Genomic DNA, 121,896 nt, shown 5'->3' on the forward strand with positions numbered 1-121,896 from the left:
CAAAATAAGTATTAGTCAAAATATATAATTATTGTAAACCTGAAGATAAGTTTCAAATAACAAAAAAAATATATACTCAAAAGCGTAGCGTTTTCAAAATAAATCCTACGATGGGCTTATAAATATTATAACAAGTATTATTCCGCATCTAATTAAAACATAAGAGGCTTTATCGCTCGTGTGCTAGCCTCCTTCTCAAAATAATATTCTATTCAGTGAATGCGTCTACGTAAACTCTCAACAAAATCTTTAGCACCCTAATAAAACATTAAAATTCAAAATGAATGCACAAACCTTATTTATACGCACTTCCAAATGCGAAATCAAACAAACTCTTCCGAGTTTAATTGCGAACTCAAAATAAACTGAACTTAAATTTTCACAAAACTTTGTTTTACTCGATTACGAACGTTTTGTACGCGATAGTACACGTGCTTCTTTGCCCGAGGCTCGAACGCGACTGACTACGCTGTACGCCAGCTCCACTTGCCTTCCCAACCCCCCGTCGAACCACTACATATCTGTTACATTAACCATTACTTCACAAAGGCTTTTCCCCTCTCCTATTTTTAGCCACCAATGTATATTACATAAGATCATATTTCCGAAATTTTCATCACTTTTTTGGTAGGAGCGAGGGCCGGTTTTTCCACCACCCTACCCCCGGCCGTACTTAAACTTGTATTGCATGTCTGTAAGGTAGGCTTTTCAATCAGACACGTTGCCCTTTGAATTTAAATTGTATTGGTTGTTTTGGTTAGTTTTTCTTGTTAATCAATTTCTATTCAGACTTAATTAACTTCCCCTTGGCTGCTCGGAATAGCCGCAACATTGTGTTGCAGTAAGCTACATAATTAAATTTCTTGTTAGATAGCTATTTCGATTCTAAGCATTCGTCGAGTTAAGTCTGGCTCTACCATGTAAGAAATCCGAGAATACATTGCACAATGTGATGTAATTGAAATGGAAAGACCTTACAATTTTTTCATTTAAAATGCATTCTAATTCTAATGAAGGCAATTAACTGAAAAGGACATGTAGCGTTGCATGCAGTATCGTTTAAAAAATAGAAGAATCGTTAAACTGTCTCATACATAACGAACGTCTGCCATCGAAAACGTTCCGAACCAAGCAGGAATTAAAAACATTGAATAAACATTCATTAGGTCTTTTGTGCTGAGCCCAGTCGATCTGTCTTTTTGTCTGTCGTTTATTTTTCCTTTTTATTAGGTCTCGGATTGTGCTGAACATAATCATTAAAACGGTTTTCGTTTATAAAAATGTCCATTACGACAACCCTCTTCAAATTCTATTTAATGCTTCGCCCGTAACGTTATTTTTGTGGTTCTTTTCCCTTCTTAAGTACTGTCTTTTCTGATTGAACCTACATGTGTTGATATAATATTTTATATTTTTCTGAAACGTAAGCTTGATTGACGTAATAATCTGTATTTTGTCTTTTAGTTAATGTAAATGTACATTAGGAATTACGAGTAAATCTCCAGAATATTTTTCTTCAACTACTATATTTTTTTCGTTGAACACTTTTGATTCTTCTTACATTTTTTAAATTGTTGCTTTGTTTTTTTATTAGTTAGTAAATTACAATAAACCTCATTTAGAAATGCAAACAATAAAGTACATTGTTTATACATATGTGAGGAAGCTTCGTAATAAATTAGGCAAATCCCGACATTGAAAAATGTTTGCATGCTGATACAGAGAATGGAATAAAAATGCAAAAGCGTGTAATCCCCGCCTTCTCGCATTTTTTTCACGCTTATTACGGTTCCGTGCTTCATTACTATGATAATAGAAACAGCTATCAAGATGGCTTCGCTAAAGTATTCCTAAACAACAGATTCATTATTAAACTTCATTATGAGAAAATTCAAATCACTGATTTCTAGAAAAAAATATTGAAACTGCTTCAGGGGGCTGTAAAACATTATACGTTTTGTGTTCATGCCTCTTGAAGTAACTAGCTAGCCAAAGTTCTTGTACATAGCTACGAACTAGAACGCTACGCCGTAGTACCAAAGTCATGCTACGCGGAGATATGAGTATTAACAATTTTTATTTTTTATACCTATATTCAGCAAATACAAAAGAAACTTTATACTTTTATGAAAAAAAATCTGACCCACATAAAACCTAAAAAGGCAAACATCAATAAATCTCCGAAAGTATAAACAAAACTCATTCATCAGATTAGATAGCGTATCGAAATTTGAAGTTCGTGAATACGGAAATTTCGCCACGGGATAGAAGAAAATATTGTCCGATAGACCTACCCAAGGCTATTTTCGTAAATCGTTAATCAACGGGTCGTGCGGAAAACTGATAAGGCAGACCTTTCGCCAATTAACTTAATGGTGATTCTTTTTGTGCGACCTTGGTATAAATGGGTAGTTTATACAACGACGGGGAAAAGACAAACGTATGTTACGAAAACCGATACCTATTGATTCAATTTATATACTTAATGCCCCTTTGTCATGGAACAAAAGTAAATCAGGAACATTTTCGCCCATAGTAACACAAATGCGTTAAATGGTTGGAAATAATGTATTCTATTATGTTCATGCTGTATTATTAATTTGAATCTGAATTGAAGCTAATTTAAAAAAAAAATTGTACTGAATTGTTATTTTCCTTTTTAATTACTTGTTAACTCAATAATGATAGATCAAAAAATAAAAGGGATATAGATCAGACTTACTTTTGAATGTGATAAATGCAAATTCCGTAAACAATATTTTTTGAAAATCTGTCTGAACTGTCTTGACCAACAATGTTGACTCACTTTATTTGTCGAGTTTATCAAACAAACAACACGCAGGTCGTAATTATGGTACATATTTAATATTATTCTGGAACAAAATGTGATATATAAAAATATATTGTATTTTTCGATTTCATACTCGATTATTATTCCCAAAGGAAAAGTTAAACAAATTAGCATACAGATTGTGTGTATACTGTCATTGTAACGAATGAATATAAAGCGCTACATGGTGTGTCAAAAGGTTGGTGACCATAATTGGTGAAAAACATTAATCATTTTCTCTCTCGCTCCTTTCATTTAACAAAGAACAGATGTTTATGTTATGCTTTCTGACCAAATACGTCAGAGTTTTTATGGTTTTGAATACATGTGACTTTATTTATATAAATCCATTGTAATAAAAAGGCGTTAATAAAAAAATACTGGAGAGAAATGAAAAGTGTTTAGAGCATGAAACTTTTCTTGTATCTCAGACGAATTACAAAACTCAACTTTACTGCATTGCAATATAGTTAAAATTAACGAAACTCATTTATAGTTAAGCCTAGACAACTTTTACGTTTCACTGAAAAAAAAACCTTAACATTTCGTTTCAAGTCTCAATTACTCGACTCCGAAGCACATCCAATTCGGTTGATGGAAATAAGTCTTTATTAACATCATGTTCACCTTTAAAAGGGTCTGACGGGGCAATAAAAGTGTCCGTTTGGAATACCTTCATCAAATGACTCATAAATTGCTGGTTTATTATTAGGAGGTTAAAATTTTGATGAACTGCTACATTGCGGTCTTTACGAGTAAGCCGATTGTAAATTAAGAAAGATACCTCGCGAATAATGTGGTAATGATGTAATTAAGGTATTTGTTATAGAAACTTTTTTTAGAATACTCCTTCATTTGCTTTATTGTTATCTCTTGTACTGTCAATTAATCATGCAAACTTCTTATAGCCGATCTATAATAGAGGAAAATGGCATTCATTGAAGAAAAAATACAAAAATCAGTAAACAGAAATGAAAAGAAAAATACCGATTAACTTTTATTAACGTACATATATTCGTTTCTATGAGAAAATAAAGTATGGTTACGCCCACATAACTTAGGGATATTTATTAGAATGTCAGAGGAATGCGCGATGCTCGATATATTCCCACAGGGGCTGTAGTTTATGTGAGCTGTGACAGGTAACACTACCGATCGCCCTTTTCTGAGCAATACACAGGAAATATGATTAATGTCAGCCGTTGATCTGAGGATGAAATGAAACAACCCGTTATCTCCTTTCTATTGCTTTTGAGTTTTTCTTTGAACATGTTTTTTCGACGTAGTATTGTTACTATGAAAAATATTTTACATTGTTAAACATAACTTAGTTTCAAAAATATCAATATCAAAAATAAATAAATAATATCGAATCAATAAGAAGAAGAGTAAAATAGTTTTCTAACATGCTTCCGCAGGCATGGCAAGGCAGAAGGAAATAATGAAAAATGTCTAATAGCATATTTGACGTCAGAGAAATCAAGCGTTTTAAAGCGACTAATAGTATTATAGTTCAACCACTCAAAAGTAAGATCCCCATAAACCGTGGCCTCAAGTACTTCCTTACTAAACCATAAAAGCAATAATAGTAGAGTCTAACTTCACCGCTTCTCTGCCCAGTTCCAATGAACGTGCTGGTTTTTAATTAAAACCGAAGTCGAAATGAAAAAGTCGGAACGGTTCCTTGCCGCGGCGTCATTAGAGGCGCCCTCGTTCCAATCTGAATCCGATATCAGACCGTGATACAAGAAACTTTAAAACAAGTACAATTCATTAGGCTTGCAATAAAGGCATCGCTAAATCGGCCGTTAAGAAACGACTGTTCGAGAACTCGCTTTCAACTTATTGAAACTCAGTTCGCGAATCAATTCGAATGAGTGTTTTACACTTTTCATGGGTTCGAATGAAATAAAAAGGGGTTCTATTTGCCAATTATTCAAATGGGTGTCTGCAATTCTAAAAGGATAAAAATGTAACGCGATTCTGTAAATATTCCGACGCGATCTGAATTAGAACGAGTCCCAAAAGGATTTCGACCCGAAAGTATCGAATTTTCTTATGCTAATCTTACGTCACCCCGAGGATAAAAGTCTGTTTCGTCACTAATTAACTTACGGTGAACATTGTCTCAAACAAAACATTGTTTAGTGGAACAAGGTCAGCGGACTCAATATAACAAAGACCCTTGGACAATGCCTTATACCCGTCCTGTACAATTTTCTGAATCAAGAACGATGGTTTTTGTCGCTATATATTTTGACAAGGACCATGCGAATAAAGGTCACAATTATTCAAATACCCCCCCTGTAAATGAAACCTTAATGATCACGTTACAAAAATATATCTTAAATTATTAAAATGTAGTCTAATTACAAAAATTTTATTACGTAGTAATTTTATCATCTTAATTTACAAGTTTAATTATTTGATAAAGATCAAAGTTACAAACACTAATTACTATCTCGGCTTAATAAAGGTGATACTTTATTAGATAAATAAATATCTTGGCACTAACATTTTCCTGAATTTTCCGCTTAGTACATCGGTCTTATTGTGTTGGTATCCAAATACTCGCGACTTGTACTTGGGACACTCCTTCAATGTCTAAACTTCGGTAAGATGTATGAGGTGACAATTGAATTACCGTCACCTTCTCGCTTGCAACACCGAGATCTATCAACATTAAAGTTCACGAAAACAAAAGTTTCACTCAAAACTAAAAAAGATAGAAATCTACTCTCTCTGGGTCTCATAATCTATCTTCATAGATACTGTTGTGCTAAAAGTTGGTGCTTTAGGTAACTACGGTTTAAAAGAAATTCTATTTTATTTATACTTCTGAAGAATCATTGATTTTTTTTGTCTTATTCTTAGTTTAGTTCATTAACGGGTATAGCACTTGCAAGGGTTCTATCTAAACTTCAATATTAAAGAAACGGTGGGTACAAAAGAAAGCATGGCTGATGTTCTCAGTACCTATTTTTGTTTTCCCATTTCTATGAAGGGAGATGCTATCTTACTGCCGGAGGGTAAATCCCTTGCTACCCGCTATAGCAAAGTGGTGTGCCGTGAAGATAAAAAGTGTAAAATATTCTTCTTTCTCAAAGTAAACTTTGAAAACACTATACATAAGACAGATTTCAATCTACTAATTGCTGTTAAATCTAAGCTTATAAATGTAGGCAGCTATGATACAACATAATCGGCATTCCCTTTATATAAATAACGAAACAATTTTAAAACACAATGGTAAATAACATAAATATTAAAATACAATTGACATAACATATGAAGAAGATAAGATATGAGGGAAAAAAAAGCAATATTTTTTTTTTTTATGATACATTATTCACTCAAACAGTGACATGATGATTGAAGAACATCTTTCCTTCTAAAAGGATAAAATGAATCATTTTCATGTCACAAATTAAAGTCCCTACTAAAAGTTAATAGAGGTTCGGTTTGACTTTGATCTAGAAACTGTAAAAGCCATCAATTTAGATCAGTGGAGTGAGGATGTGACCATTAGCGGCTCCTGCCTGTCTAATTGTTTATGACTAATGTCGAGTCGTCATGGTAATGTGTTTGCTCAACCCGAGTGGTTGCGTATCAGATTGCAATGGACTTGACATATTTGTATAGAAGTCAATCTATGTACTGTTTAGTATCTATGTGCTTACTGACATAATACATTTACATAGTCGCATGGACAGCTGCAATTCAGTATTTGGGGTCCAAAATATTGTGTATTGATTCGTGATCTTCATTTATTTTGGAACTTGATAGATAGTTTTCAATTGTTTCGGTATGCGAAATACTGAAGCCTCTGTGGTAGTTTTCTTTTTGTATTTCCTCTCTCCGTTATTTTTGATTCTACCTTTCCACATCCTATTGATCCATCAGTCAACATTCGAAAACCGGATTCAAGCGTTCGCTTTATAACAGTTTTTTTTTTCGTAACTTTTATACTGCTCTACTTTATTGAGGTGAATGTGGACGCACTTTTACTGCAAAAATTGGCTTTGTCAATCTCCAGAAGGCCTACCAGCTATGCTTTAAATAGGCAGAGACAAGTCGCTGGCTGAAATGGGTGGGGATCATATCATCATCATCACTCATCAATCAGTGCTCGGTCAGGAAAAGACAGATATGACTATGTAGATAAAAATTTAATAAGTTACAATTTGCAAATTGCATATTATTTCATTAAATGATATAACGGTTTAATTATGCGTATATGTCGGGATTGCTCGACTAGTTTTGGACCCAACCAGAGTCCTTAATCATGAGCTGACGCCGCGGCGTCTCGAGTCAAACTGTCCCGATAAATACGCATACGTAAACCGTTGCATCATTTAATAATGAATCGCTCTTACGACAGTTACTACGCATAAATTTTAACCAATAAATATATAGAGCATTCGAAATACCTTAACGTAAGTGTTGGTGCGTCCCCAACCAACAAGATAATATGAAACAGAACACAGCTTTCATATTCGGAATATTGGAGTTCCAGTTCACGCCACTACGCCATTGCTGCAGAACTATATTGCTCCTTGGGAACATACATGTAAACCTGCATCGTATAAGTAGAGAATGTATGTAGGAACTTCGATACGAGGTGTAATAAACAGTCAAAACTATTTTTTCTATTTAAACCTGTAATTTAATAAGTATTGTTGTTTTTCTTGATCTTCTCAACACATTGTAAAAGAAAGGAATAATGTCACCAATAATGACAACTATAGTCGGACTATCCCTTACGAACGAGTAAACCATTATGTTATGACCACAATAAATCTCACACACTATTATAACTGCGGACAAAGCGGTTAAGAACATTATTAAAAGGAATTACAAGAGGCAACAGAAATTAGTCTGTTCTTCAAGAAGCTGCTCTTTCGTGTTTCGAAGTTCCGTCAGATGAGATGAAGCAAAAGTTCGCAGGTAAGTTCAAGTTTCATCAAAATTAGTTTTGTCACAAAACTTTACATTCAGACCGATATTTATTCCAATCAAACAGAGCGGCTTTTATATTTGAAATCTTTATAATGGACTCTTAAATGGAGTAAGGGAACTAAAATATTCCTTCTTAAGTTAAAAATATTAGAATAATGATGATATGCAAATCTCATTACCGGATTAAATGAAAGGCAACCGTCCAAATGGAAAAAATATATATAAAATGGAGCCTTAACATTTTATTCTTGTCCGTCCATCCTACGTTTAAGGCCTCTTTATTACCCTAATCAAATTATGCATTCAGCTGTTCTACTCAAGGATCTCATTATAAATTAAAACGTAACGAATTAGTCATTACAATTCTTTTTCTTACACTTTTCCTCGTAAACAAGTAATGATTTAGGCTTTAATTTGTATAGAAATTTATGTTAATTCATATACAAAAATGTTTTACTGGAGGTTTTAAAATGAAATCCATCTTGCAACACTTCTTCTGTTTATCATAGAACAAAGTTTGTACTTGATGTATGATTCGTTTCGGCTTGAAAGAAACCAGAATATTTTGGCGTTTCAATGTCAACAATAATATTTCCAATAGTTTATGAAGAAAGCGCTAACATTTAAAATAAGCATTACAATAGCAAATATTAGTCTCCACAATTTACAATTATTTAGCTACATTGGGTTACACACGTACACGTATACTACGTATAGAGCAGGGATGGATGGCCCCTGGTAGATCACATTTTAGATTAACGTTCTCAACAAGCCCCATGCATGTTCGACCTATGTCCTCATGTACACCTTTAAAAAGGACCGGAGCTCTTCGCTTGAAGTTACCCCATGGATGAAAAGCGATACAAATAGCTCTATTTTTACTAACAAATGTTGGACTTCTGTCAGCACTACATATAAACCCGCATGGTTTGATCTCTACATATTACAATGCTACATACATAGCATGTTGGTTGACAATGTAAACAAAACATAGGTCCTACATAATAGTTGATATAATACAGTATTGTATGTGGAAGCCAATAGTAATGTACTCTTCGAAAATATTCGCATAACGCAGGTATATGCTTACTTTAAAGGTTTCTACGTAAGATTAGCTGCAAAAGTTTGATTGTTGAAGAATAAACATTTACTTTTAAGTGAAACTTTGTATCTGTGTATAGTAAAATCTATACTAATATATAATGCTGAAGAGTTTGTCTGTTTGTTTGTTTGAACGCGCTAATCTCAAGAGCTACTGGTCCAAATTGAAAAATTATTTTTGTGTTGAATAGACCATTCATCGAGGAAGGCTTTAGGCTATAAACCATCACGCTGCGACTAATAGGAGCGAAGATACAAAGTAAAATGTGAAAAAAATAGGGCAGGTATAAATCATAAATTATATTTTCTACCCACGGGGACGAAGTCGCGGGTAACAGCTAGTTCTTACTAATCTAATAAAAAGTATGAATATGAGCAGAGCCCGTGCCTCGAGATGGGTCGAGGCGCCATCTTTAGTTTTTGTTACTCCCACTTTTCCATGCCAGATAGAATCCACAATCGTTACTCATTTGTTTATAAAATCTTAATAAATTATAAACAACAAATTTAAATACAGAATAAAGTACCATCATAATTCTAAAAACAAAACACAACCTAATAAGTTATACCCGATAGTATCTTCATAATTCTACTCGTACAAGAGTGTTCGCAATGAGGAATCCACTTTTAGTTAATACTCAACAAAGCTCGAAGCAACTCTCCAACTTCGCTGCACTTAGCACTCTTCAAATTTTACAACTTACAAATTGTTAAGTTCAAAAGTTGATACACATTTTCAGTTCACGTATCCGCCTTTAAAATGTTTTGAACGATGAATATTTTGAAATTATCGTACTGAATTTTGTAACCGTACTGAGTTTTGTGGCTTTTTTTGTAAGCTGTTAATTTTATGTAATGTTTTATTAAGAGAATATTTTGTACAAAAAAATTAATGATGATTTCTACAAAAACAAATGTTTAAGAATTTAAATTTTTAGGCATATATCATATTATTGATACTTGTTGAAGTTTTATGCCTACCGGGAGCTGTAGAACCGTTTTTTTAAGACAAAATGCGCAAAGGCTTGTGAATTTCCATAGCATAACATTCGCCATCAAAATATTATTGACCAAGTTTAATAAAAAATTGTAACAAAGTAAAATAGTAGGTATGCAGCAAGAAGCAATCGTAATCTGGTTCCGTTGTGTACTGAAGTATATGTAAGTGTAAATAAGAAATATACATTCAAGAAACTAACGAACAGTTATTGTTCTTTACTGAAGAAACTTGGAAATATTAACTGAAGCTTTATTCAAGGCGTAGTAATAAAGTTTCACGTCGATGTAAGTATATTATTAAAGTGTTTAATTATTTTTCACTCTAGCTTAATTTAATTGATTAGAAAAGAAACGATGAATCTACGAGTCGATTTTTTTGCTCTGGAATGAAAGTACTTGAAAAGACAATTGACAAATAAATCTTTATAGATGGTGTCAGTTCTAACATCAGATCAGCTCTTTCATCAGTCGCCGTCCAAATTTCTGCTCAATCGGAAAACGGCAATCGAAATCAACTTGTAAGTCCTTGCAGACCAATGGAACATCGGGACAATTGAAACTAAAAAAGAGGTTTTAAAATTGTAATGAAAACACATCAGTCATTTTAAACAGATATGGAACGATGAAATGATGTCTAGTTAAACCGCATCGTGGCGGAAAGGAATTAGTCACAGAGTCGGTTCGCCAGCGGGGAACATTTTTCCGTTTCCTCAGGGACTCTGCTGGCTTAAGTAACGTGTTGTATTAAATTTGCTACAAACCAGATGGTGAGCCCTTTGAGGAAACGAGAGCGTTGTTTAGTTTCTGCATTGTTTTATTGTTTCGTTTACATGTTTACAAATTTATACAGCTGTAATTTGTTGCGGAAGTGAATTTTTTTATATAAGACTTATGGGTTAATTATTATTGATCCGGACACAAAGTAGGCCTTGTTTCACGAACTCTCTGCATGATTATATATTAATTAAAACAAAACACATTAAAAATAGTTAGTAAACTATATTACTTTCAACGTATGTGAGTGTTATTGATAATACTCAACTTTTTTTTTTTTTAGTTTTTTTTTATTATATACAATATTTCCAGAAACTGTATTTTACATCTTTTATTTATTGAGCCACTCATTACAGAAATTCTATTATTTGTTTCAAGATATCTCGGTATGAATCTTCTATTTTAGAAAAATGTAAAAAAACAAACGAAACAAATCTTAAATGTATTCAAAAAGAAAGTCCATAATATAACATGCCACAAGGTTTTCTATTACGTGCCAATACTTCAGTGAAATCAAGCGAGCCTCATATCGACCGGACTACACAAATAAAGTTCTGTCACTACACCTAGCTACTGAGCTATACATCTATACATTCTGGTAATTGCATACTCGTGTTGTTTTTCAAAAAGTGTTCGTTCGAATGGGGTAAAACAGAAATCCGCTTTGTATTTTTGGTGCGAAAACGAAGTTTGAATATAGATTGACATTCGGTTTGTGGTTCCGCCGAATTCCGCCGAAATGATTCGGCGCGACAGGGGCTAACGAGAAACATCAGAGTACTACGAACAGAATTCAATTACCGTCTGCAATCGAAGGCCACTTATTGTTATCGATTTTTGTCCATGTTTATTGACTCCTAACTTTTGTAACTGTTGTGCTCTCAATTGTAGAACTGTTATTTTATGTCTCTTGTTTGTTAAAAAAACAAGAATTTTAAATAGGATTGTCTTATTCTTATCTAGCCCTCTTTATCCCACTGTTTGGCAAAGGCCTAACAAGAGTTCTGACAAGATTATCTATCCTAGACCACATGGAATCAACCCATGGGAATTACTTTATTGTACCATTATTATCTTACACCGAACATATTAACACAAAAAGACAAACAAAGCATCTAAACTCAGTAATACCTAAAACTTAAAACTTGCAAACTCAAACATTTCAAATACCAAAGGAATTTGCGGTTGTATGTATTCCCGACTTTTGTCTCTGACTTGACTATGGATAGGGACTAAAAATACACAATCTTCCTCCCAACCTCGGAGTTAATAAGTCAGCAAGTCAGAAAGCCACAACCGCATATTCACAAACGTTGCGCAAACAAACAAACTAAGCCTAAACATTCCCATATCATTCGCCTGTCCTCGACTCGAACAACTTTGTAATGCGCAAGTTGAAACCACATATGATGTAAGTTTAATACAATATCTTGTGACTACGTCCGCTAAAGGCCATCCGAGAAGATCGAACTCGAAACTCAAACTCGTTCTTAATTTGTCTCATTTTTTCCGAGTTTCGTAGCTAAAGGATAAAATCGGAGCCCTATTATTGAGGTAAAGCAGTTTGTTTTGTTTGTCTGTCTGACTGTTCATCTGTCACCAGGTTGTATGCTATGAACGGTACGGTCGATTTTTGCCGATGATATATTTCTGTTGCCGCTAAAAATCAATAACCCAAACATAAAGAAAAGATAAAAAGTAACAGGACGCAAATTTTTTCACCTAACCTGATTTGCTTTTGTGCCTAGTTATTCGGAACCCTCAATACCAAGACCGACTCGCACTTTGCATCACTCAGCAATTTTGATCACGTAATAGTCAATTAAGCCTTACAGACCAGCACCTTATTACATAGATTATTTAGCCATCTACGAGAAGCTTTAAGGTTTTGTCAACTATGCAGGTAGGTACTTGAAGTTGGATTTACCGATTTTTGATACGTACAATAGGCAAGTTGCCTCATGTCACCATTTATAATAATAACTTTTAATTCAAATATTATTCCGTACAAGGGTCCGAACTATGTATATTGATTGAAAACACCGTCCGCCATGTTTCTACGTCACCGATAATGTAAACAACATAAAGTCAAACGCTAGTTTCAGGTTATTCGTGGTCTTTCATTTATACGCCCTGAAAATTATTTATTTCACGTAAAAATACACAGAAATACACTGCAGTTCCACTGGACAGAGTTACGGGATCTCTTTTAACCAGGTGTTTTGCATATTCTCATCAGTGGGTACTTTAATCCACAACTTTTCTGGGTTCTGTATTGATGTATTCTTACATTCGCGCAATATAAAATAGTGGTAATTACTAGGTTTATCATGTAATCCTTTCGAAGATATGGTTTTGAATTCCGATAATAAGGTTATGACAGTCACGCGTAGTGTTTACAAGAATTGTCAACCGGACTCCGGTGACCCAACCGGAGTCCTTCATCATGAGCAGACGCGGCGGGATCGCGAGTCGAAAAAAATCTAGTCGGGCTACCCCGATAAATACGCGTGAGTAAACCGTTACATCATTTAATAATGAATCATTCTCGTACAATTCCTTACTGAGATAATTTATCTCCTGTCCTGATCCTGTCTGATCTTTTAATTATTCGTTCACAGGCTTCAAATTATTCCTACACACACGTTACATTTTAGTAAAACAAATTTGGTCGTCACACCCCTTCAGTTTCTGTTACAATCATTCTACTCTAATTTGAATTCATCATGGATAAATGTGGTGATAAGTGGGTGTCGTTATCCCCGATTGAGAACAGACTTTGTTATTATAGTTTGGGCAAATTACCCGCAAATGGTGATATATTTTCGGTAAGCGGAAGGGAAACCGCAAGTCATAAGCTACAATAGTATTATAAGCAGTTGTCGGAGTAAGGTGATGCTTTATTAGGCGAAAATCAACATCTCACATCTATAACTGCAATAGTCGTAATTTAAGAGGTGGTGTTGAGCTGACTGAATAATGAATTGTTAATGTGTAATCCATGAAAAAAACGAAGTTTATCTTCATCAAAGGTAACGATGGATTCACGAGTCAATTTTCCATGGACGTGGAATTACAGCTTGCTATTTGATAATGGTAAATCCTAACTTCAGGACTTGCACTGCACTCACTACAAAAGCCAAGGCTACTTTAATTTCATTCACAATGCACTAGATGTAGCAAAATGAAAATAGAAAAATGTATTCTGGTGGCACACTCGAGAATGTAAGTTGACACGACGTTGGAATAACGTCGTGAACAAAAAGTCAAGGTCCTGTTATAAATTGGTAAAAAAAAACAAGTAAATAACTTATAAATGACTTTTATAATTCTGTAATTATTAAGTATGACGTCATGTAAGACATCTTTGTCCCATTTTATATGTATAATAGGTACTTCCGCCCCTAGGGGTACCGAAATATAAAATATGATAGCGAAATACTCACAAAACAAATTGCGGCCGTATCTCATAGAATGATGACTGTAGTTCGTTTCACTTTTATTCACTAAACGATGTCATTAATTAAAAGTTAGGTGATTAGCGCCAAATAACCTATTCAAGGCAGCGAGCACTGGAACCCTTTGTCAGGACGCAGAAGGAACTTTTCTGTAAATTGATTCATTTATAATGCTTTATTCGCCAGTCAAGCGACGATTTATCGATTGTCTGCGATTGTGGCTCGACTATTATTTGGCTTGGTCTCTTGTTCCCGCGTATTCTCAAGTGGTATCGCGACTGGGATAACAGTAAATACAAGTATTTTGTTGAAGCGCCCTCCAACCTAATAATCTTACTGAATAGTATCTGAGACTCGACTTGAGAATCTTAAAGGCACTTTCGGCTTATTACAAATGCTAAGTACGTGTCCATTACAAGAAAAGGTTCAGAATCAGCTATGATTATTTCTGATTGTGTATTTAGGTACGGAGGCTTTTCATGTTAATTTCCCAAGAAGTGTAGCTAACAACGTTTGTTATTACGACAAAATTAATAAAGATACCAAACGCAAACGTTAATATTTGGTTGCGAGGGTTGCTTAAGAAAAATAAAATTTTAAATCAATCTCTAATGACATGAAATACTTTATTGAAATTTGAACGATGTGATACAAATTTTGACCTGTTTTGTTGGCAGTAAAGGCATGGGCTCTAATTACAATTAGGTACTAATGATCAATTCTCAACTTTCCCTTTGCGGGTAGAGGCCTGTGTCCAGCAGCGGAACGTACTGCAATTATTATGACACAACAAAACACAAATAAGGTAGGATGAGACGAACTACAATCTGTAGTGCCCTAGATTCCTATTATTCGTTTGTCGCTTTTAGTATTTAATTTCATAGTGAATTTCACAGCATTTTTTGTTTTTGTATCTTAAAGAAATCGGTTTTGTTTGCATTTTAAAATTACCTGCAAAAAATACTTAAAAAAATGTATAATGTAAACATCAAAACCATGTTTCAAAAACAAAATTCTCAAAAGTGTTCTGACAATCCACAATCTCTCGTCTCAAATGCAAAATTCTTATCAACGCACAAATCGGGTCGTCATTACCTTAGAAAATGACTTTACATAATTTAATCATTAAGGAAACCTTGCAGGTAATATCTACTTAACTCGGTGGAACCAGGAAGGCCTATCAATTAGCTGGATCAATGGCGCGAGAAAATGCTTCGTCTTTAAGGGAAGCTCCTAAAAAATTCCATTCACAATTTGCTCCGACATTTATTTTTGTTACTGTATTATTTTGATGAGAACCTTTACTTTTACGATTTTTACGCTCCATACTTTGACATTAATTAGCTGAAGCATAATGTATATATGAAGGTACAATGTTTTACTCATTTTGTGCTCTTGTTTCTCGTCTAATGATGACACCGTTTTTTGTTTTTATAAAACATTTCTTGTCTTAACTCATGCGATTTAAAAATGTATTGCTTAAGCATTCCAGTGACAAAAAGGCTATTAAATATTAAGCTGAACTATTACAAGAAAATCGTGGAACGTCGAAACAAACTTTGATCGTTTGCGGGGACACGATAGTGAGACAGATGGTGCCACAAGATAGTTTTCGTGAAAAGCCGTCTTCTTAATGCGTTGAGAAGGTCTCAAGTAATTTCACTGAGACGCTGAGTAACCTTCATTTCGTAAGTAGCTTTTCGGAGATGTATTACGAAGTTTTAATGTTACCCAGATGACTAAGATTTTGGTGCATTTGAGGTGAATATAGAGGGGAATGTACTCTTATCGCAGTAAGTGAATTGTAGAGACTGCTGTACCGTCTTTCGTAAAAGTTATGACGTTTATATTATTGATAGGATTGGCGATATGCTCTCTGATACAAAACCTATCGATCACATTGAAGAATAACAGAGCGAAAATAATTTTCAGGCTGCTATAGGAACTGTTCCTGCAATATTTTGCTCGTTTTCCTTTAAAACCATCTATGTTGTTAGCTAGACCGCAGCCTTTGACTCACTGGACTATTTCCAAAGCTGCGAGTCCACCATATTCACCCCAAACACATCTCACAAACATTCCTTCACATAAAAGACTCATCTGAATAAAAACATTTTATATCAAAGGCAAACAATAATTATCAACACAGAACGTAACGACAACGTTTCAGGAAACAATCGTAATATTACATAAAAACCGATCATTTCGCAAAAATGTTCACTGCGGTGTGTATACGACAAATTGTTGCAAATTTACAAACAAAACACAAAAGAAACAAGCACATCACATGCGCAAGTCGGGTGTATAAAATTTTGTGACGTCATTACGAGTCTTTGTCTCGCTTTTGTCATTTTTCTCGGCGGGTAATAGCCCATTTGCAAACCCTGTATTAGTATGAGAATGTAAAGTTTAATTTTATCTTATAGCAGGTGGGAATGTCTTGTACTCGCTTAGAGTGTGTTTCTCCAAAAAGAGTATTTCCGCTTAAGGTTTTGTAACTTGTGACGAAACATCCTAAAATGACTACCAAGACAATGTTGAGGGGAGGTTAAAAGAACAATGCTTTTCTCAGTGACGTTTTTATAATGTCTATGCATTTTTACCGCGAGAACAGACCATCAACATAGAATACGTTAGTGCGAGAGCAAGAGGTTAAATGCTGTTTCTACTTTGCGTGACTGGAACACTTTGCCATCGTACGTACCGAGAATTATTGCAAGAAACACAATATGCAATCGATGCCCACTCGGCAAGGGAATAATTTACTCTCGGCACACTTCAACGCCGTTGCTCTTTAGGTATTTGACCGGGCTTGATATGTGTACACACCTACAATATAGCAGTCGCCATCCAGTAAATATAATACCGGCTATACCAAAGATAAATTACTCGAGTATCGTGTGTACGTCAAAATGTAAAGATTTATTGCGTGCAAAATTCTGTTCACGAGAAGGTCACGGACTCACGTGATAGCCCGAATCGCCCGGGGTATCGACCAAATAAGGCGTTCGGGGAATACTCGGGGGTCCAGTGCCTCTACCATGAACTTCTGAAGCCGGTCTGTTGCTTTTTTAGAACGAGATAGCGTCATATATTGCGTGTAATGGCATCTCTCTTCTGTAGTGGCACCAACTCTCCTTGTTAGTTTCTTGGTAGGCTCACAGGTGTATACCTCGCATGACAGAATAATGAAGCATTGTAAATGATACGCCGCAAAGCAGCCTCCTCGCTGGTATCCCTAAGGAATACTTCCTAATTCTAAGTAGGCTTGGAGGACGAAATTTTAATTGATATTTACAAGCTTAAGCTGATTTATTAAACGTCTTGTGGTTTGTTTACAAACTTGTGTATTATTTTATGAAAAAAGTACCTAATAAGTGAAAAAAAATATTAAAATAAAATATCACATAAAAATAACATTTTGCTTTTTCATGCCATTGTGTACTTAAAAGATATAAAGATATTCATAGAAAAGAAGAAAACATCTTACCTCTATTAAATTGAGTCCCGACTAAAATAATACAATTCAAATTAATATAAAGCAGATAACATATTAACATGAATTGTAAAACGTAATTTTTTTTTTCCATTAACCTAAATTACGCAAGATTTATATCATGTGTCTAATACTCTAATGTCAGGCAGAATTCTAAATGACGATGAATACCAACCAAAATATAGAGTCCCTACCGGTTATTAATTACAATGAGAGCCAAATTAATGAACCGCTCATAGCAGAGATGTACTAAGATTTAACGTTAAAATAATATTCAGTGCCTATGTAAAATTGTTACTGTGAAATGTACGCAGATGGTAACTAAAATAAATAAATTGTATAAATTTGTGTATTTTGAGAAGGTCCAAGAAGTAAGATATAATAAAAGTTTTTTTTTCCTCAACAAGGACATAAGTAGATAATCAAATTATAGATACTTAATGCTAATACCCAATACGCTAATCGCATTCTAAAATGTGAGAGGGTAGGTAAATAAGGATGTACATTAGTTTTGGAGCATTGTGCATTCTAAATTGATAGCACTTCTATCCACTCTACGTCAAATCTGATTCAGTCAAAAAATTTCTCACACTAGAGCAGGTACATGAATGAAGCTTTATTTTTCTACTAGCGATAAACAATAAAAAAATACCAACGTACACGAAAAATATTCTGCAGGCAATATCATTAAGTGCGCCCTGACATGTAGCGAGGCATTGGCTATTTATTGGATCATGAATTAGTAAAGTTGTAAAGTGGGGCCCCTGCCACAGCTGGGGGCGACGAGATAGTTTCCGAAGGTCCCTGTCCGGTTTTTTTACGGATCCCACCCTTGTGACATATGGCGGTGCTTATCCCTCCAAACTACTGTAATTTCTGAAATCCAATTCAAAGATTGAAATAAAGACGCGTCACACGAGTCTAGTGTACTCGTATCTCATATATCATGACTTCACTCGTGATGTTAGCCACATTTACGTACAAATTTTCACTTGTCAATCTTCGTAAGGCTGATTACACACTTAGACTTTTTTTATATTAATTATGCATTCCCCAGTTTCATACTATTGAAATTAAAGCTCTTTCTGTTTATATGTTAATAGCTGTTGCCTGCGGACCTACAAACTTTTGCGTCTATAATATCAGTAGACTAGCTAATCTGGCAAACTAATTGGTTCTAAGGAATTTCTAGTATAGAAAAAAACAAGACATACGAAAAAAATCAAGATATTTAAGTCCTTATCAGTTAATGGTATAAAGAATAAATTGTAGCCGATTCTGAGGCTTACTAAAAAGTATCTAAAATTTATGAAATCTGTCAAGCCGTTTCGGCGGATAGTGATAACTTACATTGTAACACGGGAATAATCTATAGAAGATAATGGATACAAAAAAAATTATTTACTTCCAAAATTTTTATAAAAAGCATATAATATATATAGTGTGTGTGCTGTTGTATGAAAAAAAAAACCTAAAAAATTATTCCAATAGCAGATGTTTATCCTCGAAATACTGTCAAATGCACCAAAAAAATAAAAAACAAATCAGGACGAGACGAGTGTTGCTGCGTAACATGAAATCTATTCCACTTTGTTTTTAGGTCAACTGCTCTTCAAATAGAAAATGTTAACACATTTTTAGATACGAAAAATAAATGTTGTATTTCAACCGAAGCAAATTAAGCGGAATTCAGAATATTAAATAGCGTAAATATGAATCATAGATGCTTCAAGTGGTTTTTTACGACTGCAAAAAATCGTAGAAGAATACAAAATATTCACTAAGAAGACTTTTTTCAACTAAGTCTGTTCTTTTTGCTGTTGGGAAGTAGAGCAGGAGCACGAAGAACAATTCCCATCACTTTCAAATTTCAAACTTCACATATCAAGGCAGAATAACTCAGGCTATACCGCATGAAATCCCAGTCTAAGGATAAAATATTGCAATAGTATTAGCTGTAGTCTGTCTAGCTTTACAATATACGATCCAATATTTTCTCTTCAATTCAATCCAGCCGTTATTCGGGATGTCACTTGGCAACATATTGACTGTGACAGCTTTATTGAAACAACGTGAACTGTGAACTAGAGAGTTCTCATATCAGATTACTCTAGAGTTTCAGAGGATTTAGATTTTAGATATTGATTTGATGAATACTTGTGCGAGAGAAAATGTTCCGTGGATGTATTCTTCGCTTTTTATAGTGACATAATGAGCATTAGTGAAAAATCTGAAAATATTTCTTCTGATGTTGAGTTCAAAAATATACAACTGTTTTTTTTTTTACATAAATTTATTCCTGAGGCAAAGAAGTGCGCAAGAGTTAAGCCTTTAAATATCATACAAGACAAGCATTACCTCACATACAAACATAGTAAACATTCACGATAATGAGCACCATAATATAATATTTTTAAGAACAAAAACGTACACTCGACTACAAATAAAAACTACTGGGCCAAACTTTAAACCAGCTATTTCACGATCATCCAGTCCGAAATATTGAGATTCTCTATCACCAAGTAGTAAATATTGCATGTATGTATACACCGTCTATTGCAATATTTGCGCGGAAAACACATGCAAAGCAAAAATATAGCGTACATAGACGAGTAAACAATGACACCTACCTTACATAGTCAGAGATATAGGGGTTACAACGACAATATTTACAGATAGGTAACCGTAATAAGTTTTGTTAAATATTGAACAAAAACAGGAGTGTTCAGCATAATAATTATGTTATTCCCACCAATTTGTTAGATATTAATCTATTTTATCGGTTTTTTTTCCTATATATAGAAAACAAAAGACAACCTGTTTGTTTTGTTTATTTCATGATTTATCCATCTATCCGGTTATAATTAAAAGCAGTATGCGATTGAACAGACTTTAGTCTTATTTTTATTCCGTGCTTGAAGTCATAAATAAATATTTTTAATACCGATTCTGTAAATGAAAATGGAAAATTCGCTAAATAAAATCAGTAAGGTCTGGAAACAACTAATAAAGTTCATCCAAATTTGTAATTAGGTTATTGAATTTGAACATATTTAAAAATAAAGCTTAGAGAAACAGTATTTGAAATAGAACGTGTTTGTTGGCCGAACAAAAAATATCTGTACTAATATATAAAGCTGAAGAGTTTGTTTGTTTGTTTGAACGCGCTAATCTCAGAAGCTACTGGTCCAAATTGAAAAAATATTTTTGTGTTGAATAGACCATTCATCGAGAAAGGCTTTAAATCATCACGCATCAATAAGAGCGAAGATAAAATGGAAAATGTGAAAAAACAGGGCAGGTATAAATCATAACTTATATCTTCTACCCACGGGAACGAAGTCGCGGGCAACAGCTAGTTAAAAATAAAACATTTTCTGTGAAATAAAACTTAACCGTTCAGGAAATTACGAGAAACTTCCATATTCAAAGCAAATCACAGTAAACTACAGTTTCATTTAACGTATCGGCAGCACAATTTGGTGCGCCAATTAATTCAGTAAAAAATAAAACAACAAAAAGCTAATAAATTCGAAACGATTGCCAGCGTACACTATCAGTGTGGTGTAATGTCGAAAAAGCGTCTATAAAAATAGCGTTTTCGGTAGTAAAAACAGAAACAGCTGTACAGAAAGTACTCAGCACACCTAACGAGCGTGAATCCATTAATTATCAAAACAGAAAGGTTTTTGTTAAAGAGAGCCCGTCTGAAGACCGCAATTAAGTACAGCGAATAAATAAATTTAAAACGGCGTCACGCCAGGAAGCATAATCTGTGGTTGATTAATGACAGCCTATGGGCCCTCAGCTGTCTCGAGAAACGTAACTGACTCGTTCAGAACTTAGTAGCATAAGTCTTACGGAATTCCTTCAATTTATTACGTATTATTATTTAAGAGCAAAGAGTTTTCTCTGCGATGAGAATTTTTATTTCAGTTGTATCTTGGTCTAGTGGTTAGTGACCCTGGCTGCTATACCGGCGGTCATAAGTTTGAAACCCACCCAGGACAAATGTTTGTGTGATGAGCACGATGGTTTGTTATGTGTCTGGGTGACATTTATCTATATTATGGATGTATTTAGAAAGGAATATATAAGTATGTTTGTCGGTTGTCTCTAGTACTGATAACACAAGCTTTGCTTAGTTTGAGAGTATATTGTGTGAAAGTTTATGTATCATTATTATTATTTACTTAAATAACAAAAGAGTATAGCTCCTAAATTTGTATTTAAATAGCTTTGCTAAAACTCATTTATGGAGTTTTTATAAACGTAAATAATATAATCGAAATGGAATACTAATTTCACTAATTACCTTGTAGACCAAGTCTCAAAGATGTTCCAAGCAAATTAGAATGGAGACACCGCTGTTAGATTTATTGAATATAAATTAGTCATACTATAAATAGATCTGTCTATTGACAAATATTTGATGAAAGGAGACAAGGTTAGTTCATTGTGAAACATAAAACAGTTACAATTTATACCAGCTAATGTGTACATAATTATATTATAATTGTAAAGGTTGTGGAAACAAAACGACGCAATATTCAACATAGAGGTATCTCCCTTCCACAACTGCCTTGTCCTACTTTATGGTACGAGGGTAGGTCTCCAGAAGCCCGCGTCCCCATTGCCTTAATTCACTAAGCCGAAATGAAACGAAAAATGAATAGCAATCTTCCATCCTTAATGAGATAACTGAACGTGTGTAAGAATGATGGTTTCATTTAGAAAGGCAGGATAAAATTCGTAGTAGAGTATAATAATAACAGTCAAGCATCTGGCGATGTCTACCGCTTAGCTCTCTGATTACAAACAACACAACATTAATTATGTTTTTGCTTCGGAAGATACTGAAGTAATTTACGTGCCCCGGTTTTTGGGGGAAATAAATGTTTGTAATAAGTCTGCGGTGAGCGCGCTCGTGCTTATAATTGTTTGTATAGGTATCAAAGTCTCATCGGCGACTTTAGATTACGTCACTACCCAAATTGACCCAGCAAAGAAGAACAATCCTTAAGACAGTTCGTTGTTTGTCGCAACTTTGTTTCTTTACTCCGAAAACATTGCAATAACATGTCTGTATAATTTATGAGTAAGTCAGACAAGGACAGACAGATAACAGTATCTCCAATCTTACTTTATGGCTTCTAAATTAATCACGAAGAATTTCAGTGGAACGTTTGCATGGACTTGTGATTGTAATTTGGTGGAACAAAACGTACTCTCGGCGTCGCGTTGGATAAACGAATGTGTTCGGTCTTCGGCCAGAGACTGAATTGACGCATTCCCCGGCCAGCTGATCTGGGACGAAATTGAAATGCCAATCACTGTGTTCTCAAGGACCTTGTAATTCACAATTTTACTTTTAGGAATTCGCCATCAGCCTAGCTGTTTGTAAAAACGTGATCAAGAAGTTTTTTGATTTAAGAAAAGACATCAATGTACTCCTGTTAAGCAGTTATTTCGTCTGTTTTATTATTTTTACCGAGCTTTTTTATAGTTTCAACTATACTGTCCGTTGTTTGTCTTTCCGATGGTCTGCAATCAAACCTTGCAAGTTGAATTGGTCCATTTGATGCTGGAACTGGCAGATGGCTAAATCCATCTACCATGGAATTTAAATTCATTTGAATTGTTTTTTTGAGTACTTTGAGTCCAAAGCATTTTAAAAGCTTTTTTTTTATCTTATCTACTTTAAGATTGTTAGACAGAAATGTTATTATGACAGGCGTATATACAAAGTTCAAAGTTTCCTTTTAAACATTCCAGTGCAAGAGCTCGCTTTATAACTATACTTACTACGAGGCATCTTGTTTAAATATCCAATTAAAGAAGAATATTTTGTTTAAATAAACTGCAGAAAACTGAAAGAAAGGAAACTTTTAACTAAGCTCCCATAATGCAATTTCCCTTTGAGCAACCAACGATCTCAGTCAATTATCTAAATCATTGAAGAAGTAATAATCTTTCATTCATTTCAATCGATTTAGTCGAGTTGGCCTCGCCGAGAGCGTTCGCTAGAATGAAAATCAAATCGTCATTCAGAATCCAATTTCATTACGTTTTAATCTGATTTTTACCGAAAAGCTCAAATCTAACAATGGCTTTATGAAAAACGTATTGAGTTTTATACAGAGGCTCGATGTTAATTAAAACAAATCATTTGTAATCTTTAACGAGATCTTTAGAGTGTCTATTCAAGTTCCTTGTGAAACAGTTAATTAAGAAGTTAGTTCGTATACGGAAATTTGTTGCTTAGACATAAATCTTTAATAATACGGTGAAAGTTGAGATAGTGTGTGCCACGGCAACAGTTTAAGTCTGTAATTTACATAACTTTAGGAGACAGAACAGCACTCTAGTTGCGTACTTACCACAAGTATGCATTATGACAAGCATAATTAAGACAGTAACAAAGCAAGGAACATGCCAATCTGCATAAGACACAAATATTTTGACAAAGTTGTACGTCGTATTTTGTTTTATACATTGTTTAGTTTAAATTAATCAGTATTACTCTAGTATTTGACTGCACGGACAGTCGAGTGGCATTATATAGGTCATCAGTCTTCACACACAGCGCGCGACGTGTCGCAGGTTTGGTCCCCGAGTTGGACAAGCGTTATGAGGGCGACACAAGTATAGAAAAAAATCCTTTGCAACGGTTTATTTATTTTTATGAAAAAAGTATAAGTCTTCAAAATACACTCCATGGTCACGCTCTCCCAAACCCAACAATCTATTCAATTATCTTTCAGTACAATCACTTTTCAAATAAATAACATTATTGCCAAACATCATACTTAAGGTAACAACAATAACAACAACAACGTAATATTTATATAAATTAACTTGATAGCAACTTGTTAACAAGATCATTACTGGGCTATCGTAAATCACACGCCATTTTCAAAGCAAAGGAAAGCGCGATAAAGCGAGGAGGCTCCTTCAGACTAAATTGCCATACACACTTCTGTATTATACCGTTTTAAAAGATCTTGTCTGTGTGATTTGTATTACTGCGAGATACCCCCAAAATGATGTTTTGGAAATATGCTCTTCGTACAAAACGACCTCTTATGCCATTCATCTGATATGTACTGGTAATGAAGCTTCTATAGATAGGCCATTGAAAGCTATACTGGAAATACTAAATGATAAAAGAGTTTAATCATGCGTATTTATCGAATTTGGACACAGCAATTGTGGTTTTTTTTACTAACGCCTGCATTATGCAAAATAACCCTTGTATCGCGATTCGCAGTGGTCAACAAGTTGTACGTCAGAGGGCTTAGCGTGGTGACCTCAACCACTCGGCTATGCAGTTAAAAGTTTAGCTTTTAATATATTGAATGTTATATGTCCGCAAAAGTCTTATATTTTGGGCAAAAATAAGGCAGAACCGTGTAGACCGGCTTCTCGCTGCCTATGCCTCACTTTAACTATGGCAAGCCCTCTGGTTGAAACGCCAAGCCATTTGAGGTAAAAGGTAATACACGTGTTTCCCGTTCTATAAATTTCTTATAGTACAGGAAGGATTAAATTACCTATTTATTGCCTAATTACTTAAGTCATGTCTAATTGTCACCTTCGTATTTGGAGTGATAGATGACCGCAGTGCTTAGGGTGGAGCTCCTAATCTTCTCAATTCCGATCCTAAAGGGTTGACCACAATCCCAACTGGGGCAATTTAGAATAATTTATTCCGTGCGAACTTCAATATTTTCATATTTTCGCCTATAAAGGTGGTCCGTGCCAATTTTATAGCTCATAAATTCCGATGATAACTCCTTTGTTTGTGGGTACTTTACCGGATTAACGAGTGGCTATTGACAATTTGTATAACGAAGCTCTCAAGAAAATTGGCTGTAATTTATTATTGGATGTTGAAGATTGGCGGTAGGGTGGATTTTACCAATTTATCTAATAGAATTTATTCGTATGATTTTGCTTTATGGATTCTAAATGTCGAAACGGCGACATTAATATATATTTCTGACTAGCTGTTGCCCGCGACTTCGTTATGTAAGTTATGATTTATTTATACCTGCCCGGTTTTTTTCACACTTTCCATTATATCTTAGCTCCTATTAGTCGCAGTGTGATGGTTTATAGCCTAAAGCCTTCCTCGATGAATGGTCTATTCAACACAAAAAGAATTTTTCAATTTGGACCAGTAGTTCCTGAGATTAGCGCGTTCAAACAAACAAACTCTTCAGCTTTATATATTAGTATAGAGTATAGATATGTTATATTTTAACAGATCTGTGCGTATTTGCTAATTCTAATTCTAGGATTATCATTAGGATTAGGCATTTCCCAACAATGTTAGAGACTGCTTTCAGTGTTTGACAAGGCACGAATGAATATCTGACCTCCTAATTCCAGTTACCTAGGCAAAACGACACCAATTAGTCCGACTGTTTGTCAGCCTTTCTACCTTCTGATCACCAGTTCCGACTGTTAAAGACGAGTAAATCAGCCGGGATCCACAATATAACTTGTCTTTCGAAAGCTCGATGGTCACCCATCCACGGACCACCCGTATCAAGCGTAGCTTTACTTGTAATACATCAACTTGTGCAGTTGTAGTTGAGCCACAAGCTCTACAAGTGTGTTTGATGAAGGTTATAATGTACCTACTTTTGAAACAGAACTGCCTTTGGTAGCATTCTATTTAAAAGATAGGATTAAAGATATTTTTCATCTTGTTTTATGGATTAATAACAAAACATTAATACCCTTATCGTGGTCGCTTACATTTGTATAGGTAAGCTAACAATTAACATTTCAGAGGTAATCCTGGAAGATGCATTGCTTATATCAAGATGCCCTCAATTCTGCCTATTACAGATAATTCTCTATTAATTGAACGCGATCGATCTTCGGGTCGTCCAACGACAACTTAATTGATGGGTTTTTAAACGAACTTTATTTGATTTATTTTGCACTTTACAATATTTTTGGCATAGTCTAGAAATGTGAGTAAATAATGAACGAATCGAAAAGTTTTCTTCAAAGGAAATAGCTTTTATGCATTCCAAAACACAGTTTAGGTTGGCGTTGGCATACTTAATTATTGCACACGTCTGTTTTTCACTCGAAATAAATGGTTTGTTAAAAAATCTGTTACTATGAAACAAAAGTACAAATAAAAATCACTATTAATATTCTTGGACTACATTTAAGACACCAAAAAAATCGGCCGCTCACAAAATATTAAGACAAGAGGCAAAGAGACCGCCGCTTATAATTCCTAGCATCATTCTAAAACATTATTCGAGATAATCCGCTAGCCTTCAATGTGGAAATTTAATTAAAGCGAATACCTAGCGTGTCTTGACTCCGCCGGAACTTAATATTCGCGGTGCGTCAATGAACACTTAATTATAAAGTCCATAACAGAATAATCATCTTACTGCAGTAAGGAGATTAGTGATGTCGCCCCGTCTCTTGTGAACCGTGACAAGCAACCCTTTCTAAAGAGGTTTATTTGCATTTCATAAAAACCTTCCTTGTAGCGACATTTTGACCCTTGTTCTCCAAGGAATTTTATTTTTCATTTTGATGCCTTTTAGTTTACATGCTGACAGTTTTTTTTTATAATAACTATCGTGAGACTGATTCTATAAATGATGTAACGGTTTACTCACGCGTATTTATCGGGGTAGCCCGACTAGTTTCGGACCCAACCGGAGTCCTTAATCATGAGCAGACGCGGCGGGATCGCGTTCGACTAGTCGGGCTACCCCGATAAATACACGTGAGTAAACCGTTACATCATTTAATAATGCTGACAGTTTGGTTATAACTTATTTTCAATTGATACTTCTTTATAATCATAAATCAATAAAAACAATAGAAAAATCTCGTTAAAAGTAGTAAAAACTAGGTAGGAAAAGAGGCCAGTCACCAACAGGGACCTATGAGGGCTGGTATTACATGAATATAAGTTTAATTAACTGGCCTCTTGGTCTAGTGCTTAGTGGCTCTGACTGCTATACCGGATTTATGGTAGGTATGGGTACGATTCCCACCCAAGACAAATTTAATGTTTGTGTGATGAGCACGATAATTTGTTACAGATATCCGGGTGTAATTATTATCATCTATACCTAATAGGTAAATATTTAAAAATATAAAAGTATATTTATCGTGTTATCCTTAATACAAGCCTTACTTAGTTTTAGACTAGATGGCGTTGTGGAATCTTATTGAGTAAAAAAATAAATATATCATTACTTTTAACTGATTTAGGTATATTTGACTGACTTATTCACAAGAATTCTTAGCTTACAAAAAATATTTTGCTGTCATAAATACCTAATCGTCAATCGAATTTGAATTATAGAATAAAAAAAATGTTTAATTGTTACCCAAAATTAAAAAAGTTGTATCTTCAAAATAATTTATTTTATAATGAAATTCAGATGTCTTTTAAGGGTGGAGTGCAGTTTAAGCTGAGAGGAATCTTATTACAGTGCCCGTAAGGAGACATCGTCTGGCCTAACGGGACAGGAAATTTTTCATTAAACTGTCTCAGTTTTCAGTGCAGAGCGACATTTTCTGCGCTAAACAATATTATTTTTCTACGTTTCTAACTTGAGCATAATAGAGAATTTAAAAAGAAAACGTCATGTAGGTCTAAGAAGAACGTTTTTTTTTATAAGAAAATGATTTTTATCTCTTCCGTTTGTGTAACTTCACTCATACTTACTTGTAGACAAGAATGGCAGCTCTCTTTAAATATAACGTCTCCTAAGAAAATAATTCTTGTTTCTCGAGGGTCAAAAACACTCAAATCACATGCACGAGACACCTACATTTCAAACCACAATAATAATCTGCTTTCTTCTTTTTTTTAATTTAAATGTTTGACCGTTTTCACCCACTACCAGTTTTACCTGAAAAAAAACAGTTATGTGGACTTTTTTTTAAACAGGCGATGAGCCTATTTTAAAATTATTTGCTACACAAATCGTGCATATCGAATATAGTAATTTATCATAATGGCCTATTATTTACAGTAAAAAATATATAGGAACTCATAAGAATGATCCAACATCTGTCGTATCTGATATACAAGACTAGGTAATCGACTGATTGTGATAGACTGACAAGAACTTAAGCTTCAACAAAGCTGTAATCCAGTTTACGAGGTTGATGTACAAACGCACTGAGGTATGCATATCAAAATGCTTGTTAATCACTTTTACAATTTGAATACCTTAAAAATCGACCATAAAGTTTGTTATTCTAGCCACAATAGTGACTGCTTTTGTTTTATTGCCAAGTCGTTCCAAATGCAAAACTCTCGATCACAGCTCTGGGGTATTCGAACTCCGAATTGGAAAACTGGAATAGATGACAATGACAATAAACTGGGATGCAGGTACTGACATTGTTTAATCTTTAGATGGTAAACTATCGACCCAATTCGTTGCAAGTTGTAAAATAGAAACTTTTGATTCATTTTGTTATTTCTCTATTTTTGTATTTGTGCCAGTATTACCATTAACAAATGACATTCTTATAGCGCCTTTAGTGTATTCTAAGCAGGGACCGGACAACCCCACTTTAGAGTTAAGCCGTTTGACAGGGTAACCCGTACACGGGGTAACTCATATCGCAGTGTTACCTTTTGTTCGAGTTACATCCTCGAAACCCAGCGAAATGGTTAACACCTTCATTAGGGTAACCACGTGAAGGGGTTAACCCCTTCAATAACTTAACCCTTTGAAGTGGTTACCTTCACGAAAGGCTTTTATTCGTGTTACCCTGAATTACCCACTAAACTTGAGCTGCATACTTGCACCCTAGCGGGCCCTCATTGCTTTACTAAGATTTACTACAGCTGATTTTCTTCTATCGCCGACGTGTCGCGCCGCGACTCGCGCCTCTCGGACAAACTACCTACGCGCGAAACTTCATATAGGTAACTAGCTGTTGCCCGCGACTTCGTCCGCGTGGTTAGAAGATATAAGTTAGGAATTTTTGAACGAAAGCCCTCGAAGATTGATATTTTTCCCCGTATTTGCCGCATTTTCCATTAAATCTTCGCTCCTATTAGTTGCAGCGTAATTTTATATACCTAGCCTAAAACCACAAATCAAATTTTTTAGATGAAATTATTTATAATAATTTAAAAAAAAATGAAGTTTTTTTTCATTTTTTGCGTTTTCTGAGAAGATTTGACGGGTGAATTTTCGATTGAAAATTAGAGTGTTTTTTTATATATAAATCAAAATAAGGTGAAAAAATAAATATTTTTAATCAAATAAATTACAGCGTATTTAGGACACAAAAAAGTAAGCTTTCACCAAATTTCGTTACAAAAATAAATTTTTGTAAAAGATAAAAAAAAATCCAATATCTTGGTTTTTTGGATGTTTCACATAAATTTTGAGGTTATGTGAAAAAAATGTAAACACAAGAGTTTTAGATCTTTTTATTACCTACAACTTTGCCATTTGACTTTTTTTGATACGAATTTTACTTTTGCCGGAAATCGAGAAAAACCGTTTTTTACTCTTCAAACGACACTCCCACCCCCTTCCCGACCTCAGATCGCCCGTAAATTATTTTTCCTTTCATTTTCATAATATTCCCCTACTTTTCTAATGGGTTTCATCCTACTATTTTTTTTTTGGTTTTAAAAATTACCGACCCTGGTGTACAAGTATAGACACGAAAAATATATATCACAACGTTTGAAATGTGCGACAAGCAAAATTAAACTGTAGGGTCATATCCACAATGATTTTTATTCCATGTTTACAAGTCGCTCGGTAAATGCAACAATGGCGCCGCTGGGCGGTAAGATGTCACGTGCGCTCGTGGTTATACTATTTTCAAACTAATGTCTATGATAAAGAGTGCATATTACATTGTCTTAGGTTGGAGTGGGTTACCCTGTTACAGTGTTACAGGGTAGTAAAGGGTAACCTGTTCGGAACAGGGTTCCAGTAATCCGTTCGAAGGTGTAACATATGTCATAGGGTTTTTTCTTGAAGCGCTTAAAAAAACCCCTTCAAAAACCCTTTCAATGAGTATCCGGCCGGTCCCTGATTCTAAGACGTGAATACCGCATGCAGCATGTAGTAGTATTATGTTATTCATTTATTTTCTATAGTTTAAAAACAAATTTCAAACACCGCATTTTTTTGTTCTAAAAATTCGATAATTTACGTTTACGATACAAAAATACTGCATTTCTAAATTTCGTTACACATCTTCTTGCCATCGCATGTTTATCAACTAGTTTCGGACCCAATCGAAGTTTTTAGTCAATCAGTCCTTAGTTAACTGTTCGCGGCGACTCGTCGGGCTATCCCGTTTACACATGAAACTATCACAATGGTATGAAAAGATTCATGGTCGTTTTTAGAAGACAAACAAAAACCTTTCCTTAGGCGCATTGTCTCAGAATGTAAGCAACACCATAATTAAATTGAATGCAATACAGAAACATGTATGTATACCTCAACTAAGCCCTGGACATGTACTGCGCTTAATACTCCTGAATTCAAAGCCAGACTGATTTATTTGCGGACAAATGGAGCGGTAGTGTAGAAGACGATTATGCCAGAGTGTTTGAAATATTGTGGAACAAGTACTGGGTGGCGCTTGATAACGATGAAACTAAATTTTGTTTTGTAATACCTGGCTTTGAGGCTTATTCATTTAAAGAGGTTTGGTATATAAAATGAATAATGGAAAATAATGTTAATAAAACGACTCCGGCAGTAAGGAATTTATCCCTGTGTCACAAACACAAATGCTGGACCACACAAATGCTTGTCCTACGTGGGGATCGAACCCGCGACACGTCGCGCACAGTGGGTTTGGCGTGGTGACCTCAACCACTCGGCTATAGGTACAGTCAGAATTGTTTTGTTTGCCGTTTGAGCTATGTCGATAACATCTTCTAGTTTTAATTCTTCGGCGTCTCTCATTCATAACTGTATTAATATAACTTTGAGGGGTGATGCTAGGCCTTATGAATTCTTGAGGTTATTTTTAATGGGTATCGCAACTTAATACAATCGCATAGGAAGACAGATTGTCAGAATGGGTTTTAAGGAATTGGAATACACCTTTTCTGACTCCTGTTTTTTACTTTTTCAAGACGGTTAATCTTTTCCCTGGGGAAACTCTTTCGTTGGATTCATTGTAATATGCTATTGCTTACAGGAGTTTCAATAACGGGCATGAGAGGCGGACTAGTTCCATAAAAAATACCTTAATGAGTTACTCAAATATTTTATTTATGGAGGCACCTCCACTCACTTATTAATATAGTATTTTTACTAAACATGTAAAGGAGAGTATCCCAGATAAAGATCTATAGAATGCTTTTAAGTTTCGGGACCTTTGCGGTTTTTAGCCAGTTTCGTCGAAGTTAGCCGATGTTATATTTCACCAAGTTTTTTATTACTATGGTTGTGCATTAGTCGATCACACAAACGGTTTTTCGATGCGGGCATCGAATTCGTGACACCAACCTCCCATCTGACCCTAACCACTCAGCTAATATAATGTTTGTGATGAAAGAGGTAAAATGTGATTATATACGATTAGAGGATCGCAATTCAATTAAACTCACTCCACCTCTGAAGAACGAATTTAATTAACCTCCATGTTATTATTCGTTCTTGCAACGACGGCGGTAGATCGCAAATCCTGAGTTTTAATTATATAAAAGTTTGCTGGAAACAGATTTGTTTGAAACTGTAGAATTTATTGTGCAGCCGATGCAATAACTTTGAAGTAATTTTGCCTGAATAGCTACTGTGTTGTAAACTTGTAAGGACTATAAAATTTACGAATCAGGATTTTGACTTTGCATTAAAAGTTAAAAAAAATATTCATAATCTATCGGACAATGAGTAAATATTTGTTTGTGTTTTTCTTTTTCCTTGTAACATGTTTTTTACATCCATAAAAAAACATTTCGATAAGCCCTTAACAGCTAGTAAGAATATGTCTGACTCTCCACCAAAGCTAAAACAACCAGCATCGTTACTGTCGCCCGTCTGCCACCAGATAGATAACTTATCTGTGATAACTAGATATCATACAGTTGGAATTTTGACAATAAATTAAAGTTAAGATCAAGGTTAAGCAACTTTTCGGTAATAAATTTAAAGATGCGTAGCCATTTTTTTTGGCAAATTTGTCTTATTTGTATAGTACCCTCAGTGACGCGAGGTAGACTCAGACTTAACGGCTTTTTTTTTCAAAATTTCAGCCTATCCCCATGTCAGAGGCGTATGCACAGAATGCTGATTGGTACTTTTGCATTGCAAATACGTAGGAACAACGCTATCCAGTCGCCTACACGACACACCGGGTTTAGCACTCACAGATTATGGAGGGATAAACATGGAGTCTAAACAAGCCGGGCCCGGTGCCGCGAAGTGGTTTAAAAGTTGCTACGTTTGATGCCGAGAATATTAGTTTTTTTAATTGAACAATGAATGAAAAGTTGCTTTTACTAAAGGTTTCCTACAATATTTTTTATATTTCATTCATGAACAAGCAGCGATCTGTTGCATTTCTATAATAAATATACATACTCGTAAATAGAATGGCCAGAAAGATTGAGATATCTGTAAAAAGTATTAAACCTTGGTCTACAATACGCAATTATAAAGATGTTTGATATAATAGGGTTCCGTTCCCCGAAATGAAAACACAAAAAAACGGATCTCCTTTTCCATCACATGGTTGCCCACCCGTCAAGTCTGTCTGTTGAGACATCAAGGAACAGCTAAAATCAAATACTGATGTTCACTGTCCCTTAAAGCTGTAAAAAGTCAGACCTTTAAGCCAACGCCATCAAAAGAAAGAAGTCTTGCCATAAATATTCTCAAACTTTTGACACTCACAATGGAATCATACCAATATCAACCTCCAATGTTCTTTACTTCCCGTGACCTCAGAGTCCAGATTATTGACGAAACAACATTGTCACATACATAAAGGTAACGATGAAAGATACAATTTATACGGAACCCTAAACGCCGCTTTTTTCTCAGACAGCAACTGAACAGTATTGACTGTTAAAAATTCATCTACACTTAATATTTTTTTCAAGCACTAGCTGTTGTTGTTAAATGTAATGCCATACAAACGAGTTGAAGGAAAAAATGGGATATGAAAAATAGATGTCGTCCGCCTACCTAATATTATGCACTTGTATTTTATATAGGCATATTAGATATTTTAATAGAAGCGGCCTCTACTTGAAAAGCAAAGCGAATCAGGCGCGCCGTTGCGGGCAGCGAACGCTACAATAAAATTAAACTATTAATGGAATAATGGCTTAACTTCAGACTGGCTCAACTACTTTGTAAGATCTTAGGCTTTTTATTAAAGGTGTGTTTAATATATAAAATTAATTTTGGAAAAAAATAAAAACCGACTTCAAGACTACACTAACAATATATACAATTGAACTAAAAAGTATAAAATAATATTTTAATTACAAGCCAAAGAACACTAAAGGAAAATCAACGAAATTATTGATACTTATGCATACTATTTACATTTTAAAATCAGTTATTTTTGAGGTCGGTGCCAAATGCGGGCAGACGCGTGAGGGCAGAAGACGCTGATGGTTGTGTTTTATGTTTGTATGTATTAGTTTATGTTTCTTTTTTGTGTTATTAATAGATAAATTATTTTATTGTCTTCTTTTCAATTATCGGTTGTTTTTCAATTATTTATGTAATTTCTTTTTGTGTCATTAATATATTGTTTTTGTTTTGGCTGGCACCGACTCCAAAAATAACTGATTTTAAAATGTAAATAGTATGCATAAGTATCAATAATTTCGTTGATTTTCCTTTAGTGTTCTTTGGCTTGTAATTAAAATATTATTTTATACTTTTTAGTTCAATTGTATATATTGTTAGTGTAGTCTTGAAGTCGGTTTTTATTTTTTTCCAAAATTAATTTTATTTTTCACTTTTTAGTATGGGTAGGCCTACTAAACGCGCTGCCCAAATGAGTTCTTTCCCCCGTGAAACTGCCCAGAATTCCCAGTGATATTTGTTCGAAAGCCTCCACCCAGTCTGTTACCATTTGAGAGTGATGTTAATTATGGAGGCCATTTTGAATAACCGAATATCTCATCAGAACAAACATCTAATTATGTTTATTTTAGTTTCAGTATTGCATTTTTTGTAAAACTTTGTAAGTGACCTTGAACATTTTTTTTTTTCGAAATAGTTTTTATAACCTTTGTAGTGAGTACAGGCGTGATAATATGTTGTGTGATGGCGTAAACAATGCTTAGATATGCTATAGCAACAATTGCGGTTAATCTGCTGTTATTTATTGAAGAGTTCCCCCGATTTCTACAAGATCCCATCATCAGATATTGAAATGGTGATAATGGGACCACACGGGAAGCACAAGCTTTCAAATAAAAAAAGAATCATGAAAATCGGTTCACCCAATCGCAAGTTACGAGGTAACAAACATAAAAAAAAAAAAAATACAGTCGAATTGAGAACCTCCTCCTTTTTTTGAAGTCGGTTAAAAAGAGAAGAGAATACTTCGACTTAGAAAGAGTCTCTTTGCATTTTTAACACTAGCTTTTTGCAGTATGTTGATTTTGTGGTTAAAAGTAGTTCTATGTCCTGTATATGTTCTTTGTTTTAGTTTAAGCTACCACTAATAAATCCTACTAATATTATAAACGCGAAAGTTTGTATGTATGGATGTTTGTTAAGCTTTCAGATTTAGACGAAACTTGGTACACAGGTAGTTTTATAACGATTTTGTCTTCCCGTGCGTACTTTCAATTTAGTAATATGGATAATTAAGTTACCAAAAGAGATTTTTTTTATTTTATTTTATTGATATAGATTATACCAGCCCTGATTATGTTCCACCGTTAGGTAAAGCTGCTTCCATATAGGGAAGCCTTTCTAACCACGGTTGCTCACTGATTGGACATTTTAGATCTCGAATCCAAGATTCCTCACGATACTTTCCTTTAACGTTGTGTCCCTAAAGAGATAAACCACAATAAAGTATTAAACAAATGTTTCTCATACCATCGGTTTTCGGCTGGGAACCCTCAGATGTTGATACTTGGCAACTAACACCTCACCTCGCCTAAGCTGATTATTTACTTACACCAGACAAAAAGCTTTGTTTAAGGTTCCCCTGTTCCTCACCTCGGCCTATAGCGGTGAATTCAAGTACTTACTTAAGTACTATGGCAATAGGTAAAATATATCAAAATGTTCTATAATCTTTTACATCTTATCTTTGAATCTCTAAAATGTTTATTAGGCCACAAAAATACAAGAAGAAAGTTTCTCTTGAACTTTTTTTTAAGAAAACAGTTTTCTCATAAAACTTATTTTGTTGTATGTTTGTATGTGCCTTTTATTTCATTGCTATTAAACACGCTTTGGTTAAACCTTCATATGGGTTTTGTTACGAAGCAGTTTTTTTTTTAAGAAATGCCTATACCTATATAAATTGCAATTTGTACGAATCGTGTAGAATATTCAAGTGGGCATAAACAGTGATTGCAGCTATTGGATAACTGTTACCAATAGCAATATATATCTTTAACACGTTTTAGTTAAAACCTCTACAAAACGCTAACACCATATTGTAGTGTCGAATAGATTCCACTACAAAGGTATTATCAAAAAACAATATTTGTTCTGCTCTGAAAACTTAAATACGTTTGTTGTCTTCATCATGGTATTAAAAAGAATATTTAAATTTAAAAAACAAAACAAATTACCACTTGAATTATGGAACCACTGGTACGATATACCTACGAAGATTAATCTTTGGTCATTCTAGATTTTCAGCAGAAATATAAATCGGTTTATCCGTTTCATTCCAGGGTTTCATCCGCCACATCCCATTTCCAGCATCAGGCCCTCGTCAATTCGAAACATAAAAAGAACAAGTTAAGACAAATCCAACGAGCTTAAACTCGATGGGTTTACAAAAAGGCAGTCCAGGATTACGTCTAGTATCTTCGAGCCCTAATAGCAGACCAGCTCAGAGGTTCCAGAAGACATTAGTGTTTCAAATATCAGATAATACATATGCTTGCAAGTATACTGAGCGAGTAACATTCCTATAACACCTAACAAACGACCTGATGATCTCGAAGACCTGAACCGATTTCTGCCAAACATAGGCAAGAACATTCTCGCCTGATGTACCTTTCAAACCAAAAAAACCGCCTTAAAATCGGATCATCCGTTTGGGAGCTACGATGCTATAGACAGACACATATACATTTACACACACGCAGACACGTCAAACTTATAACACACCGTCGTTTTTGCGTCGGGGGTTAAAAATAGAAAACAGCTGGTTAACCTAGTAAACATCTAATTATCATTTTCAATGACTAATGGTTTCAGTTCTTATCTAATAGAACTGAATATTTTCAAAACCACAATACACTTGTCTGTTTTAATCATATCAAAATAACATTATTTGGTTGTCCCTCGCAAAAGCTGCCATTCAGAAGCTGAAGAGACACAATGCCTTCGAAGCAAATGAATGGCAACATGGTAAGAACTCGACAAAATAACCTGAAGCTCTCACGAAAATCTAATTCGTGAAAGCTACTCTTACTCAACTAGAACAGTCCCTAAAGGCCTTTGTTGGAGAAACTCATGTAGAAAAAGTTATATAAAAGCCTAATCTCATTTATCGTTGAAAGAATAAAACCGCGGAATAAGATAACCTACCATTGGGAGTACACGCACGATACCGGCACGCACCTAATCATTTGCCCTGCACGATGTGAGTGTAATTCTGTCTACTAACATCCAACATAACTTGACCCTTCATTCAAGGCGTTACCCCACACCTTTCGTTAAAAGTCAGGTACAAGCTTATGCTGGCAACTTCATACCAGTTCGAAAACTATAACTATGTTACAGCCACTTTTTATGGGAGACCCGTAAACAAACAGCCGGCTACAAATTGGTACAGCGCGAAAAATGGCAATAAAATACCTCCCTATTGAATTTATAACGAGACATCGGATATTTATCTGCTAGAGTTCCCGTTGTAGAGAGATTTACAGCTTAGCAATTTTCTGGTATTCGGCGGTCTGTCTATGATAACAAATGACAATTTACTGTTTTGTCTTGTTTTTCCTATCATCTAATCGTTCTCAATTCGTCTGTACTATGTTTATTGTTTTTTAACACAGAGCTTGGTACTGGATGAAACGATTTCGATAAGCCTTTTCATTTGACGAGAAGTAGCCGTCTATGAAATTTGGTAGTTCTTTATATTATTTTAAATTTGTTGTTTCTTTCTGTCGTAAAAACAATATCATTATTTCATATTTTATTTATGGTATTGAGGTCCGTGCAGGTTAGGGGTTCACAATTACAAACTTTATACAAGCTTTAAAATTCAAAATAACTTTTCAAACTACTTACAAACCGAACAAAGGCGGTTAAAAAATCCCAGACCAAAAAATAAGCCGTTAGCCAGTTCAACAACAAACAAGTTTTTCGCAATCGTTCCAAAGTTGTGAAGTCCTTCAAATATCGAACATTATTCTTGGGCATAACAAGTGAAGTTAGAGCAGGTACCCGCAAGAACTTAAAACTTGGATATAAGAGCAATTTTGTAAATCGCTTCAACGAATACGCATAGCTCGTAACTTACCGAAAAGTTTTTACGAATGGTGCTTTAATGTCCATTTAGCGAGAAATTGATCGCGAATGTTCGTGTTGAGAGCTGGGATTCGGAATAAATAGGCCTCATGCAAGTAGGTGTGAAAGAAAATCCATTAGGCTCTAAGTTGGAGATGCTAGCAGGATCGGATCGGAGGCCTATAAAAGGGGGTTGAAACGTTAACGCTGTAACGAATACCATAGGACAAAAAGTTTATGACCATCTGACGGGTGGTACTAAAGTTAAGTCGTTGAGACTGCTATTAATTTACATACTGCCAATGGTCAATAGCCAGAATAACTAACCAACCAACAAATAAACGACTAATTTCAAAGGTAACAGATCAGATTGATAGCGAGTTAAGCTACACTTGATGCGGTCTACATGTGGATGGATGAGTTACTCCGTAATGCGGAAGGCACGTTAAATAATGGATACTGTATGATCTTATCGAGCAATAAATAAACTTTCTCTTTATTAAGCAAAAGCACTAGGTACCTAAACAAGAATACGGAATTTAGAACGGAGTAAACTAATCGAACTAACTTAGTTTTGAAACTTGAAGCATGAAAACGAAGCTTTGAATGCTTCAAGCCTTGTTTGGTTTGTACTAACCGTTTTAGACTATATTATAAACTTCATAATATTTAAACTATCTGCAGTTGCCCGCGACTCCGTCCGCGTGGACTTCAGTTTACAAGGCCCATTGGGTGAATGCCGGGGTAAAATGTAGCCATGAGAGGCCCCTCCATTTTCCTCCCTTAAAATAAATATAATCATTTTTTTATTATAATATTTTGAAGTCTTCCGTGGAACGTGAGATATAAAGATAAATACCCGAATTGATTCATCCATTCTTGAGTTATGCACTTACCAACATTCATTTTTATTTATATACATGAGTTCACTATTCATACAAATCGCCACACTTGTGATTATACAAGATGTGTTTGGGAATAATAAAGAGGTACTTATGACTATATTCGGGGAAAATTTTGTCTTCTGGAGTCCTACCTTCAAATTTAATAGCTTTTGATGATACGAATTTGTGGCGTCCTTTTTAAACCATTCTTAGAGTCTGACTTGAAAAGGTGGCTAAAGCCGCTATGAAGGCACTAAAGTGTGAATTCTATTTCATTTTTAGACATCATATTAGGTAGTTTCTAAAAAAAAACCTATATGTGTATAGGCACTATGAAAAAAGGAAATTTGGTCACCTTCTGTTGTGCTGCATTGGTTTTTAGCCACGTTTTATTTTTTCAGATAAACAAACTCGGCAAGATTGTTAACCCTTCTTGAATACCTGCCCAAATGGAGAGTAGTTTTTCGACTTTAAAAAATAATAATTTCATTCATCACTTTTATTCAAAATTCCGCTAAACGTTTACCCGCTGGCAATAGCCAATGCAATCATAATATTTGCATAGTTTTGTCGTAAACATGATAAACTTTCACTCTGTTAGCTTATAGCGGAAACAGGATTCAGAAATTAAATCTGAATGTAAATCCCGTTAATAACATTTAACAGCATTCCACTGTGCCTAGCCCGGTCCCAGAAAGTCCTTTTTTATATTTTAACTATAATAAAATGCGAAAGCCTGATCCATGATTAAAAAAAAAATCCAGGGTTTAAAAAATAATTAAATTGCCAAAATGTTTCCAAGCATTCTCGGTCCGGTTTGTTTTATTTAATAAATTAATCTATATGTATATACAAAAATAAGTCCCTATTTCTCTTGGTCACGGCATCACGGTTGGACCGATTACGCTAATTCTCTTTTTGTAATTTTTATTGTCAAGAAAAGGTTGTTATGAAAGAAGAAGATTAAAAAATTGTGAGGAAAATTAGAAAATTTAAGAATATTTAACCACCATATTAAGTAATCCTGACTTTTTTACTATAATGATTAGTAGGATCCATCTCCGCCTGCATCAATATAAAACACCGGGAACGGGACCTACGTATTCACGCGGGTGAAACCGAGGGGCACAGCTAGTATGTTATAAAATGTTTGCTTTCTCTGTTTGGTTCATGAAATCCTGGGTTATTCCACAGGCTTATATGGTAACCCAACATTATGGTAATAAATTTCATGTTCAAAATAGCATAGTGAATCTTCTTTCTCAATGTAACTTGGTAATACCAGCCTATAAATGCTCCGATGCTCGACACTGGCCTTTGCCAAGAGTTTGAGTATCGATTACTTAACAGCAAGGTGGCATTTTGGAATCCAGAGTTCGTCACGTTGTTTAGCATCGCCGGTCGTTGACAGTGTCAAAGAATAATTATGACAGTACGTGTAACATTAAAAAAAAGCAACATTCTTCATTCCTCCTTTACTTAATACATATGGATCCATGCACTGAAAAGCAATGCCTAAATAACTTAATCTTTTAATGATATTTTCATCAACATGATTCTAAGAGCACTTATCAGATCACTTTTAGGCAAACTTCTACATAAAATACATTAATCGAGATTGGGAAATGTATTTGCAAATATGTAGTTGTAAAATAAAAAAAATAAGTATTTCAAACAATTTATTTTTTTGATATACTTATTCCTGTAATAACAACTACCAATCACATTAACTAAGAGCGTCGTAACTGGGCATTAAAATCTTTGTTTAAGCCCGGCACTAAAATAAAACACTCTTTAAGCCATTTATGAGCAGCGCGTATTTCTTAAAACAATTAATGTTGTACCGTAGCTGCTTAATACTACGAGAAGTTTTCACAACGGCTTAACATGGCTGTCGTTTCCTCTAGGGATTAGCCAAACTATGTACTTTGTAACTGTTGTATCTCCAGTAATATTTGTCGACACACGCTCTGCAGTCTCACTTAGCAAATAGCATGTTTAAGCCAAATCGTCTCTTGTTTACTGTTATTTTGGCACTTGATATTTTTATCTCCCGTAACTTGTTAAAATACTAAAGCTTTAATTAAATGTATGACAGTTTCCTTAAATTTTTACAACAAAAAATAATCAAGCCTAGTCTTGACGAGTCTTTTTTTAACACCTTCAACAATGTAAGTAATAAAAACAAACTTGTATCATAATTCAAAGGGACCAGTCTCTCCGTGAATAACAATGCGATGAAATTTATTACTCAATGAACAGTGGATTTATATTTCTCCAGGAAAATCCCCGGAGGGAACTTTCAAAACTCCACGAAATGATTTGCGGACTCCGCTAAATGTTGGAGAACAGAAATATCCGTTTGTCTTTAAGAACTTCAAAGTCTTCTCTGTTTACACAATACGAAAATAGAATAATCTAATACAACGAAAGGGTTAAAAACCTCTATGTTAAATTACAGGTTTTAATTAACCTTCTTACATGTCAATGATGGGTTCAAATACCAAGCGAGATCTTCCTTTCTGTATATTTTCTTTGACTCGTCATTAAAATTCAAAGCTTCGCATAGACGACATAAATGATGGGACTTAGTTCCGAAGAATCCATGTTCGTTAACCACTTTAAAATTGTTTCTCCATAAGTGCAATGATAGGTACAAATCTAAATCTTCTGTTAGCATAAGAATATCTTTCGCTACTTGTTCTGCGTCCTTCTTTTTCTCAATATAAATGTATGAATTCGGGGGCAGCAGGGTCTCACAATCTTCTTTTGACGGACCAAAGATAACAGGAACTGCTCCTTTTGAGTAAGCGTGGAAAAACACTTTCTCGGTAAGGTATTGAAAGCAGTTTGAGTTTTCTAGAGCTAAGTAAAATAGGTATGATGATATTGGTTCACAGTCCTCCTTGAAGTGACCAGGACAGCTGAAAAAGAAAAACACATTTTGTAAGTTGTGTAAATGTAGCTTAGCCGCGAGCTCCTCCAATCGTTTCCCTCGATAGAAAATAAGCCATGTGGCTTTCATATTATTATGTCACCGCCATACATTTGAACCCTTTATGTCAACTGTCATTACCCATTTTCGAAACATCACTTGACTAAAGAGGCATTGAACGGAGCCTACAAAACACCTCAAATATTTTATTTACCGGTTTCTGTTTTCGGGTACATCCGAACACGCTCCGTAAACGTCGACTTTCATATGCTTCCTCAATTCTTTTAAAATCGCATTTCTTGCTTTAGACTGGCAGTTCGACATCAGAATAGTTGCAGAAACATCTTTTTGCTTGGTCTCCCAGAATGGAATAAGCGAAGGTATGTCGCTTACACTAAAGGACTCCATGATTGGTTCTTCTAGAGCAACAGTGCGACCGTACGGCACCGGTACGTCAGTATCACTCCTGTAAAAAGAAAGTCCCGAAGGCGTTCCAAAAAAAATGAGACAGTTTAATGCGGTGCTTGTTCTACTATTCGGCTTGAAATATAGGTTGCGATTGCGTCGAATCGAATTTCAATAAAATATTCTATATAAGCTTGCGTACGTAACGAAACACCGAGAAAGTTATTAAATAAAGTCAATAAAACTTGTAGAAACGCATTTGTGCGTTACATATAGATATTGCTAAATCACCTGCCATTCAATGGCTATAAATAAATGTTTTGTAATTTTTAAAGCATAAATCCCTACTTAATTAGATTTTTCAATACTAAAGGTCGCCGCACACGGGCCACAACTTTTTCAAAGTGCCAGTACGATCAAAATAAACAACAAATAAATGTTAGTATGAAAGCCATTCATTATAAGTATTTATGAATCCTACCTGTATGTCATAGACCAATTAAAAATGTCTTTCAAAACTTCAAAACTCCGTATTGATTTTGACACTGAAAATGTATTTATTGGGGACTCGTCGCTTAGAAAAATCCATCTTTGATGTGCAATTCTATTTTCGACTGTTGGTATTACACCCTTTTGTAAATGTACAACGACTGCATCAGCTGTGTCTATCAATTTATCTTCACCAGTAAATTGACAATTCTTCACACTGCAGTAACTTAAAATGTTGTCATTACTGAAAAAATAAATTAATAATATTAAAAAATAAAAAAAATATATCTTGTTTGCTTTGCGATCAAAGTGCTCATGTAGCCAAATCAGACACATCTAAAATCGATGGAGTTGTGTCGTTTTATAGCGGAGCTTCTATAGCCACCGTTTAGCTACAGCATCATATTAGCTCCTAGTGATTTATTTTTATATGTCATGCGATATATGTAAGCACGCAGAATTTCGAGCACCGGTCAATGGTTGTCAATGGTAGTAAGATAAAAGATAGATGACAGGTGAAATTAATAGAAAAAATATACCAAGGGAACACGCAGGGTGCATGCGACTGCGTGTGTATATATGTATTTACACACTTACACACTAATTTTCACATGTTTATGGCAAATAAATGGTTCTATTCTGTTCCTTATTAGAGTAATGATAAACGACTATGACTGCCACGTTTAACATTACCCACGCATTTTCAGAATCAAATTGATTTGAACTTTAATGCACGATTTCAGATTCAAATTTTTAGAATCCAGGTTACTTCACGATGCTGATGCTGAGGTTTTCCTTCACCATTTGGGAGTTTATCGCATCATTAGAAAAGTTAGTTTAACTTTGAAAGAGCCACATTTGACCAAGCCACAACCTATGACCAAAAATCGTGGCTATAGAGCTATTTTACATTTTCTATTATGTGTGACTATAAATAACTAACTATAATTTATCAGTTGTTAAGATCATGAGACAACCTTTGATGAGTTTGAAACTAGAGGGCTCCGAATGTTATAGTAGTATATTGTATTTAATAAGCTAGCGACCGTTAAAAAAAACCACATCAAAATCCGCCGCGTCATTTCAAAGATTTAAGTAGTCAAAGGGAAATAGGGATACTGTTTCTGGTTTATAATATGCAGTGACATGTACTAATGTTTTCAGTTGTCTTTTCAGCCAACTTCAAAAAGACGATGATCTCAATTCGTTTGTTTTTTGCTTGTTACCTCACAAACTCGGAGAATATGAACCGTTTCGATACTCTTTTTTCATTTAACGTGAGTTGTCATTTGGTCGTATAAAAATGTATTTAGGTAAGTCTGGTTCAGTACTTTTTTATTTGAATCGGTACTATGTTTTATGATTTTTAGTCAAGTCAAAGAATGTGAATAATACATTATTATTGCGCAACATAAATACAAAAACATTAATTGTTGTGTATTCGCGTCTATTTTGTATAACACTCACTGTCAATTTTTGATATTGTTTGTAGCACAATATGTATTGAATTACATTGTACGGCCGTGTTTAGTTTTGTTATTATGGGAACCAAATAAAACAGCTGCAATATAAATAAGCCATCTATTTATAGTGTATCGTATCGAAACTCAAATGCGTTTTGATATCTTTATAGGAGAACTTTTTTTATTTTATTAAGTTGCATTTAATATAATATGAAAGTCAGGGCGTGGGGATACTGATGTGGTACGGCGGTGATAAGAATTAGAATGGCAATCGTTAAACCAAAACTATTTATAAAAATATAGACCTATGTGTAAGAAGGAAGCTTTTCATTTTTTTATCTGCTGGACATTCGTCACCATTCTAAATTAAATTATCACTACTGCTATTTCGGTAAAGCGTAATCATGCGTAAATGGGCTTAGCCAGACTGGGGCGCTTGCCCCACCCTAGTTCAGACCTATAAGGTGCCTAAATAAAAAAAATGATTCGTCCAAATACTCCAGATGAAAGTGCCCAGTTGGCCTAGATTTATAAACGATAACTTATTATTGCCTACCTAGACCCGCTGATTATGATTCATTCGATTAAGCTGATTCATTTGAAGCTCGTGTCGCGGAGAGTAGCTTACATGTTCTTTGATAACATTGCACCCATCTTATATGTTGCAAAAGACCTGCGCTGAACCTGAAGTTTAAAAAAAAGCGGGAGCTGTCTGCAATGTTTATAAATTAAATGATACGTTCTATATGTGGCAGAATGAAGATCGCTGAATCAAAAGATAAACTTGTAGAAGAAGTGCTTAGTAGGTTCGGCACCCGGATTCTCTTGAAGTTATATTACCTCAGCCCAAACGGCTCAAGGTACGAAAAAATACCGGGGAGGCGGTTGACTGCTACCTCACCCTGAGCCCAAGGCAGGTTACACAAAAAAAAAAGAAATTCCCTATTGTCCAGAAATTACATCAAACTGTGTTCAGCAGTTTTTGCGTGAAAGTGTAAAAAATACTTGAGTACATCCATACAAACTTTCACGTTTACTCATGTGTAGTATTTATTGGGATTGCCGGACTATTTTAGACCCAACCGGGAACCTGAATCAAAGCTGACATCGTTAAACCGTTTTTTAAGATATAATTAATTATAAGGAGTATCATTTCATTCTATCTATATCAATTTGGTGTATCTGCAGTGTTTAATTAATGCCACAGTTTATCAGACAGAGTTATCCGGATTTTTTTTTTCTTTAAAAACCTCTCCTGCTCTAAATAATTTAATCCTTGTGTAGAGGATGTACTCAGAACAAGCATTCGTGAATCACGCAAATGCTTGTCCTACGCGGGAATCGAACCCGCGACATGTCACACTCAGATGGTTTGGCGTGGTGACCTCAGCCACTGGGCTATCCGTGCAGTCAATAATTACGAATGTGACTAGAGGTAGTCAAAACCTATAATGCCCCGACTAAGTGCTCTCATATCTAATATATTATCTTAGCATCCAATTCCAGTCCTTCAACGTAACCTAATAAAACTTCACCCCTTTAGAAACTGAAATAAAACCCAAAGTTTTCTGTAAAACCGCAATGATAATGAAAATGTCTTTATTATTTTTTTATTTGTTATTCATAAAACAAATTAGAATCTCCAAGTTGAACTTTTTGGCAATCACAATAAGGTCTAAATTTCATAGTTAAACAAAACAATATCGCTCACACTTCGTAAAACTCAAATCAGCTATACAATACGGTTATAAAACGTACTACGTGATAGAGATTCACGCAAACGCAAATAGTACTTGATACGGCAAATCATATTTGATGGCCGTGACGAGACAGCTGTTTAAATCAGTTGATTCGTACTTATTAACCTTAAAGAACAATGCTACTTGATTAGACACACGTGATAAATATATTTAGAGCCTTCGTAGACTTTACAAGAAATCGATACAAGATTAATTCTGCTGGTGGACCAATATGGCGGGGATACAGCAAGTTACAGCAGCTAAAAACTTCCAGAAATTAATCTTTTTTTTTTAAATACATCAAACACATTGATTCATTGTCTTACCGTCTTAGCTTAACAAAACACACACATAACAAACACAAGAAGTGTATGAAGGATTGCAACGCATTGCCATACACCGACACAAAAAAAAAATGTCAGTAAGAGTTTGAAACTACCTTTTTCTCCCCCAGGGAGTGGTTGTCCATGAGGATTCCAGTGCCTTAGCAAAAAACAAAGGCTCACACAAGAAAATTAATTCTCAATGTAAAGCCTAGCTTAGGCACCAGTCTCCCACAAAGTACTGTTTATTTTTATTTTTAAGAGATATTGAAATTTACATACAAAATGTGTTTATATTGTGGTGAGAAAATAAACGTTTATTATTATTATTATAATGTTACTATGAAGTTTGGCTTACATCTAAATAAAGTATGCTTTCGGTTTCGGTATAATATGCATATCCCACCAAAAATATTCAATGTAAAAAGAGCCAAGTCTCTCTACGCAATTCTTCCATCATAAAAAGTTTTGAGATTTTATGGGAGCCAAGTCCTGTTCAACTTAATTTGTAATAATAAATCAATTATCTGTGACTACATTAGTTTTGTTTACATTACAATAACATTATCTACCTTGGTGCCAAATTTGATGGTTCTAAGTTTGCTAGAAGTACCTTAGCTTTTTGATGATCTGTCAGTGAGTGAATCAGTGAGTGGCAAAATGGTGTAACTTTGGTGGCTTATAACTCGTAAACTATTGGTTCAAATGTCATGTTATTTTGAGGCTGAGCTTGTATTAATACTTACTCTAGGTCATCGAAAATCTAAACCCCTATCTTTGTCCGTATTGATGATACAGGGGGGGTGAAATAGCCGTGAAACGCTTCGAGAAAAGATTGGTACGGCCGCGACCCTTTTGCTCGAGACTTGGCTGGGGCACTGCCGTGCCCTCAGATTTGTTTTTTGTCTAGGTGTTTTTACGTAACCTAATGGTCTCGATTTTTTTAATCCATTAAAAAATCGGAATATTTTTAAAATAAATACGATTAACGTATTATTTAGGTCTATAATGAAAGACAATTGTAATGTGGTAAATAAAATATAGAGAGTAAATGGCTTGAATTATTCAGAATAATCGAATGGAATCGATCACAAAAGCTAGATTTTCGAGAACATGGATATAAAATGATTTCTTATGTAAATGATTTTCTTTTGGAAAAGTTCTCGAAGCGAACTACTTATTTTTTAATAAGTTAGAATATTATTAGAATATTTAAATTGTTGTAAGTAAAAACTTTGTGTCCTTGTGAATTTAGTTTTAAAAGTTGTGTAGGCCGATATCTGACATTGTTCTGTGTCTAGTCATTCTTGAGTTATAAATGGTGTTGATAACAAGATTTTATTTATTTATTATAGAACGGTTTATTCAGAGGGCCCAATCAAACTATTTGGGCATTGGTGCGATTCGAACCGACATTCAATAAAGAATTAATTTCGTACAGTTTTAGTCAAGTCTTTCAAATGTTACACAGAAGTGTTAGCTAGCAAGACCAAGATAATAAGAAAGTGATATCACGTACCTCGCTTTGCCAAAGTTAAAGACATGCCGGTTCATGAGCCACTGCCAATGTTTCCAAATTAGAATAAGGTATGTCCTATTCTCATTAAGATTTGGGTGCGGCGTTGGCTCATTGCTAAACAGTATTCCTCCTAACTTTGAGTGAGGCCAAGACTGAAAAAAAAAACCGACATATGTAAGTGTTTTTCAAAGGTGTGTAAAGCCACGTCAGAGATCTCCGGCCAGTTTGAACTCTGACGCCATATGATGTAATACGACATATACGACAAGAAGAAGCTACCACTAAACTAACTAAAATAAACTAACACACATACTTTCACCAAATGATTTTTAATTTTTAGTGACGCCTACAAAGTATTTTAGATTCAGGTTATTCTATTAAATGCAAAGATATTTAACAAGTAAAAATAAACTTCATTTTTCTGTTCTCCGTTTATCACTATCTCATATCATAAAGACTAATATTACACAAAGACCACTGAACGGATTCAGACGAAACTTGGTACACAGATAGTATAACACATAGGATAGTTAAATCCCTATTTATATTCCAATTGTAGCAATTGTGGCCCACGGACAGTAGCTAGTACTAATATTTGTGCTATTTTAAATTTTCTCTCGAAACGAATTCATTTGATGAAAAATCAATTGTATCCTTATTAATCGGTTAAACAACAAACATTACATTCTTATCAACGTAATCATAATGCAAACAACCAATAGTCGTAAACGATTAGTGAACGATACTGGTATCGCTAGGAATACTAACTTTTAACAGGAAAAAACAAATGACTGTGAATCTGTACGCGTTTTACTAATGTAAAAAATTGAAGGCTGCTTAATTGCAGAGTTATTATATAATAATATATCTATTCGCAAGCTATAAATGAGTTTATTTTTTCTAAACTTGCTTAGGCTGTAATTATTGAGTCGTGTCTACGCGTCAAATCTATTTTTGATATGGTTTATTAGATTAATTAGATAGTATATTCCCTGCTCGTTCCACGGTATCACTATTGAAAAAAAACGAGTATTTATACGTAGATATATTGTAAGGCAAAAACTCTACAGATTTTTAAGGCTTTGCGCGAGAAGAAGTAACTATGGTTAAATTCATACTCCGACTAACGTTCTGAGGGCCTACCTTAGTACTTAAAATTATTGCAAGTGTGAGAGAGAGATGTCGCTCTACACCGTGTATAGCGCCGTCACGCTTTTACATCTATAGACATATTACTTTCAGACTTAGTAGACCCTTTGTTTATATATTAATTTGACACACATTTAATTATTACTTACTTATTTAAATTTAATAAATTCCAATGTTGACGGAATTATTTAAAATCTTAAAAAAATGCAACTTTGAACAACCTGAACGTAAGATGTGTTCAGCTGTGGGATGTTATTTATTTATTTTATTTTTATTTATAAATATAAAATAACTTTCTACGTAACTATTACTAATGATGTAAACTGATATAGTAAAGACATTAAAATATAAATTCGTAGAAAATTATCATTAATCGTTAATAGCAATGTTACCATAACAATTTTTAATCTTATCATTTATGTAGGTACAAAATAGTCCTTGATGATCATTCATTTTGGTTCATCGTTATTTTATAGGAATAGACCAATAACAGTGGTTCAGAGGTAAAAAACATAAAAAAGGTGCAAACGAATTGGGACCTTCCTGCTTTTGGAATTCGATTGAAAAATGTAAACAAGATCCAAATTACTAACTCTTTATATCTAAGTGTGGCCGTTGTGATTAAAAAAGACGACTCTCTATCTCGCTTTGCAGTATGCAGTCTCTTTTCCACAATACAAGAAGTTTAAAACTAAGGAGTAGGTTAAACTCGTCAGGAAATACGTTTGACCATGAGTATAGGCCGGCTAAATTATAATTATTATTGTTTTTGTTTAATAGCAGATAAATACAGGTTATGATGATATTCACTTTGAATATTGTGTTTCCATAATAGAGGCATAACAATCGTGACTACTAAATACATAAAACATGTGTAAGATAGCCTTAAAGTTCTTAGAGAATTATGTATTGATAACTAACAACCCGTTAAGAGCTACCTAAAAGGGGTTTCCTTGAACTTCCTTGGTCTCATTAGCTTAAGGTTTTTACCCCAAGAGCGTCGCGTCGGGGGCTATGTCATGACTCCCGTCAAGTCCCGTCCACAGTAGGCTCCGTGCCGGACGGCGCGATCGTTTTCCACGCGTGCCTCAAAGAGAATCAGCAGGCACTGAGGAGCCCATTAAGAATGACGTCTGCGCGATGCAGCGAGATTGTCCCGGTTATCGTGGCCCCGGTAAACGAAGGGCAAAGAAAGGAATATAGGGGGGTTTTATTAAGTGATAGTCTGACACTCCTTTCCGTTCAACCCAAAGCGTAAGGAGACATTTGATGATTTCCTATTAGAAAAAGTTTACCCCAAAGGGTAAAAGGGAAACCTATTACTGGCGCTCCGCTGTCTGCTCGTCTGACTTTCTATCTATTTTATTCGTCAGGCTGTATCTCATAAACCGTGATAGCTAGCTGATATTACAGAGGAAGTATCCTTGTTAAAGATTGAGGCTATCTTTAGCCTATTTGTACGGAATCCTCAGAGTCGAGAGCCCGATTCGAACGTTACCAGTCATTCATCTCTTGTCCTATATTATCAATATATCAATAACAATAAAAGTACAAAACAGCTTGAGTATTATATCACGTAATTATTATACTTTCCGTGTTCTCTTGTCTAGTCCATCTATTAAAAACCTGTAGATTTAGCCTCCTTAATTAATTGACTTGCTTCAAAAGTACTTAACAAATGCCACAGGCCACAATATGTAAGGTAGCAGAGAAGAATAACATTATTTTCAAGGTCTCAGAATGTCTCCATGCAAATGTCATAGGTAGCATCAAAAATTGGTTAACACAAACAATTTTTTTCAGTGTAGACTTTGTGTTTCATAGTTCAAACTATAGGGTAATAACGTAAGGATGGTAAGTTATCTGGATTATAAAGAGTTTCTTAAAAATCAATGACAAATAGAGCTCTACAAAAACATCCTAATATGTAAATCTATTAGGCTGTCATACAATACCCATGACCCACATCTTCATATTATCAAGTAGGTAAACAGCAAGGACTGGTGTTTTGTAAATTTTTGAATAAATTTTCAATGAGTTGTATGAATTGTTATTCAGTGTATTTGTTATACATTTTGTTTGCCGCTCAAGGTTAACGCGTGTACATTTTTGACGTAGGTAATAATTATCTACTAGAAATGACTAAAACAATAACTTTGAAGGAACTGTGTTGAGTTGTTTCATAGCGGAAAGCTAATGGGCACCGTCCAGATACAGCATAATAAGATCAGCTCCATATAATTTTAATAAGCATTGTATTTTCACCCAATTTGAAGTAGAAAATTCAGTTCAATCGAAGCCTGAGAAGTGTAGGTATTTAATTTATCTTGCAATATTCAACCAAATACGAAAGCAACAGGGGCAATTAAATAGAAGTTTATAGAATTCATATCCTCAAAATTAATTTGTATTCAATGTTAAATAATAATACCTAATACGAAAAAAGGCCCACCTCTAATTTATTTCAAGGTCTGAGGATTAAATTGTACCTACATAGTGACGTTACAATTTCGGACTTCAATATTTGGAGTTTCCCTAAAATATTTTCCTGCACCGATTGTCTAACACAATTAAAAACGTAGATGGCAGTAACTTTGGAAAAGAATTGGCACTTTTCTGTGTTACGATCAAACCTGTCTTTCATGTGTTTAATACATGAAACAACTTTACGTAAAGTGTAAAAAGCGACTTGAAACACTAACATTTATTAGTTTAAATCTTACTTTTTCTTGCAATATTAATTTTGTTGAGCGTGAGTGTTCCGGCCCGTACCTACTGAATTTCGAATTATTGTGTTGGTAAAATGCTTAGGAGAAAACAAATAATGTAATTTTATTCCAACTTCGATGTATTCATCGGCCATTGTAAATAGCAGAAACGAGCCCTGATATCTCTAATGTGTAAATAAAATAAATCAAAAAAACTCACCTCACGATTCCTATAGAAGGCCTCAACAGTAGAAACATGTACTTTTAGACCAAACTCCCTTCTATCCAAGTCGCTGAAAGCCGGATGCCTTAGAATCGGAATATTGTAAATGTTTGGACTAAATATCATTAAAGCACATAGGAATAATACAACTATTAATCCAACTTTCACAAAAAGTTTTTTAGAAACAATCATTTTAAATAAGGTAGATAATAATATCCTTTTTTCTCATTACAACTTATATTACAAACACTCAATTCACTATTAAAAAAAGATTAATTAAATTGCTATCTACATCCCTATATAGCCTTTTAGATTATTAATACCACAACATGTAGGCACTTGTTGTTAAGAAAACACTCCGTGTTGAAGTAACCGACCATACGTTTAATCCTCGCACCATTGTCAAACGTATTGACACGCGAGCCTATCTACGCCTGCTAAGCTACAATACGAGGTGTAGTCACATAGTTAGTTAGAATTGACACAAAATATCGCAGCATGATAATAACATTCATTGTTACCAAAATGTAAACTTTCTGTCGATGTATATCTGATTGACAATAGTGTTGAAACCATGGACATATTTCCGCCCGCTGCCTAAAATAATACATGATTTTGGTTAATGATATTCGAATAAAGTACAGGAAATAACTTTACTAGTGCTGAATTGTTTCGAGTTTAGATACCTATATGAGGTTGTGTTTGTACCAGATATGTGTATGAGGATTTGAAGCGATTTGTTTGTATGGAACCAATAGAAACAAATCATTTACCTTTTTAGCGCGCGGAGGCGCAAATGGGCGTACGATGGGAAGGATACAGGTACCTATTATGCGGTTGGCAAAATACCGTAGGCCTCCGTCACTCGGCGATTCCGCGATATTTAACCGCAGCGTGCGACAACTTGAAGTTGACGTAATTGACGTGGTGATAAGTCACGTATTTTGACTCAGAAGGTCAGGACGTTAGAGCGATATACCAATTATTCTAAAAGTAGCTATTAATATTCAAACTGAACTGGGAGTTTTTGACAAGCATATGAAATAGAAATTGAATTTTAAAATTAACTCACGAACTTATGAATCGTGGGTATAATAATGGTATTCAGTCAGCTCAATGACCGCTCTTTTATAATCCAACATGTACCTATTCGATAGATAATATTAGCCTTTGTCCGGGCTTGAAAAAAGTACATAACCTTTGTCAGTCATAACATCGACGTACCTTAGGTCCACTGCTAAACCAGGGTTGCTATAGACTGAATGGATTGGTTGATTGAAGTCAAAACATTTTAGACAACCATTTAGACAAGACAAAAAAGTCCTGAACACTCTTAGTGTAACATATAAATAGGAAACAAAAAAAGAACACACTTTAAAGTTATAGACATTTTAATACAAAGCCATCTACATTTTTCTATAATTTCTAAATGTGACTTACTTCTAATAACAAGAGGATAATAAAGTGTAAATATTTTGTTTAACTTTGTATTTTAATGAGATTTAGACGAGTGATTTAAAAGGCACTACATTTGTGCGTTGTAATCATTTTTATATCCTACATTTTGTGTATCACAGTGCACAATCTATCACATTTTTATAATTATCATTTATATCTCTTGAAAATTATTTAAAATATATAGCAGTACAAAGGCTTATATAATACTCTTGTTGTATATAGCTTTGGACTCATCTGATATGTTTTGTTAGTAATAATGTACTTATTTCCGAAGATTTCTATAAGGAAGCATTCAAATAGTGAAATGTAAATTTTTGGCTTATTTTTGAAAATATAACATGTAAGTAAAAATTAAACTTTTACAAATTTTCAGGTTTTTATGTAAAATATATGAACATTAAAATCAAAATCTAGCATCATCCTCTTTTATAGGGTCGAGGCACTAGGATTATAGAATAATAACAATTAACAATCACTCAAGCAAAAAGCTTATGTTCAGAATATATGTAACGTAGATAGAAGAAATATATTATTTTTACTGTATTTAAGGAACGATTTTTTTTGTTAATTAACTTTCGTGACACTTAAATAACCCTATGCTTTTAACTAGCAATCCTGATCTTGAATAAATAGCATTAAAGCATATAAAATTATTTACATTCTTAAGCATACCTGATACCTCTACATGTTTCACATACAATTGACTTTTTGTTCGGGTATTCCAGACTTCTACGATCCATTTCTTCATCGACCCAGCCGAGTAAACGATTCTTCAAATATAAAATTGTATCTTGACGCACTACGCCTTCTTGAAAGAATTCTTTTAGTATAATAACGATTCCATTGTCATTATCACGACTAGCATCACCGAGCGGCCTCTTATGTTTCATATAATTAAAAACAAACTTAACAATTTGTACTATTAAATCTTCATCTGGGCTTAGTAGCCTAAGTCTCGCGATATCTTCGGGGATCAGTTGTGACAGTACATTGAAGGACACTGTCATTAAATTCGCGTATACATCTTGGCTCAGATTTTCAAGCATAAGCGCCACGTTTTCAGCCCCCGATGCACTTACTCTAACCAGTAGAGAACCGATCCTCAATATTTCACCAGGATGTATGCCAACTAGAGTAGCATCCTCTTCAACCTCACCAAGACTGCTGACAGCCGTCGTTGTAGGTACGATACGCGTTGGTACATTATTAGCAGTTAGTGTAGCTGGACCAAGATTCTCAAACAGCTGTGCACGACCATCCTTCCCTAGGTTATACAACTCTGAGGGGTTAAACTTATGTTGGGCATTCAAGTTCACCTGTCCATCAGATGTCATGGATATTCTTAGTTTGTGCTGATTAACGTCTTTGTTTATTCTTAGCACATCAGCGAAGTACTGATCCTTATCCATAATGTTTTGAATGCCTCTGATGACTTCAGTGTTACCTTGTATTGCACCTTGTACTCTCCTTGATTCAGCACTGATTTTGTCGAACATTTTCCTAGAAATAATAATTATTTCAGATTTATTACAGTGTAATTAAGAGAAAGCACTTTTAACGTTTTGGCCACTATGGTCATTCCATACCGTTTTGCCCAGGTTACTAGTTTTAGGAGGTCAGATAGGATATCTCCATGTAAAACACTGGTACTTAGTCTGGAAGCCTTCCGAAAATGCAAAAGGCTAGGCCGATAACCATCGCCACATTCGTGTATAATGACGGGTTAACTAGCTCAATTAAGAGTCTAACCTCTTTACTAAACGTCCTGAATCTATTCAGCCATTTGATTAAACAGCTATATTTTGTAAAATATAGCGATGTTTACAAAACAGCCGCATAGCGGCCGTGGCCGCAGCACGCTCGCTGTCATTGACAGACAGTTCCACTCGAACCAACTTACTGACTGACAATATACCGGGTATATTTATTTTAATACGACTTTTCTTGTACTTGAAACTGCTCTGATATTCACAACTGAGGCAGAGGTTAAGCAATATTTCACAGGTTACGGCTAAACATCATTCAGATCGTTGGCGCCGTCTTGTATAAAGGTCACTTGCAGCAGTGGTTCAAAGTCCTCAAATTGAGAAATAAAACAGACACATACTAACATAATCTAAGTTGGCTGGTCTTACCTGTGTCTATTGCTTCTAAGCGTAGACCGATATTCATTGATAGTTCTGGCCTGGGCATCTTCAATAATACTCTGAGCCGTTCGGTTGGAAACCACGGCGTGACAGAAGAATAGCGTGGCTGAAGCGAATTGGAACAGTTCCAATGTCGATGGTTTCTCTCCGTGTTTGCGGTACTAAAATATGATAAATAAACATATAATATAAATTACATATTTGATAAAATGCAGGGATGTTGGGTATAAAAGTAAAACTTAGTGAGCCAGTCGGAAAACAACAGAAACTATATAATAAAAAGAGATTTAAAGTTCGATGCAGTTGTGACGTAATGGCGAATGGTAAGTGACGTCACACGAGATTTTAAACCTCTGTCCATTTTTTTTTCATGACATTAAATAAAAAATACGTATATAATATTTTTCGGACGGACTAACCAGATTTTTACATCACTGATCATAAATTATAGCTATACATTCTGATAAATTTGAATAATTAATTCTAATGATGTCAAATTTCACGTATTTCTTTACGTAGTATGACATCTATCAAAAGGGTTTAAAAGATGGATAGATTGGATAGAAGAGCAGGACAAAAGAAAACATACGTTTTGAGTATCCAATAAACTACCTAATGTACCTACCTACATCATCCCTATTCGTTTTATAGAATTCTGGAATAGTTTTATCATTAAGCTGAATATTTAGGTCAAAATTAAACCGTTTGACTAAACAAGACACGTCGGTCGTGTTTCATTGACAGATTACCTTTAATATTATATGCAGTAGACTGTTGACGACACCTGCTCCGCCAGTCACCATATTCGCATGACGTAGTACTTCCACTGACACAGCTAAAGCTTGTCCCGTCTAAAAATAAATTATTTAAGGCTGAGTACAATGTAAATAGATATTCTATTACTGTCATAGATGTTTGAAGTCAATATTATAGGTTTATAGGAACACATTTATGAATGAATGCCGTTTTAGTATTAGTTTTCATAGCAGTTGCTATGGACTCTTTTAAAATGAGCAACGTTGGCAGTATTCTAAATAATTACTGTCCTTACAGCGCACTTTTCTTACCGTGTTACAGTGTTGAATAAATATAAATGAGACAATTTGTACGGTCATACTAGAAGCTATTCAAACTACTGTATTTCTATAAACTTGGTCTCATTTTGAGTGACTTTTTTGTTTGTTCTTTATGAGTAAATAAACTTACTTTAGTCATGTTAGTACCAGCGGCAGCGGAACGCGATAGGAGTGAACTGGCGGCGCCGGCGGCCAGCCCCACACTGGATGCAGCTATGTTCAGCCAACTGCCGCGAGCTTCTGCATCCGTCGGACTTATACTCTGAAAAAAATGTGAAGGAAAACTCAAAGTCACGATTATCACACTTTAAAGTAGTGAGGAGATACTGTCATACAATTTAGAACGATACATAAATGAGATTTGTTTTAACAAGAAAATCAATTCTATTAGTGTTATAGTTTATAGGTTTCGTGTTAAAATTATCAAAACGATATTAATTAGGGACGGTTATAATTATGGTGATAAGGAAGTACCCTGAAGCATTCCACCTCTGTTTAGAGTTTAATAATTTGTATAAGGTTGTAAATTAAAAAAAAAATCATTCATCAAAACGTTTTACAATATTGAGGGACATAAAAACTGGAAGTTGGATATGATTAAATAAAATTTCATAGTTATTGTTCTTAGCTGACTGTGTCATAAGCTAGTGAAAAATCAACAAGTTCACAAGAATTTTTGATTTTTTCTATAGAACCGATTAATGTATAATTCAGCTTACTTGTTCATGGACGCTTCGATCATGTAGGTGTAATGAAGATCGTACTAAGCCATATAAACCGGTAGCTACGGTTGCAGCCGCGGCTCCTGCCAGTACTACGGGCGCTACGGGAGTGAAAGCTGCTACACCGATCACACCAATGGCTCCTATTGAAGCTACGGTCGTAGCTGTGTCTACGGAACTGAGCACTCTTGCCTTTATACCCAGTGTTGGTGATGGCGCTACTGTAAGTTTTACAGCGAATGCTTCTTCTCCCTGAAATTATTTATATTTTTCATTATTCATTCAATTCATCACTGTTGAAAAAATGTCATTGTCGTTTTTATATTCATGATTCCGAATAAAATATATGCTTTTGGTGGGTCTCAACGCCCACAAGAGACACACACACACATACTTGACAAGAGGAAAAGAAAAATATTATAATAACTGGCTGATAATAAAAAAGTCTTACCTCTATAAGAGTTCCAGTGTACTCTCCATTTTCAGGCACTACAATTACACACTTTGGTAAAGTATTATTTGTTATATACGAATCCCAGTCTTGGTATACCCTCGCATTTTCATCTATGTACACGCGGCATGATTTCACTAAAATCAAAAAAGTTTTAATCTAGATAATTAACATTATCAATACACGACTCGCAAATGTGGCAGGCTGAAGATCACTCATTTTGCCCAATAGTGCGACAAAATATATGAAGGTAACATAAAAAAAAAATAGCAATATAAATAAAAAGATATTGTAACTTACTACCAACAGTAGTAGGTATACACTTCCTCACTCTGAATATGGCCGTGCACCATATATCGCTGTCCGTCTTCTCGTGAAGGTCTAACCAATAGTCTGATGGCTGCAGCTTATAAAACTTCACTGGCTTCGGTCTGGCGCACACCACAAGAAGCACAGACATGACTATATCATCATCATTGTGGGAATATTTACCTGAAACGAAAATACTGTAGACTGTACAAAGGTGAATGGTTCACAAGTAAAATGTTCTCAGTGTTACATTCAATAAGTACATGATATAGAGCGGTAAATAAAATAACAATAATCATAACCATTAATCACTACACAGATTAACACTCTCAGTGACAGATGACACCCAGACAGACATTAATGAAATTTATTTTTGAAACATTTCATTAATGTCATCCAATGTGAATTGAACTTTTGTGAATATGCAGACACAATTTATAACAAAAATGAAAAGATTTGAAAAATCGAAATTAATACGTTTATAAATATCACTCCATACAAATTTTATCAAAACCGGTCCAACCGTTTTTATAGTTGTAAATTGCATTCATCGGGTTTGAAGCAACTTTGAAAATTTCAGCCTGCTAGCTTATCGGGAAGTGTCTCAAAATTGAGTAACAAAAATCCAGCCAGAACGACAAACAAACAAACAAGAAAGTGTGTGTATATAAACGTCGGAAAATATCATTGAATGCTCCTGTTAACCATTACAAACATAAAGAAAAAAGGAGCATTGTAACAAGATGAGTGAGAAATTATGACAAGTGTCACATACTTTGTTCACATAACTTTTCATATACTTTCATGACTTGCTCCTTCTGTCGTGAAGTGTATCCTTCAAGGTGTGCATGTTGGTCGCCAATGACTTCGGTCAACTCCCCTTCACAACTAGGACTGCCAAACAGTGCAAAAGCGACATTTTGTAACAAATAGTTTCTGTTGCTTTTCTCATACCTGAAAGGAAAAAGATATTTGAGTATTTGAATTATTAATTTTTCTTTGAAAAATGGAAAGATGATTATTATTTTTTTTTTTTTTTTAGCCATATTTAAAAGTTATATCAAAATTAAAATTAACTTTTGAATCCAGTGCCGAATACGCGGCGACAGCTCCCGAACAAACCCGAGCGCGTGTGACGTCTTATTGTTATTGTCAAGCTACATAATATATGTATAGTTACCGGCACGGATCTTGAGCGCTCGGCGGAAGAGTGGGGATCGCTTTGCGCATCGTAAAATAAAACGCCAATCAATTGTGCGAACTCGTCGTTTCGAATTTCAACTAATCACAAGTAACGGCTATAACGCGATGCGCTGCGCGCCAATCATTGCGCTTAGTCCGCCCCGCACCTCATTTCATACCGCAAAAGGGACCCAAAAATCACTCACACAGGTGAAGGTCAGCGCTGAAAATCCGTGCCCGTAACTATAATATAGCTATTAAGTTAGCTGACCCAGCAAAAGTTGTTTTGCCAAATATTTTTTTTTCTAGTTGTATGTATTTTTAATGCCATATTATAAAAAAAATAAAAACAAGCAATTTCGTAAAACAAACAAAATATTTTTTTTAGTAAGAGCAGCCCTTATCACTCAGGGGTATGTAAAATAGATGTTGTTCTATTCTCAGACCTACCCAATATGTATACAAAATTTCATAAAAATCGGTCGAACCGTGTCGGAGGAGTAACTAACATCGTGACACGGGAATTTTATAGATTAGATAATAGCTGTAAACGTTGCACTGTCATGAAATTACTTCAACATTATGACGTCCCAAGTATGGGCACTCGTGGTGTGTTCACAGTCACGTAATGTAACACGAAATTAAATGAATTTTGAATCACATAATAATATAATACAGTGTCAATTCCATTATTTTTTCCGTTTTTTACGTTACATATTAATAAAATTAATAATTTTTATTTTAATAAAAAAAAATATCAATTGTCCATTGTTTAGGTTTAGTATAATGTATCCGTCACAGTATAATAGAAATCCTTGTATTTTATTTAAAAATATTTTATTTTGAAATTAAAAACAATTATGATATATTAATAACATAAAAGTTCTGTTCATTTATATTCTCCATTTACACAATAAGTTAAATAATAAACTTATGTTTAATAAGTTGAAGTAAAGCACTTTAGACAATTCACGATTAATTATTATCCTTTTGTGCATAAATTCTATAAAATCTAAGCTCTTTACACTTATCTTTCAATGTTTAATTATTGAGATAAAAATATTTGTATAAGAATTACTTATTTAAAACCTTATTGTAAAGCATTAGAGTTTAAAATTGTAGAGCAAATTTGCATTTTAAAATGATGACTAACCATTGTGCTTGCTCATTTGTTTGAATAGATAGATAATAAAATAGATATGTACAGCATGGGAAAAATAAGCAAGTTAACAAAGTTATGATGAAGTAAAATTCAAGAATTGAATTTCATTAGTACCAGTGTTGTCATCATGCTTAGCTGACATAGAATGGAATGACATGTTTTATTATTTTAGCTTAAGTAATAATGTTTTGTGTGATTGGTATTTACCTGATTTCAGTACAATTGAACATAAATTTAACACAGCGTGCCTAAGGTCTATCCGTACTTTTCTGTTTGACAACAATGAATAAGTGGATTTATTTCCATAAAGTTTATTTTTCTACTCTTTCACAATAAGATGATTCAACACTCTTTGTGTGTTAAATAGTTACTGCTTCATTGATACTTAATAAAAAGAAAATATAAAACATTACTCACTTAACCCAGTCACAATCACCTAGATTTTCATAATATTCCTGTTGTATTTGTACGGGTGACAGTTGTACCATGGCTTCTTCGGCTAGCTCAGCATGCCCGTTGCCATTGTGTAAGTATTCTGATTCCAGCTGTGTTTCAATAGTGCCGACTTGCAACAACCCTGATTTTTCTGCCGCCATCCTAACCTATAAAAACACAGTAAAATTATTGCATCATTATGCAAAAATGTTATCTTGTTTATAATTTACATTAACATATTTTATAAAAATGAAAATAGGGTACGGAATTATGTTCTAATTTGTCTTTTAACGACCTCTAGTCATTGAAATTAGAATTTTTTACTTGCCTTACAATAATTAAAATAAGATATTACATAAATAGAGAAGAATTATTATTATATACTTCTTAATTCAATTTGGTATATATATTTTCGGTCAATAAATTATTACAATTGTAGAAAGACGAACATTAGTGTTTTGTTGTATTAGTTTATTTTTTCATTAATTTTGTTTAAATTTTCATTGAATGGGAATGGGAAACATGACCTAATAGGTAACAACAATAACACTGCTCACTCACCTAGACAAAAAAACACTATTTTCACCAAAAAGGCAAGCACTACTCGCTTTAAATAATCTTTGATCACAATCAAAGTTACACGAGTAAAATCCTCGATATTAAACAATCAAGTTATAATTAGTAATTATCAAATACGTCGTTAAAAGCAGTATGCTTGACTTGAAGTGTATTTTGTTTTGACATAATGAAATGACGTTATAATTTTCCATTGTGACGTTTTCTATCAAACGTCAAAATGAAGAACGCACGCAAGACTGTTGGTTTTAATTATAAATTGATGAACTGTTAGTCTTTTAATCGTATAAATGGCACGACTATATTATCCAGAACTAAATTCAATTCAAACCGGTTGTAGTATAATCATTTTTATAACACTTGTACCTATTCAGTATTCAATAGTAAAATGTTTTATTGCCTTTCATTTTAAATGTTACACTTTGGTACGATAAGACACAAATAAAAGTGGTTTGAATAATATGCGTGTAATAGAGAAAACTAGTAAGAAAAATGATGTTTTTTATAAAATTTTGCTGTTGGTCACCCTAAAACTACAACATTGCTTTTGTCTATGACCGGTACCTTTTCTTGAAACGTGGTTTTAAAGAGGGCTAGGCTTACAAGCAGTTGTATGTATCTGCAGTTCCTTTCTTCATTCGAGAAAGAACCAGTGTTCTTAGTGGGTGTCAGTTCTTTCAAAGAAAAAGGGTAAGTAATGATTTACTTTAAAAGAGTTGATTTCTGTATAAATGCATGGCCTTATAACTTACAATAGATATACCATATAGTCTAAACAATATATAAATAGACTGTTTCATGAACAGTAGTGCCGCCTGCAGGATTTGTTATGTAACTAGGCTACTGGTAGGTATATTGCTCGGACTTATAATATTGCGTACGCGCACCGCATCCAGTTTGGATACCACAGTTGCGCTTGTATGATCTCATTGGATTAGTAATGTTACCTTTTCAATGAATTTTCGATCTTATTTCAATAGGATATAGAAGTATATTTGTTTGGCTAGATTTTTAATTGTTAGTATCCTACTGTGGTAGCACCTATGCCTGGTTATTGCTTACAATTGTCTGTAATCTTAGATTATTTTGTGTTTTCGTTAATTCCTTACAAATCTAGGCCGTCTCGTCTTGTTAACATAGCGCTCTATTGAATTGTGTGTGATCTAATTTATATCTGTGTTTCGCAAATAAAACTGTCAGTCAACGTTAGGTTGTGGTTAATGAGTAAACGAAGCGCTACTATTTATGTGATATGAAACCAATCAATCAAAGACTTCCCAGATTGGATTAATCAAAAGATGAATACAGTGTCTATAATTCTAACTACTGTTGTGTGTGTCAATTGAAAACAAACCATACCGCTTTGGAATAAGCCTTCAAATTGCTAGCTCAAGTCACTCATCTGTTTTTTATATACCTACCTAAGTATTTAGGCACGATTTAATATTATAACTCAAACTGAAATATTAGCACAATGAGTTTGTATAATTGGATATCTTTTGATCGTAATGATTGCACTGGTAATCAGTGGACAGATAGGTAGGTGTGTGCTATGCTGATTACATTACTTCAAGATAAAAAAAAACGTCTTATTTTGCGCTTGCATTTGTGTGATTAGTAGAAAGCTGCTGATATTATTTACTTTGATCCATACACTTTAAAGTTTTTTTAACAACATCTTCTGTTTTCCAAATTGCGTGACAAACTACTCGACTGATTTAGTAACTGGTGCAGAGAGTATGCTATTTGCATATTTTGAACTCAAACACAATGTCAAAACAGAACTTAGACAATGATGCTTCCTCTGAATGAAGTCCATATAAAGATTGTGTGCGAAAGATCGGTTTTAGCAATAAGGCCGCCCATTGTGGCTGTTTGTCTTCGAAAACAAATTTCCACGGCCAAGAATGTAATACTTGTGTTACGGAGGGCTCCTCAAACATTTAATTCACATCCACAAATACATCCACACCCAGGACAAGCATTCGTGGATCATACAAATAATTGTCCTAAACGGGGATCGAATCCGCGACACGTTGCATACAGTGGTTACCCTAACAACTCGGTCATTTAGCTATTTGTCTTTATCGAATCATGAATTTATGTGGTGTGCTGTATAGAATATCCTATCTATCTGTGTAACCATAATCTTTTGTCAGATCATACAAATAAATTTGAACTAATCGACATTCACGTTCATGCACTTAGTTCATCGCTGTTAAGGGACTTTTCATACTGATATTTACAGCTCTATTCAGCTCATGTCCATAGAAAACAAAGATCTTTGATGAAGATATATACACTTCGAATCAGCTAGAACATACGACCCGTACGCTGAATAGAGCTGAGAAAATGTGAGTAATCCCTAATTCTCATGCTGTCTCCGTCACTTCAAGGAGTCTACCCAATACACCGTTCCATACCATGACCGTGCTATGACCGTGTCAGGCAAAAAAATATTATTTGTATTATAAAGTATGAGACCATGCCCACTAGCCCGTTCCGTTACGACCAGCATCGTCGCTTTTTTAATACAGATAATACTTTTTTGGATGACACGTTCATAGTACGGTCATGGTATGGGACGGTGTAGTGGGTAGACTCCTTTACGGTGTTGAGCAAAGACGAGTTGCTAAGTTGCATGCAAACGCACTCTCAGGTTTATCATAGAATAGAACACTCAATGAATCTCTAGTAGCTTTAAGGTCATTAGAGCTTAATTTCTAATTTGGTTTCAAGATGGCGAACAACAATCAGCGAATGGAAATGTCTGCAGTAGAAATACAGCAAGAGTATTATGAAGCGATTGGGGATGCTGATTGGGAGCTGTAAGTATCATTACTGTAGCTCTACAGTAAGTGGTTAATAATAATATGCAATCGCTCACCAAAATGACTTGACCTCTATACCTATTAACAGCTTACTAAATTATGTTCAGTTTCTGGAAAAGTCACCGAGCTCTTCGTCGTGAAGTGAGTTTCTTAAAATGATAAGGTTGTGGAAGCGTGACGGCTCTACACACGGCGTAGAGCGGCATCTCTCTTTCACACCGCACCTTTCTTAGTACAGATAGAAGAAAACATTTATATAATGCCATTAACAATTGCAGATATAAAAGGGCAGATAGAAAATATCTTTTACAAAAGGTAGCAGTCGCGATTTGTGGGCCACCAACCAAGGAAGGCAATCTTGTGGACGGCGTGGAAGAAGTAAATGGTCGACTGACACTCCAAGGTTACGAGAAACGTGATGAAGAAACATGTCTAAACGTATTCAACAAGATATTAGATCAAGGTATTTATAAAAATGAGTTTGTGTCTAAAGTTGCACCTTTGTAATCGCTATATCTGGCTGAATTAAGTCATAGATCATTATTCAGCATCTTAAGAATAGTATAGAATATAATCATTTATTTGCCATTAACATGTGTAGGTATACATACATACACACGCAGGTGCATGCATATTGGATGATAGAGCAATTAGGTAGGTATGTGCTTAAAAACATGTTTGCCACTTGCCATGGCATGTTTTTTTTTGTTTTGTTTATAGTTATAATTATGAGTCTACAAAATTGAAAGTAATATAAATATAAAAAAAAGAAAAATTAAACATTTCCTTAAAATGAAAAAAAAAAATCATCGAGAAACTCTTTAACATTATAGTATGCTCTCTGCAAAGGCTCTTTGTATTAAAAACTATTTGAGAGAAAGACTAACTAGCTTTATCGGCGACTTCGTTCCTGTAGAATTAAACAAGAATCACTGGTTATTTATAAAATAAAGTATTCTTAGATATAAGCCGGTAGAAACAGGCAGATAGAAGACAGGCGGACAGACAAAACTTAAAAAAAATATTAATTTTGGTCTACGTAGGTACGTGTAATTTTACCTATCTACCTACTCGTTACGATTTAGGTATAATAGATAGTACTCCAATGGTACCAGACAGCTTGTTTAACCCATATACATGCGTCATGGCTACTGTTATGGCTATAACCAACAAAGTAGCGACAAATAAAGCGAATATTACGCATCCAGTACCTAGGTACTAAACCACTGATAACAATTTATACTAAGTAAACATGTCTTATGAATAAATAGATAATACACGCATAACTTTATTTAGAGAAGGAATTCGTTTGGACGTAATGACGATTTAAAAGAAATTTAAGAGGAATAAAGCAAGTAAAAGTAACGATAAGGGTGAAAATTACAAAGAAACTTATTTGACGGGATTGTTGAGGTTAAGGGAAAGTGCGCCAGTACTTGTAGTGAAGTACTCCTATATCCGTTTTCGTGATTTTTTTGTGGTCCTGCCTGGCCTGCTTGGTCAGAACTCACAAAGTCAAAAAGTTACACCTTATAGCATACCATTAAATTGATGTCTAAATACCATTAATATGAAGACAAAGATCAAAAGACGCAAGTGGATGCAAGTCCATTGTCTCCATACAAAGAAAATCTTTGTTTCAGCCAAATATTCATTCAATGGTCAAAACTTGGTAATATCTGTTCTACGGATAGTATGTGTTATTCCAAGCCAAGAAGTACCAATATGGAAAATTACTCCAAAAGACTATTGGTTGAATCTACATAAGAAGAAAGGAGATTCAGTTCACATTTTAGTATTTCACGTGTTCAGCGTAAGGAAGTGCATTTCTATGAAACCTGAAGGTGAGACATTATATATATTTTTATATAGATATATCTGAGTTAATATTATATCGGTAAGTTTGCAGTATTCAAGCGGTCCCATTCGAAGTTCTTTCCAAAGTCCCTGACCGTCATCGCGTCACCACCATTTACAAAGTATTAATTACTCGCATCTATGAAGGACCACATAGTAGAAAACAGGGACAACTTTTTTTTATAATTGCATATCCCAGTCTTCGGCCTACTGGAGGCCGGGAACCGGATTAACCTCTAAAAAGTAAAAAACTGTTTCAAATTGTCCCTTTCCCTTTAGTAGGCTTTGTAACCCTATGCAGGTTTATATACAAAAAACATTCCGTATTTTTGGACCTTGAATCTATGCTGCCAACCAACTAATTCGTGGCTATGATACTTATTTCAGTGAAAGGTTGTAGAGTATACATAGATCATGACGGAAGGGTCTATGAAAATTGGACGGCTTATTTATCAGAGAACAAGCTGCCGAAATGTGTCATGGTGGTCCCCCAAAATGGAGAATATTCCGGTGTCATAAAAGCGGTCAGTACTACTCGTATCTAATGATAATTTTGTAAACAACGTAAACATGTGGGATTTGTTTGTGTTCTGTGATAATTTATTTAAAACGTTGTCTGCAGGGTGAAGAAATACCTCATGTGCAGCTTTCTGTGATTGCGTCGCCAGAACTGGGTCCCAAGGCGGTGATTATTAACACTGCTGATAATTTGAGTACAGGTAAAGATTTTACAAAAAATTATGGTAAAATCTTGTCCCAAAAGCACTGGAAAAATGGAGTATGGACTAAGAAACATTAAGTTTTAGATGAGCAAGGTGGTTTTTTTTGGTACTTAGTTTTTGTTCTTTGGCTTTAATTTTCTTATTTAACTCAGTTTGAAAATTTCATATTCCATTCTTCGGTACAGCACAACAGAATACCAGAAACACCATTGTTACAAATCGATTAATGTTCGAAATGAAACTACTTTTACGGATTTTATCGCGGTTTAATGTTTGATTTTAGTTCCCGACGTTTCGACACCTTTGCAGGTATCATGATCACACAAATCCGTAAAAGTAGTTTCATTTCAATGTCTAACATTCGCGTAAACCTAAGAAACCTCGATTAATGTTCATTTTGTTTTTTCTACAGTGGCCAACATTGGTGCTCTAGTCAGTATTGTGGGATCTGTGTTCGCTGCCCCCGCTGTAGCTCCTGTGATGGTTACCGGGGCTATAGGCGTTGGGGTTGTGACTGGAGTGTATGGTATAGCTCGATCGATCACGAATTTGGTTGATAGAGCTCAACATGATCAGGTTTGTATTTGGATATCATTTGTTTTTTTTAGGAATTATGGTACTCAAAACGAACAAAGAATAAGTCCTTCCACAAATTTAAAAGAAAAAGCCGATTTTCATTTGCCTAGTTTTTGCGGAGAGTAGTGATCCGATTGATCTATCTATAGGATAGTAAACTATACTATAGGATAGGATTCACAAGTGCCTGTTCAGTAACTCGCAGTTGTGCACCTATGCCACGATAAACGAGCTTTCGCAGTATACGCTTAAGCCGTCTCACCTATTTTTGTAGAGATTAATTGTTTTACTAATATTTCAGACTATTTACTTGTCGAATTCAGAAGCTCGTTCAAGCTGGATTAATATACTGGTATCGTCAGTTGGCTTATCCTTTGCCACGGCTGGGAAATTATTGACCTGGGTGGCTTCGTCAGGCAGGAACGTTAAGGTAAAACATAAATAATAATACCATCAATATTGAGGATAGTTCAAATAGTGCAACTTTAGCTCTTCGTTCTATTCACTTAGGTAGCTCGTGGCTTAACACGCTCGGCCCGTGGATGGGTGACCATTTATTCCGAGCCTTGCCATAATGAGATCCTCCGTGTCTCGGAAGGCACGTTCAATTGTCGGTCTCGACCGTTATTCATACTATTTTGACAGTCGTCAAGTTTAGTCAGAAGATAAAAAGTCTGAAAACCAGTCCGACTTAGGGTTTCCGCGTATGCCGTTGCCGTATCGTGTAACTTATCTTGAATTTTTCTTTCAGATTCTTATGTGTGCATTGGACTTTTTGAAGTTTACTAATCTTGCTACTGGGATCATTGGAGTAGCGAATGGATTGGGCGACATGATATACAACGTAAGTGTCCACGACTCAATACGGTAGATTATTTTTCATTTAGTGTATATTTGTTTTAGACGGAAAAAAATGGTACGCCCTTCGATACCCATGTTTCAGGAAGTCTGAATTCGTTAAAAGAATAAATATTTATTATTTTTTAATATAAGCACATTTTTACCCTTATTTACACATATTTCATAGTAGGAAGATTTATGACAACGACTGGTCTGTTGGTCTGGTGGTTAGTGGTCCTAACTGCTGTACCGGAGGTCGTAGGTTCGATACGCACCAAGGAGTAATAATTATGTAATGAGCACGATCATTTGTTCTGTGTCTAGCTTTAATTTATATAAATTAAGTATGTATTTAGAAATATATAAGTATGTTTCTCAGTTGCCTAGGTCTCATAATACAAAGCTTTATTTGATTTGAAACTAGATGGCGTTGTGCGAAAATTTGTGGTATGCTATTTTATCATCTTAATTACTGTTTTTTAGTACGTCAAATATGGTGAAACTCCGACAAGAACAGAACTTTTCCAATTCACGACGTCTGCCTTGTTCCTTGGCATTGGAGTGATGTCAAATCAAACAGCGCAAGAAATTGTGCAAGACGCACAAGCTAACAAAATAAATGAGATCAGAGATTCACTAGCGAGCAACAACAAAAGGTAATTCGATAATGATTCTTCGCTCTTTAGTATATTTATTATCTTAATAAACTAAAAAAATATGGTTTTTGCTTTATGCACTCAATATTGTATCCCTGATAGAAACGACAATATCTAATTATAAAATCTATGGTACCCGAAGTGAGATAAATTGAGGATTTCATAATAAAAGGTCTAGAATAGGCTACTAAACAGGTATATGACCTTTCTTAAAGATACCTTTTCATTTTCTTAGGAAAATATTCGACAAAGTAACAGCTGAAACTCGCAGAGTCAAGGGCACCATTGAAGGCAACACAGAAGTCATAAGGGCTCTTAAAAAAATTGAAAACAAGGATGACTTCTTTGGTAAACTAAGAAGAGTTAATAAGTCGGTAAATAAGAACAAAGTGAGGATATCACTGTCAGCAGATGGAAAAGTGATGGTGAACAACCAACACACAGTATCTCTTTCAAAGATATACCATATGGGAGAGGAAGGTCGAAACCAACTTTTTGCTAAATATGGACCCGCAAAGGTAACAACAAAAAACGCTCCCACAAGAATTTATTCGTCGCGCACTGTAGGCGGCAACTCCAGCGTTACTGTCAAAGAGTTGGCATGTTCCATCCGACCAGAAGAAATTATGAAAATTACAGCATTTTTAATTCATTTGAGTAAGGCGGACCAAGATGTTATTTTAGAGTTACTTTCTAACATAAGTGAAGTTTTGCATGATGGTTTTTTACTTCTGTGTGCAGAACTTATCGCCTGTCTTGCACCAGCAGAAATTGAATACATAGACTCAGTTTTTCCTGACTGGAAAGTAAGAGTTGTGTTATTTGTTTTTCAATACTTGAAATCAAAGCTTCACTACGATGAAGAAGACAGTGAGTTCATGTCCATACTTAAACAGTACATACGTGAAGGCAGAATAAGCAGAGAAAAGTTACTAAGACTGAAGGAAAAGTTAATCAACTTTTTCTCTGAATTAAAGAAAAGCGATAGCTTAAAAAACATGTATTCTAATGTTAATGACATTCTGAGGAAAAATCTTATGAACTTCAAAATTCTGCGGTCTGAGCAAAATCTACATCTGGGACCTCACGTCATATTGATTAAACAAGACACGCTTGATAATTTCGGAACAAGACTAGCACACTTGTCCCAAGAAAAATGTGATTTATTTATAGAATTGTGTTTCTCAATAATATCAGCTTTGAGCAAGGACCAAGTGTTACGATTGAGGTTTTTGAACCCAGACGAGGATGTAGTTATGAAGGTGTCGCAATTTTTGCTTGAAAAGTTCGAATATTACATGGCATGCAGAGAAAAGATCGATAATATCCTTATCGATTTGGCGAAGTATGATTTAAATGCATGGTGTTACCGCCAGCACGTCAGGGGACATTACACATGTAGCAAATGCAAAGGTATTACATACTGTCAGACATGAAAAGCGATTTAAATTATTATGTATTTCTGTTCTATTTGGTAATGACCAGCCTTAAACAATTTGTTTTTGTTCAGTCTTAAGCATTTTATAATATATTTTATCCTTTATATTATATCTAGTTATAAGTCAAGCAGTAGGTTAGGTATTACGTAGATATTATATTATGACGTCGATAATCGTATCAAAATGTATAATTATTTCATATTGTAATCATTTACTGTTACATGTACACATTATAACTTGGCTGGCGTACTCCCGTGCCCCTAGATAAATTTACAAGTTTTTATACTTTTTTCATATATTTATAAGCAGTAAAGGTGCTATCAGTTAATTACTATGATAAGGCTTGAAAAAAAACACATTTGTAATTTTTTGATACAATAAAGATTATGGCAATATTTACTAACATATAAAATGAAGCTCTTATTTTTTAACTATTGACCTTTTAACTATAAGAATGTTAAAAAACAATGCTTTGTATATGGCTATTTGGGTGACCTAACTATCTGACGGTACGTAGGTATAGTTACCGGCACGGATCTTGAGCGCTCGGCGGAAAAGCGAGGATCACTTTGCGCATCGTAATATAAAACGCCAATCAATCGTGCGTACTCGTCATCTTGAGGTGCATGCAACTGCAGCAAAGAACGAATTTCAACCAATCACGAGTGACGGCTATGACGATATGCGCTGCGCGCCAATCACTGCACTTAGCCCGCCCCGGGCCTCACATCATACCGTAATAGGGACCCAAAAACTGACCTCAGCGCTCAAGATCCGTGCTGGAAACTATACTGCCTGATGGATGGATGAATAGAGCTACACATGAACCGCTAATGTATTGTTTCACGACGTCTATGGGCTCCAGCTACACCATATTATAGTTTCCACCCAATAAAGGCTACTCGTACAATAGTAGAACATACCTAGACAGGCTGATAACAGAAACCCTTCTGTATTACGCCTATCCAGTCAATTTATTTCACCTAGGTGATTTCATCACCATCATCATCATCATCTCAGCCTATAGCCGTCCACTGCTGGACATAGGCCTCAACATACGTTCTCCAGCGCGACCGGTACATTGCCACCTGCATCCAACGAGACCCAGCGGCTTTCACCAAGTCGTCTAGTCCTAGGTGATTTACTAGGGATTAGTTTACATGTTTTTTCTTAGTTGATCGTAAGAAATTAACATCTTAGGTATACTTAAGTCACCTTCGATAGGAACAGGCGGAACAGGCAACATACCACCTTTTCTGTGTTTTATATACAAATATACTTTTGTATGATGAATCACCCTAGGTTACATTTGACTAAGGGTCGGCGTGCAATCTGCATGGCTCTAATCCCAGCTTAAGTAAACATCGTAAAATAAAACAAAAGACTCGTGCATACGTATTGTATTTTAATGATAATTTGGGGAATGGGAAAATCAAAAACGTGATTCGTTCAATGGGATTTATATGTAGATACAAAATAAGCATGTGGATATATTTTAAACTTGTTACATTATTGTGTTACTGCGGCAGTGATCTGATTAGATTGTCTTTCTCACGATCTTCGGCTGAAGGCGGGGGATTATACTCGAAGAATTTTGCTATAAAGTACCTGTGAAATATTCGTAGTCAATATTGTTGGAAAAGTAAATGTGTCCAGGAACTGCTTTGAAATGATGCCAGAAGAATATAAGGATTGATTAGATATTGTTTAAGATAAACCGCGTTTTTCCAAGGATATGTCAATTCTTTTCTCAAAGTAGGTTAACGAGAGAGTTCAGGTTTAAAACTCTGCAATGATTCTTGCAATCGCGTCCTGCTGTGTACATAAAAAAAAACCTTCGCCTTTAGGGAAGTTTCGATCAATACTGCCATAAAACGCCTCGAACTAGACAAAATGTAAAAGGAAATAAAGACATACCAGACTAGTATTTCAACGGTAATGAGTAGGGCGGCAGCAGCTGTTTGAGCTGCCACCCTGGCCGGTTCAGCGGACCCTCGCAGCGCGGCAGCTAGCATTGCGTCGCTGGTGTCCGACGCGACCTCCAGCGCGGCGACCAGCAGCGCCGGCGCGGCCAGCCAGCGAGCGCCGCGACGCCACCACGACTGCTGCGAGACACAACTAACTAGCTAAACCTGCGCCTGAAGATAACTGCCATTTCTCCAAGCGCTTAGGGCGATTATATTGCTTCAGTGTATTTAGCTACAAAGCTGGACGTAGTGTCTGAAGTCACGTGGCGACGGCATGCGAGGCGGCGGGAGTCGCGGTGAGCGGAGTGATGTGTATGTTATACTACAGATCGCTTAGTTGCATCAACGGTGGTTGATACCGTCAAGCCGCAACAAAACCATAACTATTTGTTTCGGTCGAGCGAAGCCGAATTCGTCCACCGATGCCGCCGCGCGTGCCACTCTGAGCTGTGGCCGCTTCAAGAGTCGCTAGTACATTTGTTTCACCCGCACTGCGCGCCGCCCGCCGACACCGCGCGCAGCGCCGGGACCGACGCGCCGCGAGATGAGCCGCCGTTCCCTCTGCCGCCGGTAGCTGTGGCATACTTCATAAAGTTACCTATATTTGCTTTCGCCACTCACCACTTGCTACCTATACGGGCGTCTATTGGCTGTTGACGGGGGGCAAGGCGACGTAGGAGCTACTGACCATAGCCATTTTGGCTTATTAGTCACTTACTAAGTATGTGCTAAGGGACCAGATCAAAATGACGGTATAAAACAATTTCTTCTTCATTCATTCTCAAATGAAAAAAAACGATATCATAAATTACCTTGGACATGACAGCAACTAGTAACAGCAGTGAGGTTATTGCGGTGACGAACGCGCTGAGCTTTCCATAACCCATCACGAGACGAATGGTCGGCTTCGTGATCCTGTATAATAACTCATTTTTACATTTGCAATAACATTAAGATCTGGTGATTGATCTTCTGTTCCTTAATGGACAGCAATCTAAATTAGTAGGTACATCTTGATTTCGGGAATATTAAAAAAAGAATGTAATGTCGAAATCTCATGGTTCTGCTAGATATCACCACTATTGACGAATGCCGAAGTTCAATTAGAACGCCTTATATTAAAACGGCACATCTTATATTGAAACGACATTGGCTGGTTGCTATAATTATTTACCGAGGAGTGATAGTCAGATATTTTATAGAGTACCATGCGACTTTTGGTTCTAAAGTGAGTAAGCGTGGTGCTCATTTTTGCCTTATCAGTCTTTGAACATTTCATCATCATCATCATCATCTCAGCCTATCGCCGTCCACTGCTGAACGTAGGCCTCCCCCAAAGAGCGCCAATCATCCCGTTCCTGGGCAGCCCGCATCCATCCGCTGCCAGCCACCTTCTTCAAATCATCGGTCCATCGTGCCGCAGGGCGTCCTACACTACGTTTGCCTAAACGTGGTCTCCCCCCCAACACATTTATAATCTGATATATATTTTAAGGCATTACTGTCTTACAGGTAAGTTGGTACGGTCAGAAATAGAAGTCGATGATCTCAAAAAAAAGTCAGATAGATGAACAAACATTCCTGCTGTCTTTAACAACATTAGTCAATATACCATTAATCGACGCTATTTTCATCATGGAAGTAACTAAAACCCCAGAAATAATAGTCACCACGAAGAACCCACAGAAACCGTCGTGTTGCGGGTTCGATCTTCGCGTGGGACCATCATTTGTTAATTCTCGAATGCTTATAATGAGTCTTGAGTGTTTTTGTGCATCTGACTTGAATGTTTGTGGTACCCCCCGCGAAACAAGGATTGAATTCCTTAGTGACGCTTACGTAGCTGACCATACGGAGGATATCAAGACTCACCGCCTCGCAAAGCTGACATTGTTGAGTTTCTGCGCAACATCGTCGTCGTCCAGCTCAAGCTCGACCGGCTGCGACGCGAAGGCACATGCGGACATCGACACTCCGAGAAGCGCGACCAATAATGCTCGTAACTTTATCTTCAGACCGTCGCTGTTCTCACTGGTGAGGTGACTTAACTACAAGCAATAAAGATGTATTGATTGGAAATGCGAACCCGCACTCTTGAAACGAGGTCCTTTATGTCAAAGTTTAAATGTAAGAAATCATTTAATAACGAGCGCCATATTATGTAACGTAAGTTTTCCTACTGAGAAAAGCCTTTTTAGACCCTTAAGAAGATATATGATTTATTTAAGATTCCACATCTCCGCAAGTTGAAGATAGCGGGATTGAATTTACGTTGGACTAAGTTAATTCCTCTTAGCATATTCCGTAATTCTTTAGAACTGCTTCTAATATGAACAGAGCAAAGTTAATGTGTGTTTTCAGGTATCAAATCTGGTTATTACGTCTCGTGGAAGCTCAATGTGAACTGAAAATATTCGTTGACGGAAATAGCTACTGTTGAGATATGGTCACCCGCGAGACAGTCTAGTTTTGCGTGCGTTTGACACTTGTGGCAAAATCTTTTTGGTCTCGTGGGCTCCTCAACAAATAGACTACAGTTAGCATGTATAATACTGAAATACCAAACTACTTACAGTATTCGGGTGATTCTCATGTTTGAGCCGAAGCTGATTCAACAGTGTATTACTTTCCGTTTCCATGTTAGTTCCTAACCACTGACCATCATCTTAGCGGTCGCTGAAAACTATAACAAGATACATTCCATGAGTAACCACACGTATTTTCACGTAAAATATTGAATATTACATAATGTAGCGCATTTAAAGTTATGAATGGTGAATGACAGCCGGCTGGCGTACGTATAATGATGAATGCCATTGTCAGTGTCAAGTAAAATTACTTTTAAAACCAGTACTTCAACTTTGAATGAGGACGAAATTCCAAGTTATAAACTTCTTTCTACGGTGAAGGTAGAGGTTGCTTAAACTTTTGATTTGTGATTTAATGTAATAGGTCATCAGTAGGTAATTGGTGTATGTGGTAAAGGTCAAAAACTGAGAAAAAAAAAATCTGGGTCAAAATACCCACCAGACATAACGAACAACACTTTTTGAGCAGGCCTTCTTTAATGAGCCTCAACAGCATTCAAACTCCAGACTTTAGTGTAATGAATGAAAAAGATAGATTTTTAAATATATATAAATTTAATAAAATACAAGTTACAGTCATAAATCACAAATACAAAGATACTGACGGAACACACAGAATTCTTGGAGCCAGTTGAACGTCATCAGCATAATGGCGGGTACCTTGTGCGTAAGCTTCCTAGCTGCCTTCAGGTTTACAGGAGCCAACAACAGAAGAGCGTTCAGAATTTTCACGGTAACAATTACTAACTGCCCTGATAGATGTGGCAGAAATAAAGATGGATTTTCCTGTGAATAGAAGCTGTTGTTAGGACACTTTGGGCACCAGTCAGATGTAAATAATAATGTCGGGCCCGCTTCTGGTCACAGGCCGTACAGGAAAGGTTAGACCATTGATCAAAACGCCAGCTCACTGCTGGATTCCAATATATGGAATCAATCAGCTAACGATATTTGCCTTCACAGTTTGTCAGTGGCGTAAAGCTCTCATAGATAGGTACTAAGTTTAGATTCAATCGTACATTAAACTGACATCATAAACGGTACACTGAGTGGTCTTTTAAAGATCTGCAAAAGTCCCAGGAACTTCGAAAGAAGTTGGGTTGGCTTACCGCCTCCTAAAACGAGGGAATGATTCCGAATCTCAATTTATAGTAAAGTACTTATAGTAAAGTAATAGTACAAAATTTATAATTTTGATGGTAAAAAAATGCTTAAAGAAACTCACAGTTAAGCATCCGACAATTAAACAAGCATATTGAACTAATCCCATGGACGTCGCAATGATCTTCAGGTCATGGAGGAGCATAAAGTTCATTTCTCGTAATTCTGTACGTTGCATCTGTGGATAGTTTTCCCCTAAATGTTTCCTCAAGTGGTTCGCGCTTATGCACTGAAAATAGCATTCAGATATAAATAAATACCATTACACTAAACTGTTAATCTTACTACTGGACAAAAAAGTATTTTTTTACAAAGAAATGCAACACGGTAATCTACAGAACATTAATTTATATGATTCATTTCTTATATATTCACTAAAAGTTCTTATCAAGAAAAAATATAACATGACTCACGAAACCAAGTATTCCATACATATACGTGTAGTAAATACTCATAGAAAATGTTGAATGATGGCAAAACATTCGTGTGCGACCAAGGTAGGGCTTTAGTAAAGGAGCTAGCACCATGTTAAATGGCAATTTCATCTTTGAAATCTATAATCTAGCATTGGATTGATTTGAATAAATAACATTATGAATTATATTTTGTAATAATGATAGTTAAACTGTCAGATTTATAATTTTGTTATATTCTGTCATGCCAAAATATTGTCAATTTTACTTTTAGTATACATTCAGTAACAGGCATTTCAGCCTCACAAGAACAAATATGAAAAAAACCCCGAGCTATTTCACATTTTAAGAAAGTCGAACATATACTGATATAATATGCATAGGTAGCTACAGGGTGCTCGAAAACGTAACGTAAATACCAGCTTAATCCCATGCCACGTTATCTGGAGTCGTCTACATCGATAAATGATGCTTAAAAATTATGAAGGAGACTTTATAATGATAGAATACATCACGTGACTGACTAGTCATCTTCATACATTTTTTTTTCAATAAATTATTGTAGAAGTGTACCTTGGCTGGAATGGTAGGTCTGTGGAATGTCATCGTCGTTCGTTTATCCGCCTGTTTCTTCCATTGACCTATAAAATCGCTGATCCGATTTCGAAGATACTTTACTGGAAGATATTTTTAATGTTTTGACGCTCCTAGCCGTAAATTAAAAGTAAATGTGATTTTGTCCCTCTTTACTTGGTACTTACCCATTGGGCATTGTTGATAATTAAGATAAACTACAATAATTATTTATAATAGAACATTTTAATACTAAAATTGTCTAAATTCAGTACATTTTTCCACGCTAATTGAGTGAAACATTTGAAAATACAAGAAACAAATAGAAGAATAAGTAACAAACATTTACATAAACAAGAAATTATAACTAAAGTAAATAAATATTGTTGCAGTAAGTATCTTCCCTGAACATGCCCGAACATTGCGTTAGGTGCGTCACTTGAATGGCAAATTTAGGCTGCATACGTTGACAACCGGCGGAGATTAAGTGGCATAAAAACGGATGCAGTTTGGACGAAGCCGCCACAAACAAACCTTCATAGTCGAGAGAAAGAAGATGAGTAGGGGTCGCGTACTTAACAGGCTTCCCATAATTATCGGATACTTGAAATAGGTACGAAGGAGCCAAGCCATCGGAAAATACCGAAAAATCATAGAACATCACCAGTTGCCGAGTGTCAGATTTATTCAAGGTTTCAGACTTGTTTGATCCTTCCAATTTATTTACGACATCGATATTCGTCGAGTTAGATATTTCTACTGCTTTGATGGGTTCATTAGTGTTCACCGTGATTTTATCAGTGTTAACGTCGAGATTCGGTAATGTTTGGTACTCGTTCTTTCTATAATCAGTGTCGTTCGTTGAGTTCAATATTTCCACATATACCTTGGATATGTCAGTTTTATGAGTGGTATCGTTTATTGGCGCCTGCACCTCTCGTTTATTTCTGTTTGAACGGATCAAAGGCTCATTAACCGTCACACCTTTTTCGGTTGTCATTTGAAGGAAAGGGCAAGATTTCGATAACAACGTTCTTGTCCCATTAAAAATCTGGTGGATAATGTCGTATAACACAGTGAATAACTCATTTTCTTCCTCGCGGTCGATTTTATTCAGAGCATTAGTGTAATCTTCAACGTTAATGCCGTCGTTGTGCTGTTTAAGAATAGCGGAAATCCTTCGATCGACATGCAAGCGACTGTTGAAATTATTATTGAACGCATTCAAATCCATACCCACTCCTCCGTTTTGCCATACTGAGAAAATCCTAGCATAAAACGGTAGGAAGCTCAAGGGTATATTCCTCCACTTATACTTCAAAGGAGTCATAGCCATGTATTTTGTAAGAGACATAACAGTTATGTTAACATTCTGATATTTCCTCTGAAATTCCGTAAGATCACGCTTACTGTTATCATCGAGTCTTTGATAAGACGAATAAAACGTCGCCGTAGGATAAATCAGGTGATTGATCAATCTCGTGTGCCTTGGTCCCCTGTACGCAGTTTGTAAGGAATCGTCTATTAAAAATATTACATGGAAATGCAGAGATGGATACTGAGTCGCCATGCTTGAGAGATACTCAGAGTAAATCATAAATGGTGGATAGGTTCCTCGTTGCACTATGTGATGGTAGTATACATCACTTGCTGGCTTAGAAGAGTTGCACTTCATGATCAATACTGGCTGCCTCCGATACGCTTCCATTCCCAATGCATAAAACACTAAGAATGATATCCCCAATAAGATCAAAGTCATCCAGCAGGCCGAAATATATTCTGGAAATAATAAAACGGATTTAAGATTGCAGATTGTCTTCATACAACAAAAGTGCATACTGACTTGAACTACAGTGGACGTTTCCAAGATTTGCATTTTTATCATTGAACAAATTTAATCAGGGAACCATCCAAGGTGTTTTTCCAGCAGGACTATGTTAAAAAGATCATAACAACTATCCCACTGCGAGATAAACGAATTCTCTAAATTTCGCCAGTTCTGTATAGTGTCCAGATGGCCGAACAATCCACGTTATAATTGTAGACTTACAAGTAATTAAAGTAGCAATGTATTTTGAATAAATAGAAGAAATGTTTACCTGGCCATCGTACAAGCCATGATTGTTTAGGAGAGCATGCTACACCCCAGCCGGGTGTGGCCAGGGCCGGCGACGGCGGAGTGTGCCCCCCGCCATCGCCGCCTCCTCCGTCCACTTTCAGCAATGGATATTGTTCGTCCTGTTTTGTCTGTGGAGCACGCTCCACCATAGTCCTTCTGTCAACAGTCATATCTACTAGGTAATGACAGTATTTATTGAAACATGCACGATGGCGGAATTAATGCCTGAGGCGTTCCCTGAGATGCAGAGATATCAAGAAGAGGGAGTTCCTATAAATTATTAAATCAGTAACCAGTGTGTGAAAACCATTTAATTCCTGATTAGAATTCCTTTCCTTCATAAGCGACTGTAAGGGATCCGGAGAATCAATTGGCCAGGTAGTTGTACAAACAGATGTGATTTTTATTTCAATGTCAGAGTAGTATTTAAATATTGTATCAGTTTTTATTTTGTATGTCTTTGGCTTTCAAGACGTTAGTATATAATATTTATAATCTGTGCTCTGCAATTCGTGTTTGAATCCGGGACATTTAAAACTCTTGCTTAACTTCAACCTCCTTAGCCTTTCCTTATAAATGGGGAATCAAAAAAACGATAATTCATGCTGAATATATACTCACCTTATCCTGTTTTACAAGTGATTATTAATATAAGTCCTTTAATTTAAAACTCCGATTTATCAACGTATGTGAAAAATTGAAAACGAGATAACGACATTTGCAACAAATTTTGTGGACATTCCAATTTTGAAAATAAACGTCACTCAAATTTGCTTTTTATTTCGATATTCGCCATCGTAGGAAGTATCAGGGATAAAATACTCCTTAAATTTAAATTTGATTTGGATTGTACATGCCGTTACCTGAAATACTCATTTGCCATTATGATATTGAAAACTACTGCAAAATCAAATTACGTATCTCCTGCTAAAAGTACCTAACTTACAAACTAGGTAATAATGTAAGTACTATACCTGAAACTGCGTCATAATAATTTTATTCTTTGTCCGTTTATGGCAAATTACTTCTGTAATTAAAGCAGAAATTTATATAATTTGCCAAGTACAAGTATGAACCTTGCTTTGAGTTAAATAATTGTGAATTGTTTAGAAGTTAGAATTTCGTTCCGTTATAAAAATGGCACGTAAGCGGTGGTCTACCACCACCGCTTACATACCTCTGAACATAAAAAAAGTCAGTTGTCGTTGTCGTACAGAATTGTATTGAAAAGATTGAACTACATAATATATTTAGTTTTTACCATCATTCGCATCATCATCCGCTGCCCCTACCTTCCCACTGCTGGGCTGCCTTTCCTTTTTCGAACCATTTTCTGCAGCCCTGTGCCAGTTTCATCCAAACTCGACCCGAGACTTTAACACTGACCCATCTTTACAGGATCAATATTTTAAAACTGCGCAACCAGTCATTGGCTTTGTAATGGAACTTTATAGGATAAAATTTAAATTTCATAGGAAAGTAATGAAATTAAAATTAAAATTAAAATACTGGATTTTATTCTCAACCTGGTAGGAATTTATTATGAAAGAACGTTATAATTTATGTCAACTCATGATTTAGGACAACGGTTGTGTCCAAAAATAGTTGGGTTTTACGATAAATACTTGTGAGAAAACCGTGGCTCACTCACGCAATTTAATATAATAAATGAAATAGGTTTTGAATCTGATTGAAAGTCCAAATTATATCTGCATTTTTTGGCATCTTTTATGGGGCTTGAATGCCTTATAGTGATAACCGCTGCGTACTAAATATTATTTGAATATTCCATTATATTTTCGCCCTTGCAAATGTCACCCATTCATTTGTGATCGAACAATAACTCGAGATAATAAGCCATTTCACAATTCGAATTTGCAAAGTCGACAAAATTCAGTAACAATCGTAACAGCAAGACGTATGTACGTGAGACTAACGCGATGTTGAATCAACAGAATTATGGCGGAAAATGTAAACGTGCCGTATTACACATTATATAGGAGCAACGTGCATATTCTGTTAAATGTAATTCACTTTGAGTTAGGTCGCACGCCCACTGTACTACGAAACGTCTGTGATATATAAGAACTATTAAAAAATTGTGTTTTATAAAAATTGTCGTCAAGATTGTGAAGGTGTGATTATCTTGAAGATAAACAAATGACGGTAGGTGTTTACTTTATATTTAAATGTGATGTTGTTTAAATGAATTTCTAGCCGAATAATAGGTAGAGAAAATAAGCAAAAAAATTTACTTCCTCTTGTGAGCGTCATAGCTTATGTATAGTATTTTTTTAAACCTGAAAGATTTTTATAATGGTAAAATCAACTATTCTCAACTATCAAACTATACTATGTATTGTATGTGATATTTCATTGTTTATATAGTTTTTCATTACCGATGGCCACAATGCTATGGCACGCATATGTACTTCCTGATTCAATCACAACAAAAAGTTACGTAGGTACTTTCAATTTACATAAAACGCAGACTAATCAATTAAATCCATAATATTGAGGGGATTCCACAAACATTCAAGTCGCAGACACAAAGGACTCAGAGAAATGTCCTACGCGGGGATCGAACCCGTGATAAGTCACGCAAAGTTAGTTTGGCGCGGCCACCTGTACTACTCAGATAGTTAACAACGTCAAATAATTAATTAAACAAAATTATAATATTTCAGTACCAATTCTAAGTTTTTGTAGTGTAACGAAGGAAGTAAATTCATTGTGTAAACTTCAGTTAAAAAGACAAGGATATTTTCTTAAGCATTCTTGATTTCTTAAAAAATTTAAGCTACTTATTAAAAACTTTCCCCAGATAATGCGTCCGTATTATGTTTAATGAATATGTTTTTTTTTCGGTCTTCAGACTTTCCAGGCACTTGTATTTTTTTCACTGGCATGGTATTCTACTATTATCTGAATATCAAAAGCAGATCTAAGAAACAGCTAATGACGTGTTCGTAAATGAATCTTTGAAGAAACCTTTTTCTCTGTGAGGAAAGCCGAAAATGATTTTTCTAAAGGTTAAGCAGATTTAGAAATGAGGGCGTAGCGCTGTTTACTTTTTGAGGAATAACTGTCAAAAGAAACTGGTCACACACCAATTTTATGCGTGTAACAACCACCATTTACATTTTTGTCAAGGCGGCAACTATAGACAGTATATATATATATACTAGTCTATCAAAATTTTGACTGCAAAAAATAACGGCGCCTTAGTAAAAGTGTTTCCTTTTTACCGTCCGGTTACTAAACACTAAAAAGTACCGGAATTATGCAAAGCAAGTTTGATGAAGTGCAGCTATACAAGGAATCTTGATACTTTACTTCATTTGATATGTGCCCTTAAACCTGTTAGTGACCTTTCAATTGCATTGCTTGTCACAAAGCGTTACAAGAACAATATGTTTACCACCTGCGTGTACATAATCTATACATATAATAAAATTGTAGAAAAGTGAAAACTGTACATTAAATATTTTTAAAAAGGAATAATTGGAGGGTGGTCTACGAACGATTCCGATGCCGAAAATATGATTTTTAGAATTTTTGTCTGTTTGTCTGTTTGTCTGTTTGTCTGTATGTATGTCCGGAAAGATCTCGGAAAGTACTGGATAGATTTGATTCATATTTTCAGAGAATATCAACAAGAGGTCCGGTCAACATACTTTTTACTTACTATCTCGCTTTTCGTTACAGGGGGTGAGCAGGAGCCTTTTATATCTATACACAAATATCAAATTATCTCATAAACTACTGAATATATTTCGTTCAAATTTTGCATGAACCTTATCGTACACATGATACAACAAATATACAAAAACCATAACGCTACTATGCAGGGGGCATGAGCAGTAAAGTTTTAAATTTTTGGACTCACCGGTAACATCGTGTAATACAATTATGAGGTGTATTTTCACCCCATTGAGTAGTAGGCAGCACGGTCATCAATTTACTCAAAAATCATCACGCTATTTATCTTAAGACTTTTGGCAGAGTAATAATATATTTTTTCAAAAGTAAATCATTTTCACAAAATCAGTCATTTTATTCTCTTTCAAGTCTAATGTAGACCTAGCGCGACAATAATTAAAATAAAAGAAACATAAACTATTAATACTTTTATTATTATTCTTTTGATGCAATACTTTTATTATTACTTCGTAATCGGTACATTCTTGAAACAAAGGAACTTAAATTATTTTTATTTTTATTGGTGTACTAAAATTACTCTAAGTTCAAATGTGGAATGCCGTAATATGATTTTGTGTTTATTTACGATAGGTGTATATACCTATGTTTTTAGATCGGTAATGTTGGCGATGCTACTTCAAGATAAAAGAATTCGTAGTGACACTCAACCCAAAGTTGCATGTAGTTCACATTGATCTCATCTATAATTATGCATAACAATAAATTACTGAACGACACAGTTAATTATATTACCTTGGTTCATCTGTAACAACTAGCAACAAAAATATAAACTTTCAAACAAAAAAAAACCTTTCAAACAATGAAATAATGTTTTCTTAAATTTGCGTTTTACATTACATAGGCCAAAAGTATTTCGGATAGAAAAGCCCAGAAAACTTGCATAAAAACTTCATAATAGGTATGCAATGTGAAAGATCTGTACGACCAAAGCTATCAATGAATAAGAGCGTACGCTAGAAGGTTTTTGACATTACGTATCTATTGATAGAATAATGTCTACTGATAACTGGGATTTTTCAATATTTTAACGAGTTGTTTGGTCTACATCCGCCATTACAGAGACCGCACACCTGGCCCTTCCAAAGATTCCTTTAACAATTTATTGTAATCTCTACTTATTTAAAATTTTCTTCTTTCGTAGCCTGGTAAAAACAGGGGAAGGTACGAGACTGAATGAGTTTCTGAGATCCCAAAGCTAAGCCGACGAGGATTAGAAACATATTTTTGGAAATTTCTCCAATAAGGCTGATAATAGCGTGTAGCTATCAGCACTTACATCCGTCACACAATGTCTGGAAAATTCATTTTGGCTGTCGGTATCGACAGCGTAACCTCACCTTTTTACCGTCCGGTTACTAAACACTAAAAAGTACCGGAATTATGCAAAGCAAGTTTGATGAAGTGCAGCTATACAAGGAATCTTGATACTTTACTTCATTTGATATGTGCCCTTAAACCTGTTAGTGACCTTTCAATTGCATTGCTTGTCACAAAGCGTTACAAGAACAATATGTTTACCACCTGCGTGTACATAATAGGTAATAAAATAATAAAATGTATTCACTAGAATACAATGATAAGTGTACGTAGCATTTGTTCAAAGAAAAATAATTTATTGTTTTTTCAAATAACAAAGGGGCAGAACCCATTGAATGTAATAAGTAATAAGCGTGAACATTAAAATGCTTTTAAATGCAGATGATCTGGTTTCGTGAAAATTGGTCTTTATCACAAACAAAAATCTAAAATTTCAATTGTTTGTTTAATGAAGTGTTCGCTAATTTATCGTCTTCTTCTTATAAAAGGCTAATTAAATTTGTAATAACAAGAGCATTTCTGAAAACAGAGTGATTGTTTAAAAATTACCAATATTTAATTTAAGGAATAGTAAACTCATCTGTAACTTGAAGAAACAATTACCTTTAAAATAATATTTCGATTAAGATTGACATTTCCGTTTGTAAATTCAATAGTGGTGGCCTTACGGTTGCATGTACGAATTTGTAAGTACATAGACGCGGGTTCGATCCCAAATGGTCTAGAATCACCTTTGGTTTAGTTTTGGAGAGGAGGAGACTTTTGAAGAGGTGGGCCATTTACATGCCCAGACTATATTACAGACACTGCAATAGTAACTAAATAAAATATATTGGATATGAAACTATTTCGTAACTTTTTTAATGCAACCTTTTTTCCAAAAATAAACATTAGCCATAAAATGTAAAGCGATAAAATCCCAGCACATGACATATGCGTATAAAGATTACAATTTTATTAACATTTTAATTTTTGACGACAACAAAACTATACTTCGGTTTTGTTGTGAAACAGTACCTACGATTTATATTTTGTTTTTGTTAATAGTAGAACCAATGGCAAGTGATGAGTGAGTACTACAAAGAACAGCATCCGTTGCTATGTGAGGAGTTGTCTGAAGAGGAGCAATACAGCCCTCGGTACCACCGTAGACTTCGGCCCATGAGCTACAGGGGCCGTGCCCGGAACAACCTGAAAGGGGCCGCTTCTATCATAACCCGGTGGCCAGGTAAGGAACTTTCTGTCTTGACAAAATCATTTGTAAATCTTGGGAAAAGCTGGGATATATTACAGGGACTATCGTAAGGACTCAAATAATTTATATTTGGTACACACATAAATAGTTATTATCTACAATTTGTAATTGTGTGTAAAGATTGGTCTCAGAAACTTAATGAAGTACAGTACCATTGTATTGTTTCCTAACTGCTTAACTCCTCAGTGTTCATATATTTATACTTACATTGATATCAAACTGACTAACATATTTTCTTTATTTTCAGATCATTGGTCTTCCTTTCTAGTTTATTGGTGGATAGGACTCGGAATGATAAGCCTTACGACGTTTATTGTTTATAATAGCCTGTTTGCATTCTCAATGTTACCATCAGCTAACATGAAACCAGCAGGCAACATTATATTAGATCCAAAAGACAAAACATCACAAAAACCTTCTTTGTTACCAGATGTGTATATGCACATCTTCACTAGACAAAATGAGGAAGTCGACTTCAACCAATATTTACCAAACATTGAAGCAATATCGAACAAATACGCCAATTTCAAATATCACGTAATCGTAGTAATAAATGATACGAATTTGGATTGGCTGAGCGCTGAAGAGAATAATGAACTAGCATTAAATTCACTCTGGTCAAAGGAACCCAAGAAAGTAGTAACTACAAAGCCAAATATAGTCGTTGAATATATAACACTCTCTGCATACATGGAAAATTCCCCTTTAAGGAAATATTGGAAGACGTTGCCTCATCAATTGATCGAGTTCTTAACACGAGCCATCTCTATATGGGACAAAGGTGGTATAACTTTTAACCCTAATATTTTGGCACCCAAACCTCAACAGACGCTTTATACCGAAAAGTTACATAAATTGCTCAGCAAATATGCAAATAGGAATAAGGTACTTAGTGATTATAAAATAGTAAACAAAATAAATAGAACGCCCAAGAAAGAAAAGAAATTAAATAATATTCAAGATATTATTAATGCTTTGGAAAACGAAGAAAATCCAGTTAATGTGCTTTCACAGCAAACACTTACGGAAGCTGAAAATGTTAAGTCGCCAATCATCGCTAGAAATGAACGCCATATCTTTTCTGCAACAGAAGCTGTAACGAAGAATAGTACGGAGAAAAATACAGAACTACTCAATCACATGCAACAACATTCACGTATTAATTCGTACCCAAGCGAAGATCCAATTCATACGATACTAAATAGCAATACTGATACAACTAGACCACTAGATGTTAGTCGTAATGCAACCAAGTTAAGTCTGCTGCCATTATTCCTAGAATTTTTATTTCATAACAAACTCAGTGCTAAACCAATTGCAACCGAGCCACCTATAGCAAATAGGACACGCAGGAATGTAATTGAATTACCTAAATCAGAGGACACTAGTGGTGCTTTATCGACGCATTCAATGGATAAGCCGGCAAAAAAAGTAGTCGATACCTACAAACCAGTCATTGTTTCTGCAGTAGGCATTTATAATAAATCGGATTATACTAAACCTATTACAGAAAAGCCCAGTAAAGATATTGATGACAGTATGGAGAAAAATCGATTGACAATAGATTTGAAAGGTAATATCATAGCAACTGACACAGCCTGCCATGCGTTCTTAGGTACAGTATTCAGTAATGCAGTTCATCACAGTCAAGAGGAAAGTGTAACAGATTTTATCATTGCTGAGTTGACGATTTTTTGTAAAGGACTTTTATCTTCGTGTACGGGTATTGACTTGATTTTACTATAATATTTCATTATTGTTATTTTAGGAAAGTGTATTAAATTATTTATTTATAGTATTTTATTTTTATTTTTGTCTACCGATTATTTGTGACTAATGTGCTCCTGTAAGTCTCCAACCCTCTAACAAAGTTGACATTTCTACAATCGTTAATGTCAATAATATAGGTTTTTCAAATGTATTGAAATAGCATTTAGTTTCGATAAGTCACGTCGCTTCGACCTTTAGTAGAAAACTGGAATATATGAAGATGTCTTCATATTTACATTCGAGTCTTCTACTGACTTACGTTTATAATTGTAGCAATCTCACTTGCCCAGGACCGGGATGGTTGGCGCTCTTTGGGGGAGGCCTACGTTCAGCAGTGGACGGCGATAGGCTGAGATGATGATGATGATGATGAATCTCACTTAGCTAGACGGCCTAGCAAATGGTTTTTGTCTGTAGCTGCTAAGTAGTATCTTTTCAGAAAATGTATGAACAGCTTATGAAAAACGATCTTTATTAGCGATAAAGAAAAAAAATACAAAAAACTGTTATTTGCAAATAATTTATTTCATTACTTATATTATTACTTACATTAACTTAATAACTAATGGTCGTGATCAAAATATTGTTTTTAACTGTTCACAACATTTTGTTCACAAGTCTTCATTTTACCTAGTATCATGGCAGCAAGCAGTGTGTAGATAAATTTGTAGACTAGATATCTTGTAAATTTAAATGTTTAAAATTAAACATATTATTAAAGTCTGAAATAATAACTCACGTATTCATAATGATAGTTATCAAAGAACATGTAATTGTTAGCAAATTATTTAAGACGGGTTGATTTATTTTTGGCAGCGTTTATGAATGCGATAGAATTATTATCCACCAAGGCTCCAATTTAAATAATGCAGATTACAAATAGTTAAACTACTCCTTGAGAAGTTCAAAATACCCAACCCTATCCCGGGTGCCAAAACATTTTAATTATCTAAGCTCTTGCCATTTATCTTATCCACTGATACTTGGCAGGTGCTTTGAGGCGGAACATAAACTAAAAGTTTATGATTTTTTTACAACTACCTATACGTCTATACTTATGTATTTTGTGAGTTTTATATAGCACCGATGCAGTGCATTATCACAAAAAAATGCGGCTTACATTTATATCACTAGTAAATTTTCCCTCTGCTACGTCTGGCAACATTTCTTCTTTCAACAGGTATCTCCCATCTTCCAGTCCAATCGTTATGTGATCGTTTACAATCCTTTACCCTGTTGACCGGTTCACATCGTTTACTGATCGACCAATATACGTAGCCACTCGGACACTGATATACTACTCCCTTTACTTTATTATTTTTATCGGTTTTACATTTGAGGAAGGCTGGTGAGCATTCACTGTCTTTCTCAAATGAAAAGTAACCGGCGCTTTTGCAGGCAAAACTGTCTTTTGTTACCACAATCTGAAAAAAGGATCCATGTTAGTAAGCTATATTCATTTTTAAATACAAGTAAAAAAATCTGGTGAAAAAATACTTACTGGCTCTTTGTAGTCCATATCAAATCTTTTAAATCTACGTTTTTGTGCAATTTGTCCGTCACATTTTTTCTCTGCCTTCTTTTCTTCAACGCACCGCGTTTGACTTTCATCGTAAATAGTGTTGTTAGGGCAAGTAAACACTGCTATTTTTACATCATGTGTGTCATCCTCTTCGTCACATTGGTAGAACAGATTACAGTATTTCGGATGTCTTCTGAAAGACGTAGGGCATACGAATAAGTTTTGGTCGTCATCGGTCTCCGGGCATTTACTTTCAGATGTTTGTTCGGATGTGCTGCTTTCTGTTGTTGAGTTGTCTTGTGACTCAGTTGTTGATTGTTCAGTAGTCGACTCTTGGGTGGTCGTACTCTCACTGGTCGTTCAGTCGTTGATTCTTCAGTCGTGCTTTGTTCAGTTTGTTCTGCAGTAGTTGATTGTTGAGTTGTTGATTGTTCTGTAGTGCTGGAGTCAGTTGCCGAGTCACTAGTAGTTGATTGTTGCGTGGTTGTTTGTTCTGTAGTTGATTCCTGAGTTGTTTGTTCAGATGTGGTAGATTCTTGAGTTGTTTGTTCAGAAGTGGTAGATTCTTGAGTCGTTTGGTCTGACGTGGTTGATTCTTGCGTAGTTGGTTGTTCTGTTGTTGTCTGTTCACTTGTGGTCGATTTTTGGGTCGTTGTCTGTTCGGAAGTGGTTGTTTGTTCAGTAGTTTGCTCTGATGTGGTGGACTGTTGTGTCGTTGTCTGTTCAGTGGTCTGTTCTGATGTTGTAGACTGCTGCGTCGTCGTTTGTTCGGTTGTAGAAGACTGCGTCGTAGTTTGTTCAGAAGTAGTAGATTGTGTTGTAGTTTGTTCAGAGGTTGTAGACTCTTGTGTGGTTTGTTCAGATGTAGTTGACTGCTGTGTTGTAGTTTGTTCAGAGGTAGTAGACTGCTGCGTCGTTGACTGTTGAGTTGTCTGCTCCGAAGTACTTGATGTTTCCGTAGTTGTTTGCTCAGATGTGCTAGACTGTTGAGTCGTTGACGCTTGAGAGGTGGTCGTCTGTTCAGTTGTTGATGGCTCAGAAGTCGTTGACTGAGTACTTTGAGTGGTGCTTCCTTCAGTTGTGGTTGACTTTTCAGTAGTAGTAGTACTTTCCTGCTGCGACGTAGTAGTCTGTTCAGTTGACGGTTGATTTTCACTTTGTGATTGTGAACCACTACAGTCGCGTGGTGGATATACTGACTCTTCGTGGTTACACGTTTCAACAGCTGGATCCCATATAGTACCTTCACCGCAGTCGAAATGATAAACTGAAAAACGTTTACCTTCACCATCCCAATCAACACACCTATAGAATTTCTTGCAATCGTTAGGATTTGCGAAATAGCCTGCTTTGGTGCAAGTTATATTTTGATTTTCAGGTTTCTTTGTTCCTTCTTCTTCAGAGCAGTTTCCTGAACTTTGAGTGCTCGTAGTGCTTTGGGTACTGGATGTAGTCTGTGAACTATCTGTACCTTCAGTTGTTGTCGTAGCTTCAGATGAACCGCCTGATGCAGAACTTGCAGTGGTGGATGTTGCACTTGCACCTTGTTGGTTACAAGACGGATTAACAACATCTTGAGGATGGTTACAAGTCGTTATATCTTGGTCCCATATAGTTCCTTCACCACATGTGAAATCGTATTTAGTGTACCCTCCTTTTCCATTGTCAACGCATCTATAAAACTTTGTACAATCCTGCTTATCACCAAAGTATCCTTCACTGTCACAACTGTTTTTATTATCATTAGTCGAGCCTTGGTTAGATGCAGTAGTTGTAGTTTTTGAAGTGCTTGTAGATTCAGTTGCTTGAGTATTAGATGCACTTGTGGATTCAGTTGCTTGAGTATTAGATGGCTTTGAAGATTCAGTAGCTTGAGCATTATTTTCTTCATGCATCACAGGTTGTGATCCTGCTCCTTGGCAAGATTTGACTTGATCAATATGATTACATGTTTGAGCCTCAGAGTCCCATGCAGTGCCTTCACCACATGTAAAGTCATACTTTGTATAACCTCCTTTACCATTATCGACACACCTGTAAAACTGTCTACAATCGTTTTTGTTCGGGTAAAAACCTTCAGATGAACACTCTCCACTGTCCTGAGTTGGCTTATTGGAACTATCATTATCATATTCATCCTCCAGTTTATCTGTTGTCTGAGTTGGTCTGTCGGTCGGTTTAGGTGTGTTCGAGCCAATGTCATGTTTTTCTGTTGTAGTTTGTTGATTCCCGCCTGATGTTACGGGTTTATTTGTTGATTGTGACTTACAATTTGAGTCACCTGTATCATGATCACAAGCTAATATATCTTGAACCCAAATGGTACCTTCTCCACAAGTAAATTCATACCTGGTATACCCTCCTTTATCATTGCTAACGCAACGAATGAATTTCTTGCAATCATCAGGGTGAGCAAAGAATCCTTCTGATTCACAATTGTAACTGCTAGTTGATGATGAGCTAGAAGTAGATGACGTTCCTGTCACTTCGGTTGAATATTGTGATTCTGTAGAGGGTGAAGAAGAAAAGTTGTTTCCTGTTCCAGGAGTTTCTGTTGTTTGTATACCGGATCCGGGACGACTCGGGCAATTTTTATTGTTAGATTCATGATCACAAGCTTGAATATCTTGATTCCAAACTGTGCCATCTCCACAAGTAAAATCATATTTAGTATAGCCACCCTTACCGTTATCTACACATCTATAAAACTTCTTACAATCATTCATATCGCCATAGAATCCTTCAGCAGTGCATATACCTGATGAAACAGGAGGCTTTTGAGTTGAATAATCATTGTTATTTCCCATCGTCGAAGAAGTTGGCGAAGTCGTTGCTTCTGTTTGCATTTCATCCTGTTCTGAATAAGAGTTTTGTGGCGTTGAACCTACACTAGTTCCGCCACAGTTCTTGTTAGATGACGTGTGATCACACGCTAATATTTCCTGATTCCAATAAGTACCATCACCGCACGCAAACTCATACTTTGTGTATCCACCCCGGCCATTGTCCACACATCTATAAAATTTCTTACAATCATTTCTGTCGCCTTTAAAACCTTCTGTTAAGCATATTTCGCTTTGATCATCTGGGTTAACGCTCACCATTAAAGTTGTAGTAGTTTTTTCAGTAGATTGAGGATAAACTGGGTCTTCCGATCCGGAGGTAGCTGTAGCATGCGTGGTAGTTTCACTTGAAACATGTTGCGTATTGTTTCCAGAATATCCACAATCTTTGACTGCCCATGCATGATTACAAGCTTCTATACTTTGATCCCACAAAGTACCTTCACCACAGCTAAATTCATATCGAATGTATCCATTATTACCGTCATCGACGCATCGATAGAACTTTTTGCAATCATTTTTATCACCCATAAAACCAGTATTTACACAAGTGTTGTCATTGGTTGGTACTTTTGACGCTTCAGTCGTAATCACAGTCGTCGAGCTCTGAGTGGAAGTTGGTCCAACATTTTGATTCGAGTTGTAGCCATCATCGATTTCATCATTTATAGTATTATGGTGTTGAGTTGAAGTTTCGTGATGTTCACTGGACGATTCAACACTACCGCCGCATTTTTCCACTGCCCATGCATGATTACAAGCTTCAATTTTCTGATCCCATACTGTTCCTTCACCACAAGCGAATTCATACTTAGTGTAAGAGCCATTTCCATTGTCCACGCATCTGTAGAACTTTTTGCAATCTTTGCTGTCACCCATGAAACCACTACGGGTGCAATCATCGCTTGCTGTCTGAGGTCCTGAAGTAGTCGTTGTAGTTGATGTTGAACTAGGGCCAGAAGTAGGTGATACATTGCTTTGAACAGTCTCAGTTGAGCTACTGGTAATTACATCATGACTTGTAGTTGGTCTCGATTGTGAAGTGGTTTCTTCGGCACCATCTATTGATCCAGCTCCTCCACAGTTCTTTACAGCCCAGGCGTGATTGCAAGCGTCGATTTTTGAATCCCATACTGTACCCTCACCACAAGAAAATTCATAACGAGTGTAACCTCCATTGCCGTTGCCCACACATCTATAGAATTTTTTGCAATCATTTGCGTCTCCCATGAATCCAGAAGATCGGCATACAGAGCCTGAGTTATGGTCACCAGATGGTCTAGAAGTGGTTGTAGAAGTCGTTGTTGTTGTAGTTGTCGTAGTAAAAGCATTGTTACCTGATTCATAACCAGCGTCATCATAATCAATGTTTGACGTTTCTGTAGACGAATGTATAGTAACTGTGCTTTGTGTTGTTTGATCAGCCTCAACTGTAGTTTGTTTGACAGTCGTGGTTTCCACTTTCTCTGGAGATGCACTTCCACCACATTTTTTGACGGCCCAGGCATGGTTGCAAGCTTCCAAATCCGGATCCCATACAGTTCCTTCACCGCACTTAAATTCGTATTTAGTAAAAGCACCTCTGCCATTCTCTACACATCTGTAAAATATTTTACAGTCGTTTGGATCACCAATAAAACCACTTGATTGGCATTCTCCTTTTGAAGACGGTGTGGAAGATACAAGGGTAACAGTTGTAGTAGGGCCAGCTGTTGTTGTAGAGTGAGTTGTAGGATTTTGATTTGGTTGTCCGTAACCATCATCTTCGTTATCTTCTGTAACACTAGCAACTGAAGTCGTGTGATAGTTTTCAGTTGACGCAGTTGTAGGACTTTGTGTTGTCTTGGGCGTGCTCGTTGAAGAATGAGTAGTGCTAGTACTTCCAGTAGAACCTTTTCCTCCACATTCCTTTACTGCCCAGGCATGATTACAAGCTTCGATGCTTTGATCCCATACGGTACCTTCTCCACAAGAAAATTCAAACTTCATGTAACTTCCTCTCCCGTTATCTATGCACCTGTAGAACTTTTTGCAATCATTCGTATCTCCCATGAAACCAGATGAAGTACATTGGTTACCCTGCTGAGTATTGGTTTGGGCAACAGATGTCGAATTTGCTTGAGTAGTTGATTCATGAATTTGTACCTGAGACTGACTAGATTGTTGGGAGTGATCAATTTGTAACTGGGTTTGTACACCTTTATCACTATAATCAATTTGCGTCTGTGATTGACTTGTAGCTGATCCGTGACTTATTTGTGTTTGATTTTGTTTAGCTCTTGAGCCTTTTTTGGGGCTTGTCCGGTCACCGTAGTTAATTTGAGTTTGGTTTTGTACAACTGACCCGTTACTGATTTGCGTTTGCGTCTGAGTAACTTTAGAACCATAACTTATTTGCAGTTGTTGTTGAATCGTTTTAGCTTTTAAATTCGGCTCAACTTTAGATCCCTCAGTGGTAGCTCTAGTATTTTCATTTGATATCTGGTTACTCTGCTGTCCACTTCTGCTACATCTACTCCTTTTAACGGCCCAAGCATGATTACAGCTTTGAGTGTCATCGTCCCATACTGTTGATTCGCTGCAGGAAAATTCAAACCTCGTGTATGTCCCTCTTTGATTAGCTACACATCTATAAAACTTGCGGCAATCTTCACTGTCACCCATGAACCCGTCTGATGTACAAATATTATCTTGTCGACTTGTCTGAGGAGTATCGGGTAGTATATTTTTGGGGACTTCGTTATACTGTTGATTCTGGGTTCCAGTGGTAGGAGGTAATATTAGGGGACTTATAGTATGATCTACGTTGGCCACTCCTAGCGACGATCCCCAAGGACTCGAACTAGTAAATACTGTCGAAAGATCTGGTACTTGGCGTTTTGTAGACGAACTTATTGTGACAGGTGATCTCGTAGTCGTAGAAGTTTGGGCAAAAGTAGTTTTCTCTGTTTCTATTTTCTTTGTATAGTTTGGTTTACTAGTTGTTATCGGAGATGGTACCTCTTGACGAATGTCATCGATTTCATTATTACTAACACGGTCCTCTATCGGCGGTGGTAATATACCTCCACATTCCGATCGTTTTGTACTATGAGGGTGATTGCAGACTTCAGTTTCGGGATCGTAAACAGTTCCCGGTCCACATTGGAACTGGAAGCAAATTAAAAAATATAATTAAACACGGGCAACTGGGATTGGGCATATTTGGTTCTCATATTATTCACATTAGATCTTTATCTTAGACTCGGTGCTTTTAAAGGCTTATGGATATTTAATAGGTTATAGAGAAACAGATCCTACGCGATAGCGTAAACTGGCATGGGGCATCTACTAAGGAACTATCCATAGTATCCATCTCTACTCAATGAAAAAAGAGACTTAAAAAAAATATAGTTAGTATTATAAACCTATTACATAGAGTAACAGTTCGCCTCACCTTAAAAACTGAATATTTTCCATTTCCTGATTTCATACAGCGGTAGAAGATGGCGCAGTTGTGAGGGTCGGCTTGAAAACCTTCGCCGGCACAGGTCACGGGATCAGGTCTCGTTCCCGAATATATTTTAACTATCCTTCCCGTAACTCGAGATTGCCGATGTTCATTAGATGTTTCTGTAATTTGTCTCATTACGTAAGTAAATTATATTAACGATAATCTTAAAAAATGATAGTGCAGCCTACGTTATCTAGAGCCAGGGTTTTATATTAACAAATATTATTTTATTATATCATACGAGACTTTTAGTACTAGGATTTTCACATCAGACGCGCTTAAAGTAGATGAACTAAACATTGCAAGCGTTACGCTTCCTCAATAGCTAAAGGTCCTTTTTTGACCTGGTGAAAATCCTCACGAACTTACTTCCTTCCTAGGGCCTAGGCTAGGCTAGGTAAATGCCGAGCCCTCACCAGCGGAAGGAGTCATATTATGATGTTTTCCCATCCGTAACAAGAAAAATAAATGGCCGTGTTATAAAATAAAATGGTTACAGGATTCAAACAAACCATTCGTATTGCTGCTTGTTGCATCCGCAATGACTAGAAGAAGCAGAAGTAAATAGGTTTTACAAGATTCTCGAAATAAAATATCCATTTTGCTCGTTCAATGATCTATTATAACTTGAAAAGCATTTTGTTCGCCACCTGAAACAAAAAAAAATATCATGAACCATCGCTATTGTACTTTTTAAAAAACAGTGTTTACTTTAAATAATCTACTTGGTATATGTTTTCAATGAATCATTCGACAAAACGAATTGCATTTAATTAAACAAAAATAGTTTTTCACATATTTTATCGTTGTACAAATTATACTCCGCCCTTGCACAGAATTTTTACAGAAGTATGTACAGGTGTTAAGTACACCTGTTCAAGCAAATATAAACCAATTGTTTGAAATACATTAGCCCTTTATTAGGCCCTTAAGCTATTAAATTAATTTAATAACAGTAGAAGTTGGTTAAGTGGCATTGTATCAGTATTGACAATACTGACTGCACGGATAGCCGAGTGGTTAAGGCTGCTCTTTCGTAAAAAGCTTGAAAAAAGCGTGCAGATGAAACACCTTTTCGTTGGCACTTACAGAGAATTTATATTTGCAAAAAATAGTTAGTAATCTACATGATATGATACGTAATTTGGTTTAGCCATAATTTTTCTATTGGCATGATCACGTAACAAGTAAAAAAATCCACATATCACCTCCAATTCGTAGAGATAAAACCATTTTGAATGAAAAAAAATCGACTGCTTTGTAATACATAGGAAAATGATTTGGTTTGGTTTCTTTTTAAAAAAAAGTCTGATTTCTATAATAACTATTTAAAAATGCGTCCAGTATAAATACTGCATCTATATCACCCCGCACTCGTCCAAATGCACAAGGTCACTAGCGAGAATACAAGTCTTAAGATCACCGCGGCAAACCCAATGGGCGCAATGTGTCGCGGGCTGAAATCCCGCTCCAGACAAGCATTTGTCTGGCCCATGATAGTTTGTTTCCCCGAAACGGAAGATTAAATAGATTGTTTTAATTTATAAATTAAGTATTGAAAATTTTAAACTAAGGTTGGGTGTTTAACTTTTTGGTATATTTCACCTTTAGCCTAGTTTGACTAAACTACCAAATATGACACAACTGCAACTCATTAAATTTTAGCTGTTTTCAAAATCTGATTATGTTGCTGACTGTACTTGCACTTGCAAACAGATTTTTTATTGGATGTACTTTTGAATTACGAGCTCACCAATTCATTTTATTTTAGTAAGTATTGCCGACCAACCTTATTTAAATTATAGCTGCTATTATTTTTATAGTGCGCCATAAATAATCGGGGTAGATGTTTTATTGGCTATAGTCTTGGTGGTACTTCGTGGTGGCAAGTGGCCTTGCTGTGCTATGTATGGGTTTGATGCACGAAGTGCAGGTTCGATCCCAACGCCAATAGATATTCTATAATAACTAAGTTATGTCTTAGAAATGTGCTAGATACGACACTAATTATTTCATCGAATAGTAGGCCATCAAAAGTCATTAAAAGTTATTATTTTCTGGATATACGGGATGTAATATAGGCTAACTATCTTAGTGCTTTAATGTTATGATTAAATTACCTATGTTTTTTTTATTAATGTATGAAAAAATGTTTGAAAACACTTTCATACTAAAATTTAGCTATATCAATAAAAATTACAAAGCGACTTTTTTGTTGCGTGATGTTAGGTGATACAAATCAAATCATCGTCATGTGGGGCACGCCGTCTGTTCACATACTCGTAATTGTTTAAAATTACTACTTCCATACAACTACATACACACAAACATTCAATTTCGCTACTCACTAAACATAGATAATTATGTGAAAGAAGGCGAACAAACAGACTGTTGAACTTTCAGTTTCCTTGATTAGAAAAAATATTATTCTAGAATAGACTCCTTACTTCACTTCCCTAGTGATTTCCGTTTCGTAGAATTTCACATTTTTCGTCGTCGCAATGTGAATCAATTTGTAACCATAGTAATTATTAACTTTAAATTATTAAATTGGACTATTTTGTATACAAATGTATCATAACTGTAATTCTAAATACACTACTTTCTGGCTCTTGATTCAGCGTATATCTAAATATAACGTTTTTTCATGACACTTAATTATATATACAATGTTATTTAATATCCTTTTAACCGACTTCGAATAAAAGGAGTGATAAAGAGATTTTTTTGTTACTTCTGTACTTCGGACTGTATGAACTAATTTTCTTGACTTTTCATTTAACGGAAAACAGCTGTTATTCTGTTCCATAAATTGAAGTCGGATGTAGATTTTTGTTATTTACAACTATATTACAACACACCGATAGCCGCATCTTTGTCACTGTCAAATAAAATGTAGAGACAAAGACACATTTAAGAACGCAAGATACCACAAAAGTTACAGCAATCTTTATAGGCAAGCATTTATTATTACAAAGTTCAAAGATACTACATACAGGCTGGTATTAACATTATCGGGACACAGTAGCTCACACTGACTCCATTAGTGATTAATACATTGGCTCTATCAACAAGCGAAAGGGTCCAAGTTAAACTTTAAATTAATCACTTTACTTTTAATCTACATAAATGGTTTTATCTCTAACCAATATAGATCGAACCGTTCTGAAGATGTATCTTGGGAAGACTAAAAATAGATACAAAATTGTTTGTGCGGGATAAATCAATACAGGAGCAGCAGGTGAGAAAGAAATGGCGATATTTTTTTCTAGACTTGCAAAGTTACACAGACTTATCATCAACAGTGAACAGCGCAACAGTTTACAACACCATCCTTCAATGTCTGGTAATAACCAGTTACCTAGTAACGTACTTATTGTAACTACCCTTAAAAAGAATAAACTATGGAACCAGTTTATCGAAGCGTTGTTTATTAAAACGTTTAATGTGCACACTAATGTTCTTGACAAAGTGAGTGAACATTGAGTGTGTTGAGAAACGAGAGGTCCTCTTACTGAATTTTTTAAACGGATAATTATTAGTTTAAGGATTAAATGTATCGATGCAAAGTTTTGACTACACTATTCTTTTCCCAAGCTATGTTGGTGTCAGGTTACAGTTTAATTGAGTTTACCTGAATATTATCTAATCTTATGATGAGCCAATGTCTATTTACGACGCTCTGGGTATTCTTTGTGTAACGGAGATCACCATGTCCGTTAGGAATTCAATAGGCCAATAAATACGTTGGATAATTTGAGGTAATTTTTCTTTTCCCCTTATGCGTTGTAGCATTTATTATCATTTTCCTCCCAGCCTTGTCCTAACTATGTTAGGGTTGTTTTCTAGTCTAACTGAATGCAGCTTAGTACCAGTATTTTACAACTCCTTCAATTGGCATGTGAGCATTCCTGTATACCGACGCCATCTTAGCAGGCTCCATCAAATACTTATCCAATTCACAAGAAAAAACTGGTATTCATCAACATACATTTACTAGTCTACACAAACATGATGGTAAAACAAAGCATGCTCCTTAAATAGACACATAAAAACTCGAATAGACTCAATTAAAATGATAGTTATTTTCTTAGAACAATTATACGCAATAGGAGGTTCACAATCTTCGCCGGCATCTGACACCGTGCCAACTATTACATGCTATTAAGCAGAATCTTTATATCATTTAATCTCAGTATATTTACTAATACTTGTCAGTTTTTTCTCAGTCCCTGCATAAAAAGCGTAAAAGTAGCGCGGGATCCAAGCTAGTATGTATTCATGTGCCAAGAATTCCCAACGATTCCCCAGGCATTTTTCTAAAGGTCATATGTGAATAACCAAGCGGCCTTCATAGGAATAAATTGATCGTACTCAGATGGTTCGTTGCCACTAATAATTACAACTCCTGTGTTGTTAAAAATAAGGCAAAACGCTGCGACGGCAAGTTTCTTTTTATACGACTTGTGGACTGTCATTATCAAGAGAGTATGACTAGTGTTATGCAAAGCAAGGTAGCCGTAAGCCGTAAGCCAGAGTATTTGCGACGAAAAAATGTATTAATACATAATTGGATTGCTACAAGTACGATAATGTATGGATTCATCGATAATAAAATGTGGATGTAGTTTATTTGTGGCAAATAATAACGTGTTCCTAAACTACAGATAGAACAACCATGATTATTAAAAAAAACAACATCCTATTAAAATAATTTATTAAAAAAGAAGAGAGATACACTATGTAGAGGGCGGTCCATCTTCCTCAACTACAACAAGAAATTGTTTTCAATTTTGTACCAAGTAAATTACCAATATACCATTGAATCCTGTAATATTCTGTCTTTTTAGATAAAACAGCAAAAAGAAAATATAATAACAAAACAGTAAACCCAGTAACCTAATTACCTCACGCGTAAATATTATCTAAGTAAGTACACTTAGAATGCAAATGGTCCATTAAACTTTTACTTTCAATTAAAGAAGGTTTTACTATGCACCTTAAGAACAACCGGTACCAATAGTTTATTACTGGCTGTATTGAAGGGACTATAGAACAGGTTTCTTGAAGATTCCCTTTCCATGTGATGTTCAGAGCGGCATTCTTGTGGTCGCATCTCGATCGAATCCCGATATTAAAGTCCAGAAATAAATTGAGCTTGAGCAAAGTGCAAACGCTTCCACTAAGTATTTTATTATAGGTGTAAATACATTGAAAGAAAATGATGTCATCAAATTATAGTTATTGGAAATATATATACCGAGTTTTATTACCAGATGATTATCCAATTAAAGGTTTTTTTTTTCAATTATATGTATCATCAATTACAATATTTTTTCTCATGAGAAATATGTACATACCTAAGTTATAAGTTTTATAGATATTTACTTAATAACTGATAATTATAAAACGTGACTGAGGTGCTCTTAGCGAAGAATAAGACGTCCAATTTAAACTATAGTAAAAAGTTGATAAAGTCTCATTACGATATGTTCCAAAATGGGTGAAAATTCATAAATATTCCTTGATTGTATCATCGTATATTTCATTATACGAGTGTACAGTCATAGCAACTTTAAATGTCAGTATTTTTTTTGATCCATACAAAAATTAAAATTATATAAACATGTACATTCTGTTTTTTTCTTTTAAACTTAAACTTACTGCGTGGACTACAAACGGCACCAAAGTCAAAAATGTTATTTTGCGCGATCAAAGCAGCAACAGCTTTTCCGATTCGATCACTTTAAGTAAAGCAGTCTTCTGTGACATATTGTGGTAAACTTTAATGAGTATCGCTTCATAGCAATCAGTTCATAAATAAAAATGCTACTCTAATTTAGGGAATCACGTTGAAAATTTGTTCAAAAGAATCATCTGAAAATCCTGGCCAAAGCCGCTTTTCCACGCAAACGAAGTCGCTGGCGCATCTAACTATTATATCAAAGAAGATACTTTGACCACAGACCATTGAATTTCCAGACACCTTACAAATGTATCTACTAAGCGAAAATTGGTTCTTCCAACATCTCGTGGGATACAAAATTAACTGCAAAACCTTTGTGGTCCAACACTTTGCGGTGAGCAAGCCAGAAGGGTGCGTGCTTCACTGGTTTTCTTTATTATTTCCTTTTTAAACTGTATAGATATACCAACTACGCAGTCATCTTTAATAGATACATCAAGAAAACAATGGCGTGTCGAATCCAATTAATAACAATGTAGCTTAACTAATTAAAGGTCATAAGGATGATTGTGTAATCTAATTAGTTGCTACCTGGGATGAATTAAGAATGCCTGTATTAAGATAAGGGGTATCTATTATCCTTTACTAAGAACTTTTTCAATTCAACACTAGCGTAGTCCATGTTTTTTTTTGTTATCCACAGATTACTATTTACAGAATCGAGTATTTTCAATCGATTTGCGATCGCGTTGGTACTCTGACACTACCGCTGTCATGCTGTGACACGAGTTAGAACTACGACTAATCGACAGCCAGCGACGCTGATAACACTGATCGCTACTTGAATTTCGTTGGTACGATTGTTCCATTTTAGGACCGAATTGAGAGTCGAAATATGTAGAGTCAAAAATAGAACTAAACCGTTTTTGGGAACGAGCCTGCTGCGCGCGCTCTCGGGTCATGTGAGTTCCTATCATGACCACTTTCTCGGTTCAAGCTTACCTCATTTCAAGTTACATAAAAACTAGGTGAATAAATCGGTGAGATGGTAAAAGAAAATACGATTTCTTTATTTTCTCAAAATTGCACCTGTAACGATTATATCAAAACACCTGATTCAAAAGTTCATAATATTATCCTCATACATAAACGCAACAACAACAATAACAGATAAATACTCAGCGTTTAAACAAGTCGGTTATATCGTAATACATAAATTCTCTCGATTCTCGAATCGAGCACAACTCGCCACTAGTTCATGGCCAAGGTTACGCTGTGTACGCACTAGTGCCGTTTATTCACCGATGCAGATATTATGACCGGTTGCATTGTAGACATGATATGCTATTTTAATACACGAACGGACTTTAATAAACGTAACGCTTTATAGGAGAATTTTTATTTTGATGCGTTAAGGACTATGTTACGTACAATATACTTATAATTTGTATGTGTTTTCGATGATGTTTTTATTAATTACTATGGCGATTTGCATAAATAGCGTTGTGTAATATATTTTATTATTATTTATTAACACAATTCCTCGCGTATCAGTTTTGCTTTGAACGAATGATTTTTAACGAAGAAGATCATTCTAAAATGATTACTGCAACAAAAACAATAATAAAAATAAGGCATCAACAAAATTCTTCGGCTTCGCTGCGGACTGGGAGCGTGTTCAAAAAGTTCGCGGCATTGCCACGAATATTAATTAAAAGCAGTAATTCTTCACATTTAAATCTTATGTTCTAAAATTCCACATACCCGTCAAGTCAACACACCCAACACATAAACATTTTAAAAATGTATTTAAAAAATATCTAGACAATGTTACCGCAGCCTAACAAAACAAAAAAAAATATATTTTACATTAACTGTCGACTATCAAGTTACACAACAAGCCAGCATTTCAACTCGTAAGAACAAAAAGTAGGTAATACGAAGTATACGAACTCCATACATATTCCAAACACATTGTCACCAACGTACGTAGGTATAAATATCAAACTCGTTCCTACCACCGGATGTGCACCATTTGTACGTAAACAATCATAAACGTTGCTTTGCGAAACAGCTTGTCAATCGCAATTATGTATGCTTATGTAATTAATCAGATCAAACGTAACCATCGGGGTTTCCTTCCTTAGTTTTTGTTGCTGCACTTACATCTACATGCAATATTATTGTATTCATCTCGGCATTCCCCGATGGAGCTAAAGTGGTAGGAGAAGATGTTACGAAGAGTAATTTAATATTTATTTTTTATATTAAGAGCTGCCCCATCGGCCATGTTCGATAGGAGGATAAAAGACCAATGACCATTTTACATTACAACTGCGGCCTCTCTAAAAGCACTTTGGATTGTGTTTCCAATATGTAAGCTATTTGAGGAAGACATCCGGTTAATAGTGAAATTTTACCACTTTTTATTTTAAATAAGACTCCCGCAGTAATCCATGAATTTAATCCATGTGTCGCGGAGGTTACAAAAACAATCAAATCACGTGCAAAGACACCCGGAATCCGAAAAAGCATTTGTGAATCATATAATTTAAGTGAACAAGTTGTTCCACTTCAGAAATAACTTAAAATATGCAAAAAAATAAATAAACAATTAAAAGACAACCATCATAAGCGTACTTGACTCTACTTAAAGTAAATACCTACAATCAATACCACTCAATTTGCTTCAGAAGTAAAGCTTAATTAAATATACAATTACACAAACGCGTGCAAGCAATTACAGTTTAATCCTAGCTACAATTATTTCTCGATAACACAATTTTGTATAATTAAAATTTTCTAAGACGACAACAGATGACTAACTGATAAATATTCAAGGAAATTAGTTCATATGCGTCTTAATTATGCGCATCATAATTGAATGTGTAACACCAGCAAGACATATATCATTTTTATTAATGGAATAATGTCATCTTAAAGTAAAATTATAATTTTTTCTTTTACAAGACGTTTACAATGTCAGTTATTTTAATTAGGAACGTTATTTCTTATCCCTTGATATATATTTTACAATTAAAACTTAGATATTGTGCAATACTGTGATTATGTTACATATTTTTTTAAGTAAATCATGGCTTGACTCTTAAATGATTACTTCTGGAAAAGACTACTGAAATTGTTGAATGTCGAGGATTGTAGTCTTGTGTTGAACTTATTTAATAATGCAAATACCAATACAAAAAAGCTCGAAATGTGGTCTCTGTTATAAATAACAGTATTTAGGTAAGTAACATTGCAAATCCTATAATTTTAGGTTAGGATATCTACAGTCATGCAGACCACTTATAAGTTGAATGTTTCTATATATTAAATTTAATGTTGTGTCAATCGATTTAATTTTACCTAAGACTTACTCTACGATAAAACTAGTAACCGATGCCCATGAATAGAATTTGCATCAAGAATAGAAGTTATGCAAAACAATCAAATTGCTATCAAACCTCGCAGAATGTTGATTATATCACGGCGTTTGTTTTAATCCGTGACAAACGAATTAAGAATTATTTAATTATCCAATAGGCGCATGATCAGAAGCTTACGTATATCGACTGAAGATTAACCAATTAATGGATTCAAAACAATTAATTCGTAACTAAGTAAGGTAGAATTTATTTAGGCGTTTTGTTTCCTGTTTTTAACACGATGTTTTTAAGACGGATGCTCATGCAAATGTAGTTTTAAAAAATAACATGAATATAACAATTTATTGTACCTTTTTTGCTAACGTAAGGTTAGTATGAGTTGTACTGCCTGAGATCAGGTCAGATTATAAATTTACTTTTGTTGGAACCTTACTTTAAGTCGTATTTAAATGGTATCTGGATTTTACGTCACGTTAAAAAGAGATCATCATCAATCAGAATCTAAAAAGAAATTAAAAATAATTAGCAAAAATATTAAAAAATGGAAATTGCCTACGAATGAGGTTTCATTCGTAGGCAATCTCTTGTTATGTTAATGATTTGATTTCTAAACCACGGAAAACTCATAAACACAAAAAACAAAAATCACGGAGAATCATAACTATTAATTGAGTTGTTTGCCCACAATTAATATAAAAAAAGTTCAGTTACCGGGACCTTGAGTCTTGCCTACTGCCTACCAGGGTAACATGAATGACGGGCAGTAAACCCTAGTGATCACGATTTTCATGCGGGTCGGCATGAGCGATGATTATGATGACTTCATAGCATCATTACCAACGGATTCCTGTCAGCAATTATGGTAAAACCACTGTCATATTATACATTTGTTTGTTATTTCGTTAATTGTCCGTTGTAATCCGGATGTAGCACGCGGTGTTGATCGGTAGTTTTTATTTTAATCATTTGTTTTTCGTTGATTTGATGTTAAAATTAATTTTTTGTAGGCAGTATAAAAGCACATTCATACTTTTCGAACTTAACCTCTTTCAGATTTTTTAATACTTACATATTTAATGCCAGCTGAACCGATGACCTTCATTTTGCCGATTAAGTGAAGCTAGGTAACACACAATTTTGATCTAATTCTTTGCAATCAAATGCTTGTAGGAAAACTGCGGAACAAAGAATCAATAGAAGTTATAATGATTCCAGTATAGGATAAAGACTTTTGCATTTACCTTTCCAATTAAAAGCATGCTCCTGTATTCTAAAAACCCAACCAAACAACTGGTGGTAGACCAATACCCATATCTTTCACAAATTCGTATTTACCGTCCATAAAAGTATAAATCAAACGTTTATCTATACAACCTAGGTATAATCAAACCATTTTCAAAACAATACTAGGGTTAAAGCACAATAAATCAATCCGGCAGCAAATCGTTTAGTTTGGCAACCGTTACGGGCAACGGTCAGGAGATGCTATCGGTCATCCGGTGATTCTAAAGCCTTATCGTTTCGCAACTGTATCTACTAGAATCTATTCACTTTCTTATTGTTTTGTCTTAATTACTGCAAGATCTTCAATGGCAGGTCGCGAGGGAAATAGAACGAGTGGTAAGGTCAAGTTAACGTGGATACAGAGCTCCCCGCTTGTGGTTTTGGTCAAGGGTACCGCAAATTTGTGAATTCGAATCCAGATCCATGTTTGAAGTGTTGAATAAATTGCTTTCCAGACGATTTCGCTCTTGCGGAATTATCCGAAATAGATACCTTGGTCATGGAAGCCAAAGAACATGGGTTTCAGTAAGTAGACGTCTGACACTTCATTCCACTCAACCTAAATTGGGAGGAGTCGTTTCATGATTTGCCATCCGAAAAAAAAGGCGTTTCTCCTACGTTGTAATCAATGCTTTTTCCAATTAAGACCTAAGGCAAGGATGCTATTAAGCACATAGGCATGATTTAATCCCTAAGTCTTCAGCTTTCCCAAACTCAGGAACAGCTTTCAGTCTTGCCCTTTTCAACTTAAAACAGTATTTTACATGGAACGATTAAAACAAATCTCCCGTCCCTCGAAAGATAGTGTAATGATATGACATACATTACAATGTATTTCAAATTCTTCAGCTGTTTATATAGCTATCGGCTTAAGTACGTATAATTGCTGAAATTCAAACGATTTAATAGTTTAAGGAAAAACTAAAATAAGAAAGAAGACATCTATTTTATTTGTCTAAATAAATACCTATTAACTTTATGGTCAGTTATAAACAATAAAATCTAGTTTTAGATAGATTTTTTTCATTTGACAGTGATGTAAGCTTTAATCGATCAATTTAAATTTGTATCGATAATCGTCATTGGTTTACATTAGAAACAATATAAACAGTTTAGACAAACTTTTTTGATATCAGAAAACAGCGAAGATTATTTTTAATTAGTCCTCTTTTCGTACTAGAGCCGAGTTTTCAGTTGTTTGTAAGACTCACAAAAATAAACGTAAAGAGATTAATTTTCTTGCTAATTTTTCTTATTAAAATAACATTTATTTTCATAAATTATGCTTGTGAACGATACTAGGTAGGTCTGATTGTAAAATCATTACATTCAAGATAGGTCAATGAACGCAAAAATAAAACACAAAATCTATCCTAGCATATCATATTCTCGCAACAAGTTTGAACTGACATTGTACGTCACACATTATCAGCAGTTCCAAATTCAAAAGGAACCATAGAGTATTTAACGGTATTTACATGACAGATTATATCAGATAAATCGTAAATCGAACAATAATCATATAAATCACGATCATAGACATCATTAATCAAGAATATAGTTTATTGTAGGTATAATTTTGAATTAAATGTTTTTAATAATAATAGGTAACGGATAAGGCATTGACCGGAGATATTTTGAGGTCTATTAGATGTAAACACTAGTAATTACGACTGGATTAAGACCTTACTTTTTATCAAAGATAGGAAATTTTGTAATTAACTAAGATCAAACATCGGTTATTATATATTTTTTTGCTCTAATAACTGCTATAAAGTTGCATAGATGGTGATTAATTTTTATTTAATTGATTTGTGAGTCAATAACCTAATGTTACTACATAAACCTTTTTTGTTGGACTTGTTCAAAGAACACTTCAATTTCAATACATTTTCAGCGATTTTTTTAAAGAAATGTACAATTAAAGAACTAAATTTTATAAGATACGATAGACCAAAGAATTTGCTCGCCACGCATCACGGGTTCGACCCCGCGTATGACAAGCGTTTGTGTGATGCAGTCTGAGTTTAGGTGTCTTTGTGTGTGACTTAAATGTTTGTGAAACCCCGAAACGAGAACTCAAGTCCTGAGTGTGGGAGTCGTATTTAAAAAAAGTATACTCGTAGATACAAACATCACAAAACAGTAGGTTTTAATCTTATTTCAGTTTATAATATTTGCTAACTTTCTGTCTAGCACTGTTCTTAATTGTGGTAGGCTACAAATATGAGCCGAGATAAGTAAACATAATCAGACTAAGCTTTTCCCAAAATTTAATACAATGTACTACAAAATACAGGATAGTTTCTTATTTTGCTTCGAAAAATAAAAGCCAATTAAGATGCTTCGTTGCGTCATAGGTAACAGCGAAAAAAATCGATATTCAAATTTAACCACATCCAAACGTAATAAATCCAACATGGCGTAACATCCGCCGGTTACAATTATAAAACAAAGCGTTATTGTTAATATGTAGCTTAATTTGATTGGACAAAAACTTTTGTTGTTCATTCATCATAAGAAACAAAACATCCTCATTTGCAAAGTCCGATAACTATCTTTACCTGTACTATGAAGCTTTAAACATGTTTTTCCGTAGTGGAAGCGAGAAGGCGCTATACGTAACATATAGTCCTATCTCGCTCTCTCGACGGCAAAAATCCCGCCTGATGAGTTCATAGTAAGCCCATTTGCGTAATTATATGGGGTTATATTATGGTTCAATGACCGTGTCACGAGACTAACAAAGCCTTATTTGATGAATATTTCCGATTGTAAGACAAAGACTTGATAATAACCGACTTTTTGCCAGAATGTAGGTTAATTCTGAAACTCATCACATTGTACGCGGCAAAATCAACTAAGCTTTATTGGAAATTAACTAAGAATAAAGCTGAAAATATCTAATAATTATAATTTAAAACCTTATGCACTTGAGTTTGAAGTTGATAATCCTCTGTTGCTCTGCCACTGACCTTCAGCCAGTTCAGTAATAACTTGAACTACTTTTTTACAGTTCTCATTATGTACATAATTACATATATTACTTAACATCACCCAGTTATGTGTTTCTACATAACACAGCTGTCGAATTAACTGACCGAATTCTTTTGTTTTTTATCCTAATTTATGTAAATGATCTAATTTAAAAATCTAAAGCATTTGTCTGTACATTAATTTTGTAACATCACACTGTTTTAAATACTTCCATTTTAATGCATATAAGAATTATGTATGACATGATTTCCTTTTGTTTTGGAGGTAAGGGCTGTGTACAAATTTATTCATAGTTATGTGGTATTCAAGGAGTAAACACTATATAATTCTGTAAACATTACTAAGGTTTAACTTCATCATTACAATATTTTTATTTACGACACGCTTCGAATAATATTATGAAATATATTCTCCACGCAATATTGTGATGAATTATCGTTTTAAAAAACTGCATAAGTCAAATTAGCGAGGTATGACGCAAGCATATTATTATACATTGACTGGAGGTGTACGTATAATGCACGGTACAAAGAGTAATCCTCTTTAAACCAACTTCATATTCATATTTTTTTATTAAGCATATGTAATTGTAATCTCGTATCTTAGGATTGAATGATTTTTTTACCGTGAAATTACTGTAATTTGGTCCTAAACAAATTTCATCAAGTTTTTCTCAGTAGTTCTGTATTCGAATGCTATTGTTGTTAAAACTTATTATTTATATCCCATGCATTGGGTATTAGAGTTGTTGCGCCCTGAGATAGCTGACAATATTGACTAACAGACAAGATACATTCTCCCGTCCTTCTTAACGTCCTTCTTAACGGGAATCAAATAACCAGTCAAGTCCTAATGCGTGACAAATTACCGCAATACCCCATCATATCCTAGTCATACATTACACTAGCAAAAACGATGCAATCAGAAGTAATACAAGTATGTAATTCGATTATCCGTACCTGGTTAGCGCGAGGCCTATCTAACATGTATGATGAGCTGTCATTTTGGCAAATCATCGTGCGCCATTGCTACGCTAAGTAAGTGCCTCACTACCTCACTGTAGATGACTGATTATACAGGGTGAGGTGTTTTTGTTAAGTATTTATGGGCGTTTAACACGCATTCAAGGAATTCAATTCATAAAAATTGTATTACATTTTGACGGTGCTCATTTGTTTTAAATAATTGTTGTGACATATTCCACCTGGTAATCCGAGTTTTAGAAGGCCTACGTCTTGGAGTTATATTATTACGGTTTGTAAGCGTGACAGCGCATTATACATTGTAGAGGTCTGTCTCTTTCACACATCCGCAATAACATTAAATTAAGATATGTAAGTACAATTATTTTAGAATAGTATAAATATTCCAGTCATAGAACTTCATAGTAAATCTTAAATTCTCGTCTGCCTTAAAATAAACACTTAAACTTTAAATAATAGAATCCTAAAAGCAAAATTGTATAAAAACGTGTCAAAAATACACATTCCCTTGTCATACCACCCTGTATAACTACGAGTATGACGTAAATCTATAGATCTCACTAGATACACTACCTCCGCACCTTAAGTCATCATTCACAGTTTTATACCATTCATTTTTGTTCTGTATTTATATGGACCTTTCATTGCGATAATTAATAAAAGCATAATAAAACTACTTTTTCCATTATCAATATATAATAGTTGTGTTTACTAGTAAGTATGTAACAGTAAAAATAGAGCGATGATATTTTGCTATTTTGAAATACTATCGACAAATCATAACAGTTATGTAGTGGAAAGAGATGTTATACAAGAAGATGTAGACCGGCGCCGGCGTCTCTCTTCCACATCTGCAAAAGTCTTGCTTCGTGATATGATCATATGGTGGCAGTCAAACCAAAAAAAAACTTTCCTACATTTCAATACCATACGTATTGAGATTGCAACAACAATTGACAAAAAACACTACTTTTTCTTTTATCGCGATGAAAAATATTTAGAAAACAGAGTTAGAATTCGTGTGACGCCACATTTTACTGACCTGTGACGTCATTAGTCCCCACTTTCATACGTGTCACCATCTTTGATGCGCTTTATTTATTTATTAAAATAAAAAATACGTATCGAAAAAAAAGATAGAAATCTGCCTGTCAGACTTATACTTTTTTAGCCAAACACCGTATTAGTAATACATGGCACGTCTTTATGATACATTCAGTGAAAGTAAATAACAAAAAGAGGTTGAATCGAAAAGTTTCCAAACCCATCATCATTTGTTTATTTACTTGAGCTATTGGTAGACAAATGTACCACTGGACTATATCCATGTCACAAGGATGATTCAAACGTAAAGAAAACTGTGTTTAGAATAATAGCGGATTGTAATGTCATTGAGAGAGATCAAACGGATTCTTGGCATTGAACTTGAGAGGGTACCTACTTGGCATTGTTGCCAAATGTGCCGAATACATTGAAATAACTATTTGCGGTTGATACCGGTATTCGTACACGACGAATTCGTAAGCTGTTGACCGACTTTAAGAGTTATTGTATCCTTTTACTAACGACGGGACCTTAAGTGATACTTACTACTTATATTATTAACTTGTTTGTTTGTATGGATGTTTGTTACTCTTTTTAACAGATGTGGACAAAATTTAGTACATAGACAGCTTAGCCTGGATTAACACAGGATTTTACCCGATTTTATGCTACTATAGGATCCCTCATCCCAGTAGCGTGCATACGCGTAGGTATTACATTTTTAGCACTCGGACTTAAAACTCCCTGCCACAATCTCACGCAGGATTAAAAGTAAAAAAAGATTTTTTGCTGATTTATCTTATAACCCCTCTGCACCACTTTGCTAATTCCAATTCACAATCACAAACTAGTAAGTACGAAATTATATGTGGAGCTTTTTATATAACTGTCAAATGCCTTAAGGACAGAATAAACGGTTCCCCGAGTCTTGTCATACGCCCACGATACGTGCTACGATAACAACATCACTATTGGGTTCATCCTATTAAAGAATAGCTTTTTGAACTGTACAAAAAAATGAGGATTGTATTAAGGAGGAATTTACTATCTATTCATATGATGATTTGTTGAGATACTCGTACTATCTAGAGTTAAAAGGTCTGTCTGTGTATACGTACAAATGATTTTCTATTGAGTTAGAGTTTAAAAATACAAAATGCTGTTTGGAACGTGCAAGAAGCATAAAATTATTTATAACAGTCAAACCAATGCAACGGTTTTGTGATATACTTATCTGTTTAAAATAACAACATTTCTAACATTAAATAAAAAATGTTGTATATAACTCAGCAGAAAAACAGAACATAAAATAAAGATGTGCAATGATACTCTCATGATTGACTCTTAAAAAGCTTTAAATACAACACAAAATTAAACATAATTCCAGTATTTGAGTTATCAACTTTATTTTTAATCGTTAACAATTTTATGAATACAATAACCATCTCAATTATAACAACCTGCTAGTTACATTGCTGCAGTGCAAAGAACTCATGAGAAATATTCCCACATTTCCCACTACGGTGATAATTATACATTATTTATGCAAATAATAATATCATTTTACTGCCGTAAATGCACAGCTGAATAACGTCATAATATTTGCTTAATTTGTTGAGAACTACTTGGCGATAGTCTGAAATTTGCACATTCTAAATTTAATGTCCTGTTACTGTTAGTAACAACGGTTTTCCAATTATTACATAGATATCACGGTCAATATAAGTTAGCATCGAAAATATTTGTCAAATAAACGTCACTTATACAGCTTCGCGCTATAATGGTGACATAATTTATGCCACCATTGTAGCGCCACGCTATACAAATTTTAAGATACGTCGGATGTCTTGACACGTCGAATGTTTGAACGGCAAACTTCGTACCGCTTAGTTGTTGATATCGAAACAGGCAAAATATGAAAATAATATATTGAAATATATATTTCACTGGAACTGCAAGAAGTTTTTTTTTTCGATTATACGCTTTAAATCAAAGTATAACATTTTTTTTGTTTAAGATAAAAAAATATGTACCCAGTATTTTTTTGAAATGCTGACATAGTAAACAGATTATTTTTGTTAAATACCATATTGTAACTCATACAAGACAAACATAATGGTTCATTCAGGCTAGGCGCTCAAGTTCACCGCACTAAGATCGAACTGGTTTGCGGTATTGACGAGGCCTATTACGTTTTGCACCTTTTATTGTGTAAACTAAAACATTGTGCCTACACTCAAGTAAAAAACAACTGCAGAACGTGTTTATGCAATTCTCCGTCGCACCTGTTATAAAATGGCGAAGATGAGGCCGCGTTCCGACCAAACGTACTATGAGACGTTTTAAATGAGAAGATAATCGCAAACGCGGCAACTTCTCTTGAAAGAAATATTCATGTGTTGTTTCATACTTGAAAGAAAACTTTGATGTATTTTTTAATTAATAAAGTGTTTTCTGACTTAACGTAAGCAAATTATATTGGTTATCGTTAAAATAGTTATCAACTAAAGTAGCAACAGTTATGTAACAATTAAAAGTTTCAAAAATAAATCTTTTTTAAATAACCTTTTGATTTTGATGTAATAAAGTAACATAGGTTAGTTGTGAGGAAGACAGTAATATGGCCATACAATACTGTGTAGCCCGCTTTACTATCAGTATCTAGCCATACGTTTGGTTTGAACACGACCTAAAAGTAAGCATTGGTAGTCGCCGGTCGTACACACGATTATTCATCTTTGATACTTGATATTTTGATTCGCAATATTAATCTGCCTTCGCGGCTCGATAAAAATCAAAAGAAATCTATACTTTAATGACGCGCTTGTCAATTGTTTACTGTTCTCATATTTCATTTGTATTGTATCCATTTCACGTTGAGATATGGATGTGTTGTTCCGTTATTTATCCAAGTATCAAAATTTGTTGGGATATACACCGTGATTTTTAGTCTTCTTACAAAAGCAGCCCAGTTCATGTATCCAATGACTAGAACACGTTAATGATAAAAAATTGGTACTTATGAGATTTGAATAAATTTAAATGCAACTTTTATTCAATATTATGATGCAATTCGTAGTTTTTTAGAAACACTTCTCTGTTGCAAGCGCTGTCCGAGCCTTGTTACAATGGTGAGGGGTGCGGGCGGCGGCGTTTTTATCATTTTTAAGAGTATATTTCAGATTCCTATTGTTTAATTTTTCTTCGTACTTATTATTTTAGTTGATGATAAAAAAAAATCGCGCCTAGGGGTATTTTACGTCGGATACATGAACTGGGCTGCTTTTGTAAGACGACTAAAAAATCACCGTGTATAATAGAACTGAGATAAATCTTAAATTGCTTATGAAGATGCAAAACAACCTGGCCAGCTGAGCGTAAATCAATAAGAATGTAAATATTATGTGCATAATTTGTTATACAGAAATAAATTCACTTAAAAGATCTAAAAAGGACCGTATAGAATTAAGAACTAACATACATGTCCTGGGGCTTACTTCACGTCACGTCACGTCTTAAAGAAATGTTGCGGGTGTGAAAGAGAAATGCTACTCTACGCCGTGTATTTCGCTGTCACGTTTCCACAACAATCTAATTCAATACTAATATTATAAAGCTGAGAGTTTGTTGTTTGTACGCGCTAATCTCAGGAACAACTGAACCAATTAAAAAAAAAAAATTACTGATAATAGGAGCAGAGCAGTAAAAAATACGATTTTATCCGATTTTTTAATCCTTATACATACATTCTATCTACATATGTATATTGTCGCCCGCTATATTTAGTAATATTATAACTTTAAGTCGTGGTGGCAGAAATCTATACTAATATATAAAGCTAAAGAGTTTGTTTGTTTGTTTGAACGTGCTAATCTCAGGAACTACTGGTCCAAACTGAAAAATTCTTTTTGTGTTGAATAGACCATTCATCGATGAAGGCTTTAGGCTATAAACCACGCTGCGACTAATAGGAGCGAAGATACAATGAAAAATGTGAAAAAAACAATGCAGGTATAAATCATAACTTATATCTTCTACCCACGGGGACGAAGTCGCGGGCAACAGCTAGTTCTGATATAAGCTTGTGTAAAATTTGTAAAATACGTTTTTAAATACAATATTAACTTTCATACGTATCTACTATTTTCTTGGATACACTGTTCCTTATCTATTTCATCTTTCATTATTTCTTTTGATAGGCATAAATATACAAAAGAGGTTCTATCACCATCTTCTACAAGACTCTTGCATTGGGGAAGAGAGACAAAGCTCTACATCGTATGGTTTGCTGTCTCGCTTGTACAATGAAACCTCCTTACTTTAACAACGGCTAGTAGGCGACAGAATGCATTATCTAAAAATATCCTGGAAACCAATATAAGATAGACTAATAAGGTTTGTTAAGATAATCCTGTTTGAAAAGGATTCCTTTAACAAGAAATTTTATTTAGAGTTGTATGTAATGTAAACTTGTTGCAAATGTTTTTATTTTTATTTTATAGAAGCAAATTATTTTGTATACAACCTCGTTTTAAGCTAACATTATTGTAATTGTGAAAGCGTATGAGTACAATACACGTTATGGATCGGCGTCACTGTTCCACAAATGCCATTAAAATATTTTAAACCGTGATAGTATGTTCTCCTTTTAGTCAGATGGGAATTCATCAAATGGCTCCTTGCACTTTGGGTTGAGCGGAAGGGAGTGTTAAACTCCTACTGACTAAAACCCACCCTTGTTCCTTTCTATGCCCTTCTTTTACCGGGGCCACGGTAACCGTTTCGGACAATCCTGTTGCCCCGGCAGGCGATATAAGTCCGCTGAACCCAATAAAACCCAATGAGACGACCTCCGTGGTCGAGTGGCGTACGCACGGTTTCAAGGTGTCGCTAGCTCTGAGGTCCCGGGTTCGATCCCCGGTCGTGTCAATGTAAAACTTCACATTTCTACATTGTCTCGGGTCTGGGTGTTTGTGGTACCTTCGTTGTATCTGAATTCCATAACACAAGTGCTGCAGCAACTTACTTTGGGTTCAGAACAATGTATGTGATGTTGTCCGCATTTATTATTATTATATTATTATAATAAAAAAAGATGATTTTTTATCTAAATAAGTTCATTACGTATCAATTCTGTAATCTGTAATTCCCACGCAGACCAAGAGTTAGGAGCATCTTTTATAAATTCAACTGATTTATGTAAATTTCAAACTAATAATCTGTTTATTCCGTCACGATTACATTAAACAATAGAACGAAAATTACAAAAGCTAGTTAAGCTTCAGTATCAAATTAAAGTTATTTGAATGAAATTGGTTTTCATCAAGGTGAATCGTGGTGAATAAGTAATATTGATTTATAGGAACGGAGGCTGTATTGTATTTTTTTTAGGCTATTTATATGATATGAAGGAAATCTTTCCATGACGGCTTTTCAAGCGTTTTTGCTATACCTACATTCAGCTCCCGACTATTCGTAGGTTAAATATATCTAAAAGTGTGACTACTGATTGAATCTCTCGAATTTATTGAATTGACAAGTCAAAGTTATAGTGACTTGTTGAAAAGGAATGTCATTTCCATACATCTGCGCGATTAGATCAGCGCTTAAACATTTGTTTTGCTACCAATGCAACCATTACACCTATTGTACCTATTCTCTAAAGGATGTATTTAATAAAAAAGAAGTATTTTTGAAACATGGCTCTATCCATTTTCTAAATGTAATAAAAAAAGTAAAAAATAAATAAATAAAAAAACAAGTAGGTAGGTACCAACTTGTTTTTTTTGTCATCGAAAAAAGATAAAAATAGTTTTAAATTGCTGTACATAATATAGAGGCAGTGCTTGTTTTCATTAAACCTTTTTTAGCTATTATCTATATTATAATCATTCTAAATTACATCTTAAACAAAAAGAAAATTCAGTCCACAATATGTACAAACGTTGAATTTCATATGAACATATGTTTCTTAGTCTTTATTTAAAAGCAAGCTGACTAATTGAAACATGTGAACTCAATGTTATCGTGCGCCGCGGCTCTTGAAGCTAAAGAGATACATATGTTAGAAAATTTACGACGTCGTTTTGTATATCGTTTCGCTGCCTCGTAAAGTAACTGCAAACGATAATATAATTGGTAATAAAAAATGTAGTAATTTAATTTTAGAATCAATAAATGACTTTAGTTTTAAAGGTGTTGAAAAGTAGAAAACTATATTTAAAAGTCCTGAAATTTTTATAGCGTTTTTTGATTTCGGACTAAGTTTTACTACGGAATATAAAAACGAAACTTGAACGACATTCAGTCATCTATCTACATTTAGATAGGGCTAACAATATGGTATTATATTATAGAAATTATATTTTTTTCGTCGTAATCGTCCCGCTCTATTTATTTGGCGAATAAGTACATATACACACACCTTGATTCGTTAAGGCTCAGTACTCAAAAATAAAAACGGATCCCTATTATAGCTGTATTCAACTGCCGCAAAGTAATTTTATTTGTCACCCACATACGGAACCCTCTATATCGCGAGCCCGACTGGCACTTGACCGGTGTTTCGTAAACTAGTTGTTTACAAGTTAAATAAGCTCACGTACGTAATTTCAACAGTGGGCTGGTCTCAGTATCTGGCTTATCTGAGTACATGATGTCGTTAATTAGGTTTAAACAAGAAGAAAAACTACACAGTAATTTATAGCCTTAAATTATTTTTGAAATTCTTAAAGCCGTTCTTTGATTACTATATTTTGATAAATAAAATTCGATTTAAGAAGTCTGTACAGGTGACAGAGCAGAGCTTGAAGCTGATATTAATATATTTTTTCTTCTATAGACAATCGAGTCTCATTGATAAATTCGTGTCATTGTTAAGGCCAAAAAATTGTACCGAAAATCTTATAACCTTAACGAATTTCTGTACATAATTTGTAAAACAAATTAATTAATTATACCTAAAGTCTGCAAAAAATGTCCATATTTCAATATTTTGTAGAAAGTTCAAAGTAAGATCTCTTTCCTAACTATCGACTGTCATTTGTTCCTTGTACATGTGACATCGCAGGCAGCCATGACAATCTTCGTCCGTCGATGACATGATGCGTGTGCCAATGAGACGAATCAACGGCGCTTGTCACGTGCCATCGTAATAGACACACGATTACAGGGCGCAGCTTCATACAAAATACAAGGTTTTAAGTACCTTCAATAATAGAAAAGCAGAGTAAAGCAGAATCGACTGTGGGTAATAAATATTTCGAAGGAAATGTTTTTATTCGTTGTTAAATTTTAATATTTTTTTACAGATTTTTATATCAATGAGTCTTTAAAGTTAGCTATTAATACTTATTTTGAATGTTTTAAGAGGTGTCAAATAAAAGAGGTTCCTTCCAAAATAAATGCAGTTTGACTCATTAGGCTGGACCAATCATCGTGATTTTGTATAGTACACAAATTGATTACAGACCACTAACAATTAATTCATGGTCTTATAGCTAAAAAATACCATTTAAACTCAATCTGAAAATATTTCTTTGAAATCTGTCTTTCAAGCGCTTAACATCTGCAATGAACAAAATAACTAACGAGAGACGATTTTCATAAATATATAATAACACTTTATTAAAGCGCAAATCGCGCACACCTTATTGAAGCACTTAAGCTCTTGGTTAAATAAATTCCACCCGTCATTTTAGCTACCTAAGATCGTGGATAAGCCACTGCAGTTAAATGATGGATGGATCGTAGTCATCAAGATGGCTGCTTGTCCGGGTGAACACGTAGCTATCATATCAATACGTGGAGAGCGCTTTAATTAACCCGATTACATCCGAGAATAGCCGACATCATCCGAAGTACCAACAGGTTGACGGCTCAAGAATCTTGAGAAAAATTGATGACGGATTTATAATTGTTTAATGGAATAGCAAAAAGTCTCAATAACTACTATTTAATAAATAAGTGATAAGCGATTACAAAAATACCAGAGAATATAAGAAAAAAAAATCTGCATTCTAATAGGTAGGTACGGATACAATCGTCGGACGAAAATATTCTTTGCCATTCGTTTGATAACAACAATAAATTCTGAAAAATTTGTCGAGACTTCTCAGTCAAGCCCATACAGAAACTATTTTATCATACTTTTGTGAGCGACCTTTGTCCATCAATTATTTTCTCCAATACCCAATAAGGAATCAATAGAACAGTAATAACGATTAAAAACTACGCGGTATCATGGTATGTTAAAGACTTTGAAAAAAACTTTATAGGAAGATTCTACAAGACCGCGTAACGAAAGATAATCACACAAAAACTATAATTAGGTACAGCTATTAGGAATAATAGTACCAAACGTTAGCTGAATAAAAACTCTTTGACTACTTCGGTAGCGCATCTAAATGTGAAAAAAGAACAAATTTTAATGCTGGTGTTTACTGGTTCGTATGCAGGTTTAATTGAAACAAAAGGAGTGAGGATCATTATTGCTTCTTGTTAAGTGTAAAAACTGGGGACTTTTGGAGCAAAAACCACTCTTCAATGAGATGCAATTAAAACGAACTGCAGAGCTAGATTTGAGCGCAACCCTGATCCTAAAATAGGTTCCTTAAATTCTCTAAGATTTTTTTTACTTTTTTCAGTTGCCTGGATTTTTGATTTTCTTTTGATTAGTTTTTAATTTGAGATCGATTAGTTCTAGCAACGATTTTAGATACTTAGAAAAAGGCATACAATTTTTTTTATTGTTTTTAACTATAACATATATCGTTCTAAATTTAAATTTTTTACTGTTTTCAGTTGCCTGGATTTTTGATTTTCTTTTGATTAGTTTCTTAATTTGAGATCGATTAGTTCTAGCAACGATTTTAGATACTTAGAAAAAGGCATACAATTTTTTTTATTGTTTTTAAGTATAATATATATCGTTCTAAATTTAAAATATTTAAAAAACTAAATTGAAAAAAATACAACGGCATTTTGTATTCAACCAGAAGTTTAAAACAATTTCGACGAATAAATCCGTAGCACAGGCATCCATTACAAACAGTTTAGTTATCAGACAAACGTTAGTGGCCAGTATCGATTCGAATTAGAATGAGCAAAGCGCTCGTCCTATCGCTGAATCTGACTTACCCTACGCAGCTAGCTAACAATGTTAGTTTTACATCAACTAACAAGATTTTTCTCGTGGATTAAATTGCACAATATATAAAACAAAGGTCCATTTTGTTTATCGTATTAAACATTGGTTTTTGCAAGGTGATCGCGGGTTTTGTTCTGCATTTGCTGACGATACGTACGAGTAACAATGAGTTATGAACATGATCTATGACTAATTAGTCTCGGCCTTTTTTACAAGTGTATTTTAATTGTCTGAAACTGTAATTATTTTTACTGATAGCGGTCTAATATTTTTTGATGTCTTATGTCACTGACATCTCTTAAACGTAACTAAGTAGTATTCTTTGCACTAATGTATGAATGATTTATGTAATAACTTCGAAGTAATTCAGGTAAAATTCATGACTATAAGATACAATATTCAGCAGTCAAAATATTTAGTTTGACCTGGCTTAGACTTAGTAACATAAATTATTCAACAATAGAGCATTGTTCGTCAAAGTCTAAAAAAGTATTAAATTTAGAAAGCTGCGTTACTTCGTTCTGCCAAGAGCAAAATTAAATTAAAATAACATTGCAAATAAAAGCGTGTAGACATCTAAAATCGATTTTCGATACATCATTTTTAATTCAGTAGTATGTGCTCCCATGTTGCTGGCCAGTGACATTTGCAGCGATAAATCGATGCTACAAAACCCATTGTCACGACCTTATGCATGCATAATAAGAACACAGCATGACACTGGCGGGAATTTTCAAATATCGAATGTAATTTAAAGTAACTGTAATTCGTAATATTTTTATGGATAAATTGAAAAAAAAGAAAATAGAAAATAATGATTTTATATATTTTATTATTTTTATGGATGTCTTTTGAATTTTGACTATTTTTTTTTAAGTTACCTTTTATTAAATTACGTGTGAAAGCTCATCATTAGCCATAATGTTTCGTATCGTACATTTTGCTTGTTAAATTCGTTATCGCCAGCTGATAATGTCTGCCCCTAAATTAGACTTCAACGAGCGGCCGCACATTCGGTACGTAATTAAAGCTCCCGCCTTTTATTTAAATGTTTGTATTTATTATCGTGTAGCATTTTAAATCACTTGACCAAAAAAAAATAAAAAAAATCACAGTACTTACCTAAAATCCTTTATCACTGAGTACAACACTGAATAACACTTGTTTTATTTTTAAGTTCAGTCTTATTCTTTTTAGAATAATCAAAACTTAGTACAGAGGTGAGCTTCTCGCATAGGAGTCGGTAAGAAAATGGCTAGTTTCGTAGGGGCTGGAGTCGTCCTTGCGTGGCGGGCAAGGTCTCGGCGAGGTGTCGGTGTAAGGCTGTATGATCCGCGCGCCGTTGCCCGGCAGCCTCTTATACCGAGCGTATAGCATCACACATCGCACATGCTACACTTGGCTCTCTTATCGATACAATTAAACGCGTCATCGGAACCGCCGTGGGGGCTACAGTGTTTTGTTTTTTATCAATGACAATTTACATCGCGATTAAATAGCGATTACCGATTCGCGTGCCAAGTCACGGTCAGTGTTAGATTATAATGAGGTTGGATAAATTGTTGAACTCTTTGTAGATGGGCGTGTCGGGGGCTTTTAGATCTTACTGTTGGATATGGTTATTGGTATGTTACGCAAATATTTACCTACTTATAATAATTGAATAGTTTAAACACCGGCTGTATTTTGAATCCTTCAATAACCTCTACTCACTATTATTCGTTGAATACAAATTGTTTGAACCTTTATCAAATAGGCTTTAGCAGAATTTTTCCTGAAATAATAAACACTAAAAATAAATAATGCAGAACAAAAATAATCCACAATTTAAATCACACAGATTTAAATCTCTTGTAAGCACTAAATCATTCGATCCATCGGGAATACATTATGGCTGCTTATGCCTGCAATCAAAAAGCCATGTAGTAAAATAAAAAAGCTGGCTAGACACTCACTAAGTAACTACAGGGCTCGAGTAATTCATCATCCAGACTTATTAACTAACTTTTTGTAACAACTGGCCGTTCGGACCCGGTTTTACAATTTTTACTTTTAT

The 121,896-nt window shown here is 35.0% G+C and overlaps 8 protein-coding genes across 13 annotated transcripts; 2 read left to right on the forward strand and 6 right to left on the reverse strand.

The window, feature by feature from the left end:
* Positions 1 to 40,842: 40,842 nt before the first annotated feature.
* On the reverse strand, positions 40,843 to 53,509 carry LOC113491952 (alpha-(1,3)-fucosyltransferase 9-like). The gene is made up of 5 exons (XM_026869169.1): positions 52,127 to 53,509; positions 48,050 to 48,201; positions 42,998 to 43,249; positions 42,326 to 42,577; positions 40,843 to 42,100 (listed from the first exon to the last, which is right to left on the reverse strand). The coding sequence occupies exons 1-5, from the start codon at positions 52,319 to 52,321 to the stop codon at positions 41,641 to 41,643; spliced, it is 1,311 nt and encodes a 436-aa protein (XP_026724970.1). The 5' UTR covers positions 52,322 to 53,509; the 3' UTR covers positions 40,843 to 41,640.
* Positions 53,510 to 53,613: 104 nt separating this feature from the next.
* Positions 53,614 to 61,824, reverse strand: LOC113491951. Its single transcript, XM_026869167.1, has 10 exons — positions 61,633 to 61,824; positions 61,054 to 61,238; positions 59,068 to 59,246; positions 58,284 to 58,475; positions 57,984 to 58,120; positions 57,530 to 57,784; positions 56,941 to 57,072; positions 56,484 to 56,585; positions 55,723 to 55,895; positions 53,614 to 55,087 (listed from the first exon to the last, which is right to left on the reverse strand). The coding sequence occupies exons 2-10, from the start codon at positions 61,230 to 61,232 to the stop codon at positions 54,250 to 54,252; spliced, it is 2,187 nt and encodes a 728-aa protein (XP_026724968.1). The 5' UTR covers positions 61,233 to 61,238; positions 61,633 to 61,824; the 3' UTR covers positions 53,614 to 54,249.
* A 383-nt stretch (positions 61,825 to 62,207) lies between these two features.
* Positions 62,208 to 70,980, forward strand: LOC113491950. Of its 2 annotated transcripts, none has more exons than XM_026869165.1 (11): positions 62,208 to 62,337; positions 64,387 to 64,475; positions 64,757 to 64,941; positions 66,122 to 66,322; positions 66,723 to 66,859; positions 66,958 to 67,054; positions 67,470 to 67,633; positions 67,935 to 68,063; positions 68,385 to 68,477; positions 68,957 to 69,129; positions 69,365 to 70,980. In XM_026869165.1, exons 2-11 carry the CDS (start codon positions 64,387 to 64,389, stop codon positions 70,563 to 70,565), a joined length of 2,469 nt encoding a protein of 822 aa, XP_026724966.1. In that variant the 5' UTR covers positions 62,208 to 62,337; the 3' UTR covers positions 70,566 to 70,980. The 2 variants fall into 2 exon arrangements, with proteins under 2 accessions (XP_026724966.1, XP_026724967.1); XM_026869166.1 differs by lacking the exon at positions 62,208 to 62,337 and adding an exon at positions 62,530 to 64,001.
* Positions 70,981 to 71,953: 973 nt separating this feature from the next.
* LOC113491953 lies at positions 71,954 to 75,352 on the reverse strand. 4 transcript variants are annotated; one of them, XM_026869171.1, is made up of 6 exons: positions 75,109 to 75,352; positions 74,408 to 74,583; positions 73,348 to 73,450; positions 73,011 to 73,109; positions 72,486 to 72,670; positions 71,954 to 72,176 (listed from the first exon to the last, which is right to left on the reverse strand). In XM_026869171.1, the coding sequence occupies exons 1-6, from the start codon at positions 75,172 to 75,174 to the stop codon at positions 72,086 to 72,088; spliced, it is 720 nt and encodes a 239-aa protein (XP_026724972.1). In that variant the 5' UTR covers positions 75,175 to 75,352; the 3' UTR covers positions 71,954 to 72,085. The 4 variants fall into 4 exon arrangements, with proteins under 4 accessions (XP_026724972.1, XP_026724971.1, XP_026724974.1 ...); XM_026869170.1 differs by having other exon boundaries at positions 72,486 to 72,673; XM_026869173.1 differs by lacking the exon at positions 73,011 to 73,109 and having other exon boundaries at positions 75,109 to 75,351.
* A 321-nt stretch (positions 75,353 to 75,673) lies between these two features.
* On the reverse strand, positions 75,674 to 76,904 carry LOC113491954. The gene is made up of 3 exons (XM_026869174.1): positions 76,698 to 76,904; positions 76,349 to 76,513; positions 75,674 to 75,909 (listed from the first exon to the last, which is right to left on the reverse strand). The coding sequence occupies exons 1-3, from the start codon at positions 76,827 to 76,829 to the stop codon at positions 75,700 to 75,702; spliced, it is 507 nt and encodes a 168-aa protein (XP_026724975.1). The 5' UTR covers positions 76,830 to 76,904; the 3' UTR covers positions 75,674 to 75,699.
* A 592-nt stretch (positions 76,905 to 77,496) lies between these two features.
* LOC113491955 lies at positions 77,497 to 80,140 on the reverse strand. The gene is made up of 3 exons (XM_026869175.1): positions 80,011 to 80,140; positions 79,370 to 79,545; positions 77,497 to 79,049 (listed from the first exon to the last, which is right to left on the reverse strand). The coding sequence occupies exons 2-3, from the start codon at positions 79,536 to 79,538 to the stop codon at positions 77,638 to 77,640; spliced, it is 1,581 nt and encodes a 526-aa protein (XP_026724976.1). The 5' UTR covers positions 79,539 to 79,545; positions 80,011 to 80,140; the 3' UTR covers positions 77,497 to 77,637.
* Positions 80,141 to 81,338: 1,198 nt separating this feature from the next.
* LOC113491956 lies at positions 81,339 to 87,479 on the forward strand. 2 transcript variants are annotated; one of them, XM_026869178.1, is made up of 3 exons: positions 81,339 to 81,555; positions 85,477 to 85,657; positions 85,932 to 87,479. In XM_026869178.1, exons 2-3 carry the CDS (start codon positions 85,495 to 85,497, stop codon positions 87,428 to 87,430), a joined length of 1,662 nt encoding a protein of 553 aa, XP_026724979.1. In that variant the 5' UTR covers positions 81,339 to 81,555; positions 85,477 to 85,494; the 3' UTR covers positions 87,431 to 87,479. The 2 variants fall into 2 exon arrangements, with proteins under 2 accessions (XP_026724979.1, XP_026724978.1); XM_026869177.1 differs by lacking the exon at positions 81,339 to 81,555 and having other exon boundaries at positions 85,323 to 85,657.
* A 500-nt stretch (positions 87,480 to 87,979) lies between these two features.
* LOC113491957 (serine-rich adhesin for platelets-like) lies at positions 87,980 to 121,523 on the reverse strand. The gene is given in 6 exon segments (XM_026869179.1): positions 87,980 to 88,878; positions 88,956 to 89,329; positions 89,332 to 94,969; positions 95,256 to 95,431; positions 95,825 to 95,962; positions 120,963 to 121,523. Coding segments are annotated over 5 exon segments (6,570 nt in total). The 5' UTR covers positions 95,913 to 95,962; positions 120,963 to 121,523; the 3' UTR covers positions 87,980 to 88,584.
* Between the last annotated feature and the right edge of the window lie 373 nt (positions 121,524 to 121,896).

The sequence above is a fragment of the Trichoplusia ni genome, chromosome 3 (genome assembly GCF_003590095.1).
Source record: "Trichoplusia ni isolate ovarian cell line Hi5 chromosome 3, tn1, whole genome shotgun sequence".
In the NCBI taxonomy this organism is placed as follows: Eukaryota; Metazoa; Arthropoda; class Insecta; order Lepidoptera; family Noctuidae; genus Trichoplusia; species Trichoplusia ni.

Coding starts and splice junctions, on each gene's coding strand:
- LOC113491952 (XM_026869169.1), bottom strand. CDS start 52,321: ATGATTGTTTCTAAAAAACTTTTTGTGAAAGTTGGATTAATAGTTGTA. Junction 48,202..52,126: donor CCTTCTATAGGAATCGTGAG/GTGAGTTTTTTT, acceptor TTTTTTTTTCAG/TCTTGGCCTCACTCAAAGTT. Junction 42,101..42,325: donor GTACCCGAAAACAGAAACCG/GTAAATAAAATA, acceptor TTTCTTTTTCAG/CTGTCCTGGTCACTTCAAGG.
- LOC113491951 (XM_026869167.1), bottom strand. CDS start 61,232: ATGGCGGCAGAAAAATCAGGGTTGTTGCAAGTCGGCACTATTGAAACA. Junction 59,247..61,053: donor GGTGATTGTGACTGGGTTAA/GTGAGTAATGTT, acceptor TTTTCCTTTCAG/GTATGAGAAAAGCAACAGAA. Junction 57,073..57,529: donor ATCGAAGCGTCCATGAACAA/GTAAGCTGAATT, acceptor CATTTTTTTCAG/AGTATAAGTCCGACGGATGC.
- LOC113491950 (XM_026869165.1), top strand. CDS start 64,387: ATGGCGAACAACAATCAGCGAATGGAAATGTCTGCAGTAGAAATACAG. Junction 64,476..64,756: donor GGGGATGCTGATTGGGAGCT/GTAAGTATCATT, acceptor TAACAATTGCAG/ATATAAAAGGGCAGATAGAA. Junction 67,055..67,469: donor TGCTGATAATTTGAGTACAG/GTAAAGATTTTA, acceptor TTTTTTCTACAG/TGGCCAACATTGGTGCTCTA.
- LOC113491953 (XM_026869170.1), bottom strand. CDS start 75,174: ATGGAAACGGAAAGTAATACACTGTTGAATCAGCTTCGGCTCAAACAT. Junction 74,584..75,108: donor ATGAGAATCACCCGAATACT/GTAAGTAGTTTG, acceptor TATTGCTTGTAG/TTAAGTCACCTCACCAGTGA. Junction 72,177..72,485: donor ACCGTTGAAATACTAGTCTG/GTATGTCTTTAT, acceptor AATATTTCACAG/GTACTTTATAGCAAAATTCT.
- LOC113491954 (XM_026869174.1), bottom strand. CDS start 76,829: ATGAAATTGCCATTTAACATGGTGCTAGCTCCTTTACTAAAGCCCTAC. Junction 76,514..76,697: donor TGTATGGAATACTTGGTTTC/GTGAGTCATGTT, acceptor TGCTATTTTCAG/TGCATAAGCGCGAACCACTT. Junction 75,910..76,348: donor TAATTGTCGGATGCTTAACT/GTGAGTTTCTTT, acceptor TTCTATTCACAG/GAAAATCCATCTTTATTTCT.
- LOC113491955 (XM_026869175.1), bottom strand. CDS start 79,538: ATGGTGGAGCGTGCTCCACAGACAAAACAGGACGAACAATATCCATTG. Junction 79,050..79,369: donor ATGGCTTGTACGATGGCCAG/GTAAACATTTCT, acceptor TATTATTTCCAG/AATATATTTCGGCCTGCTGG.
- LOC113491956 (XM_026869178.1), top strand. CDS start 85,495: ATGAGTGAGTACTACAAAGAACAGCATCCGTTGCTATGTGAGGAGTTG. Junction 85,658..85,931: donor TATCATAACCCGGTGGCCAG/GTAAGGAACTTT, acceptor CTTTATTTTCAG/ATCATTGGTCTTCCTTTCTA.